This window comes from Procambarus clarkii, chromosome 13 (assembly GCF_040958095.1).
Source record: "Procambarus clarkii isolate CNS0578487 chromosome 13, FALCON_Pclarkii_2.0, whole genome shotgun sequence".
Taxonomy (NCBI): Eukaryota; Metazoa; Arthropoda; class Malacostraca; order Decapoda; family Cambaridae; genus Procambarus; species Procambarus clarkii.
The window spans coordinates 47,375,911-47,520,089 of record NC_091162.1 but is presented as its reverse complement, the minus strand read 5'-3'; the positions used below and the strand labels follow the sequence as shown (position 1 = coordinate 47,520,089).

Here is a 144,179-nt window from a genome sequence, read left to right as displayed (position 1 = left end):
AACCCGCCTTATATCCCCTATCATTTCATAATATGGAAATTGGTGAAAATTTTAAGCGTGCGTGTGTGTGTGTGTACTCACCTAATTGTGCTTGCGGAGGTTGAGCTCTGGCTCTTTGGTCCCGCCTCTCAACCGTCAATCAACAGGTGTACAGGTTCCTGGGCCTATTGGGCTCTATATCATATCTACACTAACAATTTGTGTGTGTGTACTCACCTATTCACCTATTTGTGCTTGCGGGGGTTGAGTTTTGGCTCTTTGGTCCCGCCTCTCAACTGTCAATCAACTGGTGTACAGGTTCCTGAGCCTACTGGGCTCTATCATATCTACATTTGAAACTGTGTATGGAGTCAGCCTCCACCACATCACTGCCTAATGCATTCCATCCGTTAACTACTCTGACACTGAAAAAGTTCCTTCTAACGTCTCTATGGCTCATGTGGGTACTCAGTTTCCACCTGTGTCCCCTTGTTCGCGTCCCACCAGTGTTGAATAGTTTATCCTTGTTTACCCGGTCGATTCCTCTGAGGATTTTGTAGGTTGTGATTATGTCTCCCCTTACTCTTCTGTCTTCCAGTGTCGTAAGGTGCATTTCCCGCAGCCTTTCCTCGTAACTCATGCCTCTTAGTTCTGGGACTAGTCTAGTGGCATACCTTTGGACTTTTTCCAGCTTCGTCTTGTGCTTGACAAGATACGGGCTCCATGCTGGAGCCGCATACTCCAGGATTGGTCTTACATATGTGGTGTACAAGATTCTGAATGATTCCTTACACAGGTTCCTGAACGCTGTTCTGATGTTAGCCAGCTTCGCATATGCCGCAGACGTTATTCTTTTTATGTGGGCTTCACGAGACAGGTTTGGTGTGATATCAACTCAAAGATCTTTCTCTCTGTCCGTTTCATTAAGTACTTCATCTCCTATTTTGTATCCTGTGTCTGGCCTCCTGTTTCCACTGCCTAGTTTCATTACTTTGCATTTACTCGGGTTGAACTTCAACAGGCATTTGTTGGACCATTCACTCAGTCGGTCTAGGTCTTCTTGTAGCCTCCTACTATCGTCCTCAGTTTCAATCCTCCTCATAATTTTTGCATCATCGGCAAACATTGAGAGAAACGATTCTATACCCCTCTGGGAGATCATTTACATATATCAGAAACAGTATAGGTCCAAGGACTGACCCCTGCGGGACTCCACTCGTAACGTCTCGCCAATCTGAGACCTCACCCCTCACACTGACTCGTTGTCTCCTGTTGCTTAGGTACTCCTGTATCCAACGGAGTACCTTCCCTTTCACTCCAGCCTGCATCTCCAGCTTTTTCACTAGTGTGTGTGTTTCATTTTCACTAGTGTGTGTGTGTGTGTGTGTGTGTGTGTGTGTGTGTGTGTGTGTGTGTGTGTGTGTGTGTGTGTGTGTGTGTGTGTGTGTGTACTCACCTATGTGTGCTTGCGGGGGTTGAGCTCTGCCTCTTTGATCCCGCCTCTCAACTATCAATCAACTGTTGTACAGGGTTCTGAGCCTATTGGGCTCTATCATATCTACACTTGAAACTGTGTATGGAGTCAGCCTGCACCACATCACTGCCTAATGCATTCCATTTGTCAACTACTCTGACACTAAAAAAATTCTTTCTAATATCTCTGTGGCTCATTTGGGCACTCAGTTTCCACCTGTGTCCCGTAGTGCGTGTGACCCTTGTGTTAAATAGCCCGTCTTTATCTACCCAGTCAATTCCTCTGAGAACCTTGTACGTCATGATCATATCCCTCCCTAACTCTTCTGTCTTCTAGCGACGTGAGGTTTAATTCCCGTAGTCTCTCCTCGTAGCTCACACCTCTCAGCTCGGGTACTAGTCTGGTGGTAAACCTTTGAACTTTTTCCAGTTTGATCTTATGCTTGGCTAGATATGGACTCCATACTGAGACTGCATACTCCAGGATTGGTCTGACATAGGTGGTATACAAAGTTCTGAATGATTCCTTGTACAAGTGTCTAAATGCCTTTCTTATGTTAGCCAACCTGATATATGCTGCTGATGTTACCCTCTTGACATGGGCTTCAGGGGACAGGTCTGGCGTGATATCAACCCCCTAGGTCCTTCTCTCTGACTCGTGTAGAATTTTATCTCCCAAATGATACCTTGTAACTGGCCTCCTGCTCCCTACACCTATCTTCATTACATTACATTTGCTTGGGTTAAACTCTAACAATCATTTGTTCGACCATTCCTTTAGTTTATCTAGGTCTTCTTGAAGCCTCAAGCAGTCTTCCTCTAACTTAATCCTTCTTATAATTTTGGCATCGTCAGCAAACATTGAGAGGAATGAGTCTATACCCTCCGGGAGATCGTTCACGTATATCAGAAACAGGATAGGACCGAGTACAGAGCCCTGTGGGACTCCACTGGTGACTTCACGCTAATCTGAGGTCTCACCCCTCACTGTAACTCTTTGCTTCCTATTGTTTAGGTACTCCCTTATCCACTGGAGCACTTTACCAGTTACTCCTGCCTGTCTCTCCAGCTTGTGTACCAGCCTCTTATGGGGGACTATCAAATGTGTGTGTGTGTGTGTGTGTGTGTGTGTGTGTGTGTGTGTGTGTGTGTGTGTGTGTGTGTGTGTGTGTGTGTGTGTGTGTGTGTGTGTGTGTGTGTGTGTGTGTTTCTTATTATGATTATAGAATTAAAACATGTGTCTCTTTTTTAGAATATCGTAGGAAGGAGAGCGAGATGCTGACTCTAGGAGGTGGAGAAAGTGGAGGAGGGAAAGGAGATAATATGTACTTCTTTCTTGGAACGACTCATTTCCATGGCTGTTAATGAGTATTATCTCAGGGTCTATTTCTCTGTACAAGTTGCTAAGTTCCAATGCTCTGTGCGGAGTCCAGCATAGAACATTGTGTTGAATTATTGTTAATGACTGGATGGCTATGTTGAATCTGATGGGTTTCTTCCACCTTGTGGATTGTTTGGGATCGTTCCATAACCATTGCGCATTGCGTCAAAGTCCTCGCTGCTTATCTGTTGAATGGTTATGGGTTTTCGGGTTGAGGTAAAAGTATTTGACATTATCCGGTCGTACACGTCACTCGTAGAGACACCGGGAATGTTGTGTTGGAAGTTTATTTGATGGGTTTGTATTTGCTCTTTGAGGGTCCTGTGGGGAACCCGGTGGGTTGTTTTGCTTGAGTAGAAATTGATTGTGTTTGTATGTCACTTCTGTGGAGACAAACATGTCATCAGTTAACTCTAGAGTACTGGCGAAACCAGGAAGTAACACTCACTGGGGAGTTGACACTGTGCTCCGTAGCACAACAGATGGCGCTGATCTTGAGCCGCCACCTCACCAGCAGAAGTCATACACCATGATCACACTCGCTAGCCAGGGCAGGACACCAGAGCCATTTACCACGATCACGCCACCACTTATAGATGGCGTTGTCTACGTAGCGTCCAATTCCAGGGGAGTTTGAGTACAGACTCCTAGATGGCGCTGGAATTACCAGGTCATACTCAGACGACGGCGACGAGTCCGTAACAACTGACTTACAGACTGACTGACTGACTGACTGACTGACTGACTGACTGACTGACACATTGACTAATTGACTGAATGGCACACTCACTAATTGACTGACATACAAATGGGCTGAAAGACCGACTGAATGATTGGCTGATCGACTGACAGACTGACAGACTGATTGACTGACTGACTGACTGACTGACAGTCAGTCAGTCAGTGTGCCATTCAGTCAATTAGTCAGTCAGTCAGTCAGTCAGTAAGTCAGTTAGTGTTTCAGTCAGTAAGTCAGACTGAAACACTGACTTACTGACTGACTAATTGACTGAATGGGACACTGACTGACTGACTAACACGCTGACTGAGTCACTGAGTGAAATAGTAATAGAGTGACTGACTAACTGACAGACTGACACACTGAATGACTGACTGACAGACTGACACACTGACTGACTAACTGACTGACAGCTAGAATGACAGAATGACATATCACTGACTTACAGACTGCGTACCTGACTGCTTTGACAGACTGACTGACTGTTTGACTGACTTACAGACTGACTGCTTGACTGACATACAGACTGACTGTTTGACTGACTTACAGACTTACACACTGACTGACTGATTTACTGACTGATTTACTGACTGATTTACTGACTGACTGAGAGCCTGACTGAGAGATAGACTGACTAACTGTCTGAGAGACTGACTGACTGACTGAGTACCTGACTGAATGACAGACTGACTGACTTATTGTCTGACTTACAGATTGTTTCTCTGACTGACTGATTGACTGACTGATCAACTGACTGATCGACTGACTAACTGACTGACAAACTTACTGATTGAGTGACTGACTGACTGACTGACTGACTGACTGACTGACTGACTGACTGACTGACTGATTGACTGACAGACTGACTGTCTGACTGACTTACAGAGTGACTGACTGACTGACTTACAGAGTGACTGACTGACTAACAGAGTGACTGACTGATTGAGTGACTGACTGATTGAGTGACTGACTGAATGACTGACACACTGACTAACAGAGTGGCTGACTGATTGACTGACACAGACTAAATGACTGACTGATTGACTAACTGAAACACTGTCTGACTGACTTACTGACTGATACACTGACTGATTGACTGAATGACAAAAGGACTGACTGACTTACTGACCTTGACAAAAGGACTAACTGACACACTGACTGACTGACTGAGTAAGGAATTGAAAGAGTAATAGAGTGACTGAGTGATTGACAGGCAGACAAATATCTAAATTAGCCAACAAAACACAACATAACAAGTGTGTAACATGTGTGACGGGGTGAGCTAGTGTAGTTCACATTATAACAAGATCACGATGTTATCACGATCTTAACACGTGATGTCTTTAATGACCGGAAGTAACATCTCGCCAGGTGTGTGCTTCAGGCCCAGGGCGCGGTAAGTCTTAAACCCCGCCCGGAGCATGGTGTGGTTCTCCTGGCCCAGAGCGGGGTAAGTCTTAAACCCCGCCCGGAGCATGGTGTGGTTCTCCAGGCCCAGGGCGGAGTAAGTCTTAAACCCCGCCCGGAGCATGGTGTGGTTCTCCTGGCCCAGAGCGGGGTAAGTCTTAAACCCCGCCCGGAGCATGGTGTGGTTCTCCAGGCCCAGGGCGGGGTAAGTCTTAAACCCCGCCCGGAGCATGGTGTGGTTCTCCTGGCCCAGAGCGGGGTAAGTCTTAAACCCCGCCCGGAGCATGGTGTGGTTCTCCTGGCCCAGAGCGGGGTAAGTATTAAACCCCGCCCGGAGCATGGTGTGGTTCTCCTGGCCCAGAGCGGGGTAAGTCTTAAACCCCGCCCGGAGCATGGTGTGGTTCTCCTGGCCCAGAGCGGGGTAAGTCTTAAACCCCGCCCGGAGCATGGTGTGGTTCTCCTGGCCCAGAGCGGGGTAAGTCTTAGCCCCCGCCCGGAGCATGGTGTGGTTCTCCAGGCCCAGGGCGGGGTAAGTCTTAGCCCCCGCCCGGAGCATGGTGTGGTTCTCCAGGCCCAGAGCGGGGTAAGTCTTAGCCCCCGCCCGGAGCATGGTGTGGTTCTCCTGGCCCAGAGCGGGGTAAGTCTTAGCCCCCGCCTGGAGCATGGTGTGGTGCTCCAGGCCCAGAGCGGGGTAAGTCTTAGCCCCCGCCCGGAGCATGGTGTGGTGCTCCAGGCCCAGGGCGGGGTATAGAATGTTTTCTGGTATGTCAAGAGGGGTACAGGCCGGATCACGATACACTCTGTCCGCTATCATCCCGATTGTTTAATCCACAGGTACGTTGGTAAACCGTGATTCTACGTCCAACGAGGCTCTTATCCTTACTTACTGCTGGGAACACGGGCCACAGGGATAAGAGCCTCGTTGGACGTAGAATCACTGTTTACCAACGTACCTGTGGATGAAACAATCGGGATGATAGCAGACAGAGTGTATCGTGATCCGGCCTGTACCCCTCTTGACATACCATAATCATTCTAAGGAAACTACTCCAAGCTTGTATTAAAGAGGCACCCTTCTTGAGCCCGGACAGGCACATGTATAAGCAAGTAGATGGGGTCGCCATGGGTTCTCCCCTAGGTGTCCTGTTTGCGAACTTCTACATGGGTACCATCGAACAAAAGGTCTTAGTCGAAATGAACTTGAAACCGGCCATATACTGCAGGTATGTTGACGACATTTTTACACAGGTACCTGATGTCGGACATCTGCAGGAGCTGAAGGAAGCATTTGAGCGGAATTCTGTGTTGCGTTTCACTTACGAGATGGAGAAGGATGGAAAGCTGCCCTTTCTAGATGTAACAGTTCTGGAAAGGAGCGGAGGTTTCCACACTGCAACCTAAACTAAGGAAACAAACATAGGAATGTGCCTCAATGCCAACAGTGACTGCTCAGACAGGTACAAGAGGAGTGTTGTTAACGCTTACGTCGACCGTGCTCTCAGCCACAGTTCAGGATGGAAGCAAGTCGATGAAGAACTCTGTAGGGTAAGGCAGGTCCTAGTCAACAACGTCTTCTCCAATGGTTTCGTTGAAGACATCATAAGAAGGAAAGTGAAACGCCATGCAACCTCTGAAGAGACAACTAACACAACACCTGTACCCCTTATAAGACTATTTTACAGGAACTTCTTTTCCACAGCTCATAAAACGGAGGAAAGGGTCCTGAAAGATATTGTTAATAGAAACATTATCCCTACAGACAAAAATCAGAAGATACAATTGACGATTTACTCTAAAGCCAAGAAAACTGCCAACCTACTCATGAGAAACTCTCCAGACACAAAGCAGAACGCTTTGAAAGAGACCAATGTCGTCTATGACTTCAAATGCCCGCTTGGGGGATTGTAAGCCTCAAAGAACTCAGTATATAGGCAAGACAACAACATTTCTTTCCAGGCGATTAACGATGCATAAGAAACAGGGCTCCATTAAGGAACATATAATATCTTCCCACAATCAGACCATCATCAGAGAAATCTTAACAAAAAACGCGGAAATCATCGATAGATACAGCGACAGCAGGCGGCTGGATATCTGCGAGGCACTACATAGTAAGAAGTCAACACCAGCAATCAACAGCCAATTAATGCACAACTATATTCTACCCACCTCAAGACTCCGCACCAATATAGAAGCATCAAGAAATATGGTCCAATAGGCCCTTTGCATTTACTTCCATTCTTCCCTTTAACTTACCCTATATTATACCCATTGTTTCGTGTTCTGTCTTGTGTTGAAAGGTTGTTTTCACCTCATCCAAAATTATTGAAACATATCACTTCACCCAAATGCAGGTATATAAAATGAAAAGCCATTTGAATTGTAGCACAGTAAGAAATCTGTTTGCGGGTTATAGTTGCGTGTGTGAAACTTTAGTTTTCACACACGCAACTATAACCCGCAAACAGATTTCTTACTGTGCTACAATTCAAATGGCTTTTCATTTTATATACCTGCATTTGGGTGAAGTGATATGTTTCAATAGTTTTGGATGAGGTGAAAACAACCTTTCAACACTAGACAGAACACGAAACAATGGGTATAATATAGGGTAAGTTAAAGGGAAGAATGGAAGTAAATGCAAAGGGCCTATTGGACCATATTTCTTGATGCTTCTATATTGGTGCGATGTCTTGAAGTGGGTAGAATATAACTGTGCATTAATTGACTGTTGATTGCTGGTGTTGACTTCTTAATATGTAGTGCCTCGCAGATATCCAGCCGCATGCTGTCGCTGTTTCTATCGATGATTTCCGTGTTTTTTGTTAAGATTTCTCTGGTGATGGTCTGGTTGTGGGAAGAGATTATATGTTCCTTAATGGAGCCCTGTTGCTTATGCATCGTTATATATATATATATATATATATATATATATATATATATATATATAAATATATATATATATATATATATATATTTATATTTATATATATGTATATAAGTATATATATATATATATATATATATATATATATATATATATATATATATATATATATATATATATATATATATATATATATATATATATATATATATATATATATATATATATATATATATATTATTAAATATGACCGAAAAAGTAAGATTAATAATTCTAACACGAATTTTCTCAATCTTTCGTACATTTCTTTTCACTGTTGGAGGTAATTCAAAAATCAATTCTCCAAAATTCATTTTTATTTCTAGGCTGACGCGACACGAGCGCGTTTCGTAAAACTTATTACATTTTCAAAGACTTTAGATTACAAATACACAACTGTATAGAACTTACACATCTCCGATTTTTGTTTATATCTACATTTGAGTGAGGTGGATGGGGTGAGGTGGCATTAATAGGACCAACAGCTGTCTCAGTCACCCCATCCACCTCACTCAAATGTAGATATAAACAAAAATCGGAGATGTGTAAGTTCTATTCAGTTGTGTATTTGTAAACTAAAGTCTTTGAAAATGTAATAAGTTTTACGAAACGTGCTCGTGTCGCGTCAGACTAGAAATAAAAATGAATTTTGGAGAATTGATTTTTGAATTACCTCCAACAGTGAAAAGAAATGTACGAAAGATTGAGAAAATTCGTGTTAGAATTATTAATCGTACTTTTTCGGTCATATTTAATAATATATGTCTACAAGAAAGACTGCTACCAAAATATACTAATGTATATATATATATATATATATATATATATATATTTATATATATATATATATATATATATATATATATATATATATATATATATATATATATATATATATATATATATATATATATATATATATATATATATTTTATTAAATATGACCGAAAAAGTAAGATTAATAATTCTAACACGAATTTTCTCAATCTTTCGTACATTATGCTTCACTGTTGGAGGTAAATCAAAAATCACTTCTCCAAAATTCATTTTTATTTCTAGTCTGACGCGACACGGGCGCGTTTCGTAACACTTATTACATTTTCAAAGACTTCACAAATACACAACTGATTTTCCCTGATTTTATATCTACATTTGAGTGAGGTGGGAAGGGTGATGTGGCATTACATTTGAGTGAGGTGGGAAGGATGATGTGGCATTAGAGGATATTAATAGGGTATTAAAAGTATCAACACAAGACAGAACACGAAACAATGGATATTGAATAGAAGTGTTTGTAGAAAGCCTATTGGTCCATATTTCTTGATGCTTCTATATTGGAGCGGAGTCTTGAGGTGGGTAGAATATAGTTGTGCAATAATTGGCTGTTGATTGCTAGTGTTGACTTCTTGATGTGTAGTGCCTCGCAAACGTCAAGCCGCCTGCTATCGCTGTATCTATCGATGATTTCTGTGTTGTTTACTAGGATTTCTCTGGCGATGGTTTGGTTATGGGAAGAGATTATATGTTATATTATGAACAAATAATCTCTTCCCATAACCAAACCATCGCCAGAGAAATCCTAGTAAACAACACAGAAATCATCGATAGATACAGCGATAGCAGGCGGCTTGACGTTTGCGAGGCACTACACATCAAGAAGTCAACACCAGCAATCAACAGCCAATTATTGCACAACTATATTCTACCCACCTCAAGACTCCGCTCCAATATAGAAGCATCAAGAAATATGGACCAATAGGCTTTCTACAAACACTTCTATTCAATATCCATTGTTTCGTGTTCTGTCTTGTGTTGATACTTTTAATACCCTATTAATATCCTCTAATGCCACATCATCCTTCCCACCTCACTCAAATGTAATGCCACATCACCCTTCCCACCTCACTCAAATGTAGATATAAAATCAGGGAAAATCAGTTGTGTATTTGTGAAGTCTTTGAAAATGTAATAAGTGTTACGAAACGCGCCCGTGTCGCGTCAGACTAGAAATAAAAATGAATTTTGGAGAAGTGATTTTTGATTTACCTCCAACAGTGAAGCATAATGTACGAAAGATTGAGAAAATTCGTGTTAGAATTATTAATCTTACTTTTTCGGTCATATTTAATAAAATATGTCTACAGGAAAGACTGCTACCAAAATATATATATATATATATATGTACATATATATTATTAAATATGACCGAAAAAGTAAGATTAATAATTCTAACACGAATTTTCTCTATCTTTCTTACATTTCTTTTCACTGTTGATGGTAATTCAAAGATCAATTCTCCAAAATTCATTGTTATTTCTAGTCTGACGCGACACTTGAGCGCGTTTCGTAAAACTTATTACATTTTCAAAGACTTTCGTTTACAAACACACAACTGAAACTGAATAGAGCTTACACATTTTCGAGTTTATATCTACATTTTGAGTGAGGTGGATGAGGTGAAAACAAACTTTCAACAATGGGTATTGAATAGGTATTAAATTCAAACACAAGACAGAACACGAAACAATGGGTATTGAATGGAAGTAATTGTAGAAAGCCTATTGGTCCATATTTCTTGATGCTTCTATATTGGAGCGGAGTCTTGAAGTGGGTAGAATATAGTTGTGCATTAATTGGCTGTTGATTGCTGGTGTTGACTTCTTGATGTGTAGTGCCTCGCAGACGTCAAGCCGTCTGCTATCGCTGTATCTATCGTTGATTTCTGTGTTGTTTGCTAAGATTTCTCTGGTGATGGTTTGTTTGTGGGAAGAGATTATATGTTCCTTAATGGAGCCCTGTTGCTTATGCATCGTTAAACGCCTGGCAAGAGATGTTGTTGTCTTGCCTATATACTGGGTTTTTTGAGGCTTACAGTCCCCAAGAGGGCATTTGAAGGCATAGACGAAGTTGGTCTCTTTTAAAGCGTTCTGCTTTGTGTCTGGAGAGTTTCTCATGAGTAGGCTGGCCGTTTTTCTGGTTTTATAGTAAATCGTCAGTTGTATCTTCTGATTTTTGTCTGTAGGGATAACGTTTCTACTGACAATATCTTTCAGGACCCTTTCCTCCGTTTTATGGGCTGTGGAAAAGAAGTTCCTGTAAAATAGTCTACTAGGGGGTATAGGTGTTGTGTTAGTTGTCTCTTCAGAGGTTGCATGGCGTTTCACTTTCCTTCTTATGATGCCTTTCCTTCTTTCCTTCTTCCACGAAACCATTGGAGAAGCCGTTGTTGACTAGGACCTGCCTTACCCTACAGAGTTCTTCGTCGACTTGCTTCCATTCTGAGCTGTGGCTGAGGGTACGGTCGACATAAGCGTTAACAACACTCCTCTTGTACCTGTCCGGGCAGTCACTGTTGGCATTCAGGCACATTCCTATGTTTGTTTCCTTAGTGTAGACTGCAGTGTGGAAAACTCCGCTCCTTTCCATGACTGTTACATCTAGAAAGGGCAGCTTCCCATCCTTCTCCATCTCGTAAGTGAAACGCAACACAGAATTCTGCTCAAATGCCTCCTCCAGCTCCTGCAGATGTCTGACATCAGGTACCTGTGTAAAAATGTCGTCAACATACCTGCAGTATATGGCCGGTTTCAAGTTCATATCGACTAAGACTTTTTGCTCGATGGTACCCATGTAGAAGTTTGCAAACAGGACACCTAGGGGAGAACCCATGGCGACCCCATCTACTTGCTTATACATGTTGTGTCCATCCGGGCTCAAGAAGGATGCCTCTTTAGTACAAGCTTGGAATAGTTTCCTTAGACTGTTTTCTGGTATGTCAAGAGGAGTACAGGCCGGATCACGGTACACTCTGTCGGCTATCATCCCGATTGTTTCATCCACAGGTACGTTGGTAAACAGAGATTCTACGTCCAACGAGGCTCTTATCCCTGTGGCCCGTGTTCCCCACAGCAAGTCAACAAACTCCTTTGGAGACTTCAGGCTGAAGGTGCAAGGGACATAAGGAGTCAGCAAGCCGTTGAGTCGTTTCGCCAGTCTGTACGTGGGTGTGGGTATTTGGCTGATGATTGGCCGAAGTGGGTTTCCCGGCTTGTGTGTCTTGACATTTCCATACGCATATCCAGATTTATATTCCCCAATAATCTTAGGAAGGTGGAGTCCAGATTTCTTGGCTTTCACAGTTTCGATCAATTTGTTGACCTTTGCTTTCAGTTCGGCTGTAGTGTCCTTCGTTACCCTTTGGAATTTAGTTTGGTCAGAGAGTATGATGTTCATTTTCGCCAGATATTCGTCTTTTTTAAGAATGACGTATATTGGCGATTTGTTGCCTCTCCTGACAACTATCTCCTTGTTCTCACGAAGGCTCTTAGCTGCCGCTTTGAGCTCAGGGGACAGTATGGTCCTTCTGTAGTTGCCTCGATTCTTTCCTCCTTCCACAATAAGTTCTGCTTGTAAGGTATCTTTGGTGGTGACCTTCTTTTGTGCTTCGAGGTCGAATATGTCGTCCAACAGAATCTCCAACTCCACTTTCCGGGCCATCTCACTCGGGCTGGACATAACGTGACAGTTTATACCCAGATTTAGGAGAGTGACTTGGTCCTCAGTGAGGTTGATTCCTGCAAGGTTCAGGAAGCCATCTCTTGGTCGTGGAATTGCCATAGGTCCTCCATATAACGTTGTTAGTTTCTTGATTATCCTTGTTTCAGAATTTGAGCAGAATTCTGTGTTGCGTTTCACTTACGAGATGGAAAAGGATGGGAAGCTGCCCTTTCTAGATGTAACAGTCATGGAAAGGAGTGGAGTTTTCCACACTGCAGTGTACACTAAGGAAACAAACTTAGGAATGTGCCTGAATGCCAACAGTGACTGCCCGGACAGGTACAAGAGGAGTGTTGTTAACGCTTATGTCGAGCGTGCCCTCAGCCACAGCTCAGAATGGAAGCATGTCGACGAAGAACTCTGTAGGGTAAGGCAGGCCCTAGTCAACAACGGCTTCTCCAATGGTTTCGTGGAAGACATCATAAGAAGGAAAGTGAAACGCCATGCAACCTCTGAAGAGACAACTAACACAACACCTATACCCCCTATTAGACTATTTTACAGGAACTTCTTTTCCACAGCCCATAAAACGGAGGAAAGGGTCCTGAAAGATATTGTCAGTAAAAACGTTATCCCTACAGACAAAAATCAGAAGACAACTGACGATTTACTATAAAACCAGAAAAACGGCCAGCCTACTCATGAGAAACTCTCCAGACACAAAGCAGAACGCTTTAAAAGAGACCAACGTCGTCTATGCCTTCAAATGCCCTCTTGGGGACTGTAAGCCTCAAAAAACCCAGTATATAGGCAAGACAACAACATCTCTTTCCAGGCGTTTAAAGATGCATAAGCAACAGGGCTCCATTAAGGAACACATAATCTCTTCTCACAAACAAACCATCACCAGAGAAATCTTAGCAAACAACACAGAAATCATCGATAGATACAGCGATAGCAGACGGCTTGACGTCTGCAAGGCACTACACATCAAGAAGTCAACACCAGCAATCAACAGCCAATTAATGCACAACTATATTCTACCCACCTCAAGACTCCGCTCCAATATAGAAGCATCAAGAAATATGGACCAATAGGCTTTCTACAATCACTTCCATTCAATACCCATTGTTTCGTGTTCTGTCTTGTGTTGATGAAATTAATACCCTATTAATACCACCTCACCCCATCCACCTCACTCAAATGTAGATATAAACAAATCGGAGATGTGTAAGTTCTATTCAGTTGGGTATGTGTAAACTAAAGTCTTTGAAAATGTCATAAGTTTTACGAAACGCGCTCAAGTGTCGCGTCAGCCTAGAAATAAAAATGAATTTTGGAGAATTGATTTTTGAATTACCACCAACAGTGAAAAGAAATGTACGAAAGATCGAGAAAATTCGTGTTAGAATTATTAATCTTACTTTTTCGGTCATATTTAATAATAATATATATATATATATATATATATATATATATATATATATATATATATATATATATATATATATATATATATATATATATATATATATACATATATATATATATATATTATTAAATATGACCGAAAAAGTAAGATTAATAATTCTAACACGAATTTTCTCAATCTTTCGTACATTTCCTTTCACTGTTGGTGGTAATTAAAAAATCAATTCTCCAAAATTCATTTTTATTTCTAGTCTGACGCGACACTTGAGCACGTTTCGTAAAACTTATTACATTTTCAAAGACTTTAGTTTAAACATACACAACTGAATAGAACTTACACATCTCCGATTTGTTTATATCTACATTTGAGTGAGGTGGTATTTAATAAGGTATTAATTTCATCAACACAACACAGAACACGAAACAATGGGTATTGAGTAGAAGTGATTGTAGAAAGCCTATTGGTCCATATTTCTTGATGCTTCTATATTGGAGCAGAGTCTTGAGGTGGGTAGAATATAGTTGTGCATTAATTGGCTGTTGATTGCTGGTGTTGACTTCTTGATTTGTAGTGCCTCGCAAACGTCAAGCCGCCTGCTATCGCTGTATCTATCGATGATTTCTGTGTTGTTTACTAGGATTTCTCTGGCGATGGTTTGGTTGAGGGAAGAGATTATATGTTCTCTTCCCACAACCAAACCATCGCCAGAGAAATCCTAGTAAACAACACAGAAATCATCGATAGATACAGCAATAGCAGGCGGCTTGACGTTTGCGAGGCACTACACATCAAGAAGTCAACACCAGCAATCAACAGCCAATTAATGCACAACTATATTTTGCCCACCTCAAGACTCCGCTCCAATATAGAAGCATCAAGAAATATGGACCAATAGGCTTTCTACAATCACTTCTATTCAATACCAATTGTTTCGTGTTCTGTCTTGTGATGATGAAATTAATACCTTATTAAATACCACCTCACCCCATCCACCTCACTCAAATATAGATATAAACAAATCGGAGATGTGTAAGTTCTATTCAGTTGTGTATGTTTAAACTAAAGTCTTTGAAAATATAATAAGTTTTACGAAACGCTCTCAAGTGTCGCGTCAGACTAGAAATAAAAATGAATTTTGGAGAATTGATTTTTGAATTACCACCAACAGTGAAAAGAAATGTACGAAAGATTGGGAAAATTCGTGTTAGAATTATTAATCTTACTTTTTCGGTCATATTTAATAATATATGTCTACAGGAAAGAATGCTACCAAAATATATATATATATATATATATATATATATATATATATATATATATATATATATATATATATATATATATATATATATATATATATATATATATATATATGTCGTACCTAGTAGCCAGAACGCACTTCTCAGTCTACTATGCAGGGCCCGATTTGCCTAATAAGCCAAGTTTTCCTGAATTAATATATTTTCACAATTTTTTTTCTTATGAAATGATAAAGCTACCCATTTCATTATGTATGAGGTAAATTTTTTTTCATTGGAGTTAAAATTAACGTAGATATATGACCGAACCTAACCAACCCTACCTAACCTAACCTAACCTATCTTTATAGGTTAGGTTAGGTTGGGTAGCCGAAAAAGTTAGGTTAGGTTAGGTTAGGTAGGTTAGGTAGTCGAAAAACAATTATATCATGAAAACTTGGCTTATTAGGCAAATCGGGCCCTGCATAGTAGGCTGAGAAGTGCGTTCTGGCTACTAGGTACGACATATATATATATATATATATATATATATATATATATATATATATATATTGTTGTAATCCACAAGTTAGTAGGGATTATTAGCTAGAGGATCATTACTACAACACTTAACGAATGATGATTGGAAGTATATGTTAAGTAGACAGACTATGGATCGCATATCCAAGAAAGGTCAAGGGATTAAGACCGCAGCTGCTTAGCCAAACTAATAATTCCTGGAAAGAGGACTCAGGCTTTTAGGAACAAGGTTACCGCTTCTAGGGATAAGGTTAATCAGATTATACCTTCCTTGAGAGGCGTGGTGAAATGTTTGAGGCCAGGGCGGACTGGAGGCAGTCTCTTTGTGGGTGGAACTGGCAAGTCCTCCGAGGTCTCCGTTTGTGGCAGCAGCGAAGTGTAGCAGACAGCTATGCGAGAGCCTGAGGTGATCTTAGTGACCAAGTTAAGTCTGCAGTATGTGAGTATTGAATGAAAGTCTAACCGGGTGTGGTGCGTTGTAGTAATCATTCCGTATTAGGGACTTAGGCGGAAGTTACGAGTGCAAGTGGTGACCGCGGAGGTCAAGTGGTCTATGGGTATTGGAAGTGTATTTACCTAATAGAGTATGTTAATATGTTATTATTTGTTTGAGTCTATTCTTTGTAATTAAATGACAAAACCCGACGGCCTTTAAATATCTTCCATCTGTCCCCTTATAGTGTTCCTGGTTTGGTTGGTGAGGGAATGTTAGGGAATTGGTAGACGACATATTTGGTGGCAGCGCAAACAGGTTTTGGAAGACTTTGAGAGATGAAGTTAGTGTGTTACTGGTTTAGTTGGTGAGGGAATGTTCGGGAAATGGTAGACGTCGGGTTGTGGTGAGAACGGTGGTTACTAGACGAAGGAAAGAAGGGTCAGGTGAGACCAGGTCAGAGGAGTTAGTTAATTAAAGGGACTAGGCCATTGTGGGGCACATGTGGGGTTTATTTCCTTCTTTCCAGATTCCTGCAACGAGAGACGGATAAGATGCAAGTCTGGATCACTGAAGCATCGGAAACCAAAACAAGTGCAGTGTTCGTAGTGCTGATTATACAGAGTGGCGAGGGAAACCAGCGCGGGTGAATGTGGGCCAGCGTGGGCCATGTGCGGGCTAAGCGATAGGTGGGCCAAGCGAGCCACACCATGGAGTTTGTTTTATATCGTCGGTATGGTGGTAATAGTGAGAAACTGTTGCTAAGGACAAATCAAGCGTGAAAACTACGTAATTTGGAGTCAATTAAATATCATGTAAATTGTAGATCAAATATTTTAAAGATAATTAAATATTACGTAAAGATTTGAGCGAGTTCCGGCGTTGTCAGACGTAGATACAGAAAATAGGCGCAGTGAATTATGGACGCCTGGGCATAGCGAGCGATGCGTAATATGCCGTCTGGGGTTCGACGTCTAGAGTAGCGTGGAGAGGTCCATGGAGATTTTTTGTAGGTGCAGGTAGCATTATGAAGAGTGTTACAGGGGGACACTGGGAGCCTGTCCCGTTCGTGGGGGTGTGTGGCGTCCAGAGGTGGCGACGAAGTGTGTACCGGCGTTTTGACGCCAAGTGTAGTGCATGGTTGTGTATTGGCGTTTGTACGCCGAGGTGTGTAGTGTAATGCACGTGTAGTGGCTTATTAAACGCCAACGTAATGCATAGTATTTACTGTAGTGAAATGTGCATGTTTTGACTGTTGATATTATGGATGTAGTATAGTGCATGACATTGTTGGCATTGTAGCGATTAGGTGTAGCATGTGTAGCATTACTGGTAATTGTAACGCCGGGTGTTGTGTTGATGGCATTGGGGACGCCGTGTGTTGTGTTGATGGCGTTGGGGACGCCGTGTGTTGTGTTGATGGCGTTGGGGACGCCGTGTGTTGTGTTGATGGCGTTGGGGACGCCGTGTGTTGTGTTGATGGCGTTGGGGACGCCAGGTGTTGTGTTGATATCGTTGGGGACGCCGTGTGTTGTGTTGATGGCGTTGGGGACGCCGTGTGTTGTGTTGATGGCGTTAGGGACGCCGAGTGTTGTGTTGATGGCGTTGGGGACGCCGGGTGTTGTGTTGATGGCGTTGGGGACGCCGTGTGTTGTGTTGATGGCGTTGGGGACGCCGTGTGTTGTGTTGATGGCGTTGGGGACGCAACTGGGTGGTGTAGTGTGGTGGCGTTTGGACGCCTGGTATGGAGTGTGGTGTTGTGGAGTATATAATGGCGCAGGGGCGCCAGGTAGTGGTCGGTAAGGTGAGTATTGGCGTAGCAAGGTCGGTGCGTTAGGACGCAGGAAGTGGTTGTGGGGATGTGTGGCGTTATAATGAGGTCATCAGTGGTTGGGATGACCAGAGGTGATGGTGTGTCGGAGTGGGTAAGTCTTATGGATAAGATGCAATGTGGATAATTGCAGGAGTTGGTGGCTGCAGTAGGCGAGCCAAGTCGATATATCTAGCAACACTCATAAAAGACTAACAAAAATTCATTATTTTCATTAAAATTTTCATTAATTAAGTCGGAGTGGGTAAGTCTTATGGATAAAATTACAAGGTAGAATTTCAAAATTTCAGGTGTTGGTAGTTGCAGTGGACGAGCCAGTGGCAGTATGATGCTTTAGTGACATTAGTTGTGGAATTATTTTAATGAGGTATTTATTGTGATAATGTATGTGCATGTATATACTGTATATTACCTCATCGGCACCATTACTGAGTGTTAGGCTTGAGAAGGTCCCCGGGATCATGTCACAGAGCTTCAGGTAGAGTAGAAGGGAAGCTATGAGGCTACACTCAGTAATTTTAGAAAAAAAGGGGGAGGAAATGAAGCCAACGTGACGTTATAGGCGAAATTCGCCCCCTGACATCAAAGCAGGGATAAGGGCCAGCTGCAATGGCTTTGCAGCTGCGCTCAGGCTATGTACAGGGAGAGAGTAAGGAGCCGAGGGGGTGTCATGTAATAATGGGATCGAGCCAGGGGGCTCCGAGGAAATATTTTGCAGGTACAGCGGTCGGGAAGGTGTGAATACAGGTGGACACACTCTGGGCAGATGGGCCTAGAGTAATGTGCTACAGCTGTGGTGAGCACAGCAAGGAAGGATGACCAGAGAGCTGTGAAGTATCTACATCGTTCTGGGGTTGGTGGCCTGGAACGAGACGGCAGGATAGATCCGAGGGGACATGACCCTGGGGTAGGAATCTCCGTTGCTCTGGGGGCCAGGATCACGTTAGCTCAGAGCAACGATGGGACATTGACAACATTCACCAGGCTGGACAGCCTGGGTTTTGTCTGGGTCATGGAGGATCTATGACCTAGCAACCATGGGACAAGAAGACAAGAGAAGTGATGCTGCCAATTGTGGAGGAGGCCAGGAAACATTGTGTGACCATTGTAAGTCCTTACAACCCTTACAGCCCTTATGTCAACAGTACAGGGCAAGATGTTAAATTGTTATTAACTTGTTACTAAGGATGAAGAACCTTAGATATATATGTGTTGTGTATATATTAATGACTACTGTCATTTCTGTTTAAGTGCCAGCATTCTGGTCCATGTAATTTTATGGTTATGTTTGTATGTAATTATATGTCAGCAGTTTAGGTATATGTGCATTGTTAGAGATGGGAAAAAATATTACAGACTATTTTACCTATGCTATGATGTGAATATAATGTACATGTTGTAGAAGTGTTGTGAGTCATGTCGGGGAAAATTGTAATTTAGTTCATCGTGTGCATGATGACTTTATTGGATGAATTTTTAGTTGTACATATATGGTGGGTGCATCCTCCAGGTCCTTGCACCAATGGAACCATTGCAATGACGCATATGGGGACATATGCGTGTTTAAGGAGGGGAGTGGTGTTGTAATCCACAAGTTAGTAGGGATTATTAGCTAGAGGATCATTACTACAACACTTAACGAATGATGATTGGAAGTACATGTTAAGTAGACAGACTATGGATCACATATCCAAGAAAGGTCAAGGGATTAAGACCGCAGCTGCTTAGCCAAACTAATAATTCCTGGAAAGAGGACTCAGGCTTTTAGGAACAAGGTTACCGCTTCTAGGGATAAGGTTAATCAGATTATACCTTCCTTGAGAGGCGTGGTGAAATGTTTGAGGCCAGGGCGGACTGGAGGCAGTCTCTTTGTGGGTGGAACTGGCAAGTCCTCCGAGGTCTCCGTTTGTGGCAGCAGCGAAGTGTAGCAGACAGCTATGCGAGAGCCTGAGGTGATCTTAGTGACCAAGTTAAGTCTGCAGTATGTGAGTATTGAATGAAAGACTAACCGGGTGTAGAGCGTTGTAGTAATCATTCTGTATTAGGGACTTCGGCGGAAGTTACGAGTGCAAGTGGTGACCGCGGAGGTCAAGTAGTCTATGGATATTGGAAGTGTATTTACCTAATAGAGTAAGTTAATCTGTTATTGTTTGTCAGAGTCTATTCTTTGTAAATAAATGACAAAACCCGACGTCCTTTAAATACCTTCCATATGTTCACTCATTGTGTTCCAGTACAAACCTAGTGGTACGCCTCAAGGGTCTGGTGTGTGTAGAAGTACACGGTGGTAGTAACGGTTGTTGAGGCAAGGTGTTATGAGTTGTGTAATCGCTGTGTTCGGAATGAACCGGGGTTCAGCGTCACGACAATATATGTCGTACCTAGTAGCCAGAACGCTCTTCTCAGCCTACTATGCAAGGCCCGATTTGCCTAATAAGCCAAGTTTTCATGAATTAATTGTTTTTCGACTACCTAACCTACCTAACCTAACCTAACCTAACTTTTTCGGCTACCTAACCTAACCTAACCTATAAAGATAGGTTAGGTTAGGTTAGGTAGGGTTGGTTAGGTTCGGTCATATATCTACGTTAATTTTAACTCCAATAAAAAAAATTGCCCTCATACATAATGAAATGGGTAGCTTTATCATTTCATAAGAAAAAAATTAGAGAAAATATATTAATTAAGGAAAACTTGGCTTATTAGGCAAATCAGGCCTTGCATAGTAGGCTGAGAAGTGCGTTCTGGCTACTAGGTACGACATATATATATATATATATATATATATATATATATATATATATATATATATATATATATATATATATATATATATATATATATATATATATATATATATATATATATATATATATATATATATATATATATATATATATATATATATATATATATATATATATATATATATATATATATATATATATATATATATATATATATATATATATATATATATATATATATATATATATATATATATATATATATATATATATATATATATATATATATATATATATATATATATATATATATATATATATATATATATATATATATATATATATATGGGGGTACCACCTCTGGTGCAATTATAGGGACCCACAGCCTCAGAGAAGGGAACACAGAGCATTCAGGGAAAACTTATCATTTAACTCTGAATACGAGAGAGTGTTTGCTTCTCCTACCACCCACCTTTTTTTATTATGGTGTACACTTTATTATGCAAGGTTATACAGTTACATATCTGATTTTATACAAAAAATGAACATTAAGAGGACACAAGAAAAAGTTCGCTTCCTAGAGGCTGTAGATTTCCTCGAACTCGTCCGACGCCGGGCAGGAACCGAGGATGCAGCGGGCATTTCCCCTCTGGACCGCGACACTGAGGCGCTGAAAGAGAAAACCTGCCACTCTAGGGTGTCTTGTGGTGTCAATGAGCTTGGAAACAAGATCCTTAAGAAACCTTCTTGTACTCTCACCCCATGGGCCTAGGGTCTCAGACCTTGTTGAAACGAAGTTGTACCGATGTTCTAATTGCCTGTACTTGACTGACTTGTCTTTCTCTGTGTGTCGCCGCAGCTCCTGCTGTGCCAGCAGAGAGGTTGATGTATGTGGTTGGCAGGGTGGATACACAAATATAGTCCCATTCCAACTGCCTGCCACCCTTCCACGGACGCAGTGTAATTCTGTCTGGTCGGTCGGCAAAGCTAACAGAGTCATGGGTCAGTAGGTTGTGGGGCTCTCTCCGCTGGACACTGAGCAGAGGCAAGGCTTCTTTTAATGATGTCATTGACTTCGTCGTGTCTAGTGTGCCAACCACCCGATTTTCCACAGTGCAGGCCATGCAATCCATATTCGTCAGCATCTGCCTCGCCGCATATACACCTATGAACAGTGTGGATAGGAGCAGCAAGGCGGAGAGCGACTGCAATACGGAACTCCTGCGGATCAAGACGTGTGCCTGTCACAGACATGGGGACTGCCAAAAGGAAGTTCCCTGCATGGAGAGCCTGCACAGCTGTGAGGCGTGCACGATCACTGGGGGTTGTTGCTGCCTCCAGAAAGCTGTGGCTTCTTTGTCTACAATGGGGCTGTCCCAACTGGATTGTTTCTTGGCTTTCGGCATGGCTGGTCTGAGTGCTGGGTCTGCCATGGCACCCCATTTTGTGTCGCATTCCGTGTAGTGGGGTCCTGTATCCCCGCTGCATCACTCAGGGTGTCAGGTAGTATTTCCTTAACCAGGTCATATGATGCAGAGGAGGAAGACAGGAAGGCTGGGACAGCAATGTGGGTGGTGGTGTGGACAACCAAGCCACCGAGCCTGACAGGAAGAGCGGCTTGTTTCCATTGGCATTCGTTGAGGGAGAGGTTAACAACTTTTTCCAACATGGTCTCCAGTAGGAGGTCATACTCTCCAAGCTTTCGGTTGTCGTAAGATGGGACGCACCTCAGAAAGTAGGTTATCCTCGGAAGGAATAGGTATTTGGTGAGGAGATAAAAAGCATCGTGGGCATCGATGTCACCTATTTTGTCTTCCGTCCTCCTAAGGTCTGCGATTTTCTTGTCAAGGATCTCCTCAATGGCGTTAGACCCAAGGGAGGCTCCAAGGAGGGTGCCGTTCTCGGCCCTAATGCAACCCGTTCTCGCACTTGCTTATATCAATATTGGCTTATTTAATAAGTGCATATGCGAGATACTAATTGTAAATATTTTAGTTTACCTTGAAAACCTTCATAGAAAACACTGACCTCACCTAACCTTCTTAGTATGTTAAGATAAGCATCTTATTGCTTTTTATTTACATTTATTACTTAACCTATCAACGGTATAGGTTAAGTAATAATTGTAATTAAGAAGCAATAAGATGCTTATCTTAACATACTCAGAAGGTTAGGTAAGGTCGGTGTTTTCTATGAAGCTTTTCAAGGTAAACTAAAATATTTACAATCAATTAGTATGTCACATATGCATTTATTAAATAAGCCAATATTGACTATAAGCAAGTGCGAGAACGGGTTGCCCTAATGACATGGGCTCCAGGCAAGGCAGACCTTATACTAGCTACGATGTCTGGGTTGAAGGAGACTACTTCACACTTGAAAGGGGTTCAGGACGAGACCCAGGCTTACTTCTTGCTCCCTTATATACCTGATATCTGCTAAGAGGTGGTCTACGGTGCCAGCTATAGTGCCATCATCTAAAAACCAGATGTTGAACTCGCTAGACAAGCTTTCGGTGATTTCTTTTAAGACTAAGCAGAAAAGAAGGGGAGCAAGAGGATCACCTTGCTGAACACCTTCACATAATCTGATTTCATGTTCACCAAAGAGCAGTTTTGACTCACCACTGTAGCACGACAGTATGAACGGGTAGAGGGGCCGGAATTGGCGATGTACCGCAGAAAGTACTGCATCTCTTCTGACCATGTTGAAGGCATTCTTAAAGTCCAGTTTGAGCAGGGCCTTTTCATCAGAAATGTTGGTGATGTATGCTCGTGCTGCATGGGGACCCGCTTCACAGCCTTGGGGGATTCCAAATCCTAGCTGAATTAGTTTCAGCAATTCAGCCACTTGCTGGTTGACAAGCCTCGTAGCAGCCTTGGCAATCAGGCGTCGGAGAGTGTTGCCAACAGCGATTGGCCTGATTCCTTCGTCCTTTTTTTTTTAGAGCACAGAGGGAGGCACCAAAAAAGAGGGGCTTGATGACCTCAGGTATATCACCAGCCAGGCACATGTTGACGAACCTTGTGAGTTCCATAAGAAGATCTTGTACAGCATCACCAACTGCAGGATTTAACATGTGCTTGATGTGTTGAGGTTTTAACCTTGTAAAGCCGCCTGCTGACCCAGGTGAAAAAGAAAGGCCTGCTATGTAGACCTTAGATTCACCAACAGTTAATGGGTCTGAAATGGTGTCGGCTGATGGCGAAACAAAGTTGTCGCCTTGAGGGGCTCTGGGTGGGTGCTTGCTTTGTAGGGCCCGTGCTGTGGCTGAGTTTCAAGGAGCAATTTTCTCGTCACTGGTGAGGACTCTAATAGCACTTGCGGTATTTCCTTCTTTAATTTTCTTGGTGATTTGTGCTCAATTTTGTACGTTCCCGGTATGTTGTTGTTACCATTTCTGCGGTGGGTGTGTTTTGCTCGGAGAGGCAGGCGAACTAGGTTGTCCCCCCTTGGGTATTCATTTATTGCCCTCAGGACCGAGGAAGCCAATGATTTGTCCCTCCTTGGAGGGACGGTGAGGCATACATTGCCAAACAAAAGGACATTATGCCACGCTTGAATGTTTTCCGTGGCATCATTGACCCTTTTCAGAAGATTACAGAGTTTGGCTGCTGCATTTGGGCGGGTTGCTTTTGGGATGTGTGGTAATGTTCAAGCAGACGTCGCTATGATTGCTTGGGTGAGGTTTTCAGATGAGATTAGGTTAATGGGAGTCTCTTCCATAACTGTTAATGGCAGCTGGCCATTGCTTCCCTTTGGAAGCTGGTGGGAACCACTGCATCTTACCTCGTTGACGGTGTGAAAGCGGACAACACCACCGTTGGAGTTTATAGCGGTGTTTTTGTTGCATACTCGGCAAAAACCTCTTTTAGGAGTAGTTGTTGGCACCTCAAGACTTGTGGAGTCCTGCCCGACCGCTGGGACCCCTTCCATTTCAACTCGGTTGGGAAAGGTAAAACTTTCTGTGAACTGTGAACTGTGAACTGTGAACTTGCTGTGAACTTTCTGTAAACTGTGCATTGTTCTATAGAGGGGGGCAAACACCCTGGGTCATGGCCAAGCCACTGCCAACAACTGGGTGTGGAGGCATCAACTGGGTGTGGAGGCCGCGGCTGGGTGTGGAGGCATCAACTGGGTGTGGAGGCATCAACTGGGTGTGAAGGCCGCGGCTGGGTGTGGAGGCATCAACTGGGTGTAGAGGCATCAACTGGGTGTAGTGGCATCAACTGGGTGTGGAGGCATCAGCTGGGTGTGGAGGCCGCGGCGGGGTGTGGAGGCCGCGGCGGGGTGTGGGGGCCGGTGGGGCGAGGGTCACCTCAGGTAGTGAGATGCGAGGTGGATAAGGTCGGTTTGGGGGGGAGGCGTAGTATCGAGTGGGCTATACACCTGACACACAATATACATTCATATATATGTACACCAGGGTATGTATGACACTGAGAATATGGGGTTGGCACTGTGTTATGTGTATGACACTATAAACTGGGGTTGATACTTTGTGGTGTGTATGGTACTGAGTATCGGAGTTGGCACTTTGAGATGTATATATCACTATGGCACTATGACACTATACACACATGGTATTCACTTTGTATGTCGGGGCCGCAAAGTATACACTAAACAAGGAGAAATTATTCACTATCATTCACTGAGCTCACAAGGGAGGTGGTGTGGTGGTGAGGGGAGTTTGAAATGCGGCCACTACCAGCCTTCTCCGGCTTGACGGGTGAGCGTGAGCGGGTGTTCTTAGTGACGTCTTACTCTAAGGTTCACTTTCCCTCACGCGCCTCCCTCCTCTCCCGCCCCGGCCGTTAAGGTGGGAGGCCTCCCTCGCTGGCACTGTTGCTGGTGAGTTCAAGCTTAGAAAGTCGGAGAAAGCCGGAGAAATTTGTAAAATACCGTTGACTGGGACGATGGAGGGACTTCACACGCTGAAGATGTCTTCTAATGATGTTCACATATGTCCTGACCAACTCCTCACCTGCTTGGCCTCACTGTTTTGTGATAAAGTATGAAGGTAGCCCGGAGCTCCACGGTGCGTCCGGTCTCCACGGTACCCCATGTGATTACATATATATTTATATAAATATATATATATATATATATATATATATATATATATATATATATATATATATATATATATATATATATATATATATATATATATATATATATATTCATATAAATATATATATATATATATATATATATATATATATATATATATATATATATATATATATATATATATATATATATATATATATATATAATGTTATTAAATATGACCGAAAAATTCAGATTAATAATTCTAACACGAATTTTCTCAACATTTCTTATGTTTCTTTTCACTGTCAATGGTAATTGAAAAATCAATTCTCCAAAGTTAATTTTCATTTCTAGTCTGATGCGACACTTGAACGCGTTTCGTAATAACTTATTACATTTTCAAAGACTTTAGTTTACACACACACAACTATAACCTGCAAACACTAAACAGAGTTCTACTATGGTATCATCTAAACAGCTTTCATCTTATATACCCGCATTTGGGTGAGGTGATATGTTACAACAGTTTTGAATGAGGTGAACAAAACTTTCAACACAAGATAGAGCAAACTTTCAACACAAGACAGAACACGGTGCAATGGGTATAAATTGGGTAAATTAAAGAGAAGAATGGAAGTAACTGCAAAGGGCCTATTGGCCCATATTTCTTGATGCGTCTATATTGGTGCGGAATCTTGAAGTGGGTAGAATATAGTTGTCCATTAATTGGCTGTTGATTGCTGGTGTTGACCTCTTGATGTGTAGTGCCTCGCAGATGCCAAGCCGCCTGCTATCGCTGTATCTATCGATGATTTATGTGTTTGTTAAGGCTTCTCTGGTGATCATCTGGTTGTGGGAAGAGATTATATGTTCCTTAATGGAGCCCTGTTACTTATGCATCGTTAATCGCCTGGAAAGAGATGTTGTTGTCTTGTCTATATACTGAGTTCTTTGAGGCTTACAGTCCCCAAGTGGGCATTTGAAGACATAGACGACGTTGGTCTCTTTTGAAGCGTTCTGCTTTGTGTCTGGAGAGCAAGTAGATGGGGACGTTGCAAGTAGATGTATAAACAAGTAGATGGGGCCGCCATAGGTTCTCCCCTAGGTGTCCTATTTGCGAAATTCTACATGGGTACCTTCGAACAATAGGTCTTAGTCGACATGAACTTGAAACCGGCCATATACTGCAGGTATGTTGACGACATTTTTACACAGGTACCTGATGTCAGACATCTGCAGGAGCTGAAGGAGGCATTTAAGCGGAATTCTGTGTTGCGTTTTACTTACGAGATGGAGAAGGATGGGAAGCTGCCCTTTCTAGATGTAACAGTCATGGAAAGGAGCGGAGGTTTCCACACTGCAGTCTACACTACGGAAACAAACATAGGAATGTGCCTCAATGCCAACAGTGACTGCCCAGACAGGTACAAGAGGAGTGTTGTTAACGCTTATGTCGACCGTGCTCTCAGCCACAGCTCAGGATGGAAGCAAGTCGACGAAGAACTCTGTTGGGTAAGGCAGGTCCTAGTCAACAACGGCTTCTCCAATGGTTTCGTTGAAGACATTATAAGAAGGAAAGTGAAACGCCATGCAACCTCTGAAGAGACAACTAACACAACACCTGTACCCCCTATTAGACTGTTTTACAAGAACTTCTTTTCCACAGCTCATAAAACGGAGGAAAGGGTCCTGAAAGATATTGTTAATAGGAACGTTATCCCTACAGACAAAAATCAGAGGATACAACTGACGATTTACTATAAAACCAGAAAAACGGCCAGCCTACTCATGAGAAACTCTCCAGACACAAAGTCTGGATATATATATATATATATATATATATATATATATATATATATATATATATATATATATATATATATATATATATATATATATATATATATATATATATATATATATATATATATATATATATATATATATATATATATATATAACTAACTGAAAACTCACACCCCAGAAGTGACTCGAACCCATACTCCCAGGAGCAACGCAACTGGTATGTACAAGACGCCTTAATCCACTTGACCATCACGACCGGACATAATGAGGTGATAGCCGAGGCTATCACGGCTATCACACGTGTTCCTCACGTGTGCCCCAAAGAATGAGGTGATTTGGTAAAATGCTATGCCCAAGATTACTATCCGAGTGCCGGCGGTGGGGTGGTTCAAATAGCCTCGGCTATCACCTCATTATGTCCGGTCGTGATGGTCAAGTGGATTAAGGCGTCTTGTACATACCAGTTGCGTTGCTCCTGGGAGTATGGGTTCGAGTCACTTCTGGGGTGTGAGTTTTCAGTTGCATATTGTCCTGGGGACCATTCAGGCTTGTTCGCATTTGTGTTCCTCACGTGTGCCCCAAAGAATGAGGTGATTTGGTAAAATGCTATGCCCAAGATTACTATCCGAGTGCCGGCGGTGGGGTGGTTCAAATAGCCTCGGCTATCACCTCATTATGTCCGGTCGTGATGGTCAAGTGGATTAAGGCGTCTTGTACATACCAGTTGCGTTGCTCCTGGGAGTATGGGTTCGAGTCACCTCTGGGGTGTGAGTTTTCAGTTGCATATTGTCCTGGGGACCATTCAGGCTTGTTCGCATTTGTGTTCCTCACGTGTGCCCCAAAGAATGAGGTGATTTGGTAAAATGCTATGCCCAAGATTACTATCCGAGTGCCGGCGGTGGGGTGGTTCAAATAGCCTCGGCTATCACCTCATTATGTCCGGTCGTGATGGTCAAGTGGATTAAGGCGTCTTGTACATACCAGTTGCGTTGCTCCTGGGAGTATGGGTTCGAGTCACTTCTGGGGTGTGAGTTTTCAGTTGCATATTGTCCTGGGGACCATTCAGGCTTGTTCGCATTTGTGTTCCTCACGTGTGCCCCAAAGAATGAGGTGATTTGGTAAAATGCTATGCCCAAGATTACTATCCGAGTGCCGGTGGTGGGGTGGTTCAAATAGCCTCGGCTATCACCTCATTATGTCCGGTCGTGATGGTCAAGTGGATTAAGGCGTCTTGTACATACCAGTTGCGTTGCTCCTGGGAGTATGGGTTCGAGTCACTTCTGGGGTGTGAGTTTTCAGTTGCATATTGTCCTGGGGACCATTCAGGCTTGTTCGCATATATATATATATATATATATATATATATATATATATATATATATATATATATATATATATATATATATATATATATATATGTCGTACCTAGTAGCCAGAACGTACTTCTCAGCCTACTATGCAAGGCCCGATTTGCCAAATAAGCAAAGTTTTCATGAATAAATTATTTTTCGACTACCTAACCTACCTAACCTAACCTAACCTAACTTTTTCGGCTACCTAACCTAACCTAACCTATAAAGATAGGTTAGGTTAGGTTACGTAGGGTTGGTTAGGTTCGGTCATATATCTACGTTAATTTTAACTCCAATAAAAAAAAATTGATCTCATACATAATGAAATGGGTAGCTTTATCAGTTCATAAGAAAAAAACTTGAGAAAATATATTAATTCAGGGAAACTTGGCTTATTAGGCAAATCGGGCCTTGCATAGTAGGCTGAGAAGTGCGTTCTGGCTACTAGGTACGACATATATATATATATATATATATATATATATATATATATATATATATATATATATATATATATATATATATATATATATATATATTTATGTATATATATATATACATGTATATATATATATATATATATATATATATATATATATATATATATATATATATATATATATATATATATATATATATATATATATATATATAATGTCGGTTACAGAAGGGTTCGTAGCATTGCACCAGGCGTTCGGGGATATTCTTAACCCAGCCCGGAGAATGATGTGGTGCTCCAGCACCAGGGAGGGATAAGTCTCAACCCCCTGTTGGAAATCCTACACACATGTTAACATACTATAGTTAGCCATTTCCGAATATGAGGAAAATGGGAGATTCAGTGTCGTTATCACAATAGACCCATATTCACAACACGTATATAATAAACTCCAATTATTCTTTTTAACTACAGTCTAGTGTTTAAACTTATTAAAAAAAAATTCACTAGAACTGGATATATTATAATTAGCAATAAAAATACACTACAGACTTCCTTGCTATTGTTACATAAACCTTGTCCTTAAGACAGAGTAGGAACCAACAGAGTATTGGAACGCAACCTCAGGGAAGGAGGCTGGCAGTCACGCTCTGGCTCAGACACAGAAACAAAACAAAGAGGGCTCCTCACGACAAGCACAACTTGTCAATGGATCCACAACGATCCGACCAACCCTCAATAACAAAGAGAAGAGCTTAGTTCCCGACTCCCATTACATCTTTTATTGGTAGTGATCACTATTAAATATAGGATAGGTAGTTGGTTAAGCTGCAGACGAAGCCCACAACAAAGTGAGTAGTGTTTTACTCAGCACTACACACACACAAATAATTCATGTCAAACCTGTACTTTATATGTTAATGGAACCGTTATTAATCCCATTCTTTGGTAGGTAAGTTTGTGAGTTGAAGATAATGAGGTGAGCTGGCCAACATAACTTGTGATGTTCTTGCTTACCCTAGCTGTTCCACAGACGCCACCTGAGTGCCAGCCCCCATTTTACAACTGGACCACATGTAGCCACACTCTAACAGCTATCACACTGCCTAATCAGGCCATACCTACATCATGGCTAAGATCTCACATTTGTACTAACCCATGTTTACTATAAGATTGAGTAGTACTAACCATACTGTAGATTAATTACCACCATATGTGGTATAATTTATATTATAATAAGGTAAATGTTTATAGCTTATTATATGATCACCCATTGTTGTATAAGGTGTAAACGTCCCTCCAACTATGTGCAGGTAAATTCTGGCAGGCTGAATCAAATATACAGTCCACTTAGAATCATAATCATCAATATTGAAGTGATAAAAAATAGAAAATAAATGTTCACAAAGAATAAAAACAAATAATTGCTTGCTAGGATTATCCAACACCCCCACCCAGAGCACGGAGGGGTGCTCCTGGCCCAGGACGGGGTAACAACGACGACAACAACAAACACTTCACTCTCGCATCACAACATCAACAACACGGGTACATCAACAACAGCACTATAACAACACATCATCAACAACAAGGGAACATCATCAACAACAACAACATCAACAAAGGAACATCAACCACAACAACAACAACAACAAGAGCCGGCATGACAACATTTGAGAGGATTCCCATGAACAAAACAGGAAAATTTTTCCGAGATATTATCTTACACGCCACACAAGGTGGTATTGTTGACCTTTGTGGACGCCTGCTGGTAGATACTGGGGGAGGGTGGGGAGGGCCCGCGGTGGGGAGGGTCGGCGGTGGGGAGGGCCGGCGGTGGGGAGGGTCGGCGGTGGGGAGGGCCGGCGGTGGGGAGGGTCGGCGGTGGGGTGGGTCGGCGGTGGGGAGGAGATAGGGAGGGAGGAGACAGGGAGGGAGGAGACAGGGTGGGAGGAGACAGGGAGGGAAGAGACAGGGTGGGAGGATACAGGGAGGGAAGAGACAGGGTGGGAGGAGACAGGGTGGGAGGAGAAAGGGTGGGAGGAAACAGGGTGGGAGAAGACAGGGTGGGAGGAGACAGGGAGGGAGGAGACAGGGTGGGAGGAGACAGGGAGGGAGTAGACAGGGTGGGAGGAGACAGGGAGGGAAGAGACAGGGTGGGAGGAGACAGGGTGGGAGGAGACACGGTGGGAGGAGACAGGGTGGGAGGAGACAGGGGGGAGACACGGTGGGAGGAGACAGGGTGGGAGGAGACAAGGTGGGAGGAGACAGGGAGGGAGGAGACAGGGTAGGAGGAGACAGGGTGGGAGGAGACAGGGGTGGGAGGAGACAAGGTGGGAGGAGACAGGGAGGGAGGAGACAGTGTGGGAGGAGACAGGGGTGGGAGGAGACAGGGTGGGAGGAGACAGGGTGGGAGGAGCCTGGGTGGGAGATGTATATAAGAACTGCTGCCTAGTTTTTTCCGACACTGTTGGCCACACCATCGTTAGCTGTTGTCTGCTGCTGCTTCTGCTGCTGTTGTCTGCTGCTGCTGCTGCTGCTGTTGTCTGCTGCTGCTGTTGTCTGCTGCTGCTGTCGGTCTCTGCTGCTGCCGTTGTCTGCTTGTCTTGTTCTCTCGTCGATACAGTTGTGAGGTAATTATACATGGCTTGTACACGATCAGTTGCCGGAGTATTTGGCCATATTCTACCCCCCGCCCTCACCATATTCTACCACCACCATATTCTACCACCACCATATTCTACCACCACCATATTCTACCCCACCATATTCTACCACCACCATATTCTACCACCACCATATTCTACCCCACCATATTCTACCACCACCATATTCTACCACCACCATATTTTTCCTCCACCATATTCTACCCCCACAATATTCTACCACCACCATATTCTACCACCACCATATTCTACCACCACCATATTCTACGCCACATATTCTCCCAGAACCATATTCTACCACCACCACCATATTCTACCACCACTATATTCTACCAACACCATATTCTACCTCTACCATATTCTACCCCTACAATATTCTACCACTACAATATTTTTCCACCACCATATTCTACCAACACAATATTCTACCACCACCATATTATACCACCACCATATTCTACCACTACTATTTTCTACCTCCACCACCATATTCTACCAGCACCATATTCTACCACCACCACCATATTTTACCACCACCATATTCTACCCCCACAATATTCTACCTCCACAATATTCTACCCCCACAATATTCTACCTCCACAATATTCTACCCCCACAATATTCTACCTCCACAATATTCTACCCCCACCATATTCTACCTCCACCATATTCTAACCCCACAATATTCTACCTCCACAATATTCTACCCCCACCATATTCTACCTCCACAATATTCTACCCCCACCATATTCTGCCACCACCATATTCTACCACCACCATATTCTACCACCACTATATTCTCCCTCCACCATATTCTACCCCCACAATATTCTTCCACCACCATATTCTACCACCACAATATTCTACCACCACCATATTCTACCCCCACAATATTCTACCCTCACAATATTCTAACCCCACAATAATCTACCACCTCCATTTTCTACCCCTCACAATATTCTACCACCACAATATTCTACCACCATCATATTCTACTATCACAATATTCTACCACCATCAAATTTTACCACCACCATATTTTACCACCACCATATACTACCACCACCATATTCAACCACCACCATATTCTACCACCACCATATTCTACCACCACCATATTCTACCGCCCACAATATTCTACCACCACCATATTCTGTCACCACCAAATTCTACCACCACCATATTCTGTCACCACCATATTCTACCCCCCACAATATTCTACGTCCACCATATTCTACCACCACCATATTCTACCACCACCATATTCTGCCACCACAATATTATACCACCACCATATTCTACCCCCCACAATATTCTACCTCCACCATATTCTACCACCACCATATTCTACCACCACCATATTCTACCCCCACAATATTCTACCTCCACCATATTCTACCACCACCATATTCTACCACCACTATATTCTGCCAACACCATATTCAACCACCACCATATTCTACCACCACCATATTCTACCATCACCATATTCTACCACCACCATATTCTACCACCACCATATTCTACCGTCACCATATTCTACCACCACCATATTCTGCCACCACAATATTATACCACCACCATATTCTACCCCCCACAATATTCTACCACCACCATATTCTACCACCACCATATTCTACCACCACCATATTCTACCACCACCATATTCTACCACCACAATATCCTACCACCACCATATTCTACCACCACAATATTCTGCCACCACAATATTCTACCACCACAATATTCTGCCACCACAATATTCTACCACCACCATATTCTGCCACCACCATATTCCACCACCACCATATTCTACCACCACAATATTCTACCACAACCATATTCTACCACCACCATATTCTACCACCACCATATTCTACCACCACCATATTCTACCGCCCACAATATTCTACCACCACCATATTCTGTCACCACCATATTCTACCACCACCATATTCTACCCGCAACCATATTCTACCACCACCATATTCTGTCACCACCATATTCTACCCCCCACAATATTCTACCTCCACCATATTCTACCACCACCATATTCTACCACCACCATATTCTGCCACCACAATATTCTACCACCACCATATTCTACCCCCACAATATTCTACCTCCACCATATTCTACCACCACCATATTCTACCACCACCATATTCTACCCCCACAATATTCTACCTCCACCATATTTTACCACCACCATATTCTACCACCACCATATTCTGCCAACACCATATTCAACCACCACCATATTCTACCACCACCATATTCTACCACCACAATATTCTACCACTACCATATTCTACCACCACTATATTCTACCACCACCATATTCTACCACCACCATATTCTACCACAACCATATTCTACCCCCCACAATATCCTACCACCACCATATTCTACCACCACCATATTCTACCACCACCATATTCTACCACCACCATATTCTACCACCACAATATCCTACCACCACCATATTCTACAACCACAATATTCTGCCACCACAATATTCTACCACCACAATATTCTGCCACCACCATATTCTGCCACCACCATATTCTACCACCACAATATTCTGCCACCACAATATTCTACCACCACCATATTCTGCCACCACCATATTCTGCCACCACCATATTCTACCACCACCATATTCTGCCACCACCATATTCTATCACCACAATATTCTGCCACCACAATATTCTACCACCACCATATTCTGCCACCACCATATTCTACCACCACAATATTCTACCACCACCATATTCTGCCACCACCATATTCTGCCACCACAATATTCTACCACCACCATATTCTACCACCACCATATTCTACCACAACCATATTCTACCACCACCATATTCTGCCACCACCATATTCTACCCCCCACAATATTCTACCTCCACCATATTCTACCACCACAATATTCTACCACAACCATATTCTACCACCACCATATTCTACCACCACCATATTCTACCACCACCATATTCTGCCACCACCATATTCTACCACCACCATATTCTACCACCACCATATTCTACCACCACAATATTCTGCCACCACAATATTCTACCACCACCATTTTCTACCACCACCATATTCTACCACCACCATATTCTACCACCACCATATTCTGCCACCACCATATTCTACCACCACCATATTCTACCACCACCATATTCTACCACCATGATATTCTGTCACCACCATATTCTGCTACCACCATATTCTACCACCACAATATTCTACAACCACCATATTCTGCCACCACTATATTCTGCCACCACCATATTCTACCACCACCATATTCTGCCACCACAATATTCTACCACAACCATATTCTACCACCACCATATTCTGCTACCACCATATTCTACCACCACCATATTCTACCACCACAATATTCTACCACAACCATATTCTACCACCACCATATTCTGCCACCACCATATTCTACCACCACCATATTCTGCCACCACCATATTCTAACACAACCATATTCTATCACCACCATATTCTACCACCACAATATTCTGCCTCCACAATATTCTACCACCACCATATTCTACCACCACCATATTCTACCACAACCATATTCTACCACCACCATATTCTACCACCACCATATCCTACCACCACCATATTCTACCACCGCAATATCCTACCACCACCATATTATACCACCACAATATTCTGCCACCACAATATTCTACCACCACAATATTCTACCACCACAATATTCTACCACCACCATATTCTACCACCACCATATTCTACCAAACCATATTCTACGACCACAATATTCTACCACCACAATATTCTGCCACCACAATATTCTACCACCACCATATTCTACCACCACAATATTCTACCACCACTATATTCTACCACCACCATATTCTACCACCACAATATTCTACCACCACAATATTCTACCACCACAATATTCTGCCACCACAATATTCTACCACCACCATATTCTACCACCACAATATTCTACCACCACTATATTCTACCACCACCATATTCTACCACCACAATATTCTACCACCACAATATTCTACCACCACCATTTTCTACCACCATAATATTCTACCACCACAATATTCTACCACCACAATACTCTGCCACCACAATATTCTACCACCACCATATTCTACCACCACAATATTCTACCACTACAATATTCTGCCACCACAATATTCTACCACCACCATATTCTACCACCACCATATTCTACCACCACAATATTCTACCTCCACAATATTCTGCCACCACAATATTCTACCACCACCATATTCTACCACCACCATATTCTACCACCACCATATTCTACCACCACCATATTCTACCACCACCATATTCTACCACCACAATATTCTACCACCACCATATTATTGGGAGCAGCGCCAAGTATTAAGTTGAACAGGAAATAGTGTTTAAAAATAATCAGCGGTGCAGGCTGGGGACGCCAGGCTGTGGAGGCCAGGCTGTGGAGGCCAGGCTGTGGAGGCCAGGCTGGGGAGGCCAGGCTGTGGAGGCCAGGCTGTGGAGGCCAGGCTGTGGAGGCCAGGCTGTGGAGGCCAAGCTTGGGAGGACAGGCTGGGGACGCAAGGCTGTGGAGGCTAGGCTGGGGACGCCAGGCTGGGGACGCCAGGCTGGGGAGGCCAGACTGTGGAGGCCAGGCTGTGGAGGCCAGGCTGTGGAGGCCAGGCTGTGGAGGCCAGGCTGTGGAGGCCAGGCTGTGGAGGCCAAGCTTGGGAGGACAGGCTGGGGACGCAAGGCTGTGGAGGCCAGGCTGGGGACGCCAGGCTGGGGACGCCAGGCTGTGGAGGCCAGGCTGGGGACGCCAGGCTGTGGAGGCCAGTCTGTGGAGGCCAGGCTGGGGACGCCAGGCTGTGGAGGCCAGGCTGGGAACGACAGGCTGTGGAGGCCAGGCTGTGGAGGCCAGGCTGTGGAGGCCAGGCTGTGGAGGCCAGGCTGTGGAGGCCAGGCTGTGGAGGCCAGGCTGGGGTGAACATGCTGGGGTGATCAGGCTGTGGAGGCCAGGCTGTGGAGGCCAGGCTGTGGAGGCCAGGCTGGGGTGAACAGGCTGGGGTGGTCAGGCTGTGGAGGCCAGGCTGTGGAGGCCAAGCTTGGGAGGACAGGCTGGGGAGACCAGGCTTGGGAGGACAGGCTGGGGAGGACAGGCTGGGGAGTCCAGGCTGGGGAGGCCAAACTTGGGAGGCCAGGCTGGGGAGGCCAGGCTGGGGAGGCAAGGCTGGGGAGGCCAAGCTTGGGAGGACAGGCTGGGGAGGCCAAGCTTGGGAGGACAGGCTGGGGAGGCCAGGCTGGGGAGGCCAAGCTTGGGAGGACAGGCTGGGGAGGCCAGGCTTGGGAGGCCAGGCTTGGGAGGACAGGCGGGGGAGGCCAAGCTTGGGAGGACAGGCTGGGGAGGCCAAACTTGGGAGGACAGGCTGGGGAGGACAGGCAGGGGAGGCCAGGCTGGGGAGCCCAGGCTTGGGAGGACAGGCTGGGGAGGACAGGCTGGGGAGTCCAGGCTGGGGAGGCCAAACTTGGTAGGACAGGCTGGGGAGGACAGGCAGGGGAGGCCAGGCTGGTGAGGCCAGGCTGGGGAGGACAGGCTGGGGAGGCCAAACTTGGGAGGACAGGCGGGGGAGGCCAAGCTTGGGAGGACAGGCTGGCTAGGCCAGGCTGGGGAGGACAGTCTGGGGAGGAGAGGCAGGGGTGGCCAGGAGTAGTAGGGGGTAAGAGCCACAGACGATTTTTTTTTTTTGGCCAGAGGACCCCTGTGGACTGTACAGTCCACAGACGATTTTTTTTTTTGGCCAGAGGACCCCTGTGGACTGTACAGTCCACAGACGATTTTTTTTTTCAGGTCAAATATCGTGTGTAGCATGTCGGGGTTTTCAGGTGAATTTGGGGAGTCACAGATTTGGAATTAAGGATTTCTTAAGAGTGAGTAATTTCCGATATTTTAGAAGTATGGAATTCTTATGAGAAAAATAATTTCCGAGACTTAGAAGTTTGTTAAGGGCTTATGGGAGAAAATCAAATATCGTTTGTAGCGCTTTAGGGTTTCCAGGAGAACTCTACGGACATATTTTACATGTTTTCAACTTACAAAAATCGTCTATGTAAGCCTTAGTTATTCATGTAAATTTAGAAAGTTATCTGTGTAAGTCAGGGTTTTCAGGAGCTCGTACCTCACATCACCTCCCTCCCCCTTACTTCGCAATCTCTCGCGTCACCTTTATTTACCTTACGCCCAGCCAGCCAGACGCTTCTTGTAGGTCTCCTCTTATCATATCTTATCTTCTCCATAATAATATCTGGACCGTCCCTCTCTCTCTCTCTCTCTCCTCCTATTTCCTTACAACTATTTCAGAGTTTCAAATAATCATAGAAGATTATTTATATGTTTATGACCCAATTTGTAAAAGGACCATTTTCAGAGAATATTGTCTTAGATGTTTTGTTAAGGATAACAGACAACTTATCCATAACATTTAGTTTTATATCCATTTACGGCTATTTCACCTGTAAAGACCAAATTAGTCAGAGACAGTATTTAGCTCATATTTCATCAGAGTCCAATTATCAACAGAAATTTGCCAGAGTCTACTTTGAGATCAAAATTAGTCAGAGACAGTTTTAGCTCATATTTCATCAGAGACCATTTTATACCTAAAAATGAACAGAGTCCACTTTGTGAGCAAAATTAGTCAGAGACAGTTTTTAGCTCATATTTCATCAGAGTCCAATTATCAACAGAAATTCGCCAGAGTCTACTTTGAGAGCAAAATTCGTCAGAGACAGTTTTAAGCTCATATTTCATCAGAGTCCAATTATCAACAGAAATTCGCCAGAGTCTACTTTGAGAGCAAAATTCGTCAGAGACAGTTTTAAGCTCATATTTCATCAGAGTCCAATTATCAACAGAAATTCGCCAGAGTCTACTTTGAGAGCAAAATTCGTCAGAGACAGTTTTAAGCTAATATTTCATCAGAGTCCAATTATCAACAGAAATTTGCCAGAGTCTACTTTGAGAGCAAATTTCATCAGTGTCCTGTAATCTGTGAAAACTTGACAGAGTCCATTTTATACCCAATTTTCGTCAGAGTCCAGTTTATGCTCAAATTCGCCAGAGTCTACTTTAATAGCAAAATTCATCAGAGCCCAGTTCTTGATCGAAATTCATCAGAGTCCAGTTTTCTAGCAAAATTCATCAGAGTCCAGTTTATACCGAAAATTCGCCAGAGTCTACTTTGTGCCAAATATTCAGAGTCCAGTTCATGATCGAAATTAATCAGAGTCCAATTAAAGACCCAAATTTGACAGAGACCACATTTTCGCTACTAGCAGTCCAAATTCCCTGAAATTTTAAACAGTCATATTTCAGACGTAGTAAATAAGATCAAGTCAGTTACTGAGCTCCAGCTCTCGTCCCCACCTTAGTTCTCTTGCGTATCTTTGTAAATAACCCATCAATTTCTCTGAAATTTTTACCCTCTGTATTTCAGACATAGTAAATATGAAGTAAACAATTATAAAACTCTAGCTCTTGTCCTCTGTCCAAGCTCACTTTTGTAAATTCATTACTCTCAGTCCAAATCCCCCTGAGATTTAAACACCCAACTACATTTTCAGACATAGTAAATAAAAACCAGTTCAGTTATCAAGTTTCAACTCTTGTGCCCCAGCTTAGTTCATTTTGTACAAGTTCTTTATTTTCCAACTAAATCACCCTGAGATTTAAGATCACCTTATTTCTAACGTAGTAAAATTAATCTGGACATTAGCCTTAGATCATCAGACATAAATATATTCAATCAAGTCCGTCTCCAGCCTAACTCTTATCCGAGTACACACATAACCCCAACCTGTGTAATTATCTTTCACCCCCTCCCACCTTCCTCCATCTCATCTCATCTCACCTTACCCTTTCCCTCCCTTACCTTCTCATCCCCAACTTATCCAAACCTTCAATAATCGTACTGTATTTGCATATTTTCTCTATATTCACTGTGTTCTTCGTATTCTCATCCGTGTTCACTCCATGTTCTTCAAATGTTCACAGTCCCGTTCAGTTCATATTTTCACAAGTATCTCAATTTTTTCTGTAATCTTTCTCTTAGTCTCATTATGTTCTCTACAAATTCTAGTCATATTTTCCATGTTTTCATGTTCATCACATGTTCTCTTTTACAACTTTTATACTCAATATTCATGCTAACTTCCATATTTTGTGTTCGTTGTCAATATTCATATTCCTTTACAAGTTCATGTTCCTCACAAGATCACTTCGTTTTTCACCTTCACTTACATGTTTTCTACATTCTTTGTCATATTCTCCATGTTCTTCACAAGTCCATTGTTCATTCTTTGTATTCCCTATTCTCCTTATCATGTTTTCATGTTCTCTGTAAGTTCATATTCCCAGCATGTTCACTGTATTCATCAACTTTTCTTACATGTGTTCTTTGCCATGTTCCCCATATGTTCTCTGGGTTTTTCCCCTTACATGTTATTTAACGTTCCTTAACTAAAAAAATCTTTCGCCAATCAACTAAAAACATAGTCACTTTCGTCATTTCTCAACTAAACTTATTATCCAGTCAACTAAAAATAGTCAGAAATAGCCTCGTTCAACACTGTTCTTAACTAAAACAACCTTTCTCTTAGCTAAAAATTGTCAAAGGAAACTTTTTTCAGCACTTTCTTAACAGCCGCTATGTTTCATCAAGAAAAAATTGTCAAAGGAATCTTTCCAAAACTGTTCATAACTAAACTTATTCCCTAGTCATCAGAAAATAACCGTGTTCTTCATGTTTCATTGTCATTTCATAACTAAAATTATCCATCAATCAACAGAAAAAAGTCATATTCATCATTTCGTAACAGCCATTATGTTTTCGTCAAGTAAGAAAATATAGTCAAAGATATCTATCATCGTCGTTCTTAACTGACATTTATACTTTGTGGAGCACTAAAAAATAGTCAAATGTAACTTTTTCAACACTTTCGTAACTAAAATTATATGTCGCTAAGTAAGAAAAATTGTCAAAGGAATCTTTCCAGCACTGTTCTTAACTAAACTTATTCCCCAGTCATCAGAAATAACCGTGTTCTTCATGTTTCATTGTCATTTCATAACTAAAATTATCCATCAATCAACAGAAAAAGCCATGTTCATCATGTTTTGTCTTTTTGCTTAACTAAAATTATGTTTTGTCAAGTAAGAAAAAATAACCAAAGATATCTTTCATCGCTGTTCTTAACTGACATTATACTTTGGGGAGCACAAAAAATAGTCTCCCTCGTCATGTTTTCTCTTTTTCCATAACTAAAAGTATTCATCAGTCAACTAAAAAATAGTTACTTCATCATGTTTCCTTGTCATTTCTTAACTGAAATATCACTTCTCTCATCTGAAATAGTCATGTGTAGCCTCTTTCCAACACTGTTCTTAACTAAAGTAGCCTTTCACTTCGCTAAAATAGTCATATTCGTCATTGTTCCTAACTAAAATTATATGTCGTTAAGTAAGAAATATAGTCAAAGACTCTCTTCGAGACATCAAGGACTTACTCAAAGACATCAAAGTTGCACTCAAAGACATCCTTTGAGACATCAAAGACATCCTTTAAGACTTCAATGGGACTCTTCGAGATATCAAAAGACACTCTCAAACACTCAAAAATTTACTTGCATCCTCAAAGTTAATCTCAGAGGCATAAAAGTTATTCTCGGAGCTATCAAATTAATCTCTAAAACAACAAAAGTTAATCTCTGTCATCAAAGTTGATCTGCAAGATATCTTCGAGACATCAAAGTTACTTTTCATTACATCAAAGACGCATTCAAATACTACCCATGATCTCAGAAGTCATTCTCAAAGTCATCAAAGTTATTCAAAGAGCTAACAAAAGTTATTCTCAGAGTCACTTTCGTTCTTCAGAGAAACTTTCCAAAACATCTTTGTTCATCAAAGTTATTCTCAGAGTTAACAAAGGTAATCTCTAACTCACTCTCGTTCATCAAAGTTGTTTCAAAGACATCAAAGTCAATCTCAGAGTTAACAAAGGTAATCTCTAACTCACTCTCGTTCGTCAAAGTTGTTTCAAAGACATCAAAGTTATTCTCAGAGTTATCCAAAGATATTCTCATGTCCACAAAAGTTATTCTGAGCTATCAAAGTTAATCTCAGACATCTTCATTCATAAAGTTATTCTCAGTCATGAAATGTTATTCTCTAAGTAACTTTCCGTTCATCAAAGATATTCTCTAAGTCCTGAAAGTTATTCTCTAAGACAACAAAGTTATTCTCTGAGCTAACAAAATACTACTCATGTTCTCAAAGACATTCTCAAAGTCATCAAAGTTATTCTTCGAAACATAAAATTTGCTCTGTAAGATATCTTCGTTCATCAAACTTATTCTCAGAGATATCTAAAGTTATTCTCAGACATAAAAGTTATTCTCAGAGTCATCAAAAGTTGTTCTCTAAAACATCAATGTTGCTATCTAAGACATCAAAGATGTTCTCTAAATCATAAAAGTTAATCTCTAAGTCACCTTCGTTCATTAGAGAAACTTTCCAATCCATATTCGTTGACCAAAGTTATTCTCAGAGTCACCAAAGTGATCTCTAATTCACCTTCGTTCTCCCAAAGTTGTTCTCTAAGACACCTTCGTTCATCAAAGAAACTCTCCTTCTTCCATCATGTTATTCTTTAAGACATCTTCAGTCATAAAATTTCTCTCCAAAATGTAACTAGTTCAGCTTTTCATACCAAACCTGCATTTCTGTTAAAACATATTTTCTTAGTTGCTTTACCCTAAAACTGTTCTCTGAACTACACTGTTCAAACCTACGTAACCTATCCTCTCCACCCAATGTTACTTAGTTAACGTAACGTTCCTAAACCTAACTTTACCTATCCTAACATAACTTACCTTACCTTACCTATCTTACCTAACTTAACCTGCATAACCTAACTTTACCTATGTTACCTTACCTATCTTACCTAACTTATCCTGCATAACCTAACTTTACCTATGTTACCTTACCTTACCTATCTTACCTAACTTAACCTGCATAACCTAACTTTACCTATGTTACCTTACCTTACCTATCTTACCTAACTTAACCTGCATAACCTAACTTTACCTATGTTACCTTACCTATCTTACCTAACTTATCCTGCATAACCTAACTTTACCTATGTTACCTTACCTTACCTATCTTACCTAACCTAACCTAACTTTACCTATGTTACCTTACCTTACCTTACCTATCTTACCTAACTTAACCTAACTTTACCTATGTTACCTAACTTAACCTTCATAACCTAACTTTACCTATCCTAACATAATTTACCTTACCTTCCCTATCTTACCTAACTTTACCTATCCTAACATAACTTACCTTACCTATCATACCTAACTTAACCTGCTTAACCTAATTTACCTTACTTTACCTAACTTATATAACTTATCTTACCTATCCTAACGTAACCTAACTTGCTTTACCTAACTTAATCTTACATTCCCAAACTGATGTATCCTAACTTATCTAGTCAAACCAGACATGATCTAACTTACATAAGTATTCCTTCTTGTCTTTTGTGTTTCGTCAATCATTGTCTCATATTCATTTACTCATTTCATTAGTTAATTTCTCAAATGGTCACTTATGCATTTCAAGTGCTATTTGTTAGAGATTGGATATTTAAGCATTTCAAAGAATTTTTGTTATATATGGGCATTTACTCATTTCAAGGGATAATTTCTCAAATGGACGTTTTTGGCATTTCAAGTGTTATTTGTTTAAGATTGGGTATTTAACCATTTCAAAGGTTTTTCTTATATATGGGAACTTACTCGTTTCAAGGGTCAATTTCTCAAATGGTCATTTTTGCAGATCAAGGGTTATTTGTTAAAGTTCATCAAGTTGCTCATAAGTTATATTTATTTTGTTTGTTATCATTTATTCTTATTCCCCAACCCCTTAACCTAACCTCTTGTAATCTTAGTGTATTTAGTAGGTTCTAGCTTATGTTCTTATTCCCAACCCTTTAACCTAACCTTTCAGATGTAGTTTATGGTGTTTTTAACGTATTTGTTGAATATATTATCCTTTTCCTAACCTTTCAGATGTAGTTTTGTTTCTCCTTTGTATATTTTTACCCAAACCTTCTTTCCTTCTTTTACTTTGATTCTCCTACTCCTTCTAACCCTCCTTTTCTATCTCTCTCCCTTATTCTCTCTCTTCCTCCCCCTCTCTCTCCCTCATTTGCTCAAATGCTCTCTTGTTTCTCAAATTCAAGTCTTAATGCTCCCATTCTCACACCCTCACTCTCATTCACTTAGTTTTCTTTTTCTCAAATTCAAGTCTTAGTTCCCCCATGCCCACACTCTCTCTCTCATTCTCTCTTCTTTGGTCCCATTTTCTTCCGCCCCCTCTCTCTTACTCCTTGCTCTTCTTTCATGCTCTCACTCCCTTGAGCTCTTGTTTCTCAATTTCAAGTCTTAGTAGATCTGATTCTTTACTATTGTAATTCTATTATTACTAAGACTATTATTACTAAGAGTGTGTGTGTGTGTGAGTGTGTGTGTGTGTGTGTGTGTGTGTGTGTGTGTGTGTGTGTGTGTGTGTGTGTGTGTGTGTGTGTGTGTGTGTGTGTGTGTGTGTGTGTGTGTGTGTGTGTGTGTGTGTGTGTGTGTGTGTGTGTGTGTGTGTGTGTGTGTGTGTGTGTGTGTGTGTGTGTGTGTGTGTGTGTGTGTGTGTGTGTGTGTGTGTGAGTAGTGGTTGAGTGTGTGGGTGGATGTGGTAGGTACATACCTAATTGTGCTTGCAGGGGTTAAGCTCTGGCTCTTTTGTCTCGTGTCTCAACTGTCAGTCAACTAATGTACAGGTTCCTGAGTCTACGGAGCTCTATCATATCTACACTTGAAGCTGTTTATATGGAGCTTCCACCATATCACTTCCTAATGCATTCCATTTGTCAACTACTCCGACACTGAAACAATTCTTTCTAATGTCTCTTTGGCTCATTTGGGCACTCAATTTCCACCTGTGTCCCCTAGTGCGTGTGCCTCTTGTGTTAAATAGTCTTTCTTTATCTACCCAATCAATTCCATTGAGAATCTTGAATGTGATGATCATGTCCCCCCCTAACTCTTCTGTCTCCCAGTGACGTGAGGTTTAATTCCCGTAGTCTCTCCTTGTAGCTTATACCCCCTCAGTTCGGGTACTTGTCTGGTGGCAAACCTTTGAACCTTTTCCAGTTTTGTCTTATCCTTGACTAGATATGAACTCCATGCTGGAGCCGCATACTCCAGGATTGTCTGACCTATGTGGTATACAAAGTTCTGAATGATTCCTAACACAAGTTTCTAAAGGCCGCTCTTATGTTAGCCAACATGGCATATGCCGCTGATGTTATCCTCTTGATATGGGCTTCAGGGGACAGGTCTGGCGTGATATCAACCCCCAAGTCTTTCGCTCTCTCTATGACTCTTGAAGAATTTTATCTCCCAAATGATAACTTGTATCTGGTTTCCTGCTCCTTTCACCTATCTTCATTACATTACATTTGCTTGGGTTAAACTCTAACAACAATTTGTTTGACCATTCCTTCAGTTTGTCCAGGTCTTCTTGAAGCCTCAAGCCATTCTCCTCTGTTCTAATACTTCTCATAATTTTGGCGTCGTCAGAAAACATTGATGGGAATGAGTCTATACCCTTTGGGAGATCATTTACGTATATCAGAAACAGGATTGGTCCGAGTACAGAGCCCTGAGGACTCCACTGGTGACTTCACGCCAATCTGACGTCTCACCGCTCACTGTATCTTTCTTCTTCCTATTACTTAGGTACTCCCTTATCTACTGGAGCACCCTACCATTTACTCCTGCCTGTTTTTCCAGCTTATGCATCAACCTCTTTTGGGGCACTGTGTCAGAGGCTTTCTGGCAGTCAAAGAAAATGCAGTCCGCCCATCCTTCTCTTCTTTGCTTAATCTTTGTCACCTGATCGTAGAATTCTATTAAGCTTGTAAGGCAAGATTTACCCTCTCTGAACCCCTGTTGATGGGTTCTCACAAAGTCCCTTCTCTCCAGATGTGTTACTAGGTTTTTTCTCACGATCTTTTTTATCATCTTGCAATATATTCAAGTTAAGGACACAGGCCTGTAGTTCAGTGCCTCTTGTCTGTCACCCTTTTTAAATATTGGGACTACATTAGCTGTCTTCCATATTTCTGATAGGTCTCTCGTTTCCTGTGACCTACTATACACTATAACAAGTGGCAAGCAAGTAGTAATCTATGGCAAGTAGCAAGCAAAGTGCTTCTGCACACTCTTTCAATATCCATGGTGAGATTCCACATGCGACAAGAGCCTTTCTCACGCCCAGATCCAACAGATGCCTCTTGACCTCATCTCTTGTAATTCCGAACCCTTCTAAGGCCGCCTGGTTTACTGCACCTCTCCTAGGGCAGTGACCTCACCTCGTACTATTGTGAGGACCTCCTGGAACCTCTTGTTGAGTTCTTCACACACCTTTTTGTTATTTTATGTGTACCTATCCTCACCCGTTTAATCACCTGTTCCTTCACTGTTGTTTTCCTCCTGATGTGACTGTGGAGCAGCTTTGGTTCGGTCTGGGCTTTATTAGCTATATCATTTTCAAACTTTTTCTCAGCTTCTCTTCTCGCAGTAACGTTCCCGGTTCTCTGGTATCTCTCTCTGCTTTCTGTTATTCTGTTATTTCGGAAATTCCTACATGCCCTTTTGTTCAGTTCCTTTGCTTCCATATATAGCCTATTAAACTATGGTTTATTTTTTTGCTTTTCGGTTTTTCCTTTTGGTGAGGGACAAACCTGTTTACTGCTTCCTGACACTTTTGGGTAGCACAGTCCATCATGTCTTGTACAGACTTAATTCTGAGTTCTGTGTCCCTTGGTATATCCCTTAGGAATTTTCTCATCTCATAATTTCCCTTTCGGTACGGCAGCAATTTTATTTCCTATTTTTTTTTGGGGGGGGGGGGGAGGGGGGAGGGCAGATAAATCCTAGCTCTACCAAGTACTCATATATTAATACACTGTGATCACTCATTCCCAAGGATGCTTCCAACTTAACTTCCCTTATATCCGTCTCATTTAGAGTAAATATCAGATCAAGCATGGCTGGTTCATCCTCTCCTCTCATTCTTGTCGGTCCCTTGATGTGTTGGCTTAGAAAGTTTCTTGTTGCCACGTCCAGCAGCTTAGCTCTCCATGTGTCTGGTCTTCCATGTGGGTCTCTGTTCTGTCAATCTATCTTCCCATGGTTGAAGTCTCCCTTGATTAGTAGTCTGGATACGTTCCTGATAGCGACAGAAACTGCTCTCTCTATTATATTAATAGTGGCCATGTGGTTTCTACCATATTCCTGTCTGGATCTTCTGTCGTTTGGTGGGGGTTATATATGACTACTACTATAATTTTTTTTTCTCCAATTGCTATGGTACCTGTTATGCAGTCACTGAAATCTTCACAGCCCTAAATAACCATCTCCTCAAAACTTCAGTATTTTCTTATCAGCGGAGCTACACCACCTCCTCCTCTTCCTTCTCTCTATTTTCTCACTACATAGTAGCCCCTGTGGAAACATTGCATTTGTTATGGTTTTCATCAGCTTTTCTTCTGTGAGTGCTATTATGTCTGGGCTTTCTTCTAGTGCCCATTCTCCAAGTTCGCTTGTTTTATTTGTAATCCCATCTATGTCAGTGTACATTGCCTTGTAGCTCACTTCTGTTCATTCTCATGTTCCATTCTTGGTGAGTGTTCTGCTGATGGAGGAAGCTGTTCCATTGGTGTGAGGATTTGTGAGGTGGTTAACAGGGTCTCAGAGGATACTGGGTGAGGGATGGGGGGTCAAGGGAAGGTGGAATAGGGAGGGAATGGGGTAAGGAGGGAGGGGGGATATAGAAGATATGGAGTGAGGGGGAGGGGTGATAGGGAGGGTATGGGATGAAGGGGAAGCGGGGTCAGGGAGGGAAAGGGGGAGGGGGGACATGGTTGGAATGGGGTAGGGATGACAGGGTCAGTTCGGGGTGAGAGGTCTCACATCACGGGTATTTGAGCTGGTTGTGGATTTTAAAACCCAAAAATGATCTCTGGTCATTGCACCAGACTGTTACTTGCATACAGGTGGACAGCGTTCTCAATCACTCCCAGACAGAAATAAACAGCCAACCTCGGCAGCCACTCTCCCGCTACCGTCGGTTGACCAGCAATGGACACTTAGGTGCTTGTAATTTACCTAGGAGAGTACTCTGTATGCATCTTGATCTTGGGGAGTGGTTCAGCGTCACCTACTTAGCGGTGTGGCTCCCAAACTGGCCTCGTTGTCTTGTGTACACACACCCTACTCGAGCTGCCGTTACTCCCCACTCTCTCCTTGTTTGGAATGATCTCCTAAATACCCCTTTTGTGAATTAGTGTCTACTGTCACATATCTGCAGCCATGACCCTCTTTCTTTCTCTCCCTTTCTGGGAAACCTCACCAGCACAAGGGCAAAAGCAACCTAACATTTATTATACAAAAAAAAGTACATAATTCATGACATAAAATTGAACATCACCATACAACGGTCTAAGCTGCTACAACCCAGTAGCGCTCCAAATCATATCCTGGCTTCACCAGCTCTCCATATCAAGTGGCTGCACAACTCTGGGCTTTCCACTTACTACTCCCTCACTGTTTGAGGCGGAAATCCTGTCACAACATCACTGTATCTTCAACCCTAAAATTATATGAAACTCTGTTTGAGGCTGAAATACCTGAAACGTCTATATAAGTACCCCCCATCAAAAGAAGAAATCAATCTCTCGCCTTACTCTGCATCTTACATGCCAATACGCACTCAAGCACTCCCTTATACAATCATGTGTCCACAATAAACCTCTGTTCTTCTCTTAGAGGCACCTTAATCAATGCGTATATCTGGGTCCTCCAAAACATCAGGAAAGACACTTCTGCAGTTCTCCCAGTCTACTGTGTGACGGAGTTCCCCCCCCTTATAATTCTCCCACGCCTGCAGTAAGAGTCATGTCTACTTTTCCCAAGCGTTCTCTACGTTGCAGGCTACAATTTGATATATGGGAGAGAGTGAAGTGTTCTCGGAGAGCCGAGAAATTTGTGAAATAGTGATATTTTGGCCCGTGGTATAGGCCCTTTAGGGAGCCAAGATGGCGCTTACCTCTCTGATCTCCCGCCAAATCCGTGTGACGTCAGTGGCACCGGATTGGTCACCGACAGCAGTGTGGCACCGGGAGCCAATGAAAACCTCCCATAGTAAAAGTGACGTCACGAAGGAAGGGGGTCCGGCCAGCGCGCCGGGCTGGCGCGAGCAGTCATACACGACACGTCATAGAGGTCGGACGTGCGACGAGTGGTCCTGTCTGTCGGACAGCTGTTTCCCACTACCGTGGATTTACGCGTCACCTGAAGTTCGCCAGTACTCTGAGAAGTCTTCCCTAGTTCATGTGTTGAACCAGAAGAGGGAATTGACGGTTATTTGAGCAACAAGTGCTCCAGTCAGGTACTGTGCCAGTAGCAGTGAAGCCGTGCAGTGACGTAGGTTGACGTCTGTGGCAATTCACCAGTTCGTGACAGCGTAGTGGCTGACAGAGCCACTGGGTAGCTGAGGAAGAGAGGACTATTTGGGGAAACCGGACGACTGTAGCTGAGACGTAGGCGACAGCCGTTGCTGGGAGAAGACGACGGCCAGGAGACCGACTCCAACCTTCAATAAGTCAAGGAGGAGGACGGACCTGCAGTGAGGAGGCACGGAGACGACGCGCTAAACGGTGGGACGACGAGAGGCTCTGGTAGGACACGACGACGTGTAGTGTGGGGGCGTTCCCGACACGAGGACCAGGAGCTACATCTCGACTCTCATCGGAGGATAGGGTGAAGTAGGTGGTTCTAGTTCCCTCCCCATTCCCCTTTAGTTAGCTATATTATTTGGCTATATTATCTAGCCTGAAGATTTTATATGTCGTGAGCAAGTCTCACCCATGTCATGGTAAAGCACCGGTGTGCTAGACAGTACTATCAAGAGTACTTGTAATATTCATGTTGATTATTGGTGTGTACAGGCACCAGGAACCAGTGATAAATTTACTGTGTTGTGTATATCTTTCTATAGATTTTGATATGAACATATAGTGGTAAATTATATATAAGATTATGCCAGTATGTGGAGGTTAGGCTATGTGCTCAGAAACTATTTATTTTCCATGTATTGATGATTGATTTATATACCATATATATCTCTATGTTCATTCAGTGAATAATCATTTGTGAGTACAGTGAATCATTGCGTTATCGCCAACGAGAGAAAGTACTGAAAACTCCAGTGTTAATATTTCATAATATATTGTTGGATAAATAACAGTGTAAGACCATTACAGTGAATCATTGTAGAATTGATTGTAGAAAAGACTGTTTGAGCCTGAGTACAGTGTAACAAAGTAATTCGGTTTATTTGTGCCAATATCGAGTGTGCGAGTTTCTAGTAATATTGGAAAATTTAAAGGAACAGCGCGCGTGAATCTAGAAAACAAGCAAAGTTCGCGCGGAGAGGCCATTGCAATCAGCTGTTCTTGACACTTGATGAGGAGGGGAGAGTGTTGCCCTCTAGTGATCGCATAATATCCGTGGGAATTACCGGCCGAGTCAGGATCAGTTGATTTATGATTATTGTGTGGCCTTGTGACATCTTTCATACATTTTAAGTAAAATACAAAACTATCTTTGTGTTTTTATCATCCCCTCCATTGATCTTGTGGCTATACTATACCTGTAAGCACAGAGTGATAACAATAAGTACCTGCCTGATTCCTGATCTTTGAGTGTGACCTTGCCAAGGCTACCACTGAATACACCAGTCCACTGAGGGTGTTACTGGCCACCTTAAACACCAGTTGGCGACCTTGTGTTTAACCGTAGAGCCCTATTGTTGGGGAGGGCACACGACAGTCGAGGTGAACGAGTCGTGTTCTCACTCTTTCTTAATAAGAGGCCGTTAAGATTGACTGGGAGACTCTCCTGGCGTGCAGTGGCGCCGTGAGGATCGAGGGAAGACCCGCAGGGCTACGGTGAGTTACCTTGAGCATAACTATTGCTTACCCCAGAGTAAGGATAGAGAATAAAAGAGAGGTGAAAACCCCAACAACTGCAAAACGAAGTCCTGCTCCAACATCAGTGATGCTTCTCCACTGATTCTATAAGGAAACGTGTACCTTCCCTACACTGCTTGAAGTCAACTCCTCACTATGGAGTTCTGCTCTACCACAGAGTTCAGCATACACTTCTTCTCCGACCTCGAAGTTCCTCCATTAACTTCTTTTTCAACCTCGAAGTTCCTCCAATCACTTCTTCCCAAACAAACCTGCAATCCTATTACCATGCCAAGAAAAATGTTTACCTGACAAAACATAAGTAATAAACCTTTATCTTAGTACTAAAACTTGCTTTCTGACAGCGCTCCGCGCTGTCCAACCGTGATGGGTGCTCCCCCATCCTGGTCGGATCCAAATTTGAAACATGTCTTGACATGCCACGGAGTTTCCCTCCGGCCATGTCACTGGGGGTCGTTGCTCCTCAGTTGCTCACCAGACACGGGAGTGTGAGGGGTGCACCGCTCCTCCCGCCAGCATGTCCATTCAACTCCTACACCCTATATTTGCTAACTGGCTCAATAAAATTACTACCCAACATATATACATATGTTCACTATGATCGTTGGGCACATGATCAAACACTGATTGCTAATCTAACAACTGATTAAACAGGCTTAATACAGGGATCTATGACACAGGGCGCTCACACAGGCCGCCCACAAAAATCGCTATAAGACTGCTTCACAAGGCTTCTTCTAGTCCTGACTTGAGTACATTGAGTCGCCCAGCAGGCTCCACAACAGAAACGCCTGCTTACTTCCTTCCTCTTGAAGGAGCACACATAATTAAAATTCCACAAAGGTCTAACTCCTGTTCTAACTCTAACCAATGCTCACTTCCAGGTCGCCTCTAATTTATCCAAATCACAGAGAAATGGTGTACTGTGTCCCCAACAGCTTCCTCACACTTGCGAGCAAGTAGCCTTTGCTCCACCACTATCACAGGGAACTATTTTCTTCCTCCTTTCAGGAGATCAACAAAGTACAACCATCTCTGACAACTGCTGTAGCTCAGATGAGGTCACAACGTCCTGCTAGGTTCATGTCATGTCACCAAAGTATCGACATCTCATTTCATGTTATTTATTACCAGATGCTCATTCTCTGCTAGTATTTTTAAATTATTCACTGGCATTTATTTTATATTTTCTTTCTCTGACTTCTTAATCTCAGGTCCGGAAAGCAGAATAACTCTCCCTGAGTAGACTCACTCCACCATGATACATGGGGTTATAATAGGGGGAAGGGAGGGTTGACTGAGCATTTGAATGGGGGCAGGGAGGGTGAGGGGTAGGGATGGTTTCTGTGTGGCGGAGGATGGTGGTATTGCCCTCCCTCTGGTGTTGCTGGGAAGCTGGTTGTGGGTTTTCCCCTTGCCTCTGGGAATGTTGTGTTGGGGGCTGTGATTTCCTGGTTTTCTCCTCACACACTGCACTTCATCCTTGCTTTTGTTGCCATGGCTCTCTCCTCCCTCGACCTGTTTCTCTGGAGGAATACTTTTTTGTATTCTCCCACATATTGCAGATGACTCTTCCTTTCTAGAATATCCTCCTTCATGGTCTTGTTTGCAAACACTATCTTTATCAGGTGGTCTCTGTCCTTGTTGTACCAGCCCAACCTGAAAAAGCTCCTCAATGTTTTTTTGGCCCCTTCCATCTTTAACGCCTTTAGCATTCCATTCACTGCCTCTCTGTCCTTACTATTCCATTCTTGCCTATTGGAGCCTTCCTGTTACACACACAAATCACAATAGTGTGATGCATCAAATGAACAAATCCACAAGGGCCGTGATGAGGGTTTGCACCTACATCTTAGCAAATCCCAGATGCTGCCTTAATCGATTAGGCCATGACATGGTCAAAAGAATTGCAACCGGGAGTTCATTTTTCTTTTCATGGATCCTGCAGTCTCTCCACGACACAAACCCAGGGTTTTACACAATTCCCCATGCACTCGGGCTCTGTCAGATCCTCTCAGACATAGGTTCGAACTCTCATCATGGCCTTTGTGGATTTGTTCATGAGCCTTCCTGTTCTCTGATGCCCACAGCTACCACTGATCTTTTTCTTTCCAGCAGCTGACTGGTACAGCTGACTGGGGCCTCGTAGCCTGGTGGATAGCGCGCAGGACTCGTAACTCTGTGGCGCGGGTTCGATTCCCGCACGAGGCAGAAACAAATGGGCAAAATTTCTTTCACCCTGAATGCCCCTGTTACCTAGCAGTAAATAGGTACCTGGGAGTTAGTCAGCTGTCACGGGCTGCTTCCTGGGGGTGGAGGCCTGGTCTAGGACCGGGCCGCGGGGACACTAAAGCCCCGAAATCATCTCAAGATAACCTCAAGAAGATACACCTTGCTGCTTCCAGTGAGGTAGCTGCTTGCATGGCTACTTCTCTCACTGTGGCCATTGCTTCTGAGCTCTTTTTCAGTATTTCTGCAAATGTTTCACATACAGAGGCATTCCTTTCCAATGAACCATTGCCATCATCCCTTTAGATGATTATCTGAGGTTCAGTCTCCATATTGTTCTCACTGAGGGTTTTTAATCTCTTCCTTTGCTGGGTCAACTCACTTTGCAGGTTGTTTATTTTATACTTCATTTCATGCATCTCCTTCCTGATTTCCTCCCAAACTTGGGAGAACATTTCCTTCATTTGGTCAATTTGACTTTTTCCTGTGCTCTTGGTGTGTGTACTTACCTAATTACTCACCTAGTTGTGTTTGTTGGGGTTGAGTTCTGGCTCTTTGGTCCCGCTTCTCAACCATCAATCATCTTGTGTGGGAAATTATAATTGGCGGGAAACGCTGGCGGGTGGCACCGGCACCGACACTGCTGCAGAAAATTCGTGTTAATTTCGTCTTTACTCAACGTTGCATAGCCTAACTGCTGCCCAGCACGAGTTAAGTGCATGGAGACTTAATATGCCATAACTCACAGCGAACCTCAACAGTAATCAACCAAAATTAACCAATTTTCGCCTGCCTATCTACGACCCTTCTGCCAAGCGTTCACTATACGCCTATCCTCACCATAATTCTCCAAGTATCTACTTTTAGGAACACTACCAAGAATCTATCGCCGAAAACATGCCCAAACATAGCAACAAGCAAGGTAGGGGTGCCTCGCACTCTGCATCCATTACTTCTAGAGATCTGAATGGAACACTGGCAACGCTGCAATCCTCGCCGATGTTGGTAAACACAGCATCCGCTCCCCCTCCTCACTCCCCCCCTTCAACTCAACTCGAATCTCAAGCTCTAGAATTCATTCAATCTATGGCTCCCTGTCTAAACTTCAAGCCTCTCAGAAGTAACCCATGGCTGCAGAAACTGCACAACCTTGTGTTAATGCAATCTGAAGCTATTTCGGCCCTCCAAGCCACAGTCACCCGACAACAACAAACCATAGACCGCCTCCGTGAATCGTTGACGAACAACAACCAAGAAATTCTCAACTTACAAACTGTTGCAAATGATGCAATGGATCAAATACATAAGATTCAGGCAGAGGAAACCCTCTCAGCTCAAAGTGACCTCCTTCAAAAGCTGGAAAAACAGATCAATCTCCTTCAGATTCACCAGGCGGCTTCCGAAGATGACCAAGAGCAACAACAACTTCATGACTCCCTGTTAATTAGCTCTACTGATCTACCTGATGAACAACAAGGTAAGAATTGTTGTAACATAGCCCACACCCTAATTAATTCAAAGATCAAAGTCAATGTTGATATCAAATCAGCTATCAGGATAGATAAAAACAGTTCCCGTAGCAGTAGGAGAATGCTCATCAAACTTGCAAATCCCTCTGTTAAGTTTGACCTCATACAATCAGCTGCTAAGCATAAAACCAACCTCTATATAAATGAGTGTCTTACAAAGCAGCGTGGATCCCTCCTCTTCAGGCTGCGTCAAATTCGCAAACTAAACACTGGTCTTATCAAGCAGTGCTACACTAGGAATGGAACGATTATTGCGAAGAAGGAAAGTACAGGAAAAAGATATGAAATAAAGTGTGACCAACAACTACTGGCCTTCTTTAGAGATTGTGGTATATCTGAAAACCTGAACCCGACCAATGCCAGTACTTAAAATAACTCTTTCAGTGCCTGATCCTAACCTAACTTAATCCAAGGTGCTGTCTCTGCCTTACCATTTACCTAATGTTCTCTCATTCATATAATTTCCTAAATAATCCGTCAAGTCTCCATGCACTTATGCAAGCATCTACCTCAGTTTCATTGTAAAATTTTACTCTTAAATCTAATCTTACCCTATTCCTTTTAAATTTTAAATTTAATTGTATTGATTTATGTCATATATTGAAATCTATTATTAATCTCATTTTGCTCTCTTAATTAAGTTCATACTAATTATAGGTTAAAAACTAAGCTAAATGGAATTTATTATCTTTAAGATTATTTTACTTTACAATTATCATTTTTCAATTTTTTTATATATTCATCTTGACAGTCTCTACTGATTTTTTGTTCTCTCCACCGAACTTGCGTATCCTCCATGGCTATCTAGTGACCTTTATTCTACCTCTAATTGTTTCAATTCTTTTGTTTACTTGCATTTATTGTTGTGTTTTGCCATAATTAATCTCTAATTTTAGTAGACTTAATACTCTGTAAGCTCTTATTGTATTGTTATATTATTCTATTGTTGTGTTTTGCTCTAATTACTTTCTATTTTACAGCAGATTTAGTATTTATATGTTCCTGTAATTGCTTATCTTACTGTATCGTAACATTATTTTATCTATATGCTTACCGATATTGATCCTGATCGAAATCTTCTGTCCCATATCCACACAAATCAGCACATTGATCATCATTATTGCAGGTATTACACAGCAAATATTGCAAAAAACAAACTCCTAAATAGCACCTGCTTATCAGTTTACAACCAAAATGTTAGGTCACTTGGTAAACATTTTGATGATATAAATGCACTACTTACAGCACTAGGTACTAAATTATCTTTCATCATTTTAACAGAAACTTGGCTAAGTAATGACTATACCCAACTCTACAATTTAGCTGGTTATAAAGCCATTCATAACTGCAGGCCTAATAAAAAAGGTGGTGGTACAGCAATATATTACAAAGATACCTTCATTTGCAATAGTGTTATTAGTGATAGAGACGACTATTGTGAATATACCTTTGCCAAGTTCTCCAGTAAATCCCTTAAATCCTCCCTGACTATCTGTGCCATCTATAGATTTCCTAATACCAACATAGCTTTATTCTCAGGCAATGTAAGGAATCTTATCATAAATAACAATCTCAATAAAAATCACATCATTCTGGGAGGTGATTTCAATATTGACCTGGGTCTTCAAAACAACCCTCAAGTTGACTATTTCCGTAACAGCATGCACTCCTGTATGCTAATCCCCACAATCACCAAGCCCACCCGAGTCACTCAAACATCTGCCACTACCCTGGATCACCTATGGACTAATATAACAGCTCCCCTTACATCTGGGGTAATTTATGACAGAACAACTGACCACTAACCTACCTTCCTCATAGCAAACATGGACACATCACCACCAGAGACCAAGAAACTCTCATTCAGGCTACATAGTGAATCAGCTTTAGGCAGTCTCTCTAATGCACTTCACAATATTAACTGGGAATCTGAATTTAATAATTCACAGGATATAAACTCATCAACTAACCTCTTTCTCTCCAAAACTCTAAGCCTCTACAACACTCACTGTCCCCTCCTTACCAAACAAGTAGCTGATAAAAGAAAAAATAACCCGTGGCTCACAAGTGGCATAATTAAATCAATCAACAAAAAACATGAATATGAAAAGAAATTTAGGAGTGGCCTAGTTTCAAAGGAAGTAGTTAAAAGGTACTCATCATTGCTTACCAGTATCATAAGAAAAACAAAACTTTCATATTATGAGACTAGATTCAAAGAAGCAAAAGGCAACATGAAAAGCACATGGAAAACCATCTCTAATATCCTAGGAACTAAACAACACTCCCACAACCAGATAATACTCTCTAAGGATGGCCTTACACCGTCATCTGACTTAGAAATGGCGAATGAATTTAAAAGCTTCTTTTCATCGATTGGTGCTAACCTTGCAAGTAAAATCCCACAGACTCAGACACATATCTCTCAGGCAGCTATCCAAACTCTCTTCTCCTTTCACCAGTCAGCCCGACAGATGTTGTGTCCATCATACACTCACTAAAAACCAAAGCTGGGAACATCAGTGAAATCCCATCCATTGTATACAAGAGCGCCTCCCATGCCCTTGCGCCACCTATAGCTCTGCTGTTCAACAAATCCCTTGAGTGTCATACCTTCCCTGATATCCTTAAAAAAGCAAGAGTAACGCCAGTTCATAAAGGAGGTAATCCGGCAGACATAAACAACTATAGACCAATATCGAACCTACCCACACTATCAAAAATATTTGAAAAAATTATCTACAAACAGCTCTACTCCTATCTCGTAAAATTCGACATTCTTAGCCCCTGTCAGTTTGGCTTCCGCTCCCAAAAGAGTACCAACGATGCAATTATTAGTCTCCTTGATATAATTTACTCAGCCCTTGACAAAAATGAGTTTCCGATTGGACTCTTCATTGACTTGAGAAAGGCCTTTGATACTGTTAATCACGATTACCTCTTATGTAAACTCCATCATTATGGAATCCGAGGCCATGCACGGGACTATATCCAATCCTATCTTAGTGATAGACACCAATGTGTAGCCATCAATAATATAACCTCTCCCATTCTACCATTAACTGTAGGAGTGCCACAGGGCAGCATCTTGGGACCTCTTCTATTTCTTATATACATCAATGATCTGCCTAATGTCTCTAACATTCTGAAACCTATTTTGTTTGCTGATGATACTACCCTCATCTACTCCAACCCCAACCCACATACACTAAATGATGTTGTTAATAATGAACTAAAAAAAGTCCACTTATGGATGTCAACCAACAAACTAACACTTAACATAGAAAAGACCTACTACATCCTATTTGGAAGCAAATCTACAAATGCAATTCAGCTTCAGATAGACAATGTAAACATTAGCAATAAAAATGATGGAAAGTTTCTTGGTCTATTCCTAGACAAGAGACTCAACTTCAGTACCCACATACAACACATAACTAAGAAAGTCTCTATAACAGTTGGTATGCTCTCCAAAATCAGATATTATGTACCTAACTCTGCTCTCATCTCTCTATATTATGCACTAATCTATCCCTATCTCAACTATGGTATCTGTGCATGGGGTTCAACCACTGCAAACCACCTCAAGTCCATCATTACCCAGCAAAAATCTGCTATCAGAATAATAACAAATTCTGCTTTCAGACAACACACGGCCCCCTTGTTTAACTTCCTAAACATGCTAAACATAATCTGACTCCATAAATTCTCTTGTGTCAACTACATTTACAAAACCCTGTTCATAAATGCAAATCCTGCTCTGAAACTCTTCCTGGACAGATGTAATAGGACCCATTATCACCACGCCAGAAATAAATATCTCTTTGATATCCTCTGAGTTAAACTTAATCTGTGTAAACACTCTATGCAAATAAAGGGACACAGTTTATGGAACTCACTCCCTACTGAATTGAAAAGCTGTCCAACTTTTACATCATTCAAAATCAATACTAAAAAGTACCTAATTTCATCTTCATAGTTTTTCACTTTTTGCCTTAAAATTGCACTGTATCTATTGCTACCCAATCTCCCAACCTTTATGTTCCCAATTTGAACATCTTTACCATTGTGATCATTGCTGTCTTATTATATGTGCTGCCAATCTGCTGTATGGTGTTTATTAATCTTGTTTATCTGTATCTTTTGCTACCCAGTCTCCCAATCTTTATGTACCCAATCTGAACATCTTTACCATTGTGATCATTGCTGTCTTATATGTGCTGTCAATCTGCTGTATGGTGTCTATTAATTTTGCTTAAATTACTAATCAAGCTGTCAATGTAATCAATCAGAGCTTTAATATAACAATGTGCTTTAATATACTTACTAAGCTCTCTCATCTCATTTTTCTCTTGCAATGTATCTTTATCATTTATCAATTCTGATAGAAATTACCTACTTAAAATTATCTGTTAGATTAAGGACCTGCCCGAAACGCTGCGCGTACTAGTGGCTTTACAAGAGTGTAAATACTGTACTATCCAATGTATTCTCACAAACCCCATGTACCTTCTTGTATATATATAATTAAATAAATAAATAAATAAATAAATCAGATGTACAGATTCTTGAGCCTACTGGGCTTCATCAATATCTACATTTGAAGCTGTGTTTGGAGTCTGCCTCCACCACATCACTGCCTAATGCATTCCACCTGTTAACTACTTTGACACTGAAAAGTTCTTTCTAATGTCCCTGTGGTTAATTTGGGCACTTAGTCTCCACATGTGTCCCCTTGTTCCTATACCACCCATGTTAAAAAATTTATCCTTATCTACTCTGTCAATTCCTCAGAGAATTTTGTCAGTAGTGATCAAGTCTCCCCTTACTCTTCTGTCTTCCAGTGTCACCGTATGTGTGTGTGTGTGTGTACTCACCTAGTTGCACTCACCTAGTTGTGCTTGTTGGGGTTGAGCTCTAACTCTTTGGTCCCGCCTCTCAACCGTCAATCAACAGGTGTACAGGTTCCTGAGCCTATTGGGCTCTGTCATATCTACACTTGAAACTGTGAATGGAGTAAGCCTCCACCACATTACTTCCTAATGCATTCCATTTGTCAACCACTCTAACACTAAAAAAGTTCTTTCTAATATCTCTGTGGCTCATTTGGGCACTCAGAAACAGGATACGTCCACGTACACAGCCCTGTGGGTCTCCACTGGTGACTTCACGCCATTCTGAGGTCTCACCCCGCACTGTAACTCTCTGCTTCCTGTTGCTTAGGTACTCCCTTATCCACTGGAGCGCCCTACCAGTTACTCCTGCCTGTTTCTCCAGCTTATGCATCAACCTTTTATGGGGTACTGTGTCAAAGGCTTTCCGACAGTCCAAAAAAATGCAGTACGCCCATCCTTCTCTTTCTTGCTTAATCTTTGTCATCTGATCGTAGAATTCTATCAAGCCTGTAAGGCAAGATTTACACTCCCTAAACCCATGTTGATGGGTTGTCACGAAGTCTCTTCTCTCCTTATGTGTTACTAGGTTTTTTCTCACAATCTTCTCCATCACCTTGCATGGTATACAAGTTAAGGACACTAGCCTGTAGTTCAGTGCCACTTGTCTGTCACCCTTTTTGTATATTGGTACTACATTAGCAGTCTTCCATATTTCTGGTAGGTCTCCCGTTTCCAGTGACCTACTATACACTATGGAGAGTGGCAAGCAAAGTGCTCCTGCACACTCTTTCAATACCCATGGTGAGATTCCGTCCGGCCCAACAGCTTTTCTCACATCCAGCTCCAATAGGTGTTTCTTGACTTCATCTTTTGTAATTTCGAACCTCTCCAAGGTCACCTTGTTTGCTGCCACCTCTCCTAGCGCCGTGACTTCTCCCTGTTCTATTGTAAAGACCTTTTGGAACCTTTTGTTGAGTTCTTCACACACCTCTTTGTCTTTCTCTGTGTACCTGTCCTCGCCCACCCTAAGTTTCATCACCTGTTCCTTCACTGTTGTCTTCCTCCTGATGTGACTGTGTAGTAGCTTTGGTTCAGTCTTGGCTTTATTAGCTATATCATTTGCATACCTTTACTCAGCTGCTCTTCTCACATTAACATACTCGTTCCTGGTTCTCTGGTATCTCTCTCTCTTTTCTGGTATTCTGTTATTACGGGAGTTCTTCCATGCCCTTTTGTTCAGCTCCTTTGCTTTCATACATTCCCTATTAAACCACGAATTCTTCCTTTGCTTCTCTGTTTTTTCCTGTCGTGCTGGGACAAACCTGCTTACAGCCTCCTGACATTTTTGGGTGACATAGTCCATCATGTCTTCTACGGACGTGGTTCCGAGTTCTGTGTCCCAATGTATATCCCATAGGAATTTATTCATCTCCTCATAGTTTACCTTTCGGTACGCCAGCCCTTTGTTTCCCAGTTCTTTTTTGGGGGGTGATAATTCCTAGCTCAACCAGGTACTCAAAGCTCAATACACTATGATCACTCATTCCCAAGGGGGCTTCCAACTTAACTTCCCTTATATCCGACTCATTTAGGGTAAATATTAGATCAAGCAAGTGTGCGTGCGAGTGCGTGTGTTTATTTTTGCGTGTGCGTGCATGTGTGCTTGCAAACGTACATGTGCGTGCGTGCGTGTGTTACGGGGGTCCCGTAAGCGTTAACTTCTACCTAAAATGAGCCACTTTGAGATTTTTAAATATATATATGATATCATGAACAAGAATTTGATAATATTTTACCTCAATCTGTACACCTGATTAGTTGACCAGTGAGGGGTACATACCAGTCTGCCTCCCGCTCACACAACCAGATGAGTAATGACGATGTATGGATGACGAAGGTAATCCGTCGTTGTCTCCCACTTGGTGATTCACTAAGTGCTAGTAGATTGATGATGACGGTTTTGCTCTGTCTACACAAAGCTCTGGAGTCAGTCACTGTATCGTTGTGCTGCAGTTCACTAATTTACTGTACCACTGATCACAGTCACCACCCAACACCGGTATGTGTGTGTGTGTGTGTGTGTGTGCGTGTGTGTGTGTGTGTGTGTGTGTGTTTGTGTTTGTGTTTGTGTGTGTGTGTGTGTGTGTGTGTGTGTGTGTGTGTGTGTGTGTGTGTGTGTGTGTGTGTGTGTGTGTGTGTGTGTGTGTGTGTGTGTGTGTGTGTGTGTGTGTGTGTGTGTAGTGGGTGAGTGTCTATAGTGGGTGAGTGTATAGTGCCTCACCACCACCCATAACCACTGTGGGAACCGACCTGTGAGATTTATATTTATTTAATTTATATGAATTTATATTTACGTTAATTTATATACTTCGATAGCAATTTGTATAATGATAAGTGGACTGTATTTCTGCAATAATCTCAATCTCACAAATCGATCCTCTACACATTAGGGGGGTTTATATTATTTATATATATATATGCAGCCAATCAAATTACAGTATTAACTACATACATTGAAAAGGTTCCTTATCTTATAGTACAGCAGGCCTTAGTCCAAACAGGTATAACTAGGATGTAGACACCAAATTATCCTCTTTGAGGTAGCTTCCATCACCCAGTAACTGGTGCACAAAGTCTTGCTTCCTCGTCTTGACCTGTCAAAAGGGCGCTAGCTATAAAGCCAGATACCTATATATGACAGGTATATCAGAGAAAATACTGTACATGGAACAATGAAGACCTGGCTTAATTACCTTTAGTTTGAGGCTATCTCGTGCTCTAACCGGCTAACCCTACCCAATGACATTAATGGCCACTAATGATAGATAATGGGTTTCGGAAAGAACACTTAACTTGATTTGTTGACAGCGTGTTGAAGATGGTACACCTTTGATTTCCATAACACTACGTCCAAGTAAAATTAACAGGAGCCGAATTTGCTCCCGTGAGCCTCTGGTCTTAGTATCAACAATGGCAATGTCTAACACTCCATACTATTGACGCTACTGGCCGACATTGTCCAGATATGATAGGAGCCAAATTTGATCCACACGTCTCGGAGGTGACAACAACAATGGCTACCCCTCCTTCCTCACTCTGACGCCTAGCTTACATTGTCCAGATGTAAATAAGTGATAGAAGGGTCACATTTACTCTACTTTAATATTGATAATTAAGTTAATTTATATTAGATGTTTTTCTGATGGTAAAGTCCTAAGACTAATGTATTTAAGAATAATTCCTACCATAATAGATGGTGAATTATAATAGTATGTGGTGATGATATCCCGTTTTCTATAGACGGTAATTCCACTACAAGTTACGTTTTCTATGGGTAACTTGTTGGTAATACAGCAGCAATTATTATCTGTCAGTATGATATATTAAATGGTGTCGGATTTTCCGACAACCACCACCCATCACCACTACTCATCACCACCACCCATCACCACCACCCATCACCACCATCTATCACCACCACCCAGCACCACCGTTCATTACCAGCACCCCATCACCTGCACCCATCACTACCATCCATCACCACCACCCCGCACCCCGCTCCCCCCCCACCCTCACCACCACCCATCACCAACAAAAGCATTACACCACAACTCTCCTCACACGACTGCGAGCTTCTACTTGTATAAATATTTAATTCATTACGATATTGGTATTTGTAATACAATAAAGTAGTCATCAGTGTTGGTGGAGCGCCGCTGCTACAGTCCTCTTCCCCACAGTATGAGGAAGCTGTGGTGTGCAGCAGTGTTGGTGGTGACGCTGGTGAGTGTGGTGAGGCCTCAGTGTATCTCCAACAATGACAAGCTGGTGGTGACCTCCCCACCTGACCTGGCCCACATCACCCCCTTCAGCTTGGACCTCTTCAAGCAGCTCTATCCACCCACCGCCACAGGAAACCTTTTCTTCTCGCCCTACAGCGTGTGGACCGCCCTGGTCCTGGCCTACTTTGGGTCTGCTGGCAGGACTCGTCAGCAGCTGCAGGACACCCTTCGTCTCAGAGACCCTTCAACCACTCTGGCTACCTACAGGGCCCTCGACCGTCTGTGAGTCCACTCACATTCCTCACTTGTCATCTTAATTACTATATGTATAATTGAATATCTGAGTCCTCTTTAACTTGTTATTTATGAGCGTTTATAAACGCATGTATTATATATTATAATTAAGATGCCCCTACAGAAACGCAGAGAGACAGAGCAACACGAGTGACTATGTGATAGACTTGGCCAACAAAGTGTATGTGAAGAGCGGCTTCCCTCTTCGGGACTGCATCAGAGATGTCCTTAAGAAAGAGGTGGAGAATATCGACTTCTCACAGGTCAGTCTATTTCTGCATATCACCTTCTGTCTATATTTATTTGTGAAATATTATAATTCACATGAAGCCTCCTGGTCTCGTCCCCAGTGTGACAGCAGGGTAGAGTAATTCAAGAGTCCCTCAAGGCCTCGTCACCAGTGTGACAGCAGGGTAGAGTACTTCAAGAGTCCCTCAAGTCCTCGTTACCAGTGTGACAGCAGGGTAGAGTACTTCAAGAGTCCCTCAAGGCCTCGTCACCAGTGTGACAGCAGGGTAGAGTACTTCAAGAGTCCCTCAAGTCCTCGTTACTAGTGTGACAGCAAGGTAGAGTACTTCAAGAGTCCCTCAAGGCCTCGTTACCAGTGTGACAGCAGGGTAGAGTACTTCAAGAGTCCCTCAAGGCCTCGTCACCAGTGTGACAGCAGGGTAGAGTACTTCAAGAGTCCCTCATGTCCTCGTTACTAGTGTGACAGCAAGGTAGAGTACTTCAAGAGTCCCTCAAGTCCTCATTACCAGTGTGACAGCAGGGTAGAGTACTTCAAGAGTCCCTCAAGTCCTCGTTACTAGTGTGACAGCAAGGTAGAGTACTTCAAGAGTCCCTCAAGGCCTCGTTACCAGTGTGACAGCAGGGTAGAGTACTTCAAGAGTCCCTCAAGTCCTCGTTACCAGTGTGACAGCAGGGTAGAGTACTTCAAGAGTCTCTCAAGTCCTCGTTACCAGTGTTACAGCAGGGTAGAGTACTTCAAGAGTCCCTCAATGCCTCGTCAACAGTGTGATAGCAGGGTAGAGTACTTCAAGAGTCTCTCAAGTCCTCGTTACCAGTGTTACAGCAGGGTAGAGTACTTCAAGAGTCCCTCAATGCCTCGTCAACAGTGTGACAACAGGGTAGAGTACTTCAAGAGTATCTCCTAGCCTCGTCAACAGTGCGACAGCAGGATAGAGAACTTCTAGAGTGCAGACGAGGAGTCACAATTACGTGACTGATATATGTTGACCAAACCCACACGTTAGAAAGTGAAGGGACGACGACGTTTCGGCCCGTCCTGTACGGGCGCCAGAGAGCTGAGTGGATAGCGCTTTGGATTCATAGTCCTGAGGTTCCGGGTTCGATCCCCGATGGAGGCGGAGACAAATGGGCAAAAAAGTTTCTTTCACCCTGATGCCCCTGTTACCTAGCAGTAAATGGGTACCTGGGCCCGTACCTGCTGGGTACGGGCCCAGGTACCCGCAGAGCCCCCATACCCCCAGAAACAGCCCGTAGCAGCCCAGCTGCTACAGGCTGCTTCCTGGGGGTATGTAACAAAAAGGAGGCCTGGTTGAGGACCGGGCCGCGGGGACGCTAAGCCCTGAAATCATCTCAAGATATCCTAGATATACCATTCTCAAGTCGATTGTGATGAGAGAAGGAGGCGAAGGCAATAAATTGGCAAGAGAGAGATAAGGAGAAGGAAATCATAGAGGAAAAAGCAAGGCAAAAGGTACGAAAGGTAAAGTATAATAAAGGAATAAGAAATAATTCTTAAAAAATAAAGGAATAAGAAATAATTCTTAAAAAATAAAGGAATAAGAAATAATTCTTAAAAAATAAAGAAATAAGAAATAATTAAAATATAATAAAGAAATAAAAAAAGGGATCGTTAGAGAAAACAAGGAAAAGAAAGAAAGAAACAAACTAAGATAAGTAAGGGTAAGCCTACGTTAGGTCACGCTTGTTAGAAAGTTTAGAGCAGTTGAGTATATACTGTGAAAGGTGAGAGTCAACAGCAATAAAACCAGGACTCAAGTTCATGTTGGTTATGTTGTGTATCAGAGCCGATTCAACACGACGGCGTCTCTGTAGAGGCAGGAAAGATTATTTTGAAGGAAGACCAGTCAATAGAATCATTAGAATCCCAAACATGACGGACGAGAGCATTGTTTGTGTCTGCAGACTTAACACTTCTTTGTGTTCTTTAAGTAATAATAATAATAATAATAATAATTTTTATTTAGGTAAGGTACATACATAAAGAGATTTAACAAAGTTTGTTGGCTTTATAGATAGAGCTAGTACATACAATGCCAAAAGCCACTATTACGCAAAGCGTTTCGGGCAGAAACGGCCCGTTAAGTGTACGGCCAGTTTCACCAAAGTATTGGAGAGGAGAAGACGAACAGGAAATAGATTAGACACCAGCGGCATTAGAAGCAGGAGGAGCAGTGTGAACTAGATTGCTGCGAAGTGTGTTAGTTTGTCGACAGGTGAGTTTTATGTCAAGAGGACGAAAGGCATTAGTAAACGTTTTGAGTTCAGATATGAAGGGAAGGCAGAGCACAGTGCTACTAGAGTTGGAAGCAGGTTTAGCATGAAAGAAATTTCGATTAGATTGAGAGTAGGCACAGTATATAAAGTACAAAGGGTAACCAAGGCGAGAGAATGATTTGTAGATAAAGGCAATTTCAAAATCAAGAAACTGAGGGTCGCTGATGAGTAGAGCGCGGAGGAAGAGAGAGACGAGGACACTTTTCTTAACAGAAGGAGGATGGTAGGAAAAGAAGTGAATGTACATGCCGCTATGCAGGGGTTTGCGGTAGACAGAGAAAGAGAACCCGGACACAGAGCTGTGAACGTGAACGTCAAGAAAAGGAAGGAGGGAATTAGATTCTCATTCAACTTTGAAATGGATGGAAGGAGCCTGATTGTTACGAGAGGAGAGAAAAGGCTGGAAAAGACTAAGGTCATGAGGCCATAAAGAAGAAATGTCATCAACATAGCGAAGCCAGAGAGAGGGACGAGTATCAACAGAAGGAAGAAGTAGAAGAAGAACAGTCTCGAAGTATTCCATGTAGAAATTGGCAAGAACAGGGGAGAGAGGGGAACCGATAGCGACACCTAGTTTGAGTGTAATATTTACCATTGAAAGAGAAGGAGAGTCAACACAGAGTCTAATAAGTTTAAGGAAAACGTCAGTGGGAAGCGGGAGAGGAAGAAGGACCCCAGTAGCCTTCTGTCTAAGGAAAGAGAGAACGTCATTGAGGGGAACATTAGTGAACAGAGAGTCGACATCAAGACTAAGCATCTTACAGGACGGCTGCAGGCGCAGTCTTTCTATTAAGTCCTGAGCGTGATGAAGGTGAGCAGGAGAAAAAGTGCCAAGGTAAGGCGTCAGGGTTTTAGCGAGCCAGGAGGCAAGAAGATAGCCGACAGAGCCCCGTGAATAAATGATTGGACGAAGAGGAACATCAGGTTTATGAGTCTTAGATAGACCCTAAAAATAAGGAAGAGAAGGGCAGATGACACGGAAACGTTTATTGAGGTCGAAGTCAGGAGGACAAACACTAGAGAGCTGTCTTAGTTTGCGGTTAAAGGAAGTTTTAAGGCGATCCAAAGGGTTAGAAGTCAGTGGGCATAAGTGCGGGAGTAAGAGAGCAGGACATCTGCTTTCTGGAGGTAGTCCTCACGGTCAAGGACAACCACCGAATTGCCTTTGTCGGAAGGAAGGATAAGAATAGGATTGTTAGATTTCAGGGAGGCAAGGGCAAGCTGGAAGCGACGAGGAAGGTAGTGATTTTTAGAAAACAAGCTGTCAAGTGGTGCCTCGTCACCTTTGTGACAGTAGGGTAGGGTTCTGCCAGAGTCTCTCAAGACCTCGTTACCAGTGTGACAGCAGGATAGAGTACTTCAAGAGTATCTCCTGGCCTCGATACCAGTGTGACAGCAGAATAGAGTGCTTCTAAAATATCTCCTAAACTCGTCACCAGTGTGAGAGCAGGGTAGGATACTTGATGGTGGGGGATGGTAGGGTGATGAGTGTGAGGGGGTGGGTAGGGTGATGCGGGTGAGGGGATGACGGGACGGTTGGGTGTTGGGTGTGAGGGGGGGAGGGTAGGATGATGAGGGTGCGGGAATGGTAGGGCGATGAAGGTGACAGGGCAGGGTAGGGTGTTGGGTGTGAGGGGGGGAGGAGGGAGGGAAGAATGATGAGGGTGACAGGGGAGGGTAGAGTGATGGTTGTGAGGGGGAGGGTAGGGTGATAGGTGAGAGGGGGAGGGTAGGGTGATGGTGTGAGGGGAAGGAAGGGTGATGGGTATGACGGGTTAGGGTAGGGTGATGGAGTGAGGGGAGAGGGTAGGGTGACGGTGTGAGGGGGAGGGTAATGGGAGGGGGAGGGGAGGGGAGGGTAGGGTGATTGTGTGAGGTGGAAGGGTAGGGTGATGGTGTGAGGGTAAGGGTAGGGTGATGGTGTGAGGGGGGAGGGGTAGGGAGAGGGAGAAGGAGTGTGGGGGGAGGGAGGGTTATGGCGTCAGGGGAAGGGTAGGGGTAATGGTGTGAGGGGGAGGGTAGGGTGATGGTGTGATGGAGAGGGTAGGGTTATGGTATGAGGGGGAGGGTAGGGTGATGGTGATGGTCGTGTATTATCACCCCATCCGATGGTTGGGGAGACAAGGGTGATGACACACGACACCATGTTATGGTGTCTTGTGCACTATCACTAAGGTCTTGTCTGAACACCTGAGCTGTGGTCACCACCATGTTATGGTGTCTTGTGCACTATCACTAAGGTCTTGTCTGAACACCTGAGCTGTGGTGAGCACCATGTTATGGTGTCTTGTGCACTATCACTAAGGTCTTGTCTGAACACCTGAGCTGTGGTCACCACCATGTTATGGTGTCTTGTGCACCATCACTAAGGTCTTGTCTGAACACCTGAGCTGTGGTGAGCACCATGTTATGGTGTCTTGTGCACTATCACTAAGGTCTTGTCTGAAGTCCTGAGCTGTGGTCACCACCATGTTATGGTGTCTTGTGCACTATCACTAAGGTCTTGTCTGAACACCTGAGCTGTGGTCACCACCATGTTATGGTGTCTTGTGCACTATCACTAAGGTCTTGTCTGAACACCTGACCTGTGGTGACCACCATGTTATGGTGTCTTGTGCACCATCACTAAGGTCTTGTCTGAACACCTGAGCTCAGATTCTCTACAACAGTTAACTTCCAATCCTCTGAAATTGGATTCAGAAAACTTTTTTCTTAAAATCCAAAGAACTTCTTTATGTTACTTCTCTAACTCTCCCCCTTGAAAGATCGGTAGGAACAATTGTCAGCTTATAATGTGATGGATTGAAGAGTCACGTAAAGGCACTGAGCTTAATCTTATCGTTATGTTGACAGGCGGCCAAAGCAGCTGCGACAATCAACCAGTTCGTGAACAAAACAACGCGAGGCAAGATCCCAACTGTGGTGACAGAGAGCGACGTGGCCACGACACTGATGGCGCTGGTCAACACCGTCTCCTTCAAAGGTTTCTGGTTGAGTCAATTCAACCTAACCCAAACAACCAAGCAGAAGTTCTTCACCACCCCGAACCAACACAGCATTGTTGACATGATGACCCAACTTCGAAAATTCAGATTTGGTAAGGTTATATACGCATATGCATATGTAAATGCATATGTATATATATATATATATATATATATATATATATATATATATATATATATATATATATATATATATATATATATATATATATATATATATATATATATATATATATATATATATATATATATATATATATATATATATATATATATATGTCGTACCTAATAGCCAGAACGCACTTCTCAGCCTACTATGCGTGGCCCGATTTGCCTAATAAGCCAAGTTTTCATGAATTAATTGTTTTTCGACTACCTAACCTACCTAACCTAACCTAACCTAACTTTTTCTGCTACCTAACCTAACCTAACCTATAAAGATAGGTTAGGTTAGGTTAGGGAGGGTTGGTTAGGTTTGGCCATATATCTACGTTAATTTTAACTCCAATAAAAAAAAATTGATCTCATATATAATGAAATGGGTAGCTTTATCATGTCATAAGAAAAAAATTAGAGAAAATATATTAATTCAGGAAAGCTTGGCTTATTAGGCAAATCGGGCCTTGCATAGTAGGCTGAGAAGTGCGTTCTGGCTACTAGGTACGACATATATATATATATATATATATATATATATATATATATATATATATATATATATATATATATATATATATATATATATATATATATATATATATATATATATATATATATTGTGACGGTAACGCGTTGGTGTTCGGCTGTTTAAGGCTAGGGGTATGGCCTCGTCACATAGTTATAAAAAAAAAATAGAAAAACTGGAACTTCGTCTGTGGTAAGGTAAGGAGAAGACACACAAAACACAAGTAAATTTTAACAATGAAATTTTAATTACGTTAAATAAATCAAAACATGAATAAAATGCACAAACAAATTCTTATAATAAAATCAATCAATCAAAATAATAAGAATAATTAAATGACACAATGAAAAGTTACGTTAAGGTAAAATAACAAGAAGTGCAACACAAAGTTAAATGGGAGGTGCTGGAATATTGGCTTTAAGCTATCACCTCTCTCAGTACACGCTAACGTCTAGCTGGGAGGAGTGATAACCACGAAAGCACTGAACATTCTGAGGTCTGAGGTCGTGGCGACCCCAGACATCAAGTAGTATGGGGGGGCGAGTGCAGGTGCAGCCAGACCGGCGACCAATCAGCGGGGCCGGTAGCGATCAACGAGTAGTTTGGCGGTTTGAGTCTGAACAGGTGTCTCTGGCTGCAACGTTTTGCGCTCTGGCAAGCCGTGCTGGTGTTGTTGTCGTTGTTGGACATTTCTTCCATAGTAGTTTTATATAATTTCAACGACGTAATTATGGAGGGAAGAGCAGGCTCAATCTCTTGAAGGAGATTATCGTCACAATATATATATATATATATATATATATATATATATATATATATATATATATATATATATAAGGCACAACTCTCCTAAACACGAGAGTTAAGTATACAACTTTAGAACACTTTCCCACCATGAGACTCGAACCCTAGCCAGCACAGAAGCCTTCCAGCAACTGGCATAACAGGTACGCCTTAACCCGCTCCACCACCAGCTCAGACCCTTAAAAGAGATGGTAATTTCGGAGTATTTAAATACACCAAAGATCACCACCTCCCAAGAGCACTAGAGCAAGTGAGGGGTCATTTAGACGTTAATTTCATCAAGTCCCTGTTAATATGGGAAGACACAGTGTCTATGCTTAAGGCACAACTCTCCTAAACACGAGAGTTAAGTATACAACTTTAGAACACTTTCCCACCAGGAGACTCGAACCCTAGCCAGCACAGAAGCCTTCCAGCAACTGGCATAACAGGTACGCCTTAACCCGCTCCACCACCAGCTCAGACCCTTAAAAGAGATGGTAATTTCGGAGTATTTAAATACACCAAAGATCACCACCTCCCAAGAGCACTAGAGCAAGTGAGGGGTCATTTAGACGTTAATTTCATCAAGTCCCTGTTAATATGGGAAGACACAGTGTCTATGCTTAAGGCACAACTCTCCTAAACACGAGAGTTAAGTATACAACTTTAGAACACTTTCCCACCATGAGACTCGAACCCTAGCCAGCACAGAAGCCTTCCAGCAACTGGCATAACAGGTACGCCTTAACCCGCTCCACCACCAGCTCAGACCCTTAAAAGAGATGGTAATTTCGGAGTATTTAAATACACCAAAGATCACCACCTCCCAAGAGCACTAGAGCAAGTGAGGGGTCATTTAGACGTTAATTTCATCAAGTCCCTGTTAATATGGGAAAACACAGTGTCTATGCTTAAGGCACAACTCTCCTAAACACGAGAGTTAAGTATACAACTTTAGAACACTTTCCCACCAGGAGACTCGAACCCTAGCCAGCACAGAAGCCTTCCAGCAACTGGCATAACAGGTACGCCTTAACGCGCTCCACCACCAGCTCAGACCCTTAAAAGAGATGGTAATTTCGGAGTATTTAAATACACCAAAGATCACCACCTCCCAAGAGCACTAGAGCAAGTGAGGGGTCATTTAGACGTTAATTTCATCAAGTCCCTGTTAATATGGGAAGACACAGTGTCTATGCTTAAGGCACAACTCTCCTAAACACGAGAGTTAAGTATACAACTTTAGAACACTTTCCCACCAGGAGACTCGAACCCTAGCCAGCACAGAAGCCTTCCAGCAACTGGCATAACAGGTACGCCTTAACCCGCTCCACCACCAGCTCAGACCCTTAAAAGAGATGGTAATTTCGGAGTATTTAAATACACCAAAGATCACCACCTCCCAAGAGCACTAGAGCAAGTGAGGGGTCATTTAGACGTTAATTTCATCAAGTCCCATTTAATATGGGAAGGCACAGTGTCTATGCTTAAGGCACAACTCTCCTAAACACGAGAGTTAAGTATACAACTTTAGAACACTTTCCCACCAGGAGACTCGAACCCTAGCCAGCACAGAAGCCTTCCAGCAACTGGCATAACAGGTACGCCTTAACCCGCTCCACCACCAGCTCAGACCCTTAAAAGAGATGGTAATTTCGGAGTATTTAAATACACCAAAGATCACCACCTATATATATATATATATATATATATATATATATATATATATATATATATATATATATATATATATATATATATATATATATATATATATGCGAACAAGCCTGAATGGTACCCAGGACTATATGCGAATGAAAACTCACACCCCAGAAGTGACTTGAACCCATACTCCCAGGATCAACGCAACTGGTAACTACAGGGCGCCTTAATCCACTTGACCATCACGGCCGTCAAAAGGAAGTGATAGCCAAGGCTATTTAAGCCACTTCCCCGACGGCAACTCAGATGGTAATCTTGGGCATAGCATTTCACCAAATCACCTCATTCTTTGGGGCACATGTGAGGAACACAAATGCGAACAAGCCTGAATGGTCCCCAGGACTATATGGAAATGAAAACTCACACCCCAGAAGTGACTCGAACCCATACTCCCAGGAGCAACGCAACTGGTAACTTGATTTGGTGAAATGCTATGCCCAAGATTACCATCCGAGTTGCCGTCGGGGAAGTGGCTCAAATAGCCTTGGCTATCACTTCCTTTTGACGGCCGTGATGGTCAAGTGGATTAAGGCCCCCTGTAGTTACCAGTTGCGTTGTTCCTGGGAGTATGGGTTCGAGTCACTTCTGGGGTGTGAGTTTTCATTCGCATATAGTCCTGGGGACCATTCAGGCTTGTTCGCATTTGTGTTCCTCACGTGTGCCCCAAAGAATGAGGTGATTTGGTGAAATGCTATGCCCAAGATTACCATCCGAGTTGCCGTCGGGGAAGTGGCTCAAATAGCCTTGGCTATCACTTCCTTTTGACGGCCGTGATGGTCAAGTGGATTAAGGCGCCCTGTAGTTACCAGTTGCGTTGCTCCTGGGAGTATGGGTTCGAGTCACTTCTGGGGTGTGAGTTTTCATTCGCATATAGTCCTGGGGACCATTCAGGCTTGTTCGCATTTGTGTTCCTCACGTGTGCCCCAAAGAATGAGGTGATTTGGTGAAATGCTATGCCCAAGATTACCATCCGAGTTGCCGTCGGGGAAGTGGCTCAAATAGCCTTGGCAATCACTTCCTTTTGACGGCCGTGATGGTCAAGTGGATTAAAGCGCCCTGTAGTTACCAGTTGCGCTGCTCCTGGGAGTATGGGTTCGAGTCACTTCTGGGGTGTGAGTTTTCATTCGCATATAGTCCTGGGGACCATTCAGGCTTTTTCGCATTTGTGTTCCTCACGTGTGCCCCAAAGAATGAGGTGATTTGGTGAAATGCTATGCCCAAAATTACCATCCGAGTTGCCGTCGGGGAAGTGGCTCAAATAGCCTTGGCTATCACTTCCTTTCGACGACCGTGATGGTCAATTGGATTAAGGCGCCCTGTAGTTACCGGTTGCGTTGCTCCTGGGAGTATGGGTTCGAGTCACTTCTGGGGTGTGAGTTTTCATTCGCATATAGTCCTGGGGACCATTCAGGCTTGTTCGCATTTGTGTTCCTCACGTGTGCCCCAAAGAATGAGGTGATTTGGTGAAATGCTATGCCCAAGATTACCATCCGAGTTGCCGTCGGGGAAGTGGCTCAAATAGCCTTGGCTATCACTTCCTTTTGACGGCCGTGATGGTCAAGTAGATTAAGGCGCCCTGTAGTTACCAGTTGTGTTGCTCCTGGGAGTATGGGTTCGAGTCACTTCTGGGGTGTGAGTTTTCATTTTCATATATATATATATATATATATATATATATATATATATATATATATATATATATATATATATATATATATATATATATATATATATATATACATATATATATATATATATATATATATATATATATATTTATATTAGTATATTTTGGTAGCAGTCTTTCCTGTAGACATATATTATTAAATATGACCGAAAAAGTAAGATTAATAATTCTAACACGAATTTTCTCAATCTTTCGTACATTTCATTTCACTGTTGGAGGTAAATCAAAAATCAATTCTCCAAAATTCATTTTTATTTCTAGTCTGACGCGACACGAGCGCGTTTCGTAAAACTTATTACATTTTCAAAGACTTTAGTTTACAAATAACAACTGAATAGAACTTACGCATCTCCGATTTTATATCTACATTTAAGAGAGGTGGATGGGGTGAGGTGGTATTAATAGGGTATTAATTTCATCAACACAAGACAGAACACGAAACAATGGGTATTGAATAGAAGTGATTGCAGAAAGCCTATTGGTCCATATTTCTTGATGCTTCTATATTGGAGCGAAGTCTTGAGGTGGGTAGAATATAGTTGTGCATTAATTGGCTGTTGATTGCTGGTGTTGACTTCTTGATGTGTAGTGCCTCGCAAACGTCAAGCCGCCTGCTATCGCTGCATCTATCGATGATTTCTGTGTTGTTTACTCGGATTTCTCTGGCGATGGTTTGGTTGTGGGAAGAGATTATATGTTCCTTAATGGAGCCCTGTTGCTTATGCATCGTTAAACGCCTAGAAAGAGATGTTGTTGTCTTGCCTATATACTGTTTTTTTTGGAGCTTACAGTCCCCAAGAGGGCATTTGAAGGCATAGACGACGTTAGTCTCTTTTAAAGCGTTCTGTTTTGTGTCTGGAGAGTTTCTCATGAGTAGGCTGGCCGTTTTTCTGGTTTTATAGTAAATTGTCAGTTGTATCTTCTGATTTTTGTCTGTAGGGATAACGTTTCTATTAACAATATCTTTCAGGACCCTTTCCTCCGTTTTATGAGCTGTGGAAAAGAAGTTCCTGTAAAATAGTCTAATAGGGGGTATAGGTGTTGTGTTAGTTGTCTCTTCAGAGGTTGCATGGCGTTTCACTTTCCTTCTTATGATGTCTTCCACGAAACCATTGGAGAAGCCGTTGTTGACTAGGACCTGCCTTACCCTACAGAGTTCTTCGTCGACTTGCTTCCATTCTGAGCTGTGGCTGAGAGCACGGTCGACATATGCGTTAACAACACTCCTCTTGTACTTGTCTGGGCAGTCGCTGTTGGCATTTAGGCACATTCCTATGTTCGTTTCCTTAGTGTAGACTGCAGTGTGGAAACCTCCGCTCTTTTCCATGACTGTTACATCTAGAAAGGGCAGCTTCCCATCCTTTTCCATCTCGTAAGTGAAACGCAGCACGGAACTCTGCTCAAATGCCTCCTTCAGCTCCTGCAGATGTCTGACATCTGGTACCTGTGTAAAAATGTCGTCAACATACCTGCAGTATATGGCCGGTTTCAAGTTCATGTCGACTAAGACTTTTTGCTCGATGGTACCCTTGTTGAAGTTTGCAAACAGGACACCTAGGGGAGAACCCATGGCGACCCCATCTACTTGCTTATACATGTGCCCATCCGGGCTCAAGAAGGGTGCCTCTTTAGTACAAGCTTGGAGTAGTTTCCTCAGAATATTTTCTGGTATGTCAAGAGGAGTACAGGCTGGATCACGATACACTCTGTCGGCTATCATCCCGATTGTCTCGTCCACAGGTACGTTGGTAAACAGCGATTCTACGTCCAACGAGGCTCTTATCCCTGTGGCCCGTGTGCCCCGCAGTAAGTCAACAAATTCTTTTGGAGACTTCAGGCTGAAGGCGCAAGGAACATAAGGAGTCAGCAGGCCGTTGAGTCGCTTCGCCAGTCTGTACGTGGGTGTGGGTATCTGGCTAATGATTGGCCGAAGTGGGTTTCCAGGCTTGTGTGTCTTGACATTTCCATACGCATATCCAGGTTTATATTCCCCAATGATCTTTGGCAGGTGGAGTCCGGATTTCTTGGCGTTCAAAGTTTCGATCAGTTTGTTGACCTTTGCTTTTAATTCGGCTGTAGTGTCCTTCGTTACCCTTTGGAACTTAGTTTGGTCAGAGAGTATGATGTTCATTTTCGCAAGATATTCGTCTTTTTTAAGAATGACATATATTGGCGACTTGTCACCTCTCCTGACAACTATCTCCTTGTTCTCACGAAGGCTTTTAGCTGCCGCTTTGAGCTCGGGGGACAGTATGGTGCTTCTGTAATTGCCTCGATTCTTTCCTCCTTCTGCAATAAGTTCTGCTTGTAAGGTATCTTTGGTAGTGACCTTCTTTTGTGTCTCGAGGTCGAATATGTCGTCCAACAGAATTTCCAACTCTACTTTCCGGGCCATCTCACTCGGTCTGGACATAACATGACAGTTTATGCCCAGATTTAGGAGAGTGACTTGGTCCTCAGTGAGGTTAATTCCTGCAAGGTTCAGGAAGCTATCTCTTGGTCGTGGAATTGCCATAGGTCCTCCATATAATGTTGTTAGTTTCTTGATAATCCTTGTTTCAGTGCTGAGGTGATGTCGGTCTGTGAGGATGTCGAGGTGTTGTTCAATGTGGGTATGGATACTTTCGTCGATGTTGCTATTTCTCCTTTCGTTTGTAGCATGAAGTAGTTGCGTTTTGTTGTCTTTGATTTCATTCTCTTCCTTGTATATCTGATCACGAATCAGATCCTGGCGATATTTTAGCGTGAAGGCTTGATTCCTTGCTGCTGGGTCGTGCGCTTTAATATTAGTATGTTTTGGTAGCAGTCTTTCCTGTAGACATATATTATTAAATATGACCGAAAAAGTAAGATTAATAATTCTAACACGAATTTTCTCAATCTTTCGTACATTTCTTTTCACTGTTGGAGGTAAATCAAAAATCAATTCTCCAAAATTCATTTTTATTTCTAATCTGACGCGACACGAGCGCGTTTTGTAAAACTTATTACATTTTCAAAGACTTTAGTTTACAAATAACAACTGAATAGAACTTACGCATCTCCGGTTTTACATCTACATTTGAGAGAGGTGGATGGGGTGAGGTGGCATTAATAGGGTATTAATTTCATCAACACAAGACAGAACAAGAGGTGGTATTAATAGGGTATTAATTTCATCAACACAAGACAGAACACTCAGTTCTATTTCTATTCAGTTGTTATTTGTAAACTAAAGTCTTTGAAAATGTAATAAGTTTTACGAAACGCGCTCGTGTCGCGTCAGACTAGAAATAAAAATGAATTTTGGAGAATTGATTTTTGATTTACCTCCAACAGTGAAAAGAAATGTACGAAAGATTGAGAAAATTCGTGTTAGAATTATTAATCTTACTTTTTCGGTCATATTTAATAATATATATTTATATATATATATATATATATATATATATATATATATATATATATATATATATATATATATATATATATATATATATATATATGTAGTACCTAGTAGCCAGAACGCACTTCTCAGCCTACTATGCAAGGCCCGTTTTGCCGAATAAGCCAAGTTTTCATGAATTAATGTTTTCTCGACTACCTAACCTAATATATGTATAAATATATATATATATATATATATATATATATATATATATATATATATATATATATATATATATATATATATATATTGTGACAGTCCTGAGAGTAAACACCAGTTACAGTGGACTGTGGTTGCAGTAGACTAGTGTGACAGTCCTGAGAGTGAACACTGGTTACAGTGGACTGTGGTTGCAGTAGACTAGTGTGACAGTCCTGAGAGTGAACACTGGTTACAGTGGACTGTGGTTGTAGGAGACTAGTGTGACAGTTCTGAGAGTGAACACTGGTTACAGTGGACTGTGGTTGCAGTAGACTAGTGTGACAGTTCTGAGAGTGAACACTGGTTACAGTGGACTGTGGTTGTAGGAGACAAGTGTGACAGTTCTGAGAGTGAACACTGGTTACAGTGGACTGTGGTTGTAGGAGACTAGTGTGACAGTTCTGAGAGTGAACACTGGTTACAGTGGACTGTGGTTGTAGGAGACTAGTATGACAGTCCTGAGAGTGAACACTGGTTACAGTGGTCTGTGGTTGCAGGAGTCTCGAGTGAGCTGGGAGCGACGGTGTTAGAGATGCCGTACAAGGGGAAGGCGGCGTCCATGTTGGTGTTGCTGCCTGACAACACCCCCGGCGGCGCCTCTGGCAACTCCGCCACGCCCCTGGACGCCATGCTGCGGCGCCTCTCCCACGACAATCTCCGCCACGCCCTCACCAACCTGGAAGAGGAGACCGTACGTCTTTACTTCCCAAGGTTCAAACTGGAGCAGACAATCACTGAGGAACTTAAGGCGGTGAGTAGTCAGGATGTTTTACTTGCATCTCTATATAAATGTTGTCAGTGTTAAGGTAAACATTTAAGGAATGTGAGTGTGAGTGTGGCACAGACAAGGAGATGACACATTGTTTTTAGCAACGCAGACTCCTGAGGCGATAGTACTTTAGGTAACGTTTTGGTCGAGAGAACTAAAGACCACCATTACACCAGGCTGTTTACTATTAATTTAAGGAGTAAATAACAAATATAAGTAAAACCAAACAATAATTTTTATAGGCCTAATATTGCATATATATATATATATATATATATATATATATATATATATATATATATATATATATATATATATATATATATATATATATATATATATATATATATAATATATTGTCGGGGTTCACCATAAGAGGGTGAGCAACAGTATACACAAGGTCACTCACTGTAGCCCTGCTGGTCTTCACTCTATCCTCGCGGCGCCACTGTACGCTAGGAGAGTATCCCAGTCAATCCCAACCGGCCTCTGATCGAGAATGAGTGGGAACACAACTTGTTCTCTTAACTATTGTGTGCCCGCCCCGGCAAGGGCTCTACTATTAACCACAAGGTCGCCAACTGGTGTTTCCTGTGTCCAGTAACACGTAAGTGGTTACTTACTGTGTCCAGTAAGTGGTTTCGTTGAATTGTGGTAACAGTGGCAAGAGCACACTCAATAGGTCTGATATCAGGCAGGTATTTATTTCTATCACTCTATTTCCTTTCATGTATTATATAGCCACAAGAAATATGGAGGGGATGATACAAACGCCAAGGTATTTTGCGTTTTACTTAAAACTCAAGACATCAGATCCGTATATCAACAAGTAAACAGCTATTTCATGCGTAAGTCGCTCATTCCCACATATAATCATGAACTCGCCAAGCTGGCATTGCTCCCCCTCACGTCAATGTCAAAATCAGCTGGGCGACTCCCCCCCCCCCCCACTGCGTGATCTCTTACTGCACTTGTTTGTTGGCGAAATATGCCTTTTTCTTTAAATTCTCAAGGATCACTAAATGTTCAAACAACACAATATCTGCATATCTGCGACAATAGCAATAGAACGTAAATACTTCGCTGCACTGATCTTGAGCTCAATTAAACATTTCTATATTAATGAACACAATAATTCACTATCATGGTACAACACACTGCACCTCATTTAATGATAACGCATGTAAGTATATATTACTGGAGTTCTCAGTAATTCCTTTCGTGGGCGAATATTCAATTGATCACTGCACACATGAATGGTTATTCAATACACAAGCATAGACATATATATATAGATAAATCTTAGATATCAATAATAGTAATAATATAGTTACTGGGCACATAGCCTAACACCAAATACTGGTACATTTATATATATATATATATATATATATATATATATATATATATATATATATATATATATATATATATATATATATATATATATATATATATATATATATTCTCTCACTAAATGATCATATTAAAGTCTCATGAAAGACATTATCAACACAGTAAATTCATCAATTACTCCGGGTGCCTGCACACACCAATAATAGTAATACATACCGTGAGTGCTCTACGTATTCCCACTCTGCACACTTGTGCCTTACTGTGACATAGGTGAGCCTTGCTCACAACATACAAAATACTCTGGCTAAATAATATAGCTGACTAAAGGGGAATTGGGAGGGAAACTAGAATCACCAACTTCCACCTATCCTCCGGTGAGAGTTGAGTTGTAGCTCCTGGTCCAGGCTCCCGCCTCATGTAGGAAACGCCCCCACACACACCCTGTCGTGTCCTCCAGGAACCCAATCAACGTCCCAAAATAAACGCGTCGTCTCCGTGTTCTGTCCTCTGCGGGTCCGCGCTCCTCCTCCATGTCTTGTAGGGTTGGAGTCGGTCTCCCGGCCGTCAACTTCTCCCAACTACGGCTGCCAACCTACGTCTTGGCTGCAGTCGTGCGGATTCCCAATTAGTATCTTCTTTCACTGCTTCCCAGTGGATTGGCCCAGCCGCTACGTCGTCACTGTGAAGCTATCAGACGTCCCAGACGATACTGCTTAGACTTCACCTGCACAGCACCCGACCCTGGAGCACTTGATGCTCAATATTCCGTCCATTTCCTCTTCGGTCCACACATGGAATGAAAGAAGACCTCTCAGCGTACTTGCAGACTATGGGTGATGCGTAAGATCCACGGGAGTGGCGTATTACTGTCAGATTGACAGGATCAACCTTCACACATCCGTACACCCTGATGTGTCGTGTCAGACTGACTCCCTCACGGAGGATTGGCCCAGCCACTACGTCATCACTGTGAAGCTATCAGCCGTCGCATACGTTGCTGCCTAGACTTCACCTGCACAACACCTGTCCCGGGAGCACTTGTTGCTCAATATTCTGTCAATTTCTTCTCTGGTCCAACACATGAACGAAGGAAGACCCCACAGGTGCTGGCAGACCACGGGTGATGCGTAAATCCTCCGGAGACGGGGTAAACTGTCCAACTGACAGGACCCCCCAGCGCACGTCCGACCTCCTTGATGTGCTGTCTTAGACTGATGGTGCCACCGCGGCGAGATGACCGGACCCCCCTTCCTTTGTGACGTCATACTTGCCAAGAGAGGTTTTCATTGGCTCCCTGTGCTACGTCGCTGTCAGTGACCAATCTGGCGCCACTGACGTCACACAGTTTTGGCGGCAAAACGGAGGGGCCAGCGCTACTAGGTATGTCGTACCTAGTAGCCAGAACGCACTTCTCAGCCTATTATGCAAGGCCCGATTTGCCTAATAAGCCAAGTTTTCCTCAATTAATATATTTTCTCTATTTTTTTTGTTATGAAATGATAAAGCTACCCATTTCATTATGTATGAGGTCAATTTTTTTTATTTGGGTTAAAATTAACGTAGATATATGACCGAACCTAACCAACCCTACCTAACCTATCTTTATAGGTTAGGTTAGGTTAGGTAGCCGAAAAAGTTAGGTTGGGTTAAGTTAGGTAGGTTAGGTCGTCGAAAAGCAATTAGTTCATGAAAACTTGGCTTATTAAGCAAATCGGGCTTTGCATAGTAGGCTGGGAAGTGCATTCTGGCTACTAGGTACGATATATATATATATATATATATATATATATATATATATATATATATATATATATATATATATATATATATATATATATATATATATATATGTCGTACCTAGTAGCCAGAACTCACTTCTCAGCCTACTATGCAAGGCCCGATTTCCCTAATAAGCCTAGTTTTCATGAATTAATGTTTTTTCGACAACCTAACCTACCTAACCTAACCTAACCTAACGTTTTTGGCTACCTAACCTAACCTAACCTATAAAGATAGGTTAGGTTAGGTTAGGTAGGGTTGGTTAGGTTCGGTCATATATCTACGTTAACTTTAACTCCAGTAAAAAAAAATTGACCTCATACATAATGAAATGGGTAGCTTTATCATTTCATAAGAAAAAAATTAGAGAAAATATATTAATTCAGTAAAACTTGGCTTATTAGGCAAATCGGGCCTTGCATAGTAGGCTGAGAAGTGAGTTCTGGCTACTAGGTACGACATATATATATATATATATATATATATATATATATATATATATATATATATATATATATATATATATATATATATATATATATATATATATATATATATATATATATATATATATATATATATATATATATATATATATGCGATGGTCCGGTCGTGATGGTCAAGTGGATTAAGGCGTCTTGTACATACCAGTTGCGTGGCATCTGGGAGTATGGGTTCGAGTCACTTCTGGGGTGTGAGTTTTCAGTTATATATATATATATATATATATATATATATATATATATATATATATATATATATATATATATATATATATACTGTATTAGGCCTAGGATTGCTGGTGGAGGTTAGTATTGGTAAGGTCTTATACTAAGACATGAGCTGTCTTACCAGTAAGGGTTGAGGGGCCACAGGGCTATCAACACTACAGCCCAGGCATCGCGAGGCGGATCTCATCGACACTTAATATACTTAACTAATTGAAAAGCTGTTTATCCAGACAATTCCTTCAAAAGGTCAGATTTAAGACAAACAAGGAGCAATGGGTTCAAGCTCAATAAGTCACATTGTGGAACACAAAACTGGAGATGCTTTTTGACTCTCAGGTAATAAATCCACGGAACCGCTTACCCGCCGATTTCGTAAATCCCAAAACTCTTTTGAACATTAAAATCCAGCTTGAAAAATCACCAGGACAATTGTGGGTTCCTTTGACAAGTCACCGGCTTCCTGTCCTCATCGAGGCCACTAGAGTGTTAGTGTTCCTCAAGTAAATTCAGGTAAAGTTATGTTGCGGGTAAAAAAGTTTTAGGTTTGTCCAACTTCAATAATACAAAATTAACTTTCTGGTGGTCTATCACTACATATTGATACTTCCTGGTGGTCCAGCACTACATATTATTACTTCAAGGAGGTCTATAGTAGTAGGATTGATTAGTAGCTTAGCAATAATTTTTTTTTTCTTGGAAGATCATATCTGCAGACCATGGTATTGAGCGAACTCCCAAAAAATCCTTGCTACAGACCACCAGATTGAATAAACTCCCAAAAGTCACTGCTGCTGACCACTGTATTTAGCGAACTCCCAAGAAGTCATCGCTCTGTCCCATAGTTTCAGGCTGATTTTTTCAGAGTTCAATTTGAGACCAAATTTTTTCAAAGTCCATTTAAAGACCGAAATTTGTCAGCGACTAGTTTATTGCCGATTTTTTTCAGTTTTAGTCCTCGCTGCAGTCTTAAAAGAGTTCTTACGGATATAATTAAACTCTACAGACTTGAGCAGATATTTCTTAAAAGTTCATTAGAAGTTAGTTCTTGGACCCGATTCTATATATGTATAAGTGTAGTTTTGCTATTAACCAATCAATTTCCCTGAAATTTAAAACATAGTTATTTTAGACAGAAAATAATAAAATATATCATAATTCAACCCATCCTCCTGTTTAGACAGTAGTTATTGTAGCTATGTACACAATAGTATAAATATTGACGTGCTAAGCAATTATATAGTAGAATTTGGTACTATTCATTATATAGTTATAATAAAATTAAGCAATTTTTTAAAAATATTCCTATGCCTAGTATAGCACACACATGTACTATATTAGGCCTCAGTTAGCGTGTATTAGTCCTTTGAATGTTTGATAAGGTGAGTTTAGGTTGTCTTAGCAACATAAATACAAAACCTTTTCCGGTTCGTCCAAATTCAATAGAACAGATTTCTACTTTAGGTTTGCGTTGTAAGTCGATATATGTACTATGGTGCTCATCGGTACTATAAGTACTACCAAAACAGGAAGAGGGGCTGCAAAATTAGACTAGAAAGATGTTTTGGCCAAGAAGATGGAACGAAGCTTTAATGTTAAAACATTAACATATTCTCTGTCACGAGTGTACAGGATTAAAAGACACTGAGCCATCCTGACCCAAAACCTAACTTGTAATACAAGTTACCTCAACATAGATGATATGAATAAAAGCCTAATAAATATTAAGAATACCTATAGAGACACTGACATATTTTACATGATCATACTATATTTCCAATGACATACTTTACATGATCATAGTATACTTGTCGGAAAACCGATACCATTTACTAACTTTTAATACATTATGCAGATAATATTGCTGCCTTTTTTGTAATAAACAAATTAACTCATAGAAGATGTAGCACAGATTATTTTCTTCAGTAGAAAACGGGGAATATAATTGCCACATGTCGCTATTAATTTTACCACCAAATAATGGGAAACATTCTTAATACATCAGCCTTTGTACAGTAAACATCATAAAAATATTTTCATTTAATCAACTTAATTATCAGTACCAAAATAGAGTAAATGTGGGCCCTCTAACCTTCGTGAAGACATCTAGACAAAACAGAGAAGGCATCAGTGGGAGAAGGCCACAGTGAGTCGCCATTTTAAGTTAACACGTCTCACCAGGGCAAATCGAGCTCCAATAAATTTTCCCTTGGAAAACTGTGTTATAGGTTGTAAAGTGCTCTCATTATCAACACGATCTTTGTCTACAAATCAGGGAGGTGTCCTTACCGAAACCCACTTATTATATCTACATTCCTGGCCAGTTATGTTAGGTAGATATAGGGTGAATCGGTTAGAACACTAGTCGAGACAAAATAGGGTGAGCAATATTCTCAGATCTTTATTTAAAAAATTATAATAGTTCCCTGATATAGCTGTCATATTAGGTTACTGCTATTATTTGTGAGTGCACTATGACAGGTGTAATTGAAGAAGAAGAAGCACAGTTAACAACTACTTGGCACAACCAGTACATGTGTTGATGCCAGCCTCAACCACGAGCAGTGTTCATCCACGTCCATATCTGCTTGTCTAGGTATCATCCATAAAGATAAGGCCTCCCACATTTAGTTACTAAAATATATAGTCGAATACTGTATTGAATGCACACTTTACATGACTATACTATACTTACACTGACATACTTTACATGACCATACTATAGTTACACTAACACACTTTACATGATCATACTATAACTACACTGACACTTTACATGATCATACTATACTTACACTGACACTTTACATGATCATACTATACTTACACTGACACTTTACATGATCATACTATAGTTACACTGACACTTTACATGATCATACTATACTTACACTGACACTTTACATGTTCATACTATACTTACACTGACACTTTACATGACCATACTATACTTACACTAACACTTTACATGATCATACTATACTTACACTGACACTTTACATGACCATACTGTACTTACACTGACACACTTTACAGGACCATACTAAACTTACACTTACTCTGTAAAGTGTAAGAATTTGGGTGTTCTCATGTCGGAAGACCTTACCTTTACAATAAATCACAATAAAGTAGCTGTCACAACTGCAAGAAAAATGACAGGTTGGGTAACAAGAACCTTTCACACTAGAGGTGCTATACTGATGATGATACTTTACAAGACGCTAGTGCTCTCTAGAGTGAAGTACTGTTGCACAATGACAGCCCCTTTCAAACCTGGAGAAATTGCTGACCAGGAGAGCATGCAGAGATTAATTACTGCTATAATCCACTCAGTAATACATCTAAACAATTGGGACCGACTAAAGAGCCTAAATCTGCATTCTCTTGAGCGCAGGCGGGTGAGATACATAATAATTTACACGTGGAAAATAGTAGAGGGGCTGGTCCCAAACCTGCACACAAAAATAACACCACATAAGACCAGGAGGCATGGCAGGATGTGCAAAATACTCCCGTTGAAGAGCAGAGGTGCAACATATACTCTGAGGCAGAACTCAATCAACATCTGAGGCCCGAGACTATTCAACACGCTTCCACTGCACATAAGGGGCATAACTGACTGACCCCTCACAGTGTTCAAGAGAGAACTGGATAAGCACCTCCAAAGAATACCTGGTCAACCAGACTGTGATTCATACGTCAGGCTGCGAGCAGCTGCGTCCAACAGCCTGGTTGACCAGGTCCTTGACCAGGCCTCGACCAGGAGGCCTGGTCGAGGACCGGGTCGCGGGAGTCACTAAGCCCTGAAAACACCTCAAGGTAACTCAACGTAAGGTAAGGTAACACTGACATACTTTACATGACCATATTATACTTAAACTGACACTTTACATGACAATATTATACTTACACAGACATTTTACATGAGCATACTATACTTACATTGACATTCCATCTGTTAACTACCCCGACACTGGAAAAATTTATTTCTAACGTCCCTGTGGCTCATTTGGGTACTCAGTCTCCATCTGTGTCCCCTTATTCGCGTACCACCCATGTTAAACAGTTTATCCTTATCTACCCTGTCAATTCCCCCTGAGGATTTTGTAGGTTGTGATCATTTCTCCCCTTACTCCTCTGTCTTCCAGTGTCGTGAGGTGCATTTCCCGCAGCCTTTCCTCGTAACTCATGCCTCTTAGTTTTGGGACTAGTCTAGTGGCATACCTCTGAACTTTTTCCAGCTTCGTCTTGTGCTTGACAAGGTACGGGCTCCATGCTGGGACCGCATATTCCAGGATTGGTCTTACATATGTGGTACACAAGATTCTGAATGATTCCTTACACAGGTTCCTGAAGGCTGTTCGAATGTTAGCCAGCCTCGCATATGCCGCAGACGTAATTCTTTTTATGTGGGCTTCAGGAGACAGGTTTGGTGTGATATCAACTCCTAGATCTTTCTCTCTGTCCGTTTCACGAAGCACTTTATCTTTTATTCTGTATCCTGTGTCAATCCTCCTGTTTCCACAGCCTAGTTGCATTACTTTGCATTTACTCGGGTTGATCTTTAGTAGCCATTTGTTGGAGAATTCATTCAGTCTGTGTTGGTCATCTTGTAGTCTCCTACTATCATCCTCTGTTTCAATTCTCCTCATAATTTTTGCATCGTCACCGAACTTTGAGAGAAACGATTCTATACCCTCTGGGAGATCATTTACATATATCAGAAACAGTATAGGTCCATGGACTGACTCCTGCGGGACTCCACTTGTGACGTCTCGCCAATCTTAGACTTCGCCCCTCACAGTGACTCGTTGTCTTCTGTTGCTTAGGTACTCCCTTATCCAATGGAGTACCTTCCCTTTCACTCCAGCCTACATCTCCAGCTTTTTCACCAGCCTCTTGTGTGGCACTGTGTCAAAGGCATACTGACAATCCAAAATTATGCAGTCTGCCCACCCCTTTCTTTGTTGCCTGATTTTTGTTGCCAGGTCGTAGAATTCCATTAACCCTGTGAGGCAGGACTTGCCATCCCTGAACCCATGTTGATGCTGTGTTACAAAGTTCTTTCGCTCCAGATGTTCCACTAGCTTTCTTCACGCATTCTTCTCCATCAGCATCCATGGTATGCAGGTTAGGGAAACTGGCCTGTAGTTCAGTGCCTCCTGTCTATCCCCTTTCTTGTATATGGGAACTACATTAGCTGCTTTCCAAATTTATGGCAGTTCCCCCTGTTGCCAGTGATTTGCTATACACTAAGGAGAGTGGCAGGCACAATGCTTCTGCTCCTTGCTTTAGTATCCAAGGGGAGATTCCATCTGGGCCTATAGCCTTTGTCACATCCATCTCTAGTAAAAACTTCCTTACTTACCCACTGGTAATCTCAAACTTTTTTAGTGGTTCCTGGTTAACTATTCCCTCTCTTATCTCTGGAATTTCTCCTTACTCTAAGGTGAAGACCTCCTGGAATTTCTTATGTGTACATTCTTATATGCACAATTTCTTATGTGTACATATGTGTACATTGTGTGTGTGTGTGTGTGTACTCACTTATTTGCATTCTTTGAGTACAAATTGGTGAGGGGTGTACAAATTTGAGTTTTTGGCTCTTTGGTCCCGCCTCTCAACTGTATATCAACTGGTGTACAGATTCCTGAGCCTACTGGGCTCTATCATATCTGCATTTGAAATTGTGTATGGAGTCAGCCTCCACCACATCACTTCCTAGTGTATTCCATTTACTAACTTCCCTGACACTGAAAAAGTTCTTCCAAATGTTTCTGTGGCTCATTTGGGTACTCGGCTTCCACTGTGTCTCCTTGAGCTTGTACCACCCATGTTAAATAATGCATCATTGTCAACCTTTTTCTTCCCCTGAAAATTTTGTATGTTGGTGATCATGTCTCTCCAAACTCTCCTGTCTTCCAGCGACGTGAGGTGCAGTTTGTGATCTATCTGGTACAGCAAAGCTTGTGTATCTAACAGCACTGGAAACGTATCTAGGGGGTACCGTAGCAGCATGCATGTATTTGATACACTAGAATGCTCCTATAGTAGACACAATTGAAATAAAAATGGATAATCAAAACAAACGTACATTAATGTAATATATATATTAATATAATATATATATATATATATATATATATATATATATATATATATATATATATATATATATATATATATATATATATATATATATATATATATGTCGTACCTAGTAGCCAGAACGCACTTCTCAGCCTACTATGCAAGGCCCGATTTGCCTAATAAGCCAGGTTTTCATGAATTAAGTGTTTTTCGACTACCTAACCTACCTAACCTAACCTAACCTAACTTTTTCGGCTACCTAACCGAACCTAACCTATAAAGATAGGTTAGGTTAGGTTAGGTAGGGTTGGTTAGGTTTTGTCATATATCTACGTTAATTTTAGTTCCAATAAAAAAACATTGACCACATACATAATGAAATGGGTAGCTCTATCATTTAATAAGAAAAAAATTAGAGAAAATATATTAATTCAGGAAAACTTGGCTTATTAGGCAAATCGGGCCTTGCATAGTAGGCTGAGAAGTGCGTTCTGGCTACTAGGTACGACATATATATATATATATATATATATATATATATATATATATATATATATATATATATATATATATATATATATAACTGAAAACTCACACCCCAGAAGTGACTCGAACCCATACTCCCAGGAGCCACGCAACTGGTATGTACAAGACGCCTTAATCCACTTGACCATCACGACCGGACAAAATGAGGTGATAGCCGAGGCTATTTGAACCACCCCACCGCCGGCACTCGGATAGTAATCTTGGGCATAGCATTTTACCAAATCACCTCATTCTTTGGGGCACACGTGAGGAACACAAATGCGAACAAGCCTGAATGGTCTCCAGGACAATATGCAACTGAAAACTCACACCCCAGAAGTGACTCGAACCCATACTCCCAGGAGCCACGCAACTGGTATGTACAAGACGCCTTAATCCACTTGATCATCACAACCGGACAAAATGAGGTGATAGCCGAGGCTATTTGAACCACCCCACCGCCGGCACTCGGATAGTAATCTTGGGCATAGCATTTTACCAAATCACCTCATTCTTTGGGGCACACGTGAGGAACACAAATGCGAACAAGCCTGAATGGTCCCCAGGACAATATGCAACTGAAAACTCACACCCCAGAAGTGACTCGAACCCATACTCCCAGGAGCCACGCAACTGGTATGTACAAGACGCCTTAATCCACTTGACCATCACGACCGGACAAAATGAGGTGATAGCCGAGGCTATTTGAACCACCCCAAAGCCGGCACTCGGATAGTAATCTTGGGCATAGCATTTTACCAAATCACCTCATTCTTTGGGGCACACGTGAGGAACACAAATGCGAACAAGCCTGAATGGTCTCCAGGACAATATGCAACTGAAAACTCACACCCCAGAAGTGACTCGAACCCATACTCCCAGGAGCCACGCAACTGGTATGTACAAGACGCCTTAATCCACTTGATCATCACGACCGGACAAAATGAGGTGATAGCCGAGGCTATTTGAACCACCCCACCGCCGGCACTCGGATAGTAATCTTGGGCATAGCATTTTACCAAATCACCTCATTCTTTGGGGCACACGTGAGGAACACAAATGCGAACAAGCCTGAATGGTCCCCAGGACAATATGCAACTGAAAACTCACACCCCAGAAGTGACTCGAACCCATACTCCCAGGAGCCACGCAACTGGTATGTACAAGACGCCTTAATCCACTTGACCATCACGACCGGACAAAATGAGGTGATAGCCGAGGCTATTTGAACCACCCCACCGCCGGCACTCGGATAGTAATCTTGGGCATAGCATTTTACCAAATCACCTCATTCTTTGGGGCACACGTGAGGAACACAAATGCGAACAAGCCTGAATGGTCCCCAGGACAATATGCAACTGAAAACTCGCACCCCAGAAGTGACTCGAACCCATACTCCCAGGAGCCACGCAACTGGTATGTACAAGACGCCTTAATCCACTTGACCATCACGACCGGACAAAATGAGGTGATAGCCGAGGCTATTTGAACCACCCCACCGCCGGCACTCGGATAGTAATCTTGGGCATAGCATTTTACCAAATCACCTCATTCTTTGGGGCACACGTGAGGAACACAAATGCGAACAAGCCTGAATGGTCCCCAGGACAATATGCAACTGAAAACTCACACCCCAGAAGTGACTCGAACCCATACTCCCAGGAGCCACGCAACTGGTATGTACAAGACGCCTTAATCCACTTGACCATCACGACCGGACAAAATGAGGTGATAGCCGAGGCTATTTGAACCACCCCACCGCCGGCACTCGGATAGTAATCTTGGGCATTGCATTTTACCAAATCACCTCATTCTTTGGGGCACACGTGAGGAACACAAATGCGAACAAGCCTGAATGGTCCCCAGGACAATATGCAACTGAAAACTCACACCCCAGAAGTGACTCGAACCCATACTCCCAGGAGCCACGCAACTGGTATGTACAAGACGCCTTAATCCACTTGACCATCACGACCGGACAAAATGAGGTGATAGCCGAGGCTATTTGAACCACCCCACCGCCGGCACTCGGATAGTAATCTTGGGCATAGCATTTTACCAAATCACCTCATTCTTTGGGGCACACGTGAGGAACACAAATGCGAACAAGCCTGAATGGTCCCCAGGACAATATGCAACTGAAAACTCACACCCCAGAAGTGACTCGAACCCATACTCCCAGGAGCCACGCAACTGGTATGTACAAGACGCCTTAATCCACTTGACCATCACGACCGGACAAAATGAGGTGATAGCCGAGGCTATTTGAACCACCCCACCGCCGGCACTCGGATAGTAATCTTGGGCATAGCATTTTACCAAATCCCCTCATTCTTTGGGGCACACGTGAGGAACACAAATGCGAACAAGCCTGAATGGTCCCCAGGACAATATGCAACTGAAAACTCACACCCCAGAAGTGACTCGAACCCATACTCCCAGGAGCCACGCAACTGGTATGTACAAGACGCCTTAATCCACTTGACCATCACGACCGGACAAAATGAGGTGATAGCCGAGGCTATTTGAACCACCCCACCGCCGGCACTCGGATAGTAATCTTGGGCATAGCATTTTACCAAATCCCCTCATTCTTTGGGGCACACGTGAGGAACACAAATGCGAACAAGCCTGAATGGTCCCCAGGACAATATGCAACTGAAAACTCACACCCCAGAAGTGACTCGAACCCATACTCCCAGGAGCCACGCAACTGGTATGTACAAGACGCCTTAATCCACTTGACCATCACAACCGGGCAAAATGAGGTGATAGCCGAAGCTATTTGAACCACCCCACCGCCGGCACTCGGATAGTAATCTTGGGCATAGCATTTTACCAGATCACCTCATTGTTTGGGGCACACGTGAGGAACACAAATGCGAACAAGCCTGAATGGTCCCCAGGACAATATGCAACTGAAAACTCACACCCCAGAAGTGACTCGAACCCATACTCCCAGCAGCCACGCAACTGGTATGTACAAGACGCCTTAATCCACTTGACCATCACGACCGGACAAAATGAGGTGATAGCCGAGGCTATTTGAACCACCCCACCGCCGGCACTCGGATAGTAATCTTGGGCATAGCATTTTACCATATCACCTCATTCTTTGGGGCACACGTGAGGAACACAAATGCGAACAAGCCTGAATGGTCCCCAGGACAATATGCAACTGAATTCTGGGGTGTGAGTTTTCAGTTGCATATTAGGCTGAGCCTACCTTGCATAGTAGGCTGAGAAGTGCGTTCTGGCTACTAGGTACGACATATATATATATATATATATATATATATATATATATATATATATATATATATATATATATATATATATATATATATATATATATATATATATATATATATATATATATATATATATATATATACATATAATGTATGTATGTATACAAATAGACACCCTCCCAGTAGTTGAATCGAACCCAGAGAGTACAGGTGTTCGCGCAGCTGCTATAACTCGTACGTCTCAACCGACTACACCAAGTCAGACCCCTTATATCAAGAAAACTGAGTTTGCTGAGTTTGTTTGAGGGGTCTGAGTTGGTGTAGTGGACACAACACTACCATGACTGGTGATATAATGTGGTGGTATACTGTTGGTGTAGTGGACATAAAACTACCATGACTGGTGACTTTGGTGTTATACTGTTGGTGTAGTGGACACAACACTACCATGACTGGTGACTGTGGTGGTATACTGTTTGTGTAGTGGACACAACACTACCATGACTGGTGACTGTGGTGGTATACTGTTGGTGTAGTGGACACAACACTACCATGACTGGTGACTTTGGTGGTATACTGTTGGTGTAGTGGACACAACACTACCATGACTGGTGACTTTGGTGGTATACTGTTGGTGTAGTGGACACAACACTACCATGATTGGTGACTTTGGTAGTATACTGTTGGTGTAGTGGACATAAAACTACCATGACTGGTGACTTTGGTGGTATGCTGTTGGTGTAGTGGACACAACACTACCATGACTGGTGACACACTGTGTTAAAAATGTTTTGTATTAGTCTTACAGAAAAATGTTGTCAGCTCCATACTGTTGGTTTGAGCCACTTCTTAGAGTTCACCAATCATCTCATGTTCTTCAAAGACGTGTTCTTTGTACTTAACAATCTTCTGTTCTTCCTTACAGACATGTAAGGAAGAACTTGGTACTTACTGTTCAAGAACTTTCTTTTCTTCCTCACAGACAAGTTCTTAGTGTTCAACAGCATTTTCATCTTCATCACAGACGTGTTCTTAAGTGTTCAAGAACCTACTTATCTTTCCCACAGACATGTGCTTAGTGTTCACCCACCTTTCTCACAGACGTGTTCTTAGTGTTCACCCACCTTTCTCACAGACATGTTCTTAGTGTTCACCCACCCGTCTGACATGTCCTTAGTGTTCACCCACCCGTCTGACATGTCCTTAGTGTTCACCCACCCGTCTGACATGTTCTTATTGTTCACCCACCCTTCTGACATGTTCTTAGTGTTCACCCACCCGTCTGACATGTTCTTAGTGTTCACCCACCCTTCTGACATGTTCTTAGTGTTCACCCACCCGTCTGACATGTTCTTAGTGTTCACCCATCCGTCTGACATGTTCTTAGTGTTCACCCACCCGTCTGACATGTCCTTAGTGTTCACCCACCCGTCTGACATGTTCTTAGTGTTCACCCACCCGTCTGACATGTCCTTAGTGTTCACCCACCCGTCTGACATGTTCTTAGTGTTCACCCACCCGTCTGACATGTCCTTAGTGTTCACCCACCCGTCTGACATGTTCTTAGTGTTCACCCACCCGTCTGACATGTCCTTAGTGTTCACCCACCCGTCTGACATGTTCTTAGTGTTCACCCACTCGTCTGACGTGTTCTTAGTGTTCACCCACCCGTCTGACATGTTCTTAGTGTTCACCCACCCGTCTGACATGTTCTTAGTGTTGACCACGCTTCCTATCTTCCTGACAGGCCCTAGAAGCTCTGGGGATCGAAGACCTGTTCTCGAGCCGCAGTGATCTCACCAACTATGTTCGGAGCACCAGCCTGAGTGTGAACACCGTCATCCACAAGGCCGTGGTGGAGGTGAACGAGGAAGGCTCCGAGGCTGCTGCTGCCACACTCATCATCTTCAAAAGCGGCCCTAGAGTGTTCAGATGTGACCGCCCCTTCGTCTTCTTCATCAGGGACAACCACACTAACACCATACTCTTCATGGGTGTCTACAGGAAGCCCTTATCTTGAGGTTATCTTGACTTGATTTCGGGGCTTTTTCTTTTTATTTAGTGTCCCAGCGGCCCGGTCCTCGACCAGGCCTCCACCCCCAGGAAGCAGCCCGTGACAGCTGACTAACACCCAGGTACCTATTTTATTGCAAGGTAACAGGGGCATAGGGTAAAAGAAACTCTGCCCATTGTTTCTCGCCGGCGCCTGGGATCGAACCCAGGACCACAGGATCACAAGTCCAGCGTGTTGTCCGCTCGGCCGACCGGCCCTAACACCATACTCTTCATGGGCGTCTACAGGAAGCCCTAACACCATACTCTTCATGGGCGTCTACAGGAAGCCCTTGCACCATACTCTTTCTGGGGGTGTCTACAGGAAGCCCTAACTCGATACTCTTCCTGGTTGTCTACAGGAAGCCCTAACTCCAGAGACCTTAACTTTGATGTCAAAGAATTATGAACAACTCGCAAACTTAAGTTTCAGACGTGTATATGTTGCTTGAAGAAGTGAAGGATGACGTCTCTTCACAGCAACCGTCATAGAAAACACATATATACACACACACACATGAATATACCTGCCTCACACATATTACTCACATTCAGACTCTCGTAGGTGTATACTTCCTCTTTCTCTCATAATACATATATGCACATGTATACATCCTCTCTCTACTACAACACTTACTTGTGTCAACACTTTCAAGTGTCAAAACCCACTTATGTGAAATCTAGTTAGTGTAAACACTCACTTATGTGAAATCTAGTTAGTGTAAACACTCACTTATGTGAAATCTAGTTAGTGTAAACACTAGTTGTGACAAACATTAGTTAGTGTAAAAACTAGCTGTGATAAAAACTAGCTGTGATAAACTCTAGTTAGTGTAAACACTAGTTAGTGTAAACACTAGCTGTGATAAACACTAGTTAGTGTAAACACTAGCTGTGATAAACACTAGATAGTGAAAACACAAGCTGTGATAAACACTAGTTAGTGTAAACACTAGTTATAGTAAACAATAGCTGTGATAAACACTAGTTAGTGTAAACAATAGCTCGAGTAAACACTCGTATGTGTAACAGTTAACCGCTGACGAAGTTCATCTTAGTAAACGTTCACTTATTGTTGTCCTCGAGTTTCATGTTTAATAAAGTATTGTCACAAGTTATTGTTCGTATCTATTTCATCTATAGCATAAGAGAGAATGTCTGTCTGTTCAAAGTTGGCGGTAACAAGGTTGAGGCTACCGTCACCCAAATTAAATTTGCAGAGGGAATGGTCTTGCGTAAGGGATAAACATAGGCTGGTCGGGGTCGCATAAGTCAAAAGAGAACAGCGTGCTAACGCCGCCACCTCCTTCTCTATAGGTTTGGGCACTGGCGGACATCTATATATCTATATTTTAAAAACAAAATCCTTTCGTCCTCAAAAAAATCTTAAAGTAATATTCACCATTATTCACTGATCTTGGGAAAATTACGAGAATTTTGTGCTGTCAATAATTTGGCCGCACTGGCATAAAACACACGATCCTTACACAAAGTCAGAAGTTTCTCAAGCAACGGCACTGTGGCACAGTAAGTAGTAACTATTATTGTTTTGTATGTCACACCACTGAACTCCTCTCGCTCTCGAACTCCCACACATTAGACAGTTGTATTGTTTATAAGGGAGAGGCAGGTGGACAGAGACAGTGACACACACAGCTAGAGTTAGATAAAGAGACAGAGACAGACACAAAGAAAGACAGAGTCAGACAGATAGATAGATAGATAGATAGATAGATAGATAGATAGATAGATAGATAGATAGATAGATAGATAGATAGATAGATAGATAGATAGATAGATAGATAGATAGATCTATGAATAGATGAATATATAGATGAACAGATAGAAAGCTAGAGGGATATATATAGATTGAAGGATAAATGGCTGCACAGATAGCTGTATGAATTTATAGCTAGATATATGGATAGATGGACAAAGTGATGGACAGATTAACAGATAGATGGAGAGGTAGATGAATAGATGGATGGACAGAAGGATGAATAGATTGATAGAGCTATTCACAGATTGATGAGTAGATAAATGGATAAATAGATCGAAATCCCCTTGGCGCGGGGTTACAACCCTCGCCCCGCGCTTGTCCAGCGATCTACCCTGGGTTTGTATCATGGCCGGAGAGGATTGACTGGGCGCCAGTCCTTAACTGTAGCTTCTGTTCACCCAGCAGTGAATGGGTACCTGGTTGTTAAACGACTTGGTGGGTCGTACTCCAGGGAACATAGGATTAAGGACCTGCCCGAAACGCTATGGTTGCTGGTGGCTGTACAATAGTAAAAGAACCCTTCTATATATAAATAAATAAGGATGCCATGATTGGTAGAAGGATGGATAGATGAATAAATAGATTTTTAAGTGGATGGATAGATAGGTGGACAGACAGTTGGATAGATAGGTGGTAAATAGGCCGTTAGGTAGACGGACAGAAAGATCGATAGCTAGATGGATACACAGATGAGTGGATTGATAGATGAATAGATGTATAGATGATGGATGGATTGATAAATGTATAGAGGGATGGATTGGTAGATGAATATATATAGTTAAGTAGAGGTAGATGGATAGATAGATATATGGACAGATGGGAGACAGACAGACCCGGACCACGCTGGGTACCACCCTAATCTATACTAGAAGATACATTGTCTGTCGTCAAAGTATGAGGTCAGACGTTTGGGGTCAGGTTCACCCAAATTGGCAGAGACAATGGTCAGGGGTTTGGGATGAACATAGGCTTGTCGGGGTCGCCATAATTAAGAAGAGAACAGCGATCCTGGGTCACATTCAGACCCCCCCCCCCCCCACGACGATTCTTGGCACTGGCTGCCAGCTAACTCTGTAAATAGTTTGAAAATAATCAATTCAAATCAATTATTTTTACTTATTTTAGAAATATGCATCATTATTCACTGATTTTGGAAATATTTATTGAATATTTCTAATGTTCATTTAGAAATAAGTAATTCATTTCAGTAAGTAATTATCAAAAGATGGCAACAAGCTGAGGAGACAATGTAGCATCATCAAATGCTGGATATTCAAAAGGCGCTAAATATTACTTAGGATGCCAATACAAGAACAAAAGTGCATAAGGCAAATGATATCAAATGTGTCTGATTCACCAAGGATGCTATCTAGGGACAGGTGACCGCGAGGGACAGTTGGAAAGCAAGATGAAAGCACGTCCAGGAGGACAAGACATTCAACAAGGATATCCACGTCCATGACAGGAACAATGCAGTTTGGACAATAAGGAGCAGGGCGGCGCTTCTTTAAGTGCCCGTGAGTTAAACGTGTATGACCAATATGTAACCTTGCCAAAGCCGTTTCCCACCCCCGGTTACGGAGGTAGGAAGAAGGCCATGGGGACACACTACCCTTAAGAGCACGCAGTTTGTTACCAGTAACAGAAGACCAACGACCCTGCCAACGGGCAAGGATTGAGAAATGAATAACTGGGTAGAAGTCAGAATAAGGAGCACCTTTACGGGAGATGGGACAATTGTAGATAGCTTCCTTAACGGCAGCATCCACATGCTCATTTAAGGACACACCAATATGGCTGGGAACCAAGCAAAACTCCAGTCTTAAGATAGGTTAGGTTAGATTGGGTAGGGTTGGTTAGGTTCGGTTATATATCTACGTTAGTTTTACCTGAAAATTAAAAATAATTCATTCATACCAAATAAAATGGACAGCTTTATAATTTCATAAGAAAAAATATTGAAAAATATTTAAATTCAGGAAAACTTGGCTTTTTAGGCAAATCGGGCCTAGAAGTAGGCGGAGTTCGACGTTCTGGCTATATATATATAGCCAGAACGATTAGGTTAGGTAACCTAGGTTTATAGGTTAGGTTTGGTTAGGTAGCCGAAAAAGTTAGTTTAGGTTAGGTTAGGTAGTCGAAAAACAATTAAATCATGAAAACTTGGCTTATTAGGCAAATCGTACCTAGTAGCCAGAACGCACTTCTCAGCCTACTATGCAAGGCTCGATTTGCCTAATAAGCCAAGTTTTCATGAATTAATGTTTTTTCGAGTACCTATCCTACCTAACCTAACCTAACCTAACTTTCTCAGCTACCTAACCTAACCTATAAAGATAGGTTAGGTTAGGTTAGGTAGGGTTGGTTAGGTTCGGTCATATATCTACGTTACTTTTAACTCCAATAAAATAAAATTGACTTCAAACATAATGAAATGGGTAGCTTTATCATTTCATGAGAAAAAAAATTGAGAAAATATATTAATTCAGGAAAACTTGGCTTATTATGCAAATCGGGCCTTGCATAGTAGGCTGAGAAGTGTGTTCTGGCTACTAGGTACGACATATATATATATATATATATATATATATATATATATATATATATATATATATATATATATATATATATATATATATATATATATATATATATATATATATATATTGTGACGATAATCTCCTTCAAGAGATTGAGCCTGCTCTTCCCTCCAAAAATACGTCGATACATCTATATAAAACTACTATGGAAGAAATGTCCAACAACGACAACAACATCTCCAAGGTTTGCCAGAGCGCAAAACGTATGCAGCCAAGAACACCTGCTTCACCTCAAACCGCCAAACTACCTGTCTTGTTGCCGGCTCCTCGCTGATTGGCCGCCGGTCCAGCTGCAACTGCACTCCACCCACTATACTACTTGATGTCTGGGGCCGCCACGACCTCAGTCCTCAGAATATTCAGTGCTTTCATACGGTTAACACGTCTTCCTAGTAGACGGAGCTTTGGCTTACGTGTACTAAGAGAGGTGATAGCTTAAAGCCAATATTCCTGCACCTCTCATTTTCTTGTATATTGCACAGCTTGTTATTGCTCACTTGTCTTAACGTAACTTTTCATTTTTTCATTTAATTATTCTTATTATTTTGATTGATTGATTTTATTATACGAATTTGTATGTCCATTTTATTCATGTTTTGTTTATCTAACGTAATTAAAATTCCATTGTTAAAATTTACTTGTGTTTTGTGTGTCTTCTCCTTACCTTACCACAGACGAAGTTCCAGATTTTCTATTTTTTTTTAATTCTATGTGACGAGACCATACCCCTAGCTTTGAACAGCCGAACACCAACGCGTTACCGTCACAATATATATATATATATATATATATATATATATATATATATATATATATATATATATATATATATATATATATATATATATATATATATATATATATATATATATATATATATGTCGTACCTAGTAGCCAGAACGCACTTCTCGGCCTACTATGCAATGCCCGATTTGACTAACAAGCCAAGTTTTCCTGAATTAATATATTTTCCCTAATTTTTTTCTTATGAAATGATAAAGCTACCCATTTCATTATGTATGAGGTCAATTTTTTATTGGAGTAAAAATTAACGTAGATATATGACCAAACCTAACCAACCCTACCTAACCTAACCTAACCTATCTTTATAGGTTAGGTTAGGTTAGGTAGCCGAAAAAGTTAGGTTAGGTTAGGTTAGGTAGGTTAGGTAGTCGAAAAACTATTAATTCATGAAAACTTGGCTTATTAGTCAAATCGGGCCTTGCATAGTAGGCTGAGAAGTGCGTTCTGGCTACTTGGTACGACATATATATGTATATATATATATATATATATATATATATATATATATATATATATATATATATTTCATTGAATATGACCGCATATTCTGTATTTATTATTTTCTGGTTTAGGGCTTCTATCCCTCTAACTATTTTCTTAGCATCAGGGCTTAATTGGAATAGGAGTTCTCCAAAACTCATTTTCGTACTTTTAAGGTGAAGAAAAAAAAAAAAGTGATTTACTATAGAGTGTATTACACTTATTTGTATAATTTGCACGACGTTTCGAACCTCCATGGTTCATTCTCAAGTGAACAGATCTTACAATACTAGTTGATTTTATACCCGCATTAGGTCAGGTGATAATACAATGAAGGTGAAAAACATGGGGGGATACATAAGGGATAAACATAGGGGCTGCAGAAGGCTTATTGGCCCATACGAGGCATCTCCTATCTAAACACAAAGATTAATCCAGTGTAATTGGCCTGTTATGTTGGACATTGTCTTCTGTGTTGGCATCGATATGTTCTTGTCTTGTCCTTACTCTCATGGTGGGTAGAGTAAATAGTTCCGTGATTTGGGTGTTCATGGTAGGTCGCTCTATTCTTATGTGAATTGCCTCAAGAATGTTTTTCACCTTCATTGTATTATCACCTGATATATATATATATATATATATATATATATATATATATATATATATATATATAACTGAAAACTCACACCCCAGAAGTGACTCGAACCCATACTCCCAGAAGCAACGCAACTGGTATGTACAAGACGCCTTAATCCACTTGACCATCACGACCGGACATAATGAGGTGATAGCCGAGGCTATTTGAACCACCCCACCGCCGGCACACGGATAGTAATCTTGGGCATAGCATTTTACCAAATCACCTCATTCTTTGGGGTACACGTGAGGAACACAAATGCGAACAAGCCTGAATGGTCTCCAGGACAATATGCAACTGAAAACTCACACCCCAGAAGTGACTCGAACCCATACTCCCAGAAGCAACGCAACTGGTATGTACAAGACGCCTTAATCCACTTGACCATCACGACCGGACAAAATGAGGTGATAGCCGAGGCTATTTGAACCACCCCATCGCCGGCACACGGATAGTAATCTTGGGCATAGCATTTTACCAAATCACCTCATTCTTTGGGGCACACATGAGGAACACAAATGCGAACAAGCCTGAATGGTCCCCAGGACAATATGCAACTGAAAACTCACACCCCAGAAGTGACTCGAACCCATACTCCCAGAAGCAACGCAACGCAGGCTTGTTCGCATTTGTGTTCCTCACGTGTGCCCCAAAGAATGAGGTGATTTGGTAAAATGCTATGCCCAAGATTACTATCCGTGTGCCGGCGGTGCGGTGGTTCAAATAGCCTCGGCTATCACCTCATTTTGTCCGGTCGTGATGGTCAAGTGGATTAAGGCGTCTTGTACATACCAGTTGCGTTGCTTCTGGGAGTATGGGTTCGAGTCACTTCTGGGGTGTGAGTTTTCAGTTGCATATTGTCCTGGGGACCATTCAGGCTTGTTCGCATATATATATTATATATATATATATATATATATATATATATATATATATATATATATATATATATATATATATATATATATATATATATATATATATATATGTCGTACCTAGTAGCCAGAACGCACTTCTCGGCCTACTATGCAAGGCCCGATTTGCCTAATAGGCCAAGTTTTCCTGAATAAATATATTTTCTCCAAATTTTTTCTTATGAAATGATAAAGCTACCCATTTCATTATGTATGAGGTAATTTTTTCTTTATTGGAGATAAAATTAACGTAGATATATGACCGAACCTAACCAACCCTTTCCTAACCTAATCTAACCTATTTTTATAGGTTAGGTTAGTTTAGGTAGCCGAAAAAGTTTGGTTAGGTTAGGTTAGGTAGGTTAGGTAGTCGAAAAACAATTATTTCATGAAAACTTGGCTTGTTAGGCAAATCGAGCCTTGCATAGTAGGCTGAGAAGTGAGTTCTGGCTACTAGGTACGACATATATATATATATATATATATATATATATATATATATATATATATATATATATATATATATATATATATATATATATATATGTCGTACCTAGTAGCCAGAACGCACTTCTCGGCCTACTATGCAACGCCCGATTTGCCTAATAAGCCAAGTTTTCATGAATTATTATATTTTCTCTAATTTTTTCTTATGAAATGATAAAGCTACCTATTTCATTATGTATTAGGTCAATTTTTTTTTTATTGGAGTTAAAATTCACGTAGATATATGACCGAACCTAACCAACCCTACCTAACCTAACCTAACCTATCTTTATAGGTTAGGTTAGGTATGGTAGGCGAAAAAGTTAGGTTAGGTTAGGTTAGGTAGGTTAGGTAGTCGAAAAACAATTAATTCATGAAAACTTGGCTTATTAGGGAAATCGGGCCTTGCAAAGTAGGCTGAGAAGTGCGTTCTGGCTACTAGGTACGACATATATATATATATATATATATATATATATATATATATATATATATATATATATATATATATATATATATATATATATATATATATATATATATATATATGTCGTACCTAGTAGCCAGAACTCACTTCTCAGCCTACTATTCAAGGCCCGATTTGCCTAATAAGCCAAGTTTTCCTGAATTAATATATTTACTATAATTTTTTTCTTATGAAATGATAAAGCAACCCTTTTCTCTATGTATGAGGTCAATTTTTTTTTATTGGAGTTAAAATTAACGTAGATATATGACCGAACCTAACCAACCCTACCTAACCTAACCTAACCTATATTTATAGGTAAGGTTAGGTTAGGTAGCCAAAAAAAGCTAGGTTAGGTTAGGTTAGGTAGGTTAGGTAGACGAAAAAACTTTAATTCATGAAAACTTGGCTTATTAGGCAAATCGGGCCTTGAATAGTAGGCTGAGAAGTGCGTTCTGGCTATTAGGTACGACATATATATATATATATATATATATATATATATATATATATATATATATATATATATATATATATATATATATATATATATATATATATATATATATATGTCGTACCTAGTAGCCAGAACTCACTTTTTGGCCTACTATTCAAGGCCCGATTTGCCTAATAAGCCAAGTTTTCCTGAATTAATATATTTTCTCTAATTTTTTTCTTATGAAATGATAAAGCTACCCATTTCATTATGTATAAGGTTAATTTTTTTTTATTTTAGTTAAAATTAACGTAGATATATGACCGAACCTAACCAACCCTACCTAACCTAACCTAACCTATCTTTATAGGTTAGGTTAGGTTAGGTAGCCGAAAAAGTTAGGTTAGGTTAGGTTAGGTAGGTTAGGTAGTCGAAAAACAATTAATTCATGAAAACTTGGCTTATTAGGCAAATCGGGCCTTGCATAGTAGGCTGAGAAGTGAGTTCTGGCTATTAGGTACGACATATATATATATATATATATATATATATATATATATATATATATATATATTAACAATTAATTCATGAAAACTTGGCTTATTAGGCAAATCGGGCCTTGCATAGTAGGCTGAGAAGTGAGTTCTGGCTATTAGGTACGACATATATATATATATATATATATATATATATATATATATATATATATATATATATATATATATATATATATGTGTGTGTGTAGTACCTAGTAGCCAGAACACACTTCTCAGCCTACTATGCAAGGGGCGATTTGCCTAATAAGCCAAATTTTACTGAATTATTATATTTTCTCAAATTTTATTCTTATGAAATGATAAAGATACCCATTTCATTATGTATGAGGTAAAAAATTTTTTATTGTAGTTAAAATTAACGTAGATATATGACCGAACCTAACCAACCCTACCTAACCTAACCTAACCTATCTTTACAGGTTAGGTTAGGTTAGGTAGCCGAAAAAGTTAGGTTAGGTTAGGTTAGGTAGGTTAGGTAGTCGAAAAACAATTAATTCATGAAAACTTGGCTTATTAGTCAAATCGGGCCTTGCAAAGTAGGCTGAGAAGTGCGTTCTGGCTACTAGGTACGACATATATATATATATATATATATATATATATATATATATATATATATATATATATATATATATATATATATATATATATATATATATATATATATATATATATATATATATATATATATATATATATATATGTCGTACCTAGTAGCCAGAACGCACTTCTCAGCCTACTATGCAAGGCCAAATTTGCCTAATAAGCCAAGTTTTCATGAATTATTTGTTTTTCGACTACCTAACCTACCTAACCTAACCTAACCTAACTTTTTCGGCTACCTAACCAAACCTAACCTATAAAGATAGGTTAGGTTAGGTTAGGAAGGGTTGGTTAGGTTCAGTCATATAACTACGTTAATTTTAACTCCAATAAAAAAAATTGACCTCATACATAATGAAATGGGTAGCTTTATCATTTCATAAGAAAAAATTAGAGAAAATATATTAATTCAGGAAAACATGGCTTATTAGGCAAATCGGGGCTTGCATTGTAGGCTGAGAAGTGCGTTCTGGTTACTAGATACGACACACACATATATATATATATATATATATATATATATATATATATATATATATATATATATATATATATATATATATATATATATATATATATGATAATATATATATATATATATATATATATATATATATATATATATATATATATATATATATATATATATATATATATATATATATATATATATATATATATATAAGTATATTTTGGTAGCAGTCTTTCCTGTAGACATATATTATTAAATATGACCGAAAAAGTAAGATTAATAATTCTAACACGAATTTTCTCAATCTTTCGTACATTACGCTTCACTGTTGGAGGTAAATCAAAAATCACTTCTCCAAAATTCATTTTTATTTCATTTACATTTGTTAGATGTAACAGTCATGGAAAGGAGCGGAGTTTTCCACACTTCAGTCTACACTAAGGAAACAAACATAAGAATGTGCCTGAATGCCAACAGTGACTGCCCGGACAGGTACAAGAGGAGTGTTGTTAACGCTTATGTCGACCGTGCCCTCAGCCACAGCTCAGAATGGAAGCAAGTCGACGAAGAACTCTGTAGGGTAAGGCAGGTCCTAGTCAACAACGGCTCTCCAATGGTTTCGTGAAGACATCATAAGAAGGAAAGTGAAACGCCATGCAACCTCTGTAGAGACAACTAACACAACACCTATACCCCCTATTAGACTATTTTACAGGAACTTCTTTTCCACAGCCCATAAAACGGAGGAAAGGGTCCTGAAAGATATTTTCTGTAGAAACGTTATCCCTACAGACAAAAATCAGAAGACACAACGGACGATTTACTATAAAACCAGAAAAACGGCCAGCCTACTCATGAGAAACTCTCCAGACACAAAGCAGAACGCTTTAAAAGAGACCAACGTCGTCTATGCCTTCAAATGCCCTCTTGGGGACTGTAAGCCTAAAAAAAAAACAGTATATAGGCAAGACAACAACATCTCTTTCCAGGCGTTTAACAATGCATAAGCAACAGGGCTCCATTAAGGAATATATAATCTCTTCCCACAAACAAACCATCGCCAGAGAAATCTTAGCAAACAACACAGAAATCATCGATAGATACAGCGATAGCAGGCGGCTTGACGTCTGCGGGGCACTACACATCAAGAACTCAACTCCAGCAATCAACAGCCAATTAATGCACAACTATATTCTACCCACTTCAAGACTCCAATATAGAAGCATAAAGAAATATGGACCAATAGGCTTTCTACAATTACTTCCATTCAATACCCATTGTTTCGTGTTCTGTCTTGTGTTTGAATTTAATACCCATTCAATACCCATTGTTTCGTGTTCTGTCTTGTGTTGGAATTTAATACCCATTCAATACCCATTGTTGAAAGTTCGTTTTTCACCTCATCCACCTCACCCAAATGTAGATATAAACCTCGAAGATGTGTAAGCTCTATTCAGTTTCAGTTGTGTGTTTGTAAACTAAAGTCTTTGAAAATGTAATAAGTTTTACGAAACGCGCTCAAGTGTCGTGTCAGACCAGAAATAAAAATGAATTTTGGAGAATTGATCTTTGAATTACCATCAACAGTGAAAAGAAACGTAAGAAAGATAGAGAAAATTCGTGTTAGAATTATTAATCTTACTTTTTCGGTCATATTTAATAATATATATATATATATATATATATATATATATATATATATATATATATATATATATATATATATATATATATATATATATATATATATATATATATATATATATATATATATATATATATATATATATATATATATATATATATATATATATATATATATATATATATATATATATATATATATATATATTTTGTGCTTTATTATGCATTTGATGGTTACAAGATATACATGGGTTGATACAAAAATAATAATGCAAAAAGGTGCTTAAAGGTTATGGATCTCTTGAAGAACACAACAATGGGAAACATTGATGAATGTCACAGACGGGTTCGATCATTGTTGCAAGTCAAACACTTCTTCGAATTCCTCTGAAGTTGGACTAGTGCCCAAGACGCAACAGGCATTTCCCCTCTGAATCGCAACACTGAGGCGCTGGAACAAGAAACTTTTTGCTCTCTGGTCTTTTGTAGCGCTGATCAATTTGTCCCCCAATTCCTTCAGGAACTTCAATGCACATTTTCCCCACGAACCGAGGGTCTCCGAGCCGATCGGAACAAAGCTGTAGCAGTGTGCTAGACCTCTGTATTTAATAATTTTCTGCGATTCCCTGAAAGAAGCAGCACCACCGCTTTCACGTGTGCTGTAGTGGAGGTAGGTACTGGCCAGTGTGGCAGCGCACGTGTAGTCCCATACCACTTGCTTACCATCCTTCCAAGGTAGCAAGGTGACCCCATCAGGGCGCTTCTGAGGGTCGTTAGGTCTGGATAAGTGTGGTTCTCTTTGTGCCGGGCAGCGGGCTGTGGCGAGGCTCCTCTTGATGATGTCGTTGACTTCTTCATGTCTTGCAATTTTACCCTGTGATTTACGACATACCAGACCATGACGACCATATTGGTCTGCCATCGCAGTTCCGCAGATGCACCTATGTTCGGTGAGGATGGGGGCGGCAAGGCGAAGGGCAACTCCAATGCGGAGAGCGTCATGACTGAGGCGAGTTCCCAGGGCTGCATTGGGCACAGCAAATAAAAAAATCCCCGGCGTGGGGTGCTGTTACCGCTAGGAGGCGGGCTTTGTTTTCAGCATCAGCGTTGTCAATCATTGCTGTGACAGTCTTTTCCATTATGGGGCTATCCCAGTGGGCCTGCTTGTGGTCTTTTGGGACTTGTGGTCGGGGTTGAGGGTGTGCAATGGTGTCCCATTGTCTGGCTGCTTCGATGAACGTTTGATCATGAGTTCCCGCTGTCTCTCTCATACGCTCTGGTAGGATCTGCCCTACCAATTCGTTGGCTGCTGTACATGAGGATAAGAATGCTGGAAGTGCTACCTCAGTTGCCTTTCGTATGCCTATCCCTCCAAATCTCACTGGTAGTGTTGCTTGGTCCCACTGACTGTCATCTAAATCTAGGTTGAGCGCCTTCCTGAACATTGACCTGAGGAGCTCATCATATTGATTTAGAAGTGGGTTGCCAAAAGTTGGTGCACACCTTAAGAAGTATGTTATCCTGGGCAGGGTAAGGCACTTTGTGAGAAGGTAGAGGGCATCGTGGGAGTCCAAGTCTCCAATTCTCTCTTCCATCCTCTTTAGGTCTCTAAACTTTTCGTCAAGGACTGCAGCAATGGAATTTTGGCCCAGAGGTGCTCGGAGTAGTGTGCTGTCGGTAGGTTTAACGACTGAGGCTTCTGGTAGAACTGATTTCACTGCTCTAATGATTACTTCACTAGATGCAATAATTTCGCACTTGGAGGGGCTAAGAACGAGACCCATGGACTCCCCCCGTGTCTTCACCAGCTGTAAGTCTTCTAGCAGGGAATCTTGTGTGCCTGCCAGAGTGCCATCATCCAGGAACCAGATGTTGAGCTCGCTGGACAGTCTGGTTGTAATTTCTCGAACCGCTATGCAAAAGAGGAACGGTGCAAGTGGGTCACCCTGTTGAATTCCCTCTGCTGAGGTGACTTCATGTTTGCCAAACAGGAGGGTTGAGTCTTTGCTGTAGCCTGCTGACACAAACGGGAGAATGCTTGGGCAATGTTCCTGGACTGCAGTGAGGATTGCTTCCCTTTTGACCGAGTTGAAAGCGTTTTTAAAATCTAATTTTACTACTGCCTGGTCTTCAGTAAGAGAGCTAATGTAGGCTCGTGCAGCATGAGCCGCTGCTTCACAGCCTTGGGGGACTCTAAACCCCAGCTGGTTGGGTTGCAGCATGGTGGCTGCTTCCGTTCGGATACTTCTGACAGCAGCCCTTGCAACTCGGCGGCGAAGGGTATTACCAACGGCAATGGGTCTGATTCCTCCCCCCTTCTTTTTGAGGGCACATAGGGATGCACCAAAGAAGAATGGTTTGATTTCATCAGGGATTAACCCGGCGAGGCAGTTGTTGACAAACGTTGTGATTTCTGCCAGGAGCGCTTCTGCAGCTGGGCCAAGAACAGGGTTCACCATTTCCTTCACATGTTGAGGTCTTACCCCTGTGTAGCCTCCTGAGGAGCCCGGGGGAAATGAAACGATAGCTTTATAAACCTCTGACTCCCGGAGGGCGAGAGGTTCCTGATTAGGGGCGAGCCTGACCTGTGGGGGAGGTCCACCTACGGCCCTGACGGGGTGTTTTTCTCTCAGTGCTTGGGCTGTGGTTTCATCCCTGGGCAAAATTTTGTCCTCACTTGTGATCAACCTGAGTGCCCCGACTGTATTGCCCTCTTCAATTTTCTTGCTGACTTGGGTACCTAATTTTCTGTTGTCGCTGATTGTCGTACTTGGTCTGCCTCGGCGGTGTTTGGTGTGTTTGGGGAGGCGGACTAGGTTGTCAGCCCTCGGAAAATCCCTAATTGCTTTATTGACGGATGAGGCCAGTGTCTTGCCTCCTCTGTCTGGTACACCTAAGCATGCATTGCCAAAAAGTAACAGATTGTGCCAGGCTTTGATGGTATCAGGTGCAACAAGGTTATTTGACCCTCTGTTGACTTTTGCGATGAGGTCCGTGTATTTCCCTGCAGCAAAAGGGCGAGAGGCCTTTGGGATGTGGGTGAGTGTCCTGGTTGACGTTGCTTTAATTGCCTCTAGCAGGTCGTCTGTTGCAATGTAATCTGTTGCGATTTGTACTGGTGCAACAGGCTCCTGAGTGCTGCCTCCTCCCACGGGAGGCCTCCCTGACCCAGGACAGTCACCATGCTGGCGTATGACTCTGGAGACAGAGTTGATGCTGACGATGTTCCCACAACCACTGCATGTGCCTCTCCTTTGATTGGCTTCGGGAGGGGTGAGCTGGCTGGTAGCGGCTTCTTCTGCCATCCCCTTAGGTAAAGTGAATGTCACCTTGCACTGGAGTATTTGTCTCTCCCTCCTGGCTGGGGGGGACGAGGTTGTCCCCTATACTATGCGTCATGTCTGGGCAGATGTCTGGGGTGGGTGGGCTCGAGGAGGTGGTGGGTGGGGGTTGGGGGGCTGCGCTGGCCCAGTCTCGGAGGGGGGCCGGGGAGGGAAGGCGCGACCACCTGATCGTGGGAGGTGGGGGCGGGGGAGCGGAAGACACTGCACCACACGGAGGGAGGGGGGGAGACACTACACAGGTGGAGTGGTCGAGCGGGAGACACTACACTCAGGGGGTGGGGGGGGGGCACTACACTCAGGGGGTGGGGGGAGGCACTACACTCAGGGGGTGAGGGGAGGGTTGATGTGGCACGTAACACCACCACCACACCATAACCATATATATATATATATATATATATATATATATATATATATATATATATATATATATATATATATATATATATATATATATATATATATATATATATATATATATATATATATATATATATATATATATATATATATATATATATATATATATGCGAACAAGCCTGAATGGTCCCCATGACTATATGCGAATGAAAACTCACACCCCAGAAGTGACTCGAGCCCATACTCCCAGAAGCAACGCAACTGGTAACTACAGGGCGCCTTAATCCGCTTGACCATCACGGCCGTCAAAAGGAAGTGATAGCCGAGGCTATTTGAGCCACTTCCCCGACGGCAACTCGGATGGTAATCTTGGGCATAGCATTTCACCAAATCACCTCATTCTTTGGGGCACACGTGAGGAACACAAATGCGAACAAGCCTGAATGGTCCCCAGGACTATATGCGAATGAAAACTCACACCCCAGAAGTGACTCGAACCCATACTCCCAGAAGCAACGCAACTGGTAACTAACGTGATGGTCAAGCGGATTAAGGCGCCCTGTAGTTACCAGTTGCGTTGCTTCTGGGAGTATGGGTTCGAGTCACTTCTGGGGTGTGAGTTTTCATTCGCATATAGTCCTGGGGACCATTCAGGCTTGTTCGCATTTGTGTTCCTCACGTGTGCCCCAAAGAATGAGGTGATTTGGTGAAATGCTATGCCCAAGATTACCATCCGAGTTGCCGTCGGGGAAGTGGCTCAAATAGCCTCGGCTATCACTTCCTTTTGACGGCCGTGATGGTCAAGCGGATTAAGGCGCCCTGTAGTTACCAGTTGCGTTGCTTCTGGGAGTATGGGTTCGAGTCACTTCTGGGGTGTGAGTTTTCATTCGCATATAGTCCTGGGGACCATTAAGGCTTGTTCGCATTTGTGTTCCTCACGTGTGCCCCAAAGAATGAGGTGATTTGGTGAAATGCTATGCCCAAGATTACCATCCGAGTTGCCGTCGGGGAAGTGGCTCAAATAGCCTCGGCTATCACTTCCTTTTGACGGCCGTGATGGTCAAGCGGATTTAGGCGCCCTGTAGTTACCAGTTGCGTTGCTTCTGGGAGTATGGGTTCGAGTCACTTCTGGGGTGTGAGTTTTCATTCGCATATAGTCCTGGGGACCATTCAGGCTTGTTCGCATTTGTGTTCCTCACGTGTGCCCCAAAGAATGAGGTGATTTGGTGAAATGCTATGCCCAAGATTACCATCCGAGTTGCCGTCGGGGAAGTGGCTCAAATAGCCTCGGCTATCACTTCCTTTTGACGGCCGTGATGGTCAAGCGGATTAAGGCGCCCTGTAGTTACCAGTTGCGTTGCTTCTGGGAGTATGGGTTCGAGTCACTTCTGGGGTGTGAGTTTTCATTCGCATATAGTCCTGGGGACCATTCAGGCTTGTTCGCATTTGTGTTCCTCACGTGTGCCCCAAAGAATGAGGTGATTTGGTGAAATGCTATGCCCAAGATTACCATCCGAGTTGCCGTCGGGGAAGTGGCTCAAATAGCCTCGGCTATCACTTCCTTTTGACGGCCGTGATGGTCAAGCGGATTAAGGCGCCCTGTAGTTACCAGTTGCGTTGCTTCTGGGAGTATGGGTTCGAGTCACTTCTGGGGTGTGAGTTTTCATTCGCATATAGTCCTGGGGACCATTCAGGCTTGTTCGCATTTGTGTTCCTCACGTGTGCCCCAAAGAATGAGGTGATTTGGTGAAATGCTATGCCCAAGATTACCATCCGAGTTGCCGTCGGGGAAGTGGCTCAAATAGCCTCGGCTATCACTTCCTTTTGACGGCCGTGATGGTCAAGCGGATTAAGGCGCCCTGTAGTTACCAGTTGCGTTGCTTCTGGGAGTATGGGTTCGATTCACTTCTGGGGTGTGAGTTTTCATTCGCATATAGTCCTGGGGACCATTCAGGCTTGTTCGCATTTGTGTTCCTCACGTGTGCCCCAAAGAATGAGGTGATTTGGTGAAATGCTATGCCCAAGATTACCATCCGAGTTGCCGTCGGGGAAGTGGCTCAAATAGCCTCGGCTATCACTTCCTTTTGACGGCCGTGATGGTCAAGCGGATTAAGGCGCCCTGTAGTTACCAGTTGCGTTGCTTCTGGGAGTATGGGTTCGAGTCACTTCTGGGGTGTGAGTTTTCATTCGCATATAGTCCTGGGGACCATTCAGGCTTGTTCGCATTTGTGTTCCTCACGTGTGCCCCAAAGAATGAGGTGATTTGGTGAAATGCTATGCCCAAGATTACCATCCGAGTTGCCGTCGGGGAAGTGGCTCAAATAGCCTCGGCTATCACTTCCTTTTGACGGCCGTGATGGTCAAGCGGATTAAGGCGCCCTGTAGTTACCAGTTGCGTTGCTTCTGGGAGTATGGGTTCGAGTCACTTCTGGGGTGTGAGTTTTCATTCGCATATAGTCCTGGGGACCATTCAGGCTTGTTCGCATTTGTGTTCCTCACGTGTGCCCCAAAGAATGAGGTGATTTGGTGAAATGCTATGCCCAAGATTACCATCCGAGTTGCCGTCGGGGAAGTGGCTCAAATAGCCTCGGCTATCACTTCCTTTTGACGGCCGTGATGGTCAAGCGGATTAAGGCGCCCTGTAGTTACCAGTTGCGTTGCTTCTGGGAGTATGGGTTCGAGTCACTTCTGGGGTGTGAGTTTTCATTCGCATATAGTCCTGGGGACCATTCAGGCTTGTTCGCATTTGTGTTCCTCACGTGTGCCCCAAAGAATGAGGTGATTTGGTGAAATGCTATGCCCAAGATTACCATCCGAGTTGCCGTCGGGGAAGTGGCTCAAATAGCCTCGGCTATCACTTCCTTTTGACGGCCGTGATGGTCAAGCGGATTAAGGCGCCCTGTAGTTACCAGTTGCGTTGCTTCTGGGAGTATGGGTTCGAGTCACTTCTGGGGTGTGAGTTTTCATTCGCATATAGTCCTGGGGACCATTCAGGCTTGTTCGCATTTGTGTTCCTCACGTGTGCCCCAAAGAATGAGGTGATTTGGTGAAATGCTATGCCCAAGATTACCATCCGAGTTGCCGTCGGGGAAGTGGCTCAAATAGCCTCGGCTATCACTTCCTTTTGACGGCCGTGATGGTCAAGCGGATTAAGGCGCCCTGTAGTTACCAGTTGCGTTGCTTCTGGGAGTATGGGTTCGAGTCACTTCTGGGGTGTGAGTTTTCATTCGCATATAGTCCTGGGGACCATTCAGGCTTGTTCGCATTTGTGTTCCTCACGTGTGCCCCAAAGAATGAGGTGATTTGGTGAAATGCTATGCCCAAGATTACCATCCGAGTTGCCGTCGGGGAAGTGGCTCAAATAGCCTCGGCTATCACTTCCTTTTGACGGCCGTGATGGTCAAGCGGATTAAGGCGCCCTGTAGTTACCAGTTGCGTTGCTTCTGGGAGTATGGGTTCGAGTCACTTCTGGGGTGTGAGTTTTCATTCGCATATAGTCCTGGGGACCATTCAGGCTTGTTCGCATTTGTGTTCCTCACGTGTGCCCCAAAGAATGAGGTGATTTGGTGAAATGCTATGCCCAAGATTACCATCCGAGTTGCCGTCGGGGAAGTGGCTCAAATAGCCTCGGCTATCACTTCCTTTTGACGGCCGTGATGGTCAAGCGGATTAAGGCGCCCTGTAGTTACCAGTTGCGTTGCTTCTGGGAGTATGGGTTCGAGTCACTTCTGGGGTGTGAGTTTTCATTCATATATATATATATATATATATATATATATATATATATATATATATATATCTATATATATATATATATATATATATATATATATATATATATATATATATATATATATATATTTATATATATATATATATATATATATATATATATATATATATATATATATATATATATATATATATATATATATATATATATATATATATATATATATATATATATATATATATAGCGCCTCAGTGTTGCGATTCAGAGGGGAAATGCCTGTTGCGTCTTGGGCACTAGTCCAACTTCAGAGGAATTCGAAGAAGTGTTTGACTTGCAACAATGATCGAACCCGTCTGTGACATTCATCAATGTTTCCCATTGTTGTGTTCTTCAAGAGATCCATAACCTTTAAGCACCTTTTTGCATTATTATTTTTGTATCAACCCATGTATATCTTGTAACCATCAAATGCATAATAAAGCACAAAAAATATTCAAGGAAGGGGGTGGTAGGAGAAAAGCACACAGAAACTGTATTGGAGGGGATCTAAACATTCCCTCTAATGCGTTATGCGTGGTTTCCTCCGAGGCTATGGGTCCCCCTTCTTCCAGCTAGAGGTGGTACTCCCTTCCTATGTGTATATATATATATATATATATATATATATATATATATATATATATATATATATATATATATATATATACATATGTCGTACCTAGTAGCCAGAACGCACTTCTCAGCCTACTATGCAAGGCCCGATTTGCCTAATAAGCTAAGTTTTCATGAAATAATTGTTTTTCGACTACCTAACCTAACCTAACCTAACTTTTTAGGCTACCTAACCTAACCTAACCTATAAAGATAGGTTAGGTTAGGTTAGGTAGGGTTGGTTAGGTTCGGTTATATATCTACGTTAATTTTAACTCCAATAAAAAAAAATTGACCTCAAACATAATGAAATGGGTAGCTTTATCATTTCATAAGAAAAAAATTAGAGAAAATATATTAATTCAGGAAAACTTGGCTTATTTGGCAAATAGGGCCTTGCATAATAGGCTGAGAAGTGCGTTCTGGCTACTAAGTACGACATATATATATATATATATATATATATATATATATATATATATATATATATATATATATATATATATATATATATATATATATATATATATATTATTAAATATGACCGAAAAAGTAAGATTAATAATTCTAACACGAATTTTCTCAATCTTTCGTACATTACGCTTCACTGTTGAAGGTAAATCAAAAATCAATTCTCCAAAATTCATTTTTATTTCTAGTCTGACGCGACACGGGCGCGTTTCGTAAAACTTATTACATTTTCAAAGACTCAAGACTCCGCTCCAATATAGAAGCATCAAGAAATATGGACCAATAGGCTTTCTACAAACACTTCTATTCAATACCCATTGTTTGTGTTCTGTCTTGTGTTGATACTTTTAATACCCTATTAATATCCCCTCTTGTTCTGTCTTGTGTTAATGCCACATCACCCCTCCCACCTCACTCAAATGTAGATATAAAATCGGAGATACGTAAGTTCTAATCAGTTGTGTATTTGTGAACTAAAGTCTTTGAAAATGTAATAAGTTTTACGAAACGCGCCCATGTCGCGTCAGACTAGAAATAAAAATGAATTTTGGAGAATTGATTTTTGATTTACCTCCAACAGTGAAGCGTAATGTACGAAAGATTGAGAAAATTCGTGTTAGAGTTATTAATCTTACTTTTTCGGTCATATTTAATAATATATGTCTACAGGAAAGACTGCTACCAAAATATACTAATATATATATATATATATATATATATATATATATATATATATATATATATATATATATATATATATAAAGTTATCTAATAAACAATAAGTTAATCTAACAAATAAAGTTAAATAAATATACACATATATCAAAGGAATAGGGGTAGTAGGAGAAGAAAATATTAAAGTGTTAAAGTGAGGATCCACAAGTTCTTCTCTGAGTACTCTTTATTTTCTTCTCCAAGGCTATGGCTTCCTACACTTGTACCAGAGGTATATATATATATATATATATATATATATATATATATATATATATATATATATATATATATATATATATATATATATATATATATATATATATATATTTATATAAACTGAAAACTCCACACCCAAGGAGTGACTCGAACCCAGACAGCCAGGAGCACTATGCAACTGGCGTATATGGTACCTTAACCACTTGACCAACTGTGACCGTACAAAAGACGTTGGTAGCCTAGGCTATATCCCCAACGCCCCAACGGCACTAGGTGGTAAGCTTGGGCATAGTTATTTCATTGAATCACTTTACTTCGAGGGGCCACGTGAGCAACACAAAAGTGAACAATCTTAAATGGTCCCCAAGCCAATATGCAACCGAAAACTCCACACCCCAAAAGTGATTCGAACCCAGACAGCCAGGAGCAGTATGCATCTGGCGTACATGGTATCATAACCACTTGTCCAATCGTAACAATACACCGAATTTTGTACAAATTTCAAGCATAGAAAACATATATAGCTAACACGAAGGACTCCTTCTTGATGAGACTCGCCAGCTAAATTTTTTGTTTATAATAAAATCGATTGCCTGTGTTGTGTCGTAAAGAAAAATTGAGTTATATACAGTCAATGTAAAGCTACGATTGGTCGAGAGCGTCCTTAGCGCGACGAAGTTTACTTACGAAGATTTTCTTACTTAAATGCCTACCTGAATACTGACGTAGCCACTATGAAAATGCTAAAAAAGAACGTTTGTAAGTACGTACGTAACTGCTTCGTGAATCTGGCTCCTGGTTACGGAAGGGTTCGTAGGAAGGGTTCTATCCCCGCACCAGGCATGTGGGGATAGTCTTAACTCCCACCCGTATCATGGTGGGGTGCTCCTGACCCTAGAGTAGGGTAAGTCTTAACCTTTGCCGGAGCATAGTGTGGTGCTGTGGCCCAGGGCGAAGTAAGTCTTAACCACCTTCCAGAGAATGGTTTGGTGCCCCTGGCCCGAGAGCTTGGTAAGTCTTAACACCCACCCTGAACATGGTGTAGTGCTACTGGCCCCATATATGGGTCTTAATCCCCGCCCAAAGCAAGATGTGGTGGTTCTGACCCAAGGGCAGAGTAAGTCTTAGCCACTGCCTGGAGCATGCTATGATGCCCCCTGGCCCCAGGGCGTGGTAAGCCTTAACCCACTGGTAGGAGCATGTGTAATGCTCCTGGCCCAGGATGGGGTAAGACATAACCTAATCCCGGAGCATGGTGTGGGGCTCTTGCCTCAGAGCGGGGTAAGTCTTAACACCCACCCGGAGCATGGTCTGGTTCTCCTGGCCCCAGGCAGAGAAAGTCTTTTAATATGCGGGTATGCTCCGGGCATACCCGCCCGGAGCATGGTATGGTGCTCCTGGTCCAGGGCGGGGCAAGTCTTAACCCCCGCCCGGAGCATGGTGTGGTGCTCCAGGCCCAGGGCGGGGCAAGTCTTAACCCCCGCCCGGAGCATGGTGTGGTGCTCCTGGCCCAGGGCGGGGTAAGTCTTAACCCCTGCCCGTAGCATGGTGTGGTGTTCCTTGCCCAGGGCGGGGTAAGTCTTAACCCCCGCCCGGAGCATGGTGTGGTGCTCCTGGCCCCAGGCAGGGAAAGTCTTAACCCCTGCCCGGAGCATGGTGTGGTGCTCCTGGCCCAGGGCGGGGTAAGTCTTAACCCCTGCCCGGAGCATGGTGTGGTGCTCCTGGCCCAGGGCGGGGTAAGTCTTAACCCCGGCACCCGGAGCATGGTGTGGTGCTCCTGGCCCCAGGCAGGGAAAGTCTTAACCCCCGCCCGGAGCATGGTGTGGTGCTCCTGGCCCCAGGCAGGGAAAGTCTTAACCCCGGCCCGGAGCATGGTGTGGTGCTCCTGGCCCTTACCTTGAGGTTACCTTGAGGTGCTTCCGGGGCTTAGCGTCCCCGCGGCCTGGTCGTCGACCAGGCCTCCTGGTTGGCGGACTGATCAACCAGGCTGTTGGACGCGGCTGCTCGCAGCCTGACGTAAAAGGGCGGGCCCAGGGCGGGGTAAGTCTTAACCCTCGCCCGGAGCATGGTGTGGTGCTCCTAGTCTGTGACGGACCTCTGCGCCATCTATGATCCAGGTTCCGAATTAAATAGTTGAACCTCCCATTAATATCAGTTTCCCATCTTCAAGTCAGCTGTTCAGGTAGGTGATGAGTTACTGGCGACAGACTTCACTGTTAGGGTGTGCTAGCCAAAGGGCTAGTGGAGCGCTGTTTACTTCACTGTTAGTTTACTAGTCAGAAGGCTAGTGGAGCTCTGAGGACTTCACCGTTTGGGTGTGTTAACCAGAGGGCTAGTAGAGCTCTGGAAGACTTCACTGTTTGAGCGTACTAGCGAGTGGGCTTGTGGGGCGCTTGAAGACATCGCTATAACTGCAGCTAGTGGGCTAGGGGCTAGTGTTGCGCTGAAGACCTCGTCGGAGGAATGTAAATAGTATCCGTCATTTTCGCAGCTAGCTAGCATGAGGGCTAACGATGCTCTGGATGACCTCTAGTAGTGAATTGTATATAGTTGTGGTGGTAGATAATAAGAACGGTTAATTTTAAGTGCAATATAATTTCTTACCTTAAAGATTACACTACATTTCCACAATGGGATCTCTGACCTTGAGAATGATCGTAGAGTTTATAAGAACCCGGTTACGGAAGGGTTCGTAACATGGCCCTAGGGCCGGGAAAGTCTTAACCCCTGCCCGGTGCATGGTGTGGTGCTGTGGTCCAGGGTGAGGTAAATCTTAACCACCTCCTAGAGCATTGTGTGGTGTTCCTTGCCCAGGGAGGGATAAGTCTTAACCTCCTGTTGGAAATCCTACACACATGTTAACATACTAACTATAGCCATTTCCGAATATAAGGAAAATGGGAGATTCAGTGTCATCACAGTAGACCCATATTCACAACACGTATATATTAAACTCCATTTATTCTTTTAAACTTAAGTCTAGTGTTTAAACCTAATAAAAAAGTATTCGCTAGGACATTATAATTAGCAAAAAAAATACACTACAGACTTTCTTGCTATTGTTACATAAACCTAGTCTTTAAGACAGAGTAGGAACCAACAGAGTATTGGAACGCAACCTCAGGGAAGGAGGCTGGCAGTCACGCTCTGGCTCAGACACACAAACAAAACAAAGAGGGCTCCTCACGACAAGCACAACGTGTCAATGGATCCACAACGATCCGACCAACCCTCAATAACAAAGAGAAGAGCTTAGTTCCCGACTCCCATTACATCTTTTATTGGTGTTGATTACTATTAAATATAGGATAGGTAGTTGGTTAAGCTGCAGACGAAGCCCCACAACAAAGTGAGTAGTGTTTTACTCAGCACTACACACACACAAATAATTCATGTCAAACCTGTACTTTATATGTTAATGGAACCGTTATTAATCCCATTCTTTGGTAGGTAAGTTTGTGAGTTGAAGGTAATGAGGTGAGCTGGCCAACATAACTTGTGATGTTCTTGCTTACCCTAGCTGTTCCACAGACGCCACCTGAGTGCCAGCCCCCATTTTACAACTGGACCACATGTAGCCACACTCTAACAGCTATCACACTGCCTAATCAGGCCATACCTACATCATGGCTAAGATCTCACATTTGTACTAACCCATGTTTACTATAAGATTGAGTAGTACTAACCATACTGTAGATTAATTACCACCATATGTGGTATAATTTATATCATAATAAGGTAAATGTTTATAGCTTATTATATGACCACCCATTGCTGTATAAGCTGTAAACGTCCCTCCAACTATGTGCAGGTAAATTCTAGCAGTCTGAATCAAATATACAGTCCACTTAGAATCATAATCATAAATATTGAAGTGATAAAAAAAATAGAAAATAAATGTTCACAAAGAATAAAAACAAATAATTGCTTGCTAGGATTATCCAACACCCCCACCCAGAGCACGGAGGGGTGCTCCTGGCCCAGGACGGGGTAACAATGACGACAACAACAAGCACTTCACTCTCGCATCACAACATCAACAACATCAACAACAACAACAAGGGTACATCAACAACAACTCCATAACAACACCATAACAAGATTTGCTGTTTGGCAGCCGTGCGGAGCGGTTCTGTTTATATTCGCTCCTCAGTCTTGCCTGGACGTTTGGCGTGCACACAGCTGGTGGCGTTTTTTGTGGCCTCTGGCCTGGCGGGCCGTCGTGATGGCGTTGCCCATGCCGCCTGTAAAGCGTGTGGATACGGTTGAGCTGGCCTTCTCTGGTCAGGTGAACTACTCATTGTTGGAGGTTGCTCTCCTGGATGTGCTGGGTCTCAACCCTGCAGATGTGTGTGGTGTGCAGCTGGCTGGGGAACATCAGGCCTTGGTTAAGCCGACTGCCGCTGTGGTGTACCAGGATATGGTCGACAAGTATGATGGGCGTACTGTACCTTTGCCTGGCGCGGCGGGTACGGTTTCTGTAACGGACTTGTGTGTTCCAGTGACTTTTGTGGTGGTGCGGGAGCTGCCGTTTGAGTTCCCAGAGAGCCTGCTCCGCGGGTTCTTAGGAGGATATGGGAGTGTTCTCGCCTGTCGGGCGAATGTGCTGAAGTCTGGCCATCTTCGTGGCGTCCTGATGGGTATCCGCACGGTTACCATGAAGCTGAGGAAGGCGATCCCGTCGTCGATGGTGCTGCTGGGGTTCAAGGTGCAGTGCTTTTATGCGGGACAAGAGTGCACATGTTTTCGGTGCGGTATGGCTGGACACCAGGCTGCTGGTTGCCGTAATGGCACCGTCCGGTTGGTCAGTGTCTTCTGAGAAGAGGATTTTCCGCCTCTACATGGACTTGAGGACCAGGGGAATGATCCTGCCGGGTTGAACCCTCCCCCTGCACCTACCGGTGATGATGGCGTTGTGGGTGCAGTGCGCCCCACTGGTGCTGACGTGTCGGGTCCGATGTCTGTGGACCCCCCTGGTGTGGGTGGTAGTGCGGTGGTCACGCATGTGGAGCTGCATCCGCCTCCGGTTGCCATAGCCGTCGATGTTGACGCTTCAGTGGGGCATGGCCCTGTTTTGTCACTGGTGGAGGATGTCGCGCCAGATTCTGGTGCCCTTGGTGTGGAACCCTTGGAGGCAGATGAGTTCTTGGAAGGGGGTCGCCCCTCTCTTCGTCCTTCCACCACTGCTGTCCAGGGTCAACCTGGCTCTCAGACGAAGCGCCGGAAGACGAACAGGAGTGGTCGCTCCGGGGACCGAGGGCCTTCGGTGCGGAGGTTAGAGCCTGATGCGAGTGTCGGTGATGGTGAGGGTGTGGCGGTGTCTGTAGTAGACCCGTCGGTGCCGGGCAGTGGAGGGTGTGTTGTGGACCCTCCTGGTGATCTCGTATGTGGGTCCCCTGGGGTACGGAGCCCGGAATGGGCGGTAGTGGATCCGGGGGACTGTGGCAGTGATGATCGCGGCCTTGTGATGAAGCTCCGGAAGGACTCTGCCCTTCCCCCCCCCCTGTGGGGAGTGCGTCTCCGTCGCCTGGGAACCTGGTGGCGGCTGCTACTGCTTCCGTACACGGGTTGTCGGCCGGACTGGTATGACGGTTTTGTGGTTAGATAGGGTTTATCTCTTTTCCCGATGGATCCTAAATTAACATGTGCTTCGCTGAATGTGAATGGTTTGCGTTCTGTGGCTGTGCAATTGGGCCTGGTGTCGATGCTGCGTGAGTGGAGGGTGGATGTGGCTTTTGTGCAGGAGCACAATGTGCAGGAAGTGGGGTTGTTACATGTGTTGGCTGAGGGGTTTACGGTGGTGTTAAACCCTTCTCGTGGCTTGCGTGGAGGTACGTTGATCCTGCTTTCTAAGCGGGCCCGGATTTCCGTGCTTCACACGGAGATGGACGAAGGTGGTCGGGTGCTGTTAGTTCGGGTCTCCTTTTTGGGGTCTGAGGTCTCTCTCTTGAATGTGTACGCGCCATCTGGGGCGGCGCAGAGGCAGAACCAGGAGGTTTTCTTTTCCCGTGATGTGCTGCATTTTTTGCAGCACGATACGAGGGGGATGATTTTGGGGGGATTTTAATTGTATTACATCGCCGCGGGATAGCAATAGTCTTCGTCCAGCGAATATCTCGCCGGCTTTGACTGCTACCTTGAAGAGTTGCGGGTTTCGGGATGCGGCCGTGTTGCAAGGGGGTCCTTTGTAGTACACTTTTATCTCGCGTGGGGCTTGCTCTCGCCTTGATCGTTTTTACGTGCCTACTGGGGGTGGTTCGGTTTTTTCGTTGCAGACGGTTCCCGTGGGGTTCTCGGACCATTGCATGGTGGTGTTGCAGGTGGGGATTCGCAGCCAGGTGCGGGTTGGCCGTGGCTGGGGGAAACTGCATTGTGGGTTGCTGAAATGCCCTGTTGTGTGTGCCCAGTTCCGGGCCCGGTGGGCTGTTTTGGCCGCTCGGAAGGGGACTTTTCCCTCGGTCCTGGAATGGCGGGAGTGGGCTAAGGTGGAATGTCAGTCGTTTTTTCGGGTGATGGCGAAGCGGGAGACGTCGGGAAGGTTTGGTCTGTTGAGGGTCTTGCAGGCACGGTTATTTCGCCTGTATAGGTTGCTGAATCGGGGTTTAGATAGGTTTCGGGAGATCATGGTGTGTAAGGATTTCATTTGTGGGCTGAGGGAGGAGATGGCTGAGGGGGTGCGTGTGTGGGCTGGGATGGAGGAACGGTTGTGTGGTGAGAAGCTCTCGCAGTTTTTACTGCGGAAGGAACGGGTGGGGCGTGCCTCTGTTTTGTTGGCAGGTCTTCATCGGCCGGACGGTTCGGTTTTGTCGGACACGGGGACGATTTTGCATTTTGTGCGTGGTGAATTGGAGTCTTTGTATGGGGTGGTTGCGGGGGATGAGGGGTTGATGGAGTCCTTCCTCCAACACTGTGCACCGGGGTTGTCGGGTATGGATTGTGTGGGTCTTGTGCGGGAGGTAAGCCCTTCGGAGCTTTGGGAGGTTGTGCGGTCCTTTCGTCGTGGTAAGGTTCCGGGGTCGGATGGGTTTCCGATGGAGTTCTATGTCGAGTTTTGGGATGTGCTTGGTGCCGATTTTTTGGAGGTGGTTCGGTTTTGTCTTCGGAGTTTGTCTCTGTCCGTTTCGCAAAATGATGGTCTTGTGCGGCTTCTTCCGAAGCCGGGGGACTTACGTTTTTTTGCAAATTGGCGGCCTATTACGTTGCTAAATGTGGATTACAAGATTATTTCCAAGTTGTTGGCTGGACATTTGCGCTCAGTTGTGGGGTCGGTGATCTCTTGGGGTCAGTTTTGTGGCGTTCCGCGTAGGTCGTTGGTGCAATGCAATTCCCTTTTTCGGGATTTGCTCCTCTATGTGGAGGAGTCTGGTGTTCCCGCGGCCATGATAAGCCTGGATTGGTCCAAGGCTTTTGATTGCGTGCCAATTGGGTTTGTTTTGCGGGTCCTGGAGAGGTTTGGTTTCCCGCCCCAGTTTGTGGGCTGGATACGGATGTTGTATGCTGGTTGTAGTAGTAGGGTGTGTGTCAATGGGTTCCTTAGTGCTCCCTTCGCTATTCGGCGTTCGGTTCGACAGGGGTGTCCTCTGTCGATGCTTCTATATATTCTGTTTCAGGAGCCCTTTGTTTGCGCAGTGCGTGCTTGTCGTTCAGTTGTCTCACCGTGTTTGCCGAATGGCTTGTCCCTCAAGATTTGTGGTTATGCGGACGACACGGTCTTGTTTGTTGCCTCTGAGGGTTCTGTGCCTGCTGTTCAGGATTTAGTGCTTCAATTTGAATCGGCTACAGGGGCTTTGGTAAGTCGTGGAAAGTCTTGTCTTCTGGGGTTGGGGGGTTGGGCCTCTCGTTTGGTGTGGTCTGGTTCGTGGTTTCCGGTGGTTCAGTCCAATCGGGTTCTGGGGATTACGTGGTTCAGGTCGTATGTGCAGTCTTTGGAGTTTAATTGGGAGGCAGTTTTGCGGGGGGTGGGCGTAGCTGTGGGGATGTTGTAGCAACGGGCCCTGACCATTTACCAGCGGGCGATTGTCGTGTCTTGTAAGGTTTTGTCACGGGTCTGGTTTGTTGCGCAGTGTTTTCCGTTGGATCGGCGGAAGGCTCGCGCTCTGGAGGGTTTGGTGTATCGTTATCTGTGGTGTGGCCGGTATCATCCGGTTCATTGATCTACGTTATGTCTTAAGGTGTCAGAAGGTAGAATTGGTATTCCTGATGTCTATGTGAAGCCGTTGGCTTTGTTTTGGGGGTCGGTTCAGAGGAGTTTGGTGTTAGGGGGTGGGTTAAACTCCTTGGGGTTGTTTTACTGCTCTATGAGGTTTAGTTTTTTGCTTGATCTGGATCGTTGCCGGGAGGTAGCCATGTATACGCCTCCAATTTATCCGTGGGCGGTTTTGATCCTTCGGGTGCTTTGTCGATTTTCTGGGTTTGTCTCTTTTGGTTGTCGGGAGGTGTATGGGGCGCTTGCCTCTCGGGTGCCTCCCAGGGTCGAGGGTTTGTACCCTTGTTTCGACTGGGGGAATGTGTGGGAGGCGTTGAGTGGGCCGTGTATTGCGCCACGGACGCGTGAGTTGGTTTTTCGATATTTGCATGAGTCTTTGGCTACGAATGCGAGGCTCTTTATGTTAGGTTTGGTCGCCTCTGATAGTTGTGTTCATTGTGGGAGACGTGAGACTCAGTTGCACGTCTTTTATTTTTGTGCGCGGGTTCAGGGTTTGGTTGGGTGGTTGCGGGATGTCATTGCAGCCTTTTGTGGTCCAGGGGTGCCGGTCAACCTTTTGCGGTTTTTGTTTTTTTCGTTCCCTCGGGGCTCCAGGCGGGTGCGTAACACGCTCGGAGTGTTGTTAGTGGACTATATTTTTTGTTTATGGGTTGGTAGGATGGAGGGGTATGGGGTGGGGAGGATTTTGGGCTTTTTGAAAGGCCGTCTGTCTTATACTATGTGGTGGTTGCGTCGCTCCTTTCCTAGAGTTTTTGATGCTTGGTTCACGGTCGGGTATGTACGGGGTGCTGCGTTGGTGTAGGTGGTGGGTTCCTGTGGGTGTGGTTGTGTGTGTGTCTGTGCGTGATCCTTTGGTTCGGTTCCTTCTGGTGGGTGGGGGTTTGGGGGGTCTGTGTTTGTTTGTCTTTGGGGTTTTGTGCGTACTGGGGTTTGCTTGGTTACCTTGTGTGGCAGGGTTTTGTTTGTGTGTGGGTGGGTATGGGTGTGTTGTGGTGTTGCATGGCATGTCTGTCTCTCTCCTGATGTGTCCGGTGCGTGGGTGTTTTTTCTGCTTGGTGGCTGGCCGTCCTCTGTCTGTGGGGGTCGGGTTTGTGTGCTGGGTGGCTGTGTTTGTTTCGTATGTGTTCCATTGTTGTGTGTTTTTTGTATGCTTGTGTTCATTGTCATTTTGTCTTGCTGCCTTGTGTTATGTGCTTTTCATTATGGTTCCTGTTGGCACGCCTCGTATGGGTGGCATGTGTTGTTTGTTTGTGTGTTTATGCTTTTTTTACACTTTATTCTGTTATCTGTGTCATTTTACTGAGTTATATGTTCCAATGTCGGTTTGTACTATACCGATTCCTTTAATTTTGACTATGTTATTTTACTATGTAATGCTAATGTGTTCTGTTTCCTTTATTTTATGTACTGTGCTGTGTATTGCTTTGTTGTATTCCATTGTTATTTTCCTGCATTTCCTTACTATGTTGTATTTACAGTGTTATATTACCATGTTTTGTTAATGTGTTCTCGTTTCTGTGGTGTGTTGTCTGCTGTTGTGTGGTGTGGTGCATGGGGCGTGTGTTTTGTGTTTGTGTTATTTTGTGTTATTTTGTATGTGTTTCTTTGTATGTGTATTCTTGTTTATAATTTACCCTTGGTTTTATTGTGCTCCTTGTGCACTTTTGTAATTACTGACGCTTTTGGCGCGCCCCATCTGGGTAGTGCTGCTTTTGTTTTTGTGTGTGTGTGTTCTTATGTGTTTTCCGTTATTCTTTGTTTTCACTTTTGTGTTGATCAGTGATACTTGTTATCTGTGTTGTTGTTATTCTGTGTTCTTTGTTATTCTGTTTTTTCCTGTTTATATGGTTACTATACGCTGTACTTGCTCTGTTTTAAAAATAAAAAGAAAAAAAACATAACAAAAGTAACAGCAACAACAAGGGAATATCAACAACAGCAATATAACAACACAACAACAACATCAACAACAAGGGAACATCAACAACAACATCAACAACAAGGGAACATCAACAACAACAATAACAACTACAAGAGCCAGCATGACAACATATCAGGGAATTCCCTTCAACAAAACGGGAAACTTTTTCCGAGATATTATCTTACACATCACCTCAGGTGGTGTTGTTGACCCTTGTGGACGCCTGCTGGTAGATACTGGGGGAGGGTGGGGAGGGCCAGCGGTGGGGAGGGCCGGCGGTGGGGAGGGCCAGCGGTGGGGAGGGCCGGCGGTGGGGGAGGGTCGGCGGTGGGGAGGGCCGGCGGTGGGGAGGGCCGGCGGTGGGGAGGGCCGGCGGTGGGGAGGGTCGGCGGTGGGGAGGGCCGGCGGTGGGGAGGGCCGGCGGTGGGGAGGGTCGGCGGTGGGGAGGGCCGGCGGTGGGGAGGAGACAGGGAGGGAGGAGACAGAGTGGGAGTAGACAGGGGTGGGAGGAGACAGGGTGGGAGGAGACATGGGTGGGAGGAGACAGGGTGGGAGGAGACAGGGGTGGGAGGCGACAGGGGTGTGAGGAGACAGGGTGGGAGGAGACAGGGGTGGGAGGAGACAGGGTGGGAGTAGACAGGGAGGGAGGAGACAGGGTGGGAGGAGACAGGGTGGGAGGAGACAGGGTGGGAGGAGACAGGGGTGGGAGTAGACAAAGTGGGAGGAGACATGGGTGGGAGGAGACAGGGTGGGAGGAGACAGGGTGGGAGGAGACAGGGGTGGGAGGAGACAGGGTGGGAGGAGACAGGGTGGGAGAACAAAGGGTGGGAGGAGACAGGGGTAGAAGGAGACAGGGGTGGGAGTAGACAGGGTGGGAGGAGACAGGGGTGGGAGGAGACAGGGTGGGAGGAGACAGGGTGGGAGGAGACAGGGTGGGAGGAGTCTGGGTGGGAGGACACAGGGTGGGAGGAGACAGGGGTAGAAGGAGACAGGGGTGGGAGTAGACAGGGTGGGAGGAGACACGGTAGGAGGAGACAGGGTGGGAGGAGACAGGGTGGGAGGAGACATGGGTGGGAGTAGACAGGGTGGGAGGAGACACGGTAGGAGGAGACAGGGTGGGAGGAGACAGGGTGGGAGATGTATATAAGAAATGCTGCATAGTTTTTCCCGACACTGTTGGCAATACCATCGTCAGCTGTTGTCTGCTGCTGTCTGCTGCTGCTGCTGCTGTTGTCTTCTGCTGCTGCTGTTGTCTGCTGCTGCTGCTGCTGTTGTCTGCTGCTGCTGCTGTTGTCTGCTGTTGCTGCTGCTGTTGTCTGCTGCTGCTGCTGCTGCTGTTGTCTGCTGCTGCTGTTGTCTGCTTACGTTTTTCTCTCGTCGCTACAGTTGTGAGGTAATAATACATGGCTTGTACACGATCAGTGGCCAAAGTATTTGGCCATATTCTACCCCCCCCCCCGCCCTCACCATATTCTACCACCACCATATTCTACCACCACCATATTCTCCCACACTATATTCTACCAACACTATATTCTACCACCACCATATTCTACCACCACCATATTCTCCCACACTATATTCTACCAACACTATATTCAACCACCACCATCTTCTACCACCACCATATTCTACCACCACCATATTCTACCACACTATATTCTACCAACACTATTTTCAACCACCACCATCTTCTATCACCACCATATTCTACGACCACCATATTCTACCACCACAATATTCTTCACTCACAATATTCTACCACCACCATATTCTACCACCACAATATTCTACCACCACCATATTCTACCACCACCATATTCTACCACCACAATATTCTACCACCACCATATTCTACCACCACCATATTCTACCACCACAATATTCTACCACCACAATATTCTACCACCACCATATTCTGCCACCACCCTATTCTACAACCACCACATTCTACCACCACCATATTCTACCACCACCCTGTTCTACCACTACCATATTCTGCCACCACCATATTCTACCACTACCATATTCTACCACCACCATATTCTACCACTACCATATTCTACCATCACCATATTCTGCCACCACCATATTCTACCATCACCATATTCTGCCACCACCATATTCTACCACCACCATATTCTACCACTACCATATTCTGCCACCACACTATTCTACCACCACCATATTCTACCACCACCATATTCTACCACCACCATATTCTGCCACCACCATATTCTACCACCACCATATTCTGCCACCACCATATTCTACCACCACCATATTCTACCACCACCATATTCTGCCACCACCATATTCTACCACCACCATATTCTACCACCACCATATTCTACCACCACCACATTCTGCCACCACCATATTCTGCCACCACCATATTCTACCACAACCATATTCTTCCACCACCATATTCTACCACCACAATATTCTACCGCCACCATATTCTACCACCACAATATTCTACCACCACCATATTATTGGGAGCAGCGCCAAGTATTAAGTTGAACAGGAAATAGTGTTTAAAAATAATCAGCGCTGCAGGCTGGGGACGCCAGGCTGTGGAGGCCAGGCTGTGGAGGCCAGGCTGGGGAGGCCAGCCTGTGGAGGCCAGGCTGTGGAGGCCAGGCTGTGGACGCCAGGCTGGGGAGGCCAGGCTGGGGTGAACAGGCTGTTGAGGCCAGGCTGGGGTGAACAGGCTGGAGACGCCAGGCTGTGGAGGCCAGGCTCTGGAGGCCAAGCTGTGGAGGCCAGGCTGTGGAGGCCAGGCTGTGGAGGCCAAGCTCTGGAGGCCAGGCTGTGGAGGCCAGGCTGGGGACGCCAGGCTGTGGAGACCAGGCTGGGGACGCCAGGCTGTGGAGGCCAGGCTGGGGACGCCAGGCTGTGTAGGCCAGGCTGTGGAGGCCAGGCTGTGGAGGCCAGGCTGTGGAGGCCAGGCTGTGGAGGCCAGGCTGGGGACGCCAGGCTGTGGAGGCCAGGCTGGGGAGGCCAGGCTGGGGAGATCAGGCTGGGAAAGCCTTGCTTGGGAGGCCAGGCTGGGGAGATCAGGCTGGGAAAGCCTTGCTTGGGAGGCCAGGCTGGGGAGATCAGGCTGGGGAGGACAGGCTGGGGAGGCCAGGCGGGGAAGGGCAGGCTTGGGAGGCCAGGCCAGGGAGGCCAAGCTGGTGAGCCCAGGCTGGGGAGGCCAGGCGGGGGAGGCCAGGCTGGGGAGGCCAGGCGGGGGAGGCCAGGCTGGGGAGGCCAGACTGGGGAGTACAGGCTGGGGAGGCCAGGCTGAGGAAGAATGACTTGGGAGGTCAGGCTGGGAAGAATGACTTGGGAAGCCAGGCTTGGGGTAACATGCTGAGGAGGCCAAACTTGGGAGGCCAGGCTGGGGAGGCCAGGCTGGGGAGGCCAGGCTGGGGAGGAGAGGCTGGGGAGGACAGGCTGGGGAGGCCAGGCTGGGGAGGCCAGGCTGGGGAGGCCAGGCTGGGTAGGACAGGCTTGGGAGGCCAGGCTGGGGAGGAGAGGCTGGGGAGGCCAGGCACGGGAGGCCAGGCTGGGTAGGACAGGCTTGGGAGGCCAGGCTGGGGAGGAGAGGCTGGGGAGGAGAGGCTGGGGAGGCCAGGCTGGGGAGGCCAGGCTGGGGAGGCCAGGCTGGGGAGGCCAGGCTGGGTAGGACAGGCTTGGGAGGCCAGGCTGGGGATTTTCTCAATCAAATCAATTCGCTGGTTCCGTCAATTAAATTCACAATTGAGAACGAAGTGAATGGTGTTCTGCCTTTTTTAGACATCATGATTCATAGAATTGGTAGAAGTTTCAAATTCAATGTGTATAGGAAACCTACCAATGTGTGCTCGTATGTACATTTGTATTCAAATGATCATGTTCAGGTCAAGCGGGCAGTTTTTTCTGGTATGTTTCTCAGAGCACTGAGAGTTTGTAGTCCGGAATTTTTCGATGAAGAAATAGCAAATATATTTGAAATTGGGAAGAAGTTAAAATACCCAAAATCGATCTTGGATCTTGCGTTTGGTCAAGCAAAAAGGACTTTCTACAAACAGACTACTAAGTCGAAACCAGAACTGAAAAATTCGTTGGTATTACCATATTCTGAGGGTCTAGTAAATCTTGCCCCAGCCCTGAAGATCCTTAATATTAATCTAGTGTTCAAAAATGATAATACAGTTAAGTCCATGTTAATTAAGAACTCGCCCTCGTCTGTAGCAGGTTGTGTGTATTCCATCCCTTGTAATGAGTGTGAATGTGTTTACATCGGTCAGACAGGTAAATCTCTTTCCTCGCGTTTAAAACAGCATTCATACGCTATTCGTACAGCCCAGCAATCCAGTGCATTGTATTTACATTCCAGTTTATGTAATCATTCTATCGACTTCACAGGGGCAAAATGTATTGTTAAAAGTAAGGATTTTGTTGAACGAAACGTGATCGAGTCTGCTCTGATCAAACATTGTAACAACAAATCATTGTAACAAATCTTTTCACTGTTGGTGGTAATTCAAAAATCAATTCTGCAAAATTCATTTTTATTTTTAGTCTATTTTGGAGAATTGATTTTTGAATTACCACCAACAGTAAAAAGAAACGTACGAAAGATCGAGAAAATTCGTGTTAGAATTATTAATCTTACTTTTTCGGTCATATATATATATATATATATATATATATATATATATATATATATATATATATATATATATATATATATATATATATATATATATATATATATATATATATGTATATATATGACACATATATTATATATATATATTATATATATATATATATATATATATATATATATATATATATATATATATATATATATATATATATATATATATATATATATATATATATATTAGTATATTTTGGTAGCAGTCTTTCCTGTAGACATATATTATTAAATATGACCGAAAAAGTAAGATTAATAATTCTAACACGAATTTTCTCAATCTTTCGTACATTACGCTTCACTGTTGGAGGTAAATCAAAAATCAATTCTCCAAAATTCATTTTTATTTCAAGTCTGACGCGACACGGGCGCGTTTCGTAAAACTTATTACATTTTCAAAGACTTTAGTTCACAAATACACAACTGAATCGTATCTCCGATTTTATATCTATATTTGAGTGAGGTGGGAGGGGTGATGTGGCATTAACACAAGACAGAACAAGAGGGGATATTAATAGGGTATTAAAAGTATCAACACAAGACAGAACACAAACAATGGGTATTGAATAGAAGTGTTTGTAGAAAGCCTATTGGTCCATATTTCTTGATGCTTCTATATTGGAGCGGAGTCTTGAGGTGGGTAGAATATAGTTGTGCAATAATTGGCTGTTGATTGCTGGTGTTGACTTCTTGATGTGTAGTGCCTCGCAAACGTCAAGCCGCCTGCTATCGCTGTATCTATCGATGATTTCTGTGTTGTTTACTAGGATTTCTCTGGCGATGGTTTGGTTGTGGGAAGAGATTAAATGTTCCTTAATGGAGCCCTGTTGCTTATGCATCGTTAAACGCCTAGAAAGAGATGTTGTTGTCTTGCCTATATACTGGTTTTTTTGGAGCTTACAGTCCCCAAGTGGGCATTTGAAGGCATAGACGACGTTAGTCTCTTTTAAAGCGTTCTGTTTTGTGTCTGGAGAGTTTCTCATGAGAAGGCTGGCCGTTTTTCTGGTTTTATAGTAAATCGTCAGTTGTATCCTCTGATTTTTGTCTGTAGGGATAACGTTTCTATTAACAATATCTTTCAGGACCCTTTCCTCCGTTTTATGAGCTGTGGAAAAGAAGTTCCTGTAAAATAGTCTAATAGGGGGTATAGGTGTTGTGTTAGTTGTCTCTTCAGAGGTTGCATGGCTTTTCACTTTCCTTCTTATGATGTCTTCGATGAAACCATTGGAGAAGCCGTTATTGACTAGGACCTGCCTTACCCTACAGAGTTCTTCGTCGACTTGCTTCCATTCTGAGCTGTGGCTGAGAGCACGGTCGACATATGCGTTAACAACACTCCTCTTGTACCTGTCAGGGCAGTCGCTGTTGGCATTTAGGCACATTCCTATGTTTGTTTCCTTAGTGTAGACTGCAGTGTGGAAACCTCCGCCCTTTTCCATGACTGTTACATCTAGAAAGGGCAGCTTCCCATCCTTTTCCATCTCGTAAGTGAAACGCAGCACGGAACTCTGCTCAAATGCCTCCTTCAGCTCCTGCAGATGTCTGACATCAGGTACCTGTGTAAAAATGTCGTCAACATACCTGCAGTATATGGCCGGTTTCAAGTTCATGTCGACTAAGACTTTTTGCTCGATGGTACCCATGTAAAAGTTTGCAAACAGGACACCTAGGGGAGAACCCATGGCGACCCCATCTACTTGCTTATACATGTGCCCATCCGGGCTCAAGAAGGGTGCCTCTTTAGTACAAGCTTGGAGTAGTTTCCTCAGAATATTTTCTGGCATGTCAAGAGGAGTACAGGCTGGATCACGATACACTCTGTCGGCTATCATTCCGATTGTCTCGTCCACAGGTACGTTGGTAAACAGCGATTCTACGTCCAACGAGGCTCTTATCCCTGTGGCCCGTGTGCCCTGCAGTAAGTCAACAAATTCCTTTGGAGACTTCAGGCTGAAGGCGCAAGGAACATAAGGAGTCAGCAGGCCGTTGAGTCGCTTCGCCAGTCTGTACGCGGGTGTGGGTATCTGGCTAATGATTGGCCGAAGTGGGTTTCCAGGCTTGTGCGTCTTGACATTTCCATACGCATATCCAGGTTTATATTCCCCAATGATCTTTGGCAGGTGGAGTCCGGATTTCTTGGCGTTCACAGTTTCGATCAGTTTGTTGACCTTTGCTTGCAGGAATTAACCTCACTGAGGACCAAGTCACTCTCCAAAATCTGGGCATAAACTGTCATGTTATGTCCAGACCGAGTGAGATGGCCCGGAAAGTAGAGTTGGAAATTCTGTTGGACGACATATTCGACCTCGAGACACAAAAGAAGGTCACTACCAAAGATACCTTACAAGCAGAACTTATTGCAGAAGGAGGAAAGAATCGAGGCAACTACAGAAGCACCATACTGTCCCCCGAGCTTAAAGCGGCAGCTAAAAGCCTTCGTGAGAACAAGGAGATAGTTGTCAGGAGAGGTGACAAGTCGCCAATATATGTCATTCTTAAAAAAGACGAATATCTGGCGAAAATGAACATCATACTCTCTAACCAAACTAAGTTCCAAAGGGTAACGAAGGACACTACAGCCGAATTAAAAGCAAAGGTCAACAAACTGATCGAAACTGTGAACGCCAAGAAATCCGGACTCCACCTGCCAAAGATCATTGGGGAATATAAACCTGGATATGCGTATGGAAATGTCAAGACGCACAAGCCTGGAAACCCACTTCGGCCAATCATTAGCCAGATACCCACATAATTAGGGTATTAATTAGGGCCAGATAATTAGAGAAAATATATTAATTCAGGAAAACTTGGCTTATTAGGCAAATCGGGCCTTGCATAGTTGGCTGAGAAGTGCGTTCTGGCTACTAGGTACGACATTATATATATATATATATATATTATATATATATATATATATATATATATATATATATATATATATATATATATATATATTATATATATATATATATATATATATATATATATATATATATATATATATATATATATATAATATATATATATATATATATATAATGTCGTACCTAGTAGCCAGAACGCACTTCTCAGCCTACTATGCAAGGCCCGATTTGCCTAATAAGCCAAGTTTTCATGAATTAATGTTTTTTCGACTACCTAACCTACCTAACCTAACCTAAGCTAACTTTTTCGGCTACCTAACCTAACCTAACCTATAAAGATAGGTTAGGTTAGGTTAGGTTAGGTAGGGTCGGTTAAGTTCAGTCATATATCTACGTTATTTTAACTCCAATAAAATAAAATTGACCTCATACATAATGAAATGGGTAGCTTTATCATTTCATAAGAAAAACATTTGAGAAAGTATATTATTTCATGAAAACTTGGCTTATTAGGCAAATAGGGCCTTGCATAGTAGGCTGAAAAGTGCGTTCTGGCTACTAGGTACGACATATATATGTATATGTATATATATATATATATATATATATATATATATATATATATATATATATATATATATATATATATAATATATATATATATATAATATATATATATATATATATATATATATATATATATATATATATAATGTCGTACCTAGTAGCCAGAACTCACTTCTCAGCCTACTATTCAAGGCCCAATTTGCCTAATAAGCCAAGTTTTCCTGAATTAATATATTTACTATAATTTTTTTCTTATGAAATGATAAAGCAACCCTTTTCTCTATGTATGAGGTCAATTTTTTTATTGGAGTTAAAATTAACGTAGATATATGACCGAACCTAACCAACCCTACCTAACCTAACCTAACCTATATTTATAGGTAAGGTTAGGTTAGGTAGCCAAAAAAAGCTAGGTTAAGTTAAGTTAGGTAGGTTAGGTAGACGAAAAAACATTAATTCATGAAAACTTGGCTTATTAGGCAAATCGGGCCTTGAATAGTAGGCTGAGAAGTGCGTTCTGGCTATTAGGTACGACATATATATATATATATATATATATATATATATATATATATATATATATATATATATATATATATATATATATATATGTCGTACCTAGTAGCCAGAACGCACTTCTCAGCCTACTATGCAAGGCCCGATTTGCCTAATAAGCCAAGTTTTACTGAATTAATATATTTTCTCTATTTTTTTTCTTATGAAATGATAAAGCTACCCATTACATTATGTATGAGGTAAATTATTTTTTATTGGAGTTAAAATTAACGTAGATATATGACCGAACCTAACCAACCCTACCTAACCTAACCTAACCTATCTTTATAGGTTAGGTTAGGTTAGGTAGCCGAAAAAGTTATCTTAGGTTAAGTTAGGTAGGTTAGGTAGTCGAAAAACAATTATTTCATGGAAACTTGGCTTATTAGGCAAATCGGGCCCTGCATAATAGGCTGAGAAGTGCGTTCTGGCTACTAGGTACGACATATATATATAAATAAATATATATATATATATACATATATATATAGATTTATATATATATATATTCTTATAGTGCTGTGAGTTGTTGGTGTTGTCGTCGTGTTGTTGATCCTTCTTTCTGGACAACCCAACCCACAACTCGGTAGAGTGCTTATACGTCACTAGGAGATCACACTAGGCGCTTCTGGCTCTTGGAGAGGTGCTCAACGCCACACGTTCAGGGGATGCGGCTCCAACACTCAGCCTCATTGTCACGTGCACACACCCACTCGAGCCGCTGTGACTCCCCACTCTCTCCTTACGTGATATGATCTCCTCAATCCCCTTTGACTTACTAGTTTTCCGTCCTACCTTGTCCACAGCGGTGGTTCTTGGTTCTTTCTCTCGCTCTATCTCTCTCTCTTTCTTTACTATTTCCTGGGAAGCCTCACTAGGACAAGGGCAAACACCAGCAAATTTGAATACATTTACTGGACAAAGCACATACACAATACATACACACATATAATAATAATGAATCCTACACTCTATACTATTTCAGTCAAGTTGCACTCCAACGCCATCAGAACTCTATCATCAGCTTATCAAGTGGTGTTCTATCTCCTGATTCACCACCTAATATTAGCCACCTCCTCACGTAGGTCAAGTCTTATAATACAATGTTGCACTATTAGCAAGAAAATATATATCTATAAACATGTACAAGGAAAATCAACGTATGAATGCAATAACATATATATCAGTATAAATGTTCCTTGATACATAACAATGATCAATCGATCACCCTATCAGTCCTAGAACACATACATCTGTAGGTAATCCAGTCTACGACTGTAACTCTATGCTTCAGTATAAACACTCCTTGGTACAAAAATGGCAAACAATCACTCACCTCTCACTGCGTCTTGCACGCTAAGGAGAAACACTCTATCACCTCCCTACAAGTAATCATTTAGAACTCCCCTTCCACATCTGGAAGTTCACTACCCTGATATCCTCAGGTATTTCCGGGCTTAACAACCAGGATCCTCTGCAGCTCTTCTTGGCTGCTACACCATGAAGTCTTCCTTGAGCAACTATGGTGCTTCACCACCTCTACAGAAGCACGTGATACTCCTTTCACTGCTTTGTCCCCAACCTATTCTCACACAAGACAGCACATATATAGCACAGACAGCGGCAGTCTCCGTGGTGTAGTGGTAAGACACTCGCCTGGCGTTCCGCGAGCGCTATGTCATGGGTTCGTATCCTGGCCGGGGAGGATTTACTGGGCGCAATTCCTTAACTGTAGCCTCTGTTTAACGCAACAGTAAAATGTGTACTTGGATGAAAAAACGATTCTTCGCGGCAGGGGATCGTATTCCAGGGACCATAGGATTAAGGACTTGCCCGAAACGCTACGCGTACTAGTGGCTGTACAAAAATGTAACAACTCTTGTATATATCTCAAAAAAAAAAAAAAATATGACTTAATGCTTAAAGTCAATATGTTGAATGTGATTTAGTACATATGTGATATATTTCCAGTTACCTTTTCTACCAAGGCCCAAACTCTTCCTCACGTACCAATTTACGTCTCACAGTACCCGTCCATCAACGTAGATAGCAGAATAGTCGTGATTGGTTCAATTATAAGGAAAATTGTAGTTTTCAGGTCCCACATGGGTTGTGAAATTTACCTATTATTGTCCATGCTCTTAGAATATTACAGATCAGCTACATCCTATTGAAGGCTCGTAGTTTTGTTTTGAGAAATATTAGTTGTTCTTAGTAAATTATAATAAGCACTATAAATTATTACATAGAATAACAGTGCTTCACCAATCAATATTATATACCATAGTTTGCACTTTAAAAATCTTTATATAATGTTTTGTAGGAACGCTAACAGAAAACGATGTTATGTTGGAATGTTTATAGGGTAAACTACTACAAACTTGAGGATCACTTCCACCCACAGGAAGGGTATGGGGTCCAATACCATCCACTGGATGTGTATGGCGTCCACTACCACCGACAGGATGGGTATGGGGCTCACAACCACCCACAGGATGGGTATGGGGTCCAATACCACCCACAGGATGAGTATGGCGTCCACTATCACCCACAGGATGGGTATGGGGCTCCAACCACCCACAGAATAAGTATGGGGTCCAATAACACCCATTGGATGTGTATGACGTCCATTGCCGCCCACAGGATGAGTATAGGGTCCAATATCGCCCTCAGGATTAGTATATAGGGTCCACTGCCGCCCATAGGGTCGGTAAAGGGTCCACTACTGCCCACAGGGTTGGTAGGGAGTCAACTGCCGCCCACAGGGCCGGTAGGGGGTTCACTACCGCCCAGAGGGTCGGTATGGGGTCCATTGCCACCCAAAGGGTCGGTATAGAGTCCACTGCCACCCACAGGGTCGGTATGGGGTCCACTACCGCCCACAGGGTCGGTAGGGGTCCACTGCCGCCCACAGGGTCGGTAGGGGTCCACTGCCGCCCACAGGGTCGGCAGGGGGGTCCAGTACCGCCCACAGGGTCGCTATGAAGTCAACTACCGCCCATAGTGTTTGTATAGTGTCCACTACCGCCCATAGTGTTATTATGGGGTCCACTACCCCTCATAGTGTCGGTATGGGGGGGGTCCATTGCTACCCACAGGGTGTGTCTGGGGTCTATAATTTTCTGTATAGCAGAGGTGGCAATACTGCTTTTCTAATTTCATTTGTTGTTCAATGTAAAATATTTGTTGCTCGACTTGCAACAATATATAAGATATATATATATATATATATAAATATGTGTGTATATCACGAAAATAAACACGTGATTAAGAATGTGACAATGTCAGACCACGGAGGAAAAATGAAACAGGAAATTTCCTTAAGTACTTTCGTATATTAAATACATCTTCAGAAGGTCACTTCTGAAGATGTATTTAATATACGAAAGTACTTAAGGAAATTTCCTGTTTCATTTTTCCTCTGTGGTCTGACATTGTCATATATAAATATATATATATATATATATATATATATATATATATATATATATATATATATATATACATATATACATATATATATATATATATATATGTCGTACCTAGTAGCCAGAACGCATTTCTCAGCCTACTATGCAAGGCCCGATTTGCCTAGTAAGTCAAGTTTTCGTGAATTAATTGTTTTTCGACTACCTAACCTAACCTAACCTAACTTTTTCGGCTACCTACCCTAACCTAACTTATAGAGATAGGTTAGGTAGGGTTGGTTGGGTTCGGTCATATATCTACGTTAATTTTAACTCCAATAAAAAAAATTGACCTCATACATAATGAAATGGGTAGCTTTATCATTTCATAAGAAAAAAATTAGAGAAAATATATTAATTCAGGAAAACTTGGCTTATTAGGCAAATCAGGCCTTGCATAGTAGGCTGAGAAGTGCGTTCTGGCTACTAGGTACGACATATATATATATATATATATATATATATATATATATATATATATATATATATATATATATATATATATATATATATATATATATATATATATATATATATTTATACATATGTATATATATATATATATATATATATATATATATATATATATATATATATATATATATATATATATTTTTATATTAGGGAAGGGAGTACCACCTCTGGCTGGAAGAAGGGGGACCCATAGCCTCGGAGGAAACCACACATAACGCATTGGAGGGAATGTAGGTCCCCCTCCAATACAGTTTCTGTGTGCTTTTCTCCTACCACCCACTTCCCTTTTTTTTTCCTTTATTGTGTATTTAAAGGTTACAAAACATACAATACAAATGCCTAAAGGTTATGGATCTCTTGAAGCTCCTCCGCTTCTGGGCAGGAACCGAGGACGCAGCAAGCATTTCCCCTCTGGATCGCAACACTGAGACACTGAAACAAAAAACTGGAAGCCCTTGGGTCTCTGGTGACGTCAATGAGCTTGGAACCCAATTCCTTGAGAAATCCCAAGGCACTTTTGCCCCAGGGGCCATGCGTCTCAGATGCTATGGGAACAAAGAGGTATTGACCTTCCAGTCGCCTGTACTTAAGTGATTTTGCTGTTTCCCTGTGGTTGGCCGCCCCACCTGCTTGATCAGCTCCGAAATGTACATAGGTGTCAGCCAGGGTGGATACACATGTGTAGTCCCACACCAACTGTCTACCCTCCTTCCATGAGTATATGGTGATGCCATCAGGGCGAAGTGCAGGGAAATCCGGGTTTTGGACCCCTAGGATGCGAGGTTCTCTCTCCGCTGGGCACCCAGCTGAGACGAGGCTTCTCTTGATGATGTCATTGACCTCGTTGTGTCTTGCATGCCAGCCCTTTGTGCTTCCGCAATGCAACCCATGCAGTCCGTATTGGTCTGCTTCCACCCTGTTGCAAATACACTTGTATTCAGTGTGAATTGGGGCACCAAGGCGGAGGGCCACTGCTACACGAAGGGATTCTGGATCTAGGCGCGTGCCCATTGCTGACATGGGTACTGCCAGGAGGAAGTCTCCTGCATGGGGGGCACGCACTGCTCTGAGGCGGGCTTTCTCCTTGTCTGATGTTGCGACGCTGAGCATGGCATCAGCTACTTTTTCCACTAGAGGGTGGTCCCAGCCGGACTGTTTGTGTTGTTTTGTTGGCTCTATAATGGTTGCTGGGGCTGCAAGATAATAATGTACCAATGTGTGTATTTGTTGTATTGTATTGCTGAAATACATTGTTCACATGAAATACATGTGAAATATTGTTGAAAACATCTTGATGATTTATTAAACCAAAATTATTTATTAGTCAGAAGAAAGACAAAAACACGATCTACATGTTAAACCTCTACCAGACAAATATTTTAAGTAAAACCGAAGATATTTGTAGTTTTATACAAGGGGCAGTTTTCATTGCTCGACGAGCTCAAAATAAATGAAATGAAAACCGCAGCATTCATCTCAGAACCATGCCTATTTCACACAGATTCCTTAATAAACGTAAGAGTTTTATATGTCACAAGAAAGATATAAATATAAGCTTCATTCTAAATACCTTACCATGGGCATATTTAAATTTAAAGCGAAGATACGTGTACTTTTATAATAGCCGAGCTATGACCCCGGACAGATTGATCGACCGAGCAACTCTCTCAGAACAATGTTTATTTCACGTGAATTCGTTAATAAACATATATGTTTTATATGTCTCAAGAAAGGCAGACATATAAGCTTCACTTTAAACACATTACCATACACATATTTAAAGTTCTAATGAAGATACATGTATTTTAAAAATTATGGAGCTACCACCCCGTACAGACTGAACGACAGAGCAACTTTCTCTCAGATCAATGTTTATTTCACGTAAATTCGTTAATAAACACAAATGTTTTATATGTCTTAAGCAAGATAGAAATAAGAGCTTCATTTTAAATACATTACAATATACATATTTATAGCTCAAGTGAAGATACATATGTTTTTATAGTAGCGCTCAGTAGCTTGTCGGGCTTGAGTGCAGACGCCTACGCACTTGCCGATATATTGTATAATTAACAAAGATACGCTAATAAAGCCTAAAATCTTATATGCCTCCAGAAAGACCGAGATATGAACATTATTATGATTGCACCCAATGAAATATATCATGTTCGAGAACAAAGATATATCAATTTTAAATTAAGTTTCAACTCTTGCTCGGGCGAGAGAGATGGGGGCGACTCTCGCCCCATCTATTGGAGATTCTGTCCACTAAAGACCCAAAGCTACTCAAACCCTCCTAGCATTATTTAAATAATGAAGTAATATGGTATATTTACTCACTATAATGTGGGTGCTGAATGCAGAACATGAGAAGACATATATTTACTCCAAACTAATATAATTTCATTATGAAATAAGTAAATAAGTAGCATCAAAGGAAGTCGACGGTCCAAGCGTCCAATGTTGTGGAGCGACTTATCCAAGATATATCGTTGTTTGGAAAGTGTTTGTTGGCATATCCAGTTGTCGCACTTCTCTGCACAAATTATCACAAATTTAAATTATAATGTTAACAAGTAGAATACGTATTTTTAATAAAATCTAACATAACTAGCCAGAAAACATTTAACATTTATTAAAAAATATATGTTTGGAAGTTAAATCGACTTCATAGGACAATAGTTTTGTTATATATACTCGTTTTTCGTTGACATGCGTTCGCTACTTAAACTACCATGTACTGTACTTATGTAAAATCTCCCATGTCTCTTCGCTCATCTCACCGAACCCTACAGGCTCTGTGATATATTGTTTAATTAATTGAGATTCACAAATAAAGCTTATAATTGTATATGTTATCAAAAAGGCAGAGCTTAGTTTAGTTCATTTATTATGCACCCCATACCCATCCTATGAGCGATAGTGGAGTGTTACAGAGGCACATAATGGGCTCAGGGACTGAGCCCCACAATTCATATAGCCAAGCAAGTTATAATCTTGATAAGCTAGTTACAAAAGTCAATGCACATTGTTACATCAACAATGGGCTCGAGACCGACCACAAGTACAGTTTATAATTTAAGCAACTGGCATATATAGAGGGCTAGTGTCACAATTCATATGTTTATCCTACACATAACCCCCTCTCCGCCATCCAATGGGCAGCGGTGGATAGGTTACAATCAAGTCGTTTTTTGCGTTTTATTCAGAGATTAGATCTTATTGGGTGAGGAAAGATATTCATATTTTAAAGAAGGCTTCTTGGCTGATGCTCTCCATTGATGGAAAATATACAACCTTTTGAAAATCAATGTTAGTTTGATCTAGATATTGTAATTAACGAAAGTATTTATGTCATCAGAAAGAAAGAAATATTGGCTACATTTAAAATCCTTTGTCATAAATATAACTGAAGTGAAAGCGAAGATATATGCCTTTTGATAGTTACTTGATGACTAGCTCTGAGAGTGTGAAGCCCTGTACACCAGCCAATAAATTGTATAATTAGTTTCCATATATTTTAATTAATCTTAAAAATCTATATGTCAGAAGAAAGGAAGATGTAGCCGTTAATGTGACAACATTTAAAAATATATATCTATTAAGTTAAATAAATAATACCACCTTATCGCCGGTGTCCGGACACATGAAAACATGCTAGTTATTAGTATCCAGCCAGGCGGGGATCACAGGCTGCACAATACTGATAAATTATGTAATGCACTACTTGTGGTCCATCTCGAACCCATTTATGATGTGACGACTTATAGTGAATTTTGTAACTAGTTCATCAAGATTGTAACTTGCTTAGCTAAATGAATTGTGGGGTTCGGTCCATTAATTTTTTTTCTTTATTATGCACCCCATAATACACATCCCGTGGGCGGTGGTGTAAAGGATTACAGAGGCACATAATCGGTTCAGGAACTGAACCCTCTAGTTCGTTTAGCTAAGCAAATAACAATCTTTTGACGCTAGTTACAAAATTATTAATGTACACATACTTATGCATACATGTACATATTCATACGTATACATAAATACATACACATACATATTTAATCACCCACATAAATACACACATCAGTAGTCTTTTGTGTCACAAGTGATTTACCAAGAGGCTCACAACAGTCACTATACAAGGCACTTTACATCTATGAGGAGTCGCACAGTTACTAGTCTTGCTCCACACCCACCCAACTGGGCGGCAGCTTTACAGCCAAGTGCTCCACACCCACCCAACTGGGCGGCAGCTTTACAGTCATGTGCTCCATACCCACCCAACTGGGCGGCAGCTTTACAGTCATGTGCTGCACACTTACCCAACTGGGCTGCAGCTGTACAGTCATGTGCATGCATTACCTACAGTAAGCAAATTTTTGATACTTCGCTAAGATTTCGGGCAGCAAATCATTATGAATGAAGTACTTACACATTTCATGGACACTATTGATGTTGTTATCTTTAAATTCCGCGATATTTTCACATTCCATTATATAATGACGCAAAATATGCGAATAGTTCTGCTGACAGAGTTTACATTAAGTCAAATCTACATCATCAGATGTTACAAATTCCCAGAGGTACTTGTAGCTGAGCCTAAACCTAGCAGTGGTAACATCTAGAAGTCTGCTAACATAATTGGATGACCCATAGACGAGCGATTCATCAAAGTTTATACAATATTGTGAAATTGAGAGTCAGTGTAGTAACATAAATTGGTAAATCATAAATATTGTAAGTTAAGAATCTGATGCATGTGTGTGTTTTTTTTTTTTGGGGGGGTGGGTTATACCCTTGGTAAGCGAGAGTGGAAAGTAACCTTAGACGTACTGCGGTCAATGTGGGGGGGGAGGGAGGGGGGAGAGTCAAATTCACCCTCCAACATCTGGGCATAGTACCAGCAGCCTCCACAACACTCCATCAGCCTCCAGCTGATGCTTGTAGATGCCTCATCTAACCTCACCTATGTCACACATTAACCTACAGTTCCTGTGATATTTAAACTCCTCATCACAGTGGCGTCTCACCAATATAAACTGTATTGGATTTTGTCCCGAAATAGCTATATGCTGACTGGACGTGTATGTATGTATGTATGTATGTATGTATGTATGTATGTATGTATGTATGTATGTATGTATGTATGTGTGTGTGTGTGTGTGTGTATGTGTGTATGTATGTATGTATGTATGTATGTATGTATGTATGTATGTATGTATGTATGTATGTATGTATGTATGTATGTATGTATGCATGTATGTATGCATGTATGCATGTATGTATGCATGTATGCATGTATGTATGTATGATGGATGTATGTATGTATGTATGTATGTATGTATGTATGTATGTATGTATGTATGTATGTATGTATGTATGTATGTATGTATGTATGTATGTATGTACGCATGTATGTATGTATGTATGTATGTATGTATGTATGTATGTATGTATGTATGTATGTATGTATGTATGTATGTATGTATGTATGTACTCATGTATGTATGTATGTATGTATGTATGCATGTACTCATGTATGCATGTATGTATGTATGTGTATGTATGTATGT

General features: G+C 42.5%; 1 protein-coding gene and 1 long non-coding RNA gene across 2 annotated transcripts in view; both read left to right on the top strand.

The window, feature by feature from the left end:
• Positions 1-31,744: 31,744 nt before the first annotated feature.
• LOC123750862 (leukocyte elastase inhibitor-like) lies at positions 31,745-95,606 on the top strand. Its single transcript, XM_069323890.1, has 6 exons — positions 31,745-31,908; positions 63,546-63,869; positions 64,006-64,144; positions 69,279-69,522; positions 78,436-78,689; positions 94,184-95,606. The coding sequence occupies exons 2-6, from the start codon at positions 63,547-63,549 to the stop codon at positions 94,454-94,456; spliced, it is 1,233 nt and encodes a 410-aa protein (XP_069179991.1). The 5' UTR covers positions 31,745-31,908; position 63,546; the 3' UTR covers positions 94,457-95,606.
• A 31,566-nt stretch (positions 95,607-127,172) lies between these two features.
• The window catches only part of LOC138364296 (uncharacterized), an 82,158-nt gene continuing 65,151 nt past the window's right edge, over positions 127,173-144,179 (top strand). Inside the window, exon 1 of the long non-coding RNA XR_011228400.1 lies at positions 127,173-127,379. This is a non-coding gene — a long non-coding RNA (uncharacterized lncRNA). The remainder of the gene's footprint in view (positions 127,380-144,179) is intronic.

Coding starts and splice junctions, on each gene's coding strand:
- LOC123750862 (XM_069323890.1), top strand. CDS start 63,547: ATGAGGAAGCTGTGGTGTGCAGCAGTGTTGGTGGTGACGCTGGTGAGT. Junction 64,145..69,278: donor AGAATATCGACTTCTCACAG/GTCAGTCTATTT, acceptor TTATGTTGACAG/GCGGCCAAAGCAGCTGCGAC. Junction 69,523..78,435: donor ACTTCGAAAATTCAGATTTG/GTAAGGTTATAT, acceptor CTGTGGTTGCAG/GAGTCTCGAGTGAGCTGGGA.